The sequence below is a fragment of the Pempheris klunzingeri genome, chromosome 12 (genome assembly GCF_042242105.1).
Source record: "Pempheris klunzingeri isolate RE-2024b chromosome 12, fPemKlu1.hap1, whole genome shotgun sequence".
Taxonomy (NCBI): domain Eukaryota; kingdom Metazoa; phylum Chordata; class Actinopteri; order Acropomatiformes; family Pempheridae; genus Pempheris; species Pempheris klunzingeri.
In genome coordinates, this window is record NC_092023.1 from 20,960,381 (window position 1) to 21,104,559 (window position 144,179).

At 44.3% G+C, this 144,179-nt stretch overlaps 1 protein-coding gene across 1 annotated transcript; it reads right to left on the reverse strand.

Moving 5' to 3' along the window:
- Positions 1 to 850: 850 nt before the first annotated feature.
- Positions 851 to 79,587, reverse strand: ttc27 (tetratricopeptide repeat domain 27). The gene is made up of 20 exons (XM_070840552.1): positions 79,321 to 79,587; positions 72,565 to 72,748; positions 71,657 to 71,780; positions 66,499 to 66,639; positions 61,481 to 61,583; positions 56,729 to 56,887; positions 56,482 to 56,621; positions 48,017 to 48,129; positions 41,809 to 41,875; positions 32,267 to 32,380; positions 26,513 to 26,608; positions 24,689 to 24,811; positions 18,060 to 18,287; positions 16,827 to 16,925; positions 15,711 to 15,763; positions 14,053 to 14,218; positions 4,510 to 4,707; positions 4,251 to 4,362; positions 1,445 to 1,545; positions 851 to 1,182 (listed from the first exon to the last, which is right to left on the reverse strand). The coding sequence occupies exons 1-20, from the start codon at positions 79,409 to 79,411 to the stop codon at positions 1,057 to 1,059; spliced, it is 2,538 nt and encodes an 845-aa protein (XP_070696653.1). The 5' UTR covers positions 79,412 to 79,587; the 3' UTR covers positions 851 to 1,056.
- Positions 79,588 to 144,179: the final 64,592 nt, after the last annotated feature.

Here is a 144,179-nt window from a genome sequence, read left to right on the forward strand (position 1 = left end):
AATGTAGCCAAGTGGGAAAAATCATTCATGTCTGTGTCCTAGTTGGGATTCCAATAAAGGAAAATGGTGAATTCCTTTCTACATTATTGATCTGCAAGGTAAAAATGTTGTTTTTGCCAATGGTGTTTGATAGCTTTAAATAGTGTGAAGAGAAAGAATGACTTGAAGGTAAAGCTGTGAAAACATTCTACATATAGCACACAATTAAAGCGATGGTGGTGGTTGAAAGCAGGGTTTCACTGCCACCTCTGGTTCAATGTCATAGTGCACCCAGTTGCCCTGGGATACTATTCTTTGTCAGTGGATCAGGGTTAAGTTACTTTTACAACATACAAATTGTTCCGTGTAACGGATTACACATCCCAAGAAGGTTTCAAGTGTCTGTTAACTGACTTTGGACTGAAACCAACTAAAACTAAAGGTTGGCCACTCATATTCTGTCTCTGTCTCTTTCCAAAATGATCAGCAATAAAAAAATATATACAAGTGGTATCCACTCGTGGTAAGGTACCATAATAACTATATTAAAAAATAGTAAGGATACTAGTAAGGATTGGCTAAAGTGGCTTTCATCCTAGAGTGAATAGAAAAATGACCCCAATATAGCAGTGATGTAGTTGGAGGCAGCAGGTGGACCTGCAGAGAGCCGGATGCTTGAGTCACATCCACAGGTTCAGCAGGATACAGCCAATCACTGAAGAAAGAAAGGCACCACAATTTCTGTCCAGCGACACTGAAACACTGTTTTAATACCTTCCTAAAGATCTTCCTGTGGGGAATGAAGGTTATTTCATGATCCAAGTCTTTTTTTTTTTTACTTCTGCAACATAAGAAATAAAAAGCAAGCATCCAAAATTCAAAATATTTTACTATTTGATGCCTTAAAGTCGTTTACATGCCGGTGTGCATACAGAGGTATAAAAACACTGTGGCTACAAGGTGAATCCTTTGTAATCCGTTTCTAACTTCACTGCTTGTCTCGGCCGTCACATGTAAACTTGACTGCGTCTGTCTGGTCCCACTGAGGGGTGGACAGAGCCACAGCAGCCACCGCTGTCACTGTGATTGGTCGCGCAGCTTCCCGCTAAGCTCCTGCAGCTCTGTGATGAGCTGCTCCAGAGCGGCGACCCCGTCCTGCAGCTCGCCGTGGAGCTGACCCGTGGCCAAGTCCGTGTGCATTTGCTGGAACACAGTAATTTAACAGGAGACGTCATTAACAGTGGACGGTCTGGATATTATCTGGTGTAAGCCATTCATAAAAGTGTCTTTGTGTCTTATCTATTAGTTTACGCTGGTGCTGCTATACTATTGTACGATATGTTCCAGTGACTTAAATGTAGTGTAATGTAGTGGGACATCTGAGAGAAGAGTAACTATTCACTGTGGACTGGACTTCTGACTAATAATTTAACACAAATTCTGTGAGTATGTTGGGGGACTGTACCTTGGCTTTGGTGGCCAGGCTGCGGAGGCTGAGGCGGGTGGAAGAGAGCATCTGAAGGGCTTCTGTTGGATTACTCTTGTTTTTACTGCAACTAATGGTCACTGAGAAACAGAGAGAGATTCAAAGAATGGATCCAGCCTGTTGGATCTGGTGCTGCCTCTGTGTACTTATACGACTATATCGACTAACAAAACAATACAGAGCTTCAGTGAAATAAGCTCAGACTGGAAAAAGAAGTGAACATAAAAACGGTGTTGTCGCCCACGGGGTTGTGAACTGTTGATTATGTTGATGGAAGTATGTGGGTTTCACACCTCTAACATACTTTAATCATCATTTGGTCAGTTGATCAGTTTAGAGGACAGCAGAAGAGTGAAAAATGTCCTGTGTGCCCATCAGCCCCAAACACAAAAGACGTATTGAAAGTGTTGTTGACTGATGTTGTGTAGATGGTGACAGCTTTGTAAGACAGCAGCTGGTCTGAGGCCAGAGTGCTGAGCGCTCATATCGCTAACAGTAGCCTGGCTGCTTCCTGTCTCGGCCTCAGCCATGCCTGCAAAGGTCAACCTGTTGTGATTTATGAAGGCACTTCCTGCTCTGCTTTATCTGGCTTTTGCCTGTTCCTTTTACTGTAGTCACGTGATCGGCTGCATGAACCACCCAAACCCTCAGTGGAGCCGAGTGGTATGTGGCAGAGATTCTCATCTCTGTATCCTTAGTGCCCATGGTGGCGTATCGACATAATAAATAGTTTTATTCTGAGAAGGAGCCTGTTAGGAGTCCTTCTAAAAGTGCCAATAATCAATGTTCCCACTCACAAATCCTTTGCTTTCATTCTTGCTAGAGGGGAAAAACCTCAGAAACATCAGCAACAAAAAAACGCCACTATTTTCATTATTTTCTACATTGTAGATGAATTAATATCAAAGACATCAGACCTATGAAGGAACACATATGGAATTATCTAGTAAACAAAAAGTTTTATATTTTAGATTCTTCTCTCCGTCAGCTCCATGAGGTCGTCACCGCAATGGTTCTTCAACAGTCTTTGAGGGAGCTCCCAGAGGTGCTGAGCACTTGTTGGCTGCTTTTCCTTCACTCTGCGGTCCAACTCGTCCCAAACCATCTCAGCTGGGTTAATGTGGGGTGATTGTGGAGGCCAGGTCATGTGACGCACCTCATGAGGTGTGTCAGATGATGCACCAACAGGCTCTGAGCCTATTGTTTCATTTCAATATGAATATTAATAGTACCAAACACAGACATATTTAATCCCCTAGAACTAAAAATAATCAAAATGTAAAGACAGAAATCAGCCGTCAGAAGCTGTAAATGAAGCCACTGTGGCTGCTGCACAGGCCTGAAACCTTCAAACCCTTCTTCTAACTAACAGTTATTTGCTGACTTGATGACTGACTGAAAGTCACCAAGATGCAGCAGAACTCGAGTCCTTGGGATCTGTGTGTGTTTATGTGCGCTCAATAAAAATGAGCGTCTCAAACCCACGGCAGGAGAGGAAGAGGATGGAGGTAAAAGGCCATCTGACACCCACGCAGCAAACATATCACCTCCCGCCTACATTGCTATTCTTTTCATGCTAGCTCCTGAATGCTCCTCTGATGTTTAATTCAGCACTGTGTCTGTCTTGATGAAAACATCTGAGGATTGTGCAGATTAACATCTAAACTGGACTCTCTCCCTATTTTTCTCACACTCCTGCTGCTCATCCCTCCATCCTTCCACCTCCAGTGCCCCTCTGAGAAACCTGGGCTGATTAATTGGTTAGTGGAAGGTCATGTAGCCAAGGTTAGAAAGGCAAGGGGCCTGTTTGCCTTCATTTCACAGGGAGGTTTGGTCTCCCATCAATCACAGCAGCTGGAGGAACAGCTGACAGTGCAGAGGCACCCAGGGTGACACTACCTAAAGCCTGAGGGACTGGGAGACTGCGTCAAAATGGGATTGCTCATTCATTCATATATATAGACTGGTGTACATTCATCGGTCCAATACAGCCATGTCCTGCTTTGCATTCACAATGAGACGTTGGCTGCTATGTGTGAACAGCTGGAGGGGTTGGAGCTTCATCCCGCTGCTCAGCACCTCAGCAGCAGCTGATGATGAGTTGTCACAGCAATGCTGAGAGCAGATCCTTTGTGAAGGATGGGAATGTAATTCTCTTAATCACAACCACATAGAACTAAGTTTGATCCAAACTAGCTCAATTGTTGAAAAACACCAAAGTTGTCTGATCAAAAAGTGGAGGTGCAAAAACACACGTTAGCTCCCCCTGGGCTAACAGTGGGGGGTTGAAATAACATGATGGTGTTTCCATGCACCAATCAATAAGCAAAATTTGAATGAGAATCTGACGACAGTCGGTGGCTCACTGTCTGTCAAATATGATCGAACCACACGCAGGCAGTCCTGATGAAGCACTGCAGCTGAGTTTTTGACTGTTAAAGAGTAACGGAACACCTTGTTTTAGCTTGAACACACATTCCAACAGCACATTTTGGGAATTTGGAGAGTGACGGAGCAGGTATGGAAGATCACTATGATCAATGCTGATCAACTCTGTACAGTGCTAGCTCACAGCTAGTAGAGGTGGTACGGAGCTCTCAGTTGCTGGCTCTCTACTGTCCACTTGAGCTGTAACGATTACTAGATTAGCTGATTTGAAAATGGACAGAAAACTAAATGGGGAAAGGGAGACTCATCTGACGGGTGTCAGAAGATCACCTGTACAGGTTTCCCTGGGAGAAAACACCATCAAGGCTTGCTGTTTCTGTGCGGATGCTGCCCTCACCTCCACCCATGTTGATGGCTCTTTTGATCACCTCCTTGAAGACTCCAGGCTCTTTCTCCCAGCCGCCTGCCTGAACCTCGCAGCGATGGGCCTTGGACAAGAACTGCAGTGCCTAAAAAGCCACGTGGCAACACCACCAGTGTTTTAGACAACAGAAGCGAACACCCTCGTGGTTCTCTTATTTCATTCATACTCTTTTTTTAATTAGTTTTCATTTTGATTCAAACACGTCTGCAGGATTGCTGGTCCTGGCACTGACCTTTTCGTCGTCTTCTGGGCTGGCGCTGTGGCCATCACCGTACAGCAGAGCGTACTGCCGCCATATCTCAGCGTCACTACTGTGGCGGGAAGTGACCCGCCCCAGGAGCTCCTTCAGTTTGGAGCGGAGGGCTCCTGCCTCCGCACCCTGGCTGTCCCTCAGGTTTCCAACAACTGCTCTTACCAGGATCTGTAGAATCTGCCGTGGAGAAAAATAAATGATGCATATGTCAACATCAGATCTGTGTCTCACAATCACTGTATGTGATGTCCTGGGTTTGAATTCCCTGCCACATGCGATCCTTTCATTCTGTGAATTAGTTTGGTTTCCTCTTATAGTATAGTTATGAGCTGTATAGTAATGTAATTGTAGCCTCCAAGGCTCTCATTTCTTTCTCTCTTTTCTCTCTTCTTTCCCCCTACTTCCCAAGACCAGTAGGATAAATGTGGATGGGCACAGTGAAAGAGCAGTGCTGGCTCCCACCTTACTATCATCAGCGAGGTGCCCGTGACCAAGGCTTTTAGCTGCTACTGCAGCTGTGGTGCTGCTCAGTGGGACACAAATCTGTCTGTGGTTCAAGGTGACAGATTCAGATTTGAAACTCTCTTAGTAAATAAAAAAAACATGTTGGGTTTTTATACTGTGTCTGTACATACAACAACCTGACACATTTGCTACTTTATTAATTATTGGAGTACTTTAGCTCTGTACTTCCATTAAGTCTGGTGAATCAAAAATGTATCTAGGTTAAAATTGCAGCAGCAGAGGCAATTATTCAGACTTTTAGACCCTTTTATGGGTCAATCTCCAAATCACTGGATCTTGCAATCCCTTCTTTCATTTGTCCCCTCCCTGTCAAGCAATCACCAACATCTTTCATACTCCACATGTCAACTTCTGACACAGACTTTGTTAAGAAGACTTTAAAAGATGTGCAGTCTCCAACACTGACGACACCAAACACTGATGACATCATCAGATCACTCACCACAGAAGCAACTACACCAATGCTTTAACAAACTCAAGTCATATTGCCTGTGATGGTCTTTAAAACCCACAATGCAGCTTCAAGATTTGGGTTTATAGTATTAGATTGGAGTAAAATGTATAAACTAATTTATGAACCCCATTTTATACCATTTTTTCTGCAATAGCCATGTAATATATTAACTTGAAGTACAATGTGGTTTTCTTTGTTAGCGCCACAGTCTGCCATCCACACACTGGATTCAGACCACCTACCTAACCACGAAGGGTTCACAGGAAACGATGGAGCAAGTAATCCAGAGTAATGTTTTTACATTGATGACAGAGTCAGACCATAGGGAATCTCTAGAAACAGATATCTGCTTATGAACGCACAATCTGGGCAAAGGGACAAGATTTTGGTATTGGAGGTGTTCTGGTGTCGGTTTGTAGTTGAGTTGGCTTTGATTGCATCCAGTCAGTGAGGATAGCAAAAGAGCTTTGGCTGAAATGCAATCTCAGAAACCACCGGCTATCGTCTGACAACAATTTAGTTTGTAATAAGCATTTTAAAAATGCATCTGCATTTATATGGATTACAAAATGACGTGCACACAAAAGAGGAAGTCCCAGAATTCCTTCTCCAGATATCCACTGGTTACACTGTAAGCCCCTGACCACTGGCCTGTGCCGTAGAGGCTAGCACTAAATGTCTCCCCTCTCTCCGAACTGTCCCTCTGCCTTGAGTTCCACCTTGGATCAGCGGTCTGTATGTTTTCCACCTCCCACCAGCACTAATGAACCTGTCAGACGTTTTTGGTGTGTGACTGTTGTGTCCTCAGTGACCCATCTGTGCCTATATTTTCTAAGCAGGAGAGGCCAAAGGTACTGGGCACAATGCCCAACACATGCATTGAAGGTAATATCTGCCTCTGCCGTCCGTGCATTTGATGTGACACTTCCTGTGATGAGAGTGAGATTAAATCCATAAATAAAGGACTTTGTTTAATGTATCCCCCTATGCTGTCCATCACTGTGGTGGAAAGTGGCATATTAGGATGAAAACTGAATGGATGATTTATTCAGATTCCTGCTGGATCCAGTTAGAGTGTGAAATTAAGTGGAAAAGTAATAACCTCTCTATTGAGAAAAAAGGAGAACAATACAAATGACAGGCCAGAATTTTCTATGAAGTTTACTTTTAGATCATAAGAATGGAAAAGGGTGTCTGTGTATAGCGCCTGTGTGACTGTAAGGTTCCGGTGTATCTCATTTAACCCCACAAGGCACAAAGCTGAGCCATGTGACCCTCAGCTCCTTTGAAATCTATCAGCCAGTCAAAGCACATCTGTCACCATCCCTCTACACATTTCATAAGAGAGGAATTCATGGTGGTCCCTGTCTCTCCACCACTACTGCTCCACCTCTCACACGCTCTGCTGGGGCGAAAAACAACAGGCTAAAGAACAGAAGCAGAGAATGTTAATATTTTTAAAAGCAGACTCAAGACCTACATTTTTAGTCTGGGTGTTAATTGAACTTTATTTTATATTATCTATGTATTTATGTATTTTAGTCTTAATTGGCGGTTTTGTTTTATTTGGTAACTGCATTTATTTTCTGCTGACTGCAAATTGCTTTATTTGGATTATTTATATTTATCTAACCCAAAACCTCACTTCCTGATTTTATTGAGTGCGTCATTAATTACAAAGTCATTACTGCTGTATGTGGATTTGGACGGGAGTGGTGTGGGGGTTAGGGTTAATGAGATGGATGTTTGTAAAAATAGAAGAGTAAAAATGGAACAGTCATTTGAGGTAAAGAGACTTTCATGTGATATTTTGACAGGTTTGTTTCACTGAGGACAGCGGGGGGGCAGTGGCATGTCTAATTAAAGCTGCAACACACAGAAGAAGTGATGAAAATATCAACATTTTGATATAAAAATACACCATCTGTGCTTTAACTGTGCTGCTGTAATGGGAGGCCCAGCAGACATCTAAAAATAGTTACCTCAGTCTGTCGATGTTCAACGTTGACTGTTTTATCTTAAAAATGTCATAAGGTGAGCATGTGTTTAGGTAATACACATCTGAACAGACAAAGGTAGAGTAAGGTACACTTCTGAATGGACATAAATGACACAGTAATGTGTCTCTCCCCAAACTAAACCTGTAGAGGCAGCATTCACTTTTTATGGAACACAGATCTGGAACAAACCCAGCTGCTGCCTTTCATTCAATCAAAAATGTCTTGTTGTTGCATTGTACTAGAACTTGTATTCTTGTAATTTGATACCTGTCTTATTCTGTTTTAGTTTGACTTATTTTCCATTGGCTCTGCACTTTCTCGTATTTAAATGTTCTTTCATACTATGCTTCTTTTGCACTTTGTCACTATGTTTCATGTAAAGCACTTTGTTGTTGTTGAGCCTCGCTGGTGAAATGTGCTGCACCTTTGGAGAATTACACCCAGCAACAAATTGGAAATAAAAACAAAACCTGACCTGGATGGAAAAATTTTTCAATGTGGTTTCAACAGGAATTGAATAAATACATGGAATTCTAATTGTACAGTTGAGGCAAATTCCACCATTTAAAATGTGTCTAGGTTGTGGCACAGTCTGCTGCTGCCCCAGGTGAGATGCAGCTCTTACGCTGTCTCACTTCATCAAAATATGCAAACGTAATGACAAGGAAACTGTTCCTCCAACCCTTATAACGGCTGAGAGATAGAACTCGTGATAATACTTTATGTTACAGTATTACTAAACTCAACTACTATTGGACAATAGTCAACAACTATTGGACCTAATTGAAAGCTGTGATTGTTATGTTATAGACATTAATTATATTATTATTATGTTATAGTTCTAGTGCGCATGTGCGGAGTATATGCTGCCTGTTACGATTGCTCCTGCTAGTTTTCTTATTTTTTCTTACTTTTAACTATCTTTTTTAAATATTTGTTTTACTTTTTTGCTGGTAATATGTTTTTAAGACGGTCCCTCTCCAATACATGCTGGTGGAGAGAGCTCTTGTCATCTTTTTGCTGTGAAAGTAGTACTTTAACTCTGCCGGGTGCAGTAAACATATGGCCGTTGGTAGCCGTTTTGTCTACACGAGTGATCAGCTGATCGCTCTAAACTTGCTGGCATCTTGTCCACGAGATCTTCAGAAATTCCAGAAGAATTGTGGAGGAAAACACATCGAAGTTGCAGAGGGAAGAAGAACCAGCGGAGGAGAGAAACCAGAAGGAGACAAAGGAGGCGTATGGAGGAAAAGAAACATAAACCCTGTCTCCCCATCGTTACTATGGGCAACGTGAGATCGCTGGTAAACAAGATGGAGGAGCTAACAGCGTTTCCATTGGTGGCTTCCAAACTGTTCGGGCCGACAGGGATTGCACCAGGAGCGGTAAACGGAAAGGCGGGGGGCTTGCTGTTCTGGTGAACAACAGGTCCTGCTCATATTACTATCAAGGAGCGCTTCTGCAGCCCGGACATTGAACTGTTTGCTGTTGGTCTTCGTCCATATTATCTGCCACAGGAGTTTTCACATGTTGTCATGGTGACTGTTTACATTCCTCCTTCTGCCAACCCGACTTCGGCGTGTGACGTCATCCACTCTGCCATAGCCCGGGTACAGACTCTACACCCGAGTGCATTCATTGCTATCTCGGGTGACTTCAACCATGTCACCATGTCAAAGGCACTGCCCAACTTGACCCAGTACGTGAACTGTTTCACCAGAGAGGAGAGGATCCTGGACTTAATGTATGCTAATGTAAAGGGTGCATACAGATCCTCTCCCCTCCCCCCTCTGGGCAGGTCTGACCACAATCTCATACACCTCAGTCCCACTTATTTGCCTCTGGTAAAAAGACAGCCTGTGACCATAAAGACAGTGAGGAGATGGTCGGAAGAGGTGTGTGTGAAACTGCAGGGATGTTTTGAAGTCACAGACTGGCAGGCACTCTGTGAGCCAAATGGAGAAGACATCAACGGGCTCACAGAGTGCATCACAGACTATATCAACTTCTGTGTAGATTCCACTGTTCCAGTAGAGACTGTTCACTGTTACCCTAACAACAAGCCGTGGGTAACAAAGGACATTAAGGCCCTCCTGAATGATAAGAAGAGGGCTTTCAGGGCTGGCAACAAGGAGGAGATGAGAATCACACAGAGACACCTGAAGTACAAGATCAGAGAGGCTAAGGAGGAATATAGGAAGAAGTTGGAGCGGAAGCTTCAGCAAAACAACAACAGAGGTCTGGAGAGGGATGAGAACAATCACTGGTTTTAAGTCAGCTGGTAATAGTGGAGTTGAAGGCAGTGTGGAATGGGCCAATGAACTTAATCTGTTCTTCAACAGATTTGATGCCCAGGCCCCTGCACTCCCTACAGAAATCACCACCAACACGTTGATTGTTCTGCCCCCAACAACACCTACTCCACTCTCTCCCCCTCACCCTCCTTGCAGCCTCTCATCTTCAAGGGAAGGCCACTCTCTCACCTCTATCCCCACCCCCTCACCCCCATCTTCAGTGACCATCACAGCTGAAGATGTTAGAAGACAGCTGGGGAAACTCCACTCTGGCAAGGCTGCAGGCCCTGATGGTGTCAGCCCCAGGGTGCTCAAAACCTGTGCCATCCAGCTCTGTGGAGTTCTTCAACATGAGCTTGAGTCTGCGGAGGGTCCCGGTGATGTGGAAGACGTCCTGCCTAGTTCCTGTGCCGAAGAAGCCGCGCCCTGGTGACTCTGGGGACTACAGACCTGTGGCGCTGACCTCCCACGTCATGAAGACCCTGGAGAGACTCATCTTGGAGCAGCTCCGGCCCGTGGTCAAATCGTTTTTGGACCCCCTACAGTTCGCCTACCATTCCCAACTTGGAGTTGAGGATGCCATCATTTACCTGCTTGACCGCGTCTACACTCACCTGGACAGGACGGCGAGCACTGTGAGAGTCATGTTTTTTTACTTCTCCAGTGCTTTCAACACCATTAGCCCAGGTCTACTCGGTGAGAAGATGTCAGCGATGCAGGTGGACCCCGCCCTCGTGTCCTGGGTTGTGGACTATCTGACTGGCAGTCCACAGTATGTGCGCCTGAAACGCTGTGTATCAGACCGAGTGGTCAGCAACACCGGGGCCCCACAGGGGACTGTCTCTCCTTTCCTCTTCACCCTCTACACCATGGACTTCAACTACTGCACGGAGATCTGTCATCTCCAGAAGTTTTCTGATGACTCAGCAGTGGTTGGATGTATCAGCAAGGGTGATGAGGTCGAGTACAGGGCTGTTGTGGACAACTTTGTCACATGGTGTGAGCAGAACCATCTACAGCTCAATGTGACAAAGACAAAGGAACTGGTTGTGGATCTGAGAAGGACCAAGGTGCCAGTGACCCCTGTTTTCATTCAGGGGGTCAGTGTGGACGTTGTTGAGGATTATAAGTACTTGGGGGTTCACATTGATAACAAATTGTATTGAATATTCATTTCTGCTGTAAGAGGATATTTAAATGTTTTCACCAAAGTCTTGTTTAGCGTTTACCCTCTTTGTTGTGGCTCATTTGGTCCAGTGTGACCACATCAATCGCACTAAAACATCCAGACTGAGACCATGTTTAAGAGGGGATCTTTGTGCAGTTACAAACAAACTGTGGTACCATTTGTTTGGGTCAAGAACATGATCCAACCTCGATCTGAGCCAGCCACAAGAATCAATGAGATCAAACCAGCTACTGTAGCCAGCTGTGCTGTAAATTCTCCACTCTCTTCAACTGTCTTCATGTCCACCTTAAGTGACTCCGGTGCATCAATACATTACTTTCCAGCTGCAGCTACACCGTTGATCCCGTGTAGATGTTGGAAAGTGACACATGAATCTACTTCTTGAACAGAATAGCAGCTCCTCTTTTACTCTTTGTTCACATCCAGAAGTTATCCCGCACGAAAATTCTGACCAATTAGAGAGCAGTTTCCTCACGCATCACAAACTATGCTCAGTTTGTAAATACTGCCTGTGAACATAGACCAGACTCAAGGCAATATGCAGTATTGTAACAAACTGGTCCCTGATTCAGACCAGAGCAAACAAACCATAAACACACTTCAGTACATTTACTAAGTGATCTTATTGGAGCATGGAGGTGGCTGCTCACCATTTCAACTCGTGTGCTTTGACATCTTGCAGCCTAGGGGATGCCATTAATCACCAAATGACCACCCTTACAGTGGGGCAAAAAAGTATTTAGTCAGCCACCAATTGTGCAAGTTCTCCCACTTAAAAAGATGAGAGAGGCCTGTAAATTTCATCATAGGTACACTTCAACTATGAGAGACAAAATGAGAAAAAAAAAATCCAGAAAATCACATTGTCTGATTTTTAAAGAATTTATTTGCAAATTATAGTGGAAAATAAGTATTTGGTCAATAACAAAAGTTCATCTCAATACTTTGTTATATACCCTTTGTTGGCAATGTCAGTGGTCAAACATTTTCTGTAAGTCTTCACAAGGTTTTCACACACTGTTCCTGGTATTTTGGCCCATTCCTCCATGCAGATCTCCTCTAGAGCAGTGATGTTTTGGGGCTGTCGCTGGGCAACACGGACTTTCAACTCCCTCCAAAGATTTTCTATGGGGTTGAGATCTGGAGACTGGCTAGGCCACTCCAGGACCTTGAAATGCTTCTTACGAAGCCACTCCTTCGTTACCCGGGCGGTGTGTTTGGGATCATTGTCATGCTGAAAGACCCAGCCACGTTTCATCTTCAATGCCTTTGCTGATGGAAGGAGGTTTTCACTCAAAATCTCACAATACATGGCCCCATTCATTCTTTCCTTTACACGGATCAGTCGTCCTGGTCACTTTGCAGAAAAACAGCCCCAAAGCATGATGTTTCTACCCCCATGCTTCACAGTAGGTATGGTGTTCTTTGGATGCAACTCAGCATTCTTTCTCCTCCAAACACTACAAGTTGAGTTTTTACCACTATTTTGGTTTCATCTGACCATATGACATTCTCCCAATCCTCTTCTGGATCATCCAAATGCTCTCAAGCAAACTTCAGACGGGCCTGGACATGTACTGGCTTAAGCAGGGGGACACGTCTGGCACTGCAGGATTTGAGTCCCTGGCGGCGTAGTGTGTTACTGATGGTAGCCTTTGTTACTTTGGTCCCAGCTCTCTGCAGGTCATTCACTAGGTCCCCCCGTGTGGTTCTGGGATTTTTGCTCACCGTTCTTGTGATCATTTTGACCCCATGGGGTGAGATCTTGCGTGGAGCCCCAGATCGAGGGAGATTATCAGTGGTCTTGTACGTCTTCCATTTTCTAATAATTGCTCCCATAGTTGATTTCTTCACACCAAGCTGCTTACCTATTGCAGATTCAGTCTTCCCAGCCTGGTGCAGGTCTACAATTTTCTTTCTGGTGTCCTTTGACAGCTCTTTGGTCTTGGCCATAGTGAAGTTTGGAGTGTGACTGTTTGAGGTTGTGGACAGGTGTCTTTTATACTGATAACGAGTTCAAACAGGTGCCATTAATACAGGTAACAAGTGGAGAACAGAGGAGCCTCTTAAAGAAGAAGTTACAGGTCTGTGAGAGCCAGAAATCTTGCTTGTTTGTAGGTGACCAAATACTTATTTTACCGAGGAATTTACCAATTAATTCATTAAAAATCCTACAATGTGATTTCCTGGATTCTTTCTCCCCATTCTGTCTCTCATAGTTGAAGTGTACCTATGATGAAATTTACAGGCCTCTCTCATCTTTTTAAGTGGGAGAACTTGCACAATTGGTGGCTGACTAAATACTTTTTTGCCCCACTGTATATGGACATGCTGAATGAAACGTTGCCTAAAACAAGGCAAAGACAACCAAAAATATGATGCAAAATCTTCTGCAAATGCATCTTTAAAGTTAATTGGACAAAACTAGAATCAATAATCCTGACAATTTACCGCTGGCTCTTTTGGTTTGTTTATTCTTTATTTATTGTTACATTTTCTACTCAGAGTGCATTGGTGGGCGTACAGCTGCTAAAACGTGTAAGTCTCCAGCGGTGACAGCAGTGCCTTAACGCTTTACTACAACCACTGTTTTCCACCCTCTTTTGTAAAGCTGCTAATGACAGATAAATAGCATCAGAACTAATCCAGCATCCAGCCTGCATCCCTGCTGCTGAATATTTCACATTTCTCACATTCTCACACTCTGATCTGAATGTGCAGCAGGACGCTGCAGGCTGAGATGAGCTCTACAGGAAACACAGAAATTACAGTGTTTCACTGCAGATATAATGTTATATTTTAGAGACAGATCATATTATACAGATATTTTAGAGAGAGGGGTGACATGCAGCAAAGGGCCACAGGCCAGATACGAACCTGAGCCGCCTCATGGGTGAGTCAGGTGAGCCACGGGGGCCACCTGTCTGTCACTACGGTACAGATCTCAACCCTTCTGTGTGGCACTCCACACTCCAGGGATCACCTCAATGACTTGCGCTACCTACTGTCAAAATGTGAGGTATGATGTCACCTAAGATGTCATTAACTGCATTTCTTTACCTCGATGTCCCTGTAGTTTTCCCTGAGGTCCATCAGGCGATGGTAGGCCTTGATGGCTTCAGCAAAGTCCCCAATGTCGGTGCTAACAACAATGAAGTTCTCCCAGATCTGCCAGTGCTCGTAGTTACACTTCAGGGCTTCCTGCAGGGTACGAAATGCTTTGTTTCTGCCGTTAAGGGTGACAGGAGGAGACAGACAAGAGAAGAAAGCCGATAGAAAACAGTTAGTGGTGAATTAGTCCACTGAAAGATTAATGTGCCAACAACACACAGCAGCTACAGAAACATTCATTTTAACATTTGGTGAAGGAATTGTTGATTGAGAAGATACAGTACTACTGCCCCACACACACCCACACCCACACCCACCCACACACACCCACACACACCCACACACACACAATTTAAAAGTTACGAAGTGCTTATGCTGAATAGGCAGTGGTGCTAACCAGGTATTAATAGAAGCTTTCCTGCTTTGCTTTTCAATTTCAGGCCTGAAAGCACATGAGTCTAATGTGAACAAAGGCTCAGAGATACTTAAGATTCACTGGATACCTCTGTGCTCCCACAACCCTCCCTTCTCTGCCAGGAAAACACACAGCATGTTCATATTCACACAGACACCATGTCTTCATGTATTGTTAGATACTGTTATCGGTGTGATCCCTTATCAAACCAAACTCATCTTTTATGGGAGCCGTTTTGCAACACTCTTCTGTACAAAATGCAGGCTCTCTTTACTTTCTTTGCAGCATTTTTTCTTTATTTCGTTTGCATGGTTCTCTGAATTGTGTGCATAATTATCTTGCAAGTAAAACTGCTGCAAAGAAGATACAAATTCCCTCCGTGACCAGTTACACAGGAACACCTGTACTTCTGCTCATTCACACAAATATCTTCATCAAAACCTGAGTTGGACAGCCTGCAGCAGCACAAGGTGACAGCAGGTTCAACTGCAGTCACTTAGGAACAGGAAAGTGAGGCTACAGCGGGAACAGGCTCGCCAAAACTGGACAGTAATAAATGGAAAAACATTGCCTGGTCTAAGAGAGAGGGAGAGACAGAGAGAGAGCGAGAGACAGAGAGACAGACAGACAAAGAGAGCAAGAGAGAGACAGACAGACAGACAAAGAGAGCGAGAGAGAGATGAGAGCCACTATTAGGGCTGGAACTAACAGCTTGAATTGATCGAGCTCCACCACACTAATGTCTGCTTCAGGGGACTCTGGAGAGGAAAAGCCCCCCCCTTAAAGAGCACTCTGGGGCAGAGATCCTTAAAGAGAGAGAGAGAGCCTTACGATTGTGTGTCGTTCTCTATTTTTCTGTGGCCAGGGGATCATATCACACTCACGTCTCACACAGCCACGCCCCCTCAGCCCCCCCAGCCCCCCGCCCACTTTTTAGCCTTTTTCAGTGGAGGTAGACTTGGGGGTGATGTTACACTTTGATAACTACAGCAGGTGACCACTGGGTATGAATCCACGACATGAGTAGTAAATGACAACACTATTGTGGAACTAAACGTCACTAAGTTCACCAACTGCTGGACATAAACTGTACTTTGGACATTCATGGTCCTCAGAGGATAAATCTGGTGACTTCCTGACCTTTCCTGTATCGCAATCATATTTCAATCACAATCACATTACTCATACTCACTTCTGTTGGAGGCGAATGTAGGCTGTAGAGAGGTTGCTCCATGCTTCTGCGTTCTGAAGGGAGGAGGAAAGACGGGGATGTAGACATGAGAAGGAAGAGTTGTAGAGATGAATAATAACGATAGAACATAATAGGTTTGGGAATCAAGAACTGGCTTCAATTGAGAGCCAGATCCTAATTGTCAGTCCATTGGAATCGCACGCCGCCAACCTTATCCTAGCCTAATTCCTTTTATCGATGCCGACAGTTGCACACTGCAAAACAAGTCGTGCATCTATGCTGCTGGAACAGAAAGAGTCATGGCGGAGAGGAAGAACTGATCCAAAGCGTGGCATTATTTCATGACGAAGGTGCTAATCAAAGTGTGCAGTGGTTAGCACTGTTGCTTCACAGCCAGAAGGTTCCAGTTTGGATGGACACACAGGTCAGGTTAATTGGCGACTCTAAATTGAGCGTAGGTGTGAGTGTGAGTGGTTGTCTGTCTCTGTGTGTCGGCCCTGTGATTGGCTGACCAGTCCAGGACGTCAGCCGGGATTGGCTCCGGGGCCCCCCCCGACGGATAAGCGCTATAGATAATGGACTTAAATCCAGGAAAGCCATGTATGTGACTCTCTACAGCCAAGTGCCACAGCCTCCCAGCCGAGCAGCACCGAGGGAAATATCCTGTGCTAGAATTACATTAGCACAATGCAGGGAGGCTTAGCAGATTCTTTTAGACTAAGAAAACCTAAATGAAAACAAATGATGGAAAACATTTATTATCTAATCTATTTCAGATGATGACAGACTATACTATGTACTATACTACTACTACTATGACTAAACTATAATAAAACAAAGCTGTTTTTGTCCCACATAAAAAGCTGATCGGGAATAAAGAGAATGTATGATGGCATTGGCATCAATAAAATCTTATTAATTCCCATCTCTAAACATACAGAACATATGAATACATGTGAGTTTTGTAAACAAGGACCATCAAAGCGAGAGTGATGGGATTGTTCTTATTTTCTCATTGCAATGACTGCTTGTACTTTCCCACCTTATAATGTAGTTGGTGAAATGCTGTTTTGTGCGCGTGCCCGCGTCTGTCTGTCTGTCTGTGTAGGTACTTACGTCTGGCTCTAATCCCACACACCTATGGAAAGCCTTGGCAGCTCCCTCATAGCTCTCCAGGGCAAAGTTGGCACAACCGAGGGAAAACCACACACCGAGCTGTACACGTACACGCACACACACACACACAAACACACGCACACATGCAAAACAATAAAAGTGAATCTAAATATTACATTTATACAGATATTTCCAAAGAAGACTGTTCAGTAAAGTAGGCATTTAGCATGTTCACACTGGCACCATTTTAAGCTATGGTGTGTGCATGCCAAGTTTGGCTCATTAGTAGTACAGTACAGCTGATGTTGATAGAAATGTTAGCTTTGCAGATGTTTACTCATAAACTGAAGTTCTGGACGGAATGAATGTTTGACCTCATGAAAGGCCAGCGGATCATTACTGCTACTACAATTGGTGGAGCTTATTGAAAAGCCAGAGAATCACCAAAGTCTTCAGGATCTAATGTCTGGAAACTGCACATCTCAGAACAACATGTTGTGCCAGTCCATCTAAAGGCAGCTTGGATCACATAAAAAACAGGTGTTCACAATTTGGTTTTCACTGCCGTTGCTTTCAGTACCGTCTGAACTGCTTTCAGTCTGGTACATGGGAACTCTCAATTATAGTCTATATAGTATATCATAGTCACTTATAGTTTGGCAATGAGTTTACAGTTTATGAGTTCTGGGTAACGACCAAAAGAACACAATCATGGATACAAACGGCTCTTAGAGAGAGGATGTTCAGCTGCAGAGGGAGCTAGGAGGATCACCTGACAGACATGTTGGTGGTTTGAGCATTGGGTGGAAGTCTGGGAGGAGACCCTAAAGGCACACCCAGAGCACACAGGGGGATTGTGTATCTAATGTGGCCTGGGAATGCCTTGGGATGCCCTAGGAGGAGCTGGAGGAAGTAGCCAGGGAGGAGGGCAGCTGGGCTACTACTGGCCTCATATTAGAGCAACCCGAACCTGGATAAGTGGCAGAAAAGTAACCGATGGATGGGTTCTGTCGACACTGGGGTCAGATTAAGGGACAGATTAGGCTACTGTTGTGTAGGTTTTTGATAAGAGTTGCTAGAGTTTGCTAGCCAATGCAATATTAGCTAACATTCATTTATGCATGCTTTGTAGTAGAGAGCCATCCAAAACCTGCCTGGACATCTCAACTCCTTAAATAAATCTAAATACTGTTTGACAGACAAAAACATGCTATGTGATTACTTTGCTTGTACCTGCATTGTGTTGATTTTAAGTGACTGCTCAAAGCAGTGAACACACTGCTGGAACTCCTTGTTGTGGAGGTGCAGCAAAGCTTTGGAGCGCATGGCTCTGGCACTGCGCTGGCCCGATAGCTCCCACGCCCGCTCATAGTACTGATGGTCCCTCAATATGTCACCCAGCAGGCAGTACAGACCGGGCGTCTCCTTCTTCTCCAACTCCTTGCGAACGATCTCCTCAGCCTGGATGGATAAGGAGAGGGAGGGTCAAGTGGAGGAGGACATGTAGGAGGAGGGAGAGAATCAGAGGAAGTGAGGGGAGTGGTGAAGGGAAAGAAGAAGAAACAACATGACCCAGGTTATTACAGAAAGAATAAAATGCACACAGAATATGAACAACAAAGAGTAATAGAAGGAGTAATGGGATGAAAATGAGGAGTAAAAACACAACAGGGGGGTTTGGGTAGAGAGTTTGACATAAGCAGAGAGGAAAATGAAGGTGGGGGTTACGTTAAAAGTAAAGTGATTGTCAAATCACCTGTCGACATTTGCACTCGTTGCACCTCACCATGCCACTACATGCTTGAGACTGCTCTTGGACGAGCTGAGGTTCACTGTTGTGAGGTTGGAATAATGAACAGATTGTTTTTCATCCCAGAGCTCTGCACCTTGATTTAGATTGTGAAGTGCACCATTCTAACCACTGAAAGGCGGATGGCCTCTGAGGCCTGGCAGAGTCTTAGTTTCACTGCATTCCTTTGCTGAATCCTCCTGTCTGACGGCTGACGCTGGGCCAAGAGTCTACCCCACCTGGAAACATGAACCCCCGCCATTCTTATCTAAACCACACAACTCTGAACAGGTTGTACCAGATACAATATTCTGCAATTAAAGATAATACACAAAGCTTCTATTTCGCTCTGTACCCTTGAGATATGTAATCACACACGGTCACATTCTCTCTGGAATAAAATATAAAACACCTATTAGGGCCGTCACTTTGACTGTGAAACTCAATCTGATGTTCAAACGTGGAAGAAAACTGAATGTTCACGGACTTGTAACTCCCAATGTCGACTACATGCAGTTGATACGAATTTGATATTCGGTGATGCAGTCAGTCACTCTTTTCATATAACACACACACAGCTAAACTAGAGCCAGGGTCACTTTTCACTTTCACATGTGTGAAGCAGATGAAGTCAAGGTACAGTGTTCCTTCTGCTATACACGTTTAAGAAAAGACTAAATAAAGATGAAATACAATGGCATAGTGCATATAAAGAGTAAAGTAAGTCCTGCTACCACGTTGATCATAAATTACCTGCAAACGACGCCACACCTTTTGAGAAGTTACCTTGAAACAAAAGGGAATGTTTGGAACATGAGGGGGACCCTATTAATGTCATCATATTACATTGCTTTAGCCTCGAGTGAAAAACGCAGCTTTCTCATTCATTTCAATGAGGCCAGTGTGGTGGTGAAACAGCACTGAGGATTCCGGCAAGAAAATTGAACACGTCTAAACTTTTGTCATGACATCATTGAGCAATGCGCATCAAATACAGGCAAGCACACAATACTGGTGGATTACTTTGTACTTCTACACTTTACCTCATCACATCGTCACTGCGTTACTGTGATGCAGGACTGTTCATTGTCTGCATCCCTGCTTAGTTAGCATGACGTCTAAAAAAGTTTGGATAGCAATTACATTTAGCAGAAAATAAGACCAGCCAGCGAGTTATTTTTGGTGCAAAAAGCATTTTTTCAACGTCTTTCCTATTTTCTCATGAAAAACAGTAGATGGTAACTTAACTTAAAATCAGCCCCCTGACTCACATGATCGTCTATCATGAGTGCAAAGCAGCACACAGATACAAATATAACATTTGAGCAGCTTTTACTGTTTTGTTATTACACTAGAAAACAAACCATAATGGAAGTCATTCTATTTCCTAAATGTCCTTCAGCATCCATGTATGCAGTCTCAGAATAGTTTACCACGTTATCTCTGACATTATCTCCGCGCTGTCTTGCATTAGTCTGTGATACAATGTCACTGTGATGGAGTCAAGAAGAGGGAAGTCGTGTTGAACAGAGACCAAATCACTCCAGACAAATAGATTGCCTCATTATTTTGGATCCTGGTGACTACATAACATGGACTATTGGCTGGAACTACCCCATCATGTGATTTAAGACGAGAGGGAGGAGGAGACTTTTATTTTTGGCCAAAGGCACCTGAGTAATCAACTTGGAGAGACAAAGCAGGCTGTAATTGAATAACAGAGACCTGGCAGCCTGTAGTGCCCTGTCCTCCCAACAGAATTACACATTCAGGTCAGCGATACACACGTGATGTCTGCATGTCTGGACTTAATGAGTGCGTTTGTATGCAAAGGTAGGCAGCTGGTGAGCCACGTATTTACTGGTCTATACCTGCCTGTGGATACAATATTCCCTGAGCTTCTGTGTGCTCTGATGGCTATATAATGCATGCATTTTGTGCTGAATGTATGCATACCATGCACATAAATGTTAGTCAAAATACATTAATTGTACATTTGCACAATCCCAGTCTGCAGTATGGAGATTAGAGTGACAAACCGTTATCCAGTCTGTGGTATCCAGTTTCATGGTCTGGATGGTTATCTAACCAGTGCCAACACACAAAAGATGGTTTATAACTGACAGAAGTTTGATTTGCATGTTTGGCATTTTAAATACAAAGGAAGGATCGATGAAATGAGGATGTTTCCACTGCCACCCACACTCAGTGGCTGTGGTACGGATTTATTCCTTAGAGATCCTACTCCATCTTGACATGGTGGGATCACACAGTTGCTGCCAAGGTGCTCAACTGGATGAAGATATGGTGACTGCGGAGATCACTGAACCCACTGTCATGCTGATGGAACAAGCCTGAGATGACGTGTGCTTTGCGACATGGAGCGTCATCCTGCAGGAAATAGACTGCAGCCGTGCAGGGATACACATACCTTCAAATCTAAAGAAAAGTTCTGCTATATTTAAGCGTAGCATGCTTCCCATAAATGTGGCTCCTGGACTAACGTTGTACTCTGTTTTAAAGGGGGAATTGGGGAAAAATGACAATTTGATCATCATATATTGACACAAGCTGTGTGAGCCTCCTAGAGCTTTTCTAATAAACGTGACTTTCACCTGAATCTTTTCACATGCTTGTCTCTGAGACTGACCCAAAGTAAACACAGGAGGGATCAGTATCTCTATCTAGGTCAGTCTCCTTTAGTGTGATTGAGCTAGAGAGATAGTAGCAACTGAGCTAAAATGGTTTGTGCCTACAAGTTTTAACCACCGGACCAAAAAGAGAGACTCCAAATCTGGCCAGCTGTTCTGCAAAATGACCCAAACTACTCCGGGATCACATTCCGTTAGTATTTGGACATTTTAACATGGTAATTATGAAACAGTCTGCAGGATAACTGTGCTGATTAAAGCCCCACATTCATTTGTTGTGGCTGAGCTGCACAACAGGACTGCTGCGTGTAAAAACCCCAGGAGATCACAGGCAGAGTCACATAGATCATATTGTGACGTTCGGCCTGAACCTAAAGGAGTGGACACTGAGTGTATAATCCAAAGAGGATTCACCACATCCTTAACAACTGTAAACTGTGAACTGAGTGAAAGGGGTAGAATCCTGCTCCACAAAATCAAGAAAGCAAATTCTGTCTGTTTCTGTTGCAGTTGTGTTCCCCAGAACTAAATCTGTGCCATGTGAGAGTTGGCTGTGCTAATTACGCTCTCATATGCTGCACTGTCGTATTCAATTTATTCATATATCGTGTTTCTGGTTTTGAACTAAGGCTTTATCTTCTCTCTCTGAGTGTGTGAGTGTGTGTGTGTGTGTATGTTTTTTTCCCCAAGGAGTGCATGTGTTCCTAAATGAAAAAATTAGGAGCACACCAAGTAATTTGGGAGCACAGTGAAAAATAGTAGCACAGAATTGATTAAGAAACATGGGGCTCCATGGGGCTGGGCGACATGGCTTATAAAGAATATGATGATACTTTTAGGCTACGCTGCAATGTGCAAACATATACACACATTTTCTAACCCTATAAAAGCTAAACAAAACACAGAATGATCACATTAATCCCTGCACCCATATTAAGTGCAGTTATATTAGTATATATTGCTGTGGGGGTAGTAACTAGACAGACAGCTAGGTTAGCACCACTGTTGGAATGCAGCTCTTTACATGAGTATGTCCATTTTATGCAACTGTATACTTCTACTCCACAACATCTCAAAGGGAAATATTCTACTTTTTACTTTTTTGCCTCCTCCTGTCCAGTGAAACCATGTATCTACAGATGTGATGCATTTGAAAGTTTGTGATAAACTGAAGGCTGAACTTGCTAAACTCTATCAAAGCTAATGAAAACCCAGTTTTGGCCTCGACAACCAATACTGAAAATGATTTACAGTCTGCACTGACATGTGAAGACACTCCTGAGCATGTAACCTGTCAGACCCACAGCTATGTTTGATATATACGGCTGACAAATATACATGACATCCTGCAATTTGAGCTGTTAACAGCACAAATCTGCATAGAGATAAGCATGTTCTAAATTATGATGTCTGTGTGAATGCTTTTCAGAGCTGATGAATAGTTTCTTCTGTTTCCTCTGCACGATGTGTGAAACCTTTATCATGTTTAATTCTTGGATACGACAAGATTTGTCTAATGGAGGAGAAAAGAGACAATCTACCTTCTACCAGAGGCATTGAACACAAAAGCACTAGACAATAGGAAGAAACAGTGCGTGTTAAAAGAAAAAAAAATACTTGGCACCTATAAAGTCTACAGTTGGATCAGAACCAGCATTTGTATCAATGTAATCAACTGATAAACAGCAAAGAGACCTTTTACACTCCACATATCCAGAGGAAAAGTGCATTGCAGTGATATTGTCTGTGGGAATTTTGTTCATCCCATTGGTTCTCCACCAGACCACTTGGATTAACAGTATTTCCAGAACAAAGTGTGTGTGTGTGTAATGGCTCCCACACATCCACACGCCAGGTAACTACACCTGCGGCTGCACTCAACACGAAGGCGCACAGACAGACGATAAGGAGGGGGGCGTGAAGAAACATACAGTAGCTGGTTCAGCCACATCAAGCACCAGATTAACTCCTCTATGCGTTTCTTGCTGCGTGTGTGTGTGTGTGTACAAAGCACATATCCAGTGTGAGAAATGGCCCTGTCTACACCAAGAAGTGCTGGGTATTAACTGGTCCCTCAGCTGGAACACTGAGAAGGCAGCAAGAGCTCCCACAGGGCAGAAGTCCAGCTGTGTCTAACCGGTCTGTTTAGACACCAAAGATACACAATCCTCATCAACTTCGGCCAAAGATCAACCATCTTTGAATATGCAGACCCTCATTGTTTGTGATGCGCAGCTACTGGGTAACGATAGCTGTTCATTTTGTTGATTCACAAAACAAGATGATCCTCATAAAATCTAAAACAGGCTTTTTAAAAAAAAATTTAAAAAGGTATTTGTGTAAAGGAGCACCTGGCGTGTTCCTTATCACAGTGAGATTACAATTACACAGCTGTCCACAAGCCCTTTATATGGATTTGTGCTGCTTGGGATCTTCCTTGTCCAGAAAAGAGTCGGAAGGGCACATCTTATGCAAAATACACTTTGTAATGTCATGTCAACATAAATGTGTGTTCCTGGTGTGTCTACAGATCCTCAAACTATGAGACCACCCTGTCTCTTTTTCTCCTGCTCCATCTGTCAGTAAATGGTAAATGGTCTGTATTTGTATAGCGCCTTTCTAGTTATTTCAACTACTCACTTACATCACATCCTCATTCACCCATTCACACATCATTCATACAGAATGTAATTTGGAGGAGACTATTCTTTCACACTCATTCACACACTGAAGCTGCTTCAGGAGCAGGTTGGGGTTCAGTGTCTTGCCCAAGGACACTTCGACATGTTGACCCATAGGAGCTGGGGATCGAACCCCCGACCTTCTGATTGAGGGACGACCCATTCTACCGCTGAGCCACAGCCGCCCAACATGTGTGTGACAAATGTGTGTGAAAGGGCTCTGTTTGGGTGTCCCAATTGCTGTCCACCATTGTTCTTATCTCACCACTGATATCACAGGTATGAGCTATGAGCCAAGCATGGCTGCAAAAACCCACACAACAGTCTTCACGTCCTACCACCACCGACAGTATTTTACTCAGGCTGCTGTCTTAATGACTGGATAGATCAACACTGGCTGTCTGTCTCCCGACTTCAGACTGGGAGTTCGAACTTTTGCTGTGTTTTATGTTGCTTTGCTGTTTATTTGGCAGGCGGGTTGGCTTAAGTTGTCGTTAGCATGTTGCTCAGCCAAGATGCAGGTATTAGCCAGTGGCAGTGTTAGGGATGGGTGGTATGCACTACAAACACCACGATCATTTTCTCCATTTCAATGTGTTGTGATATTTTCACTGCAATACAATAGACAAACCTAAGTAGGGGTGTGCTTAGGATGTTTCTTTAGATTGAAACACTGTTTCTGAACGTAGGTTTGTAAAGGTACATGGCGTACTCTTGCTGGATCCGGATGTGTGTTTATACCTTGCCATGTTGGCCCAGCCTCTCATAGCAGATCACTGCATCCTCCCACAGCTCCAGCTTTTCATAAATGAGCAGAGCTGAACTGGTGCAGCCAAGGTCTGTCAGCAAGGTGGCCAGGTGTTTCTGTAGGGGAGAAGAGAACAAGACTACAGGGCTACAACCAAGCTAGTGGCTTTACAATGTTAGCAGCATGCTAACATGTTCACAATGAAAATATATTAGCTAACCAGCGCTAAACACAGACTTCAGCCGAGAATGATGGAAACATTAATTTTGCAGCTGGTCATACGTCATTTTAATAGTAAAATACTATATTTGACCTGGTCATGGTTTGATTTTTATAGCACTGTATAATAAATGAAAACCAATGGCTGCCTGAAAGGTAGAAAATCAGTAGAACATAGCCAGTAGTGTAAACTATACTATATGTGATGTGTAGTTACAGGCCTGAAATGTGCAAAACCAACAGTATGTAAAGTTTAAAAATGCGCTGACCCTGAAGGTGTAAAAATGAAATAGTTTCTCCAGCTATAAAAGGGCGTCGAGTGCTTTGTCACATGCAGGCCATGCTTCTCCAGTGTGGAGAAAATGCATCACAGCGCCCGCTGCAATCCTCCGCCTCAACCCACTTTCAATTCCTCAGGCAGCAATAGGGACTCTTCAGTTCCAGCTTTATTGCGGTTATCAGTTATTACACGCCGCCAGGGTGATGTCTCCTCCCCAACTGATCTCTCCCGCTCTCCAGCACTCCCCCCTCCTTCAATCTCTTGGACATGTCTAAATCTTTCTATTACTGCTTATTCTACTTACTGCTCTTCCATTTTATTCTGCTACCTCTCCTGGGCTGTGTTACAGTGTCTAATGTTTGTCTTTGTAGATCTTATGATGCTTTGTGGTTCAGCAAATGTGTCATGAAATCTCCTCCATGCAGTTTTCTACAGCCCCTTGAGACCTTTTGATCCCATGGCTAACTATCGCTATATAACCCTGCAACACAAGAACAGTGCTGCTTCTTTATTTCCACGTCTTCTAAATGTATCATTCACTGGTGAGGACACTGGCTGTTTATCTGAGACCTGTTAGCTTTAGCATTTTGACTTTTTTGACAGTGCTGCCTTATCTTGACATCATGTATGTAGCCGCCAGAAATATCATATTACAGGAATATCAATATCTCAAGAGGAAGAATCCCCTGATAAATCCACTAACTGAAAACTTTGTCCTGAAGTAAAAGTCAGAGAATTAAGGGACTCACTTACCAAGTGAAATATGTCAACATCTACACGATGGATGGCCACAAATGTTGTTCTACAGATTCACAGAGATGCTAGCATGGCTATAGCTTTAGTCTCTTGCATAACTCTGAACAGTTCAACATGAAATGCAACCCAGCGTTTAGGTTGGGTCAGGTATGGCCACGGTCCAGTTGAGTTCTTTGGTCCCACTCTTAAACTGTATAAAAGAAGTGCACGTAGCTTCCGGGTATGATAAGTGAAGAAATTGCTGAGGTGCCTTAAACCTGCAAGCTGCTTTCTAAAGGTCAGCACGGGGGTCTGATTGTATGGAAGTCTATGAGCCTACTTTTCATTTTCAATTTAGTTTTTCTATTTAGTTTTTTTTTTAGTTTTTCATTTTCAATTAGTAGTTTATGGTCTCAATGGCAGTTTCATGTTTATGCACTTTAGTTTGGAGCTACCTTGTATCTAACCAATCAGATCAGGGAAATAAAACAAACTTTACTCCTTCAAAATGGTAGTCCACAAACTTATGGGTGACGTCACAATGGCTACATACAGGTGTTTTTAAAAGTTAAGTGTTTGCTACCTGGACAGCCCATTTAGGTGGGGCTTGGCAGCAGTAGAAGACCTTGAGTCGCTCGGTCACAGGACAGTTCTGGTCTTCAAAGTGGTCTGCTATTGCCTGAAAATGGAAAACAGGAGATGAAATCATGCAGCGGGGACTGTTCGCAAACTGCTGTCCTACATGCTGCAGAGTTATAGTGTATTCCACCATACTGTGACAATGTTCACCAGCAGCTTCAGTCACCTCATGCCACAAAATGACTTCAGAACTCACTGTTATCAACTGAGATGTGATTACAGCACAAACAAGAGCAGCTGGTACTGTACACATCTGATATATGCTGTGATCAGCCTCGGAGCATTGACAGGGCAACAGCATGGACACAGGAGTCATTAGGTCCTAGATGGCTGATGCCAGAGTGCATTTACAAAGTCAAAAAGAAAACAGTGAACACTTCTGTCTCTTGTGAGGCTGATGGGACAACAATTCTCTGGAAAACATGACAGGATGAAGACACAAATGCTTCTTTGTTATTTCCTTCTCCCATCGCACTTGCAGCAGGTTAACATCTTTCCACAGAGGACAAACTGATCAGCTGTCAAGATTAAGAAGCAGGAGCTTTCTGACACTCCAGCACAAAATCTTTCCTCTGAGGTTTCACTCTTCAAACGTTTGTATGTGTCACAGTGATATCTGCCACAGTCAGGCACACACTCTGAGTGAGATGAGACATCAAGTGTACACCGTTTACCCACAAACCTTGTTTTAGCTTGCACATGTTTGACTGCTGTGTAAGATCAAATCCTCCATGACAAGCTGATAAATGGGGGAAGAGACAGGCGACACTGAGGACTGTTAAAGGATTAACGTGCATCTGACTGCAACCGTTAGTTATAACACCCACACAGCATGCCATTTTAAGGAGTTCAGATAAACCTGTAGTAAACGCATATGACTGCATATTTTTTTAATTTTCTAATTATTTTCTCTTGTAAATCTTTATAACAACTGAAAAATCATCCAAGTGAGCAAATGGAGGCTTGTTTTAAAAATCACTTTAATAGATTCCTAAGTCATCTTCTCCCTCCTTTTGGAAGAAGTCAGTCAAATGTATCTGTTCAGTACGTCGAAGTCTGCACCATAGCACTCAGTCAAGAATCTGTTGAAACTGGAAGGCTTCAAACAAAAGGACACTGCCGGGGCTCTTGACAGGCTACACCCCTGATGTTTGCTGACAGTTACCTCCAGCCAACCTCTGGATTCCTTGTTCATATTTAATACATCACTGTGCATCTTTTCTTATGTTCTACATATCTTCTTTGTCTTTGTGCTGCATTGAGATCTGGTAAACTGTCCCCTTATTATCAAAGATAATACGACAGTGAAGTTTGATTTGTGAAATGCTGTCCCAGTGGGATACTGACCTTTGTTCCTTGGGGGTGGTCAGGTGACCCTTAGTAACATTAATGTGAGAGAAATGAGATGCCATTAGCATGAAACAGAAACTCACAAATCAAGGTTTTATCTTTTTTTTAACATTAATTATTTAGTTCAGAAAATCTTCACACCTTAAAAAATGTTCACACCGTTTGAAAGTGCCTCACGATTTAACCAACCAACTTAACTTTTATCACCAAAACAAATAAAACTTAAACCAAGCATTATCAAATGTCACAAAAAAGAATTTTGAGCTTATATTGTTAAAAACTGAGGATGGTGAAATATCAGTTTCGATACACAGATATTTGGATTATCCACCTAAAACCGACATTAGTCAAACCATATTATATAGAGCACGATGTTGATTCACGTGTGTTTGACATTATATGATTCTGTTTGTCCTGAGAAATGTTGGATGGAGAATGTTTCATTTGCTGAATAAATCTTAACACTTTGTAGGGAAGCACCTCAGCTACATAAAATAAATCTAAAAGCAATAAACTGCATATCTATGGCTAATAATTTTACTCTCCAGTGCCCTGCCCCAAGCCTGAAATATTCGAGTAAAAGAAGAAAAACAATCTGTGTTCTATTCATTTCTTTTAGCCTGAGCGCAGAAACTGTTTGCAGTAGGAGTCATATAACATCTTCACTGGCTTTTTCATAATCCCATAATGCCGTCTGTGTTGGGCCTTTCAAGGATGTTATTGATCTACATCCAAAATAACATTTGGAGCTGCAGAGAATTAATGCTTTTGTTTGTGCTCAAGGATGTTTTGAAAAGGAGAACAAGGTTACTAAGTAATAACTTCTTGGCACCACTCTTAACTTTGATACCCTCACTACAAAACATCCACATGCAGATAAGATTACTCATGGAATCTAACAGCACATGCGCCATTAACAAAGCTAAAACTTGCAGTGACGAACAGCATTCTGAGATTTAAACGTGTGTCTTCAAACGTGTGTCTCAAGAAGTGTGTATTGATAAAAGAACATGACTCTAGGTGACTAATAATTATAATAGCACCTTTCACGAGACCCCAGGATGTGTTACATTTTAGAATACATGCTAGACAAACAAATAAAAAAGCAAGCAAACAAAAAGGTAGCAGATGTGAGTGGATGGTGCTGAGATAGAGTTGTGTGTCATCGGCATAGGGGTGAAAGGATGATCTGACCAAGAGGGAGTATGTGGATGATGAAGAGGAGGGATCCAAGCACATAGCCTTAAGGCATGCCTTGGCTGATTGGGGCTGGGGGGGGGGGAGTGCGAGTTGCAGATGGTTACAGAGTGTTTCCTGCTTCAGAGATGGGAGCCAGGAGAGAGCTGTGCCGCTGATGGTGGTGGTGGTGAGATAGGCATTTGAGAAGTGTGGTATGGGACATTGTATCAAAGGTCACGGAGAATGAGTGTACTGATGTGTCCAGAATCAGCAGCGATGAGTAGATTGTTGGGAATTTTGATAAGTGTGGTTTCTGTGCAATAGCGTGCTCTGAATCTACACTGAAGGGGATCATAGAGCTCATGGTTGGGCTAGATGGCAAGTCAACCTGGAGCAAAAAAAGAATCTCAACGCTCAGAGGAAGCATTACAGTCAAATAAAGATAATGATCAACGGAAAGGACTAACACAGAGAACCACCGTGATGTGCAAGAATACACAAAAGGCTGATTGATAGACTTTTGCAATTACTATCACTGGGGAGACAAATGTTCCACACTGCAGCAAAGCATAGCAAAGCTATGATGAAAGCCAACATAAAATGAAGGTGCGCTTCCAGATTTTCCTTGCTGCAACAAACTGCAACAACCTCTACCAATGTCTTCACAATGTCAAGATGAAAATGAACAGGTATCTCAGCCTGGTTGTGGGCAGGTTTTACAGCTACAGGAGCACTTGGGTTGCAAGTGATACACAGCTAATTGCTGTATGTTAGCTAGCTAGTGTTACTTAATGTTCATACCGCCTTGCAATACATAGCATGAGCATGAGAGCCTTGGCTTTGATGGAAGAAAACCAGCTCTCGAAGCTAAATGCTTATCTGTAAAATGCCTTTCACACTCATTTTTTGAGTAAATTCATACTTCTACACATGTACACATCTGAAGATTTTTGTTAACATTTATAAATTTTACTTTACATTTAGACATTCTTCTATACATTCCCATTTCTGAGATGCAGGGTCAATGCTATAATATAGAAACAATATAGCTTTGGTATTGGCCCTATACAATTTATCTATAGGGCCAAAACAACAACTGGGCTTAAAATGTCTTGAAATAAAAGTTCTGTGGGTGGCATCTGTTGGTCAATTATGGTCAGGGAAGCTCATCATATTTCTACAACAAAATGCAGTTTGACAGAGGGGGCTGTTCTGCTTCTTCCAGGTAGCCATAGATACTCCAGTCAATCAGATACAGATCAGTTATAGTCAATATTCAATATAACTGAGTGTAATGCCTGTGTAATCTTCTGAGAAGTAGAGCAACAAATAACTTAAGTCACTATAATTATGTTTTCACTGTCTGACTGATGAAAACTGCCTCTCCCCTACGCAGGTGTCTGAGGACGTTCATGTTCCTGTGAGTTGGTTTATGATCAATATTTGGCATCTCAGGTTTTACTGCAGTTTTGTCTGTGATATTACACAACTGGATAAGATGCTGAGTGATGAGAAGCAACTGTTGGGCTTCACCAGAAAATGGTGGAGAAAACATGTTTCTCTGTCTTTTGAACAAAGGGCTGCTAACTATCAAGAAACAAAGGAGCGACCGGATTCCTCCAGTCTGCAACCAGGACAGAAAGGACAAAGAACCAGAACCTTCTTCTAGCCTGGTTCATTAACAGGCTGAGAAAGCAGCACACTGAAGGACCTTCTTCTTCCCTTTGAGGACTGGTAACAAACTGTGACTGGGCATATACAGCATAGCATAACTGTATACATGGCTAAACAATCAATCAATCAATCAATCTTTATTTATATAGCGCCAATTCACAACAGCGTTATCTCAAGACGCTTTCCATAAAGAGCAGGTCTAGACCAAACTCTTTAATTAGAGAGAGCCAACGATTCAGGAATTCAACATTAAGGATTCAAGAATTCCCACATGAGCAGCATCAGATATTATATTATATTGAGCAACAGTGGCAGGAAGAACTCCTCTAACGGGAAGAAACCTCGAACAGACCCAAGCTCAATGTGGGCGGCTTCTGTAGGCGTCCGCGTTGGGTGGAGGTAAGACAGAGAGAGAGAGAGAGAGAGAGAGAGAGAGACAACACAAACAGCAGCCAACGTACTAGCAGTGACTATAGCACTAACAATAGGAATGTGACTAAAAGATTAGCAGTATGATATTAACAATGGTTTAACCTTGTTAATGTATTGGTTCTGATTTGCTTTAATGTTCTGTGAGTTTGATTATTGTGATGTGTTGTAGTTTACTGTGCAGCCATAAAGTTAAGTTGATGTTAGTTTGCTCACACAGACACAGAGTCTACAGACTAACCATCCTCTCCTCTAACCTGGTACCTTTATCTACACACTCACACATACAGTGTTAGAAATAGGCCTCGACTGAGAGACAAAGCTAAGCTAACAGCTGCAGCACTTAGCTTTCCTTTGTCTGCCTCTGGCCCACACACCAGGGGGTCTGGGGGCCATTTTGTAGGGAGTCACCATGTGGTTCTCCCACCTTTTGTAGTCCTCCATGTTACATTCTTTTGCTTAGTCACACACACACAAACCCCTCATACACACACACACTCTCCATATTGTTTGTTATCTAGTCACACTTAGATTATTTATGATTGACTTTGTTTTAATAAATGTTTTAATCCACATGCTGTCTTCTTTAATATTGTACAAGAGTGAATACTGCCAACCTCTACTCTGTCAAGAACTCTGAAATCCTTCAGCTAGCTGTCAATGTGGTGATTTTGGTTTTTAGTTATTAAGTTAATTAATAATCTTAATACCAAATTGATAGTTTAGTATTTCATGGGACTGAATCAGTTAAATTGGCTCTTTTTCTTCATTTATCGAGGTGGTGCCCCAATCGAGGTGGACTTTACACTTCTTGTGGGATGCACAAGAAATTATTCTCCAATAACCTGCCATGGTTTAGAAAATAACCTTCCTGTGATGTAGGCCCTCGTCGGTCAAAGCAATGTGAGCAATCAGTCTGACTTTACTTTTATCTGAGTAGTTCAGAAGTTTTGCTGTCTTTAACAGAAAAAAAACACTCCAATTTACAAGTAGCAAACAGACTGTGAATCCTCACTACTCCTGATGCTTGGACTCTTAATGTATATATAAATACAGAACTCCTTACCTGGGTTTGCATCATGGCTCTCTCAACACATCGAGATTTCCCTTTTTCCAGTTTGGTCCTGAGGCAAAGAGCGGTGACTTCTACAGCCCAGAACTTAGGCTGAGATAGAATACACTGCAAAAAACAGAGGAAGATAATCTTTTAGAGCGTATTAAGTCATCCAAGACACATAACTCATAATCAACACCTACAGTTTGATCAGTTCTGATGACTTAACAGTCAAGGTCAGTGTGTTTACATGATATCAGAGTATAGTGAAGGGAGTCACAAATTAGCAAAGATCTACTCAGGTCACACGAGGCCAAAAGCATCCGTCAAAGATGTAATTCTGCAGTCTGTAATTATGATTATCCCAAAAGTTCTCAAAAGCTTGTATTTCAATATTGCCAGCATGAACAAATACAGGTGGGCCAATAAAAGCTGGGTAAAGAGAGAACAAAGGTACGGTACTGTACGTGTAATGAGATTTCCACAACACTAATTCCACCAGTACAACACCAGAGTCATGTCATACTACACACATTTATATTCATTTGCATCCATTTTTTTCCCCATTGTTTTTATTACTGTTGAAGGGAAACCCATCAATTGTCAACCAGCTTTGGATTATTAGAGTATAGTATATGCAAATAACCATTCTTAACTGTCCTCTGTGTAGCCAGCACCAAAAGCTCACCTGGCAAACTGTTGGCAGCTCTGTCGCTGTTGTTCAAATGAATAACTGACTTCAAATAAGAGTAATATTTTATTGTAGGCAACACAGATGAAATTTAAATATTGTTCATTCACTGTCCACATTGTAATGACATAAAGCTGGTTGAAAATCAATGGTTACATTTAGGGTCACATTAAAGCATCCCAGGGTTAATACACTTTGTGCTGCTGGGATGTTTAATGCAATGCAATGTCTATGCAGGAAGTCTGCTAGTGTTTCAGTAACAGTAGCTTAAAGCTGATAAAGATAAAGAGCTGAAGTGAAAGTAGATCTTCCTAGTTCTGCTCCTGGTTCTGTTCCCGGTCAGAAAACAGAGAATTTGATGGATGTGGATGAAACAAAAGTTATACTACAACTACGGAAGTTCCCATATTAGTTTTTTTTTCATGGTAGGTGTAGTGTTTTCTGTCCTCAGAAAGTAATTGTTGTTAAACTTTATTATAATCAAGACAGTGTCATCTTCTTATAGCCACTGCTGTAGTGGATTCTGATTCCTCTCAGAATACAGACAGTAAACAACAGGGACACACTTCCTTTTATTCAGACAAGACCGGAGTTACAGAGTTACAGACATTAACGGAACAGAGGTGAGCGCAAACATGACTTCAGCTCTCTATAGAGAAAAATAGAAGTATAAAGTGTTCAGTATGACATGACTCTGTAGTTGTATTGATGGAATTAGCGCTGTGGAATTCAAATATTGAATTCATTAGAAGACAAGAGGTAAACGTGCTGGAAGTATTGAGCGGACATTGACTAGGGAACAGGAGAGACCAGGAATACAATCCTATCTCTAATATAACCCTTTTCCAAATGAAGATATGGTGCCTTCTGTAGGTAAATTTGAGAATTTAATGTATGATTAAACAGCGTATATTCTAAATTGCCAACTTGGATTATCACAGGAGAGCTCAAACCTTTCTTTCCTATTCACAGCAATAAACAGAGTGGCTTACAACCATATCTTATGCCTCTTTAGCTGGGAGAAAACAAAGAACCTGGTGGAATACAATGAGGTACTTAGGACCTTCTTTCCCTTTTATCCTACATCTAAAGTAGCACAGGGCTCAGCTGTCTGCTGTGCTCTGTTGTCAGAAGTCAACCAGCAAACCTAATCATTAAAACCTATCACAGGCTGACAGCCTTTAGCTGTGTGCTGTAGTGATAATCTGCTGTGTAATAGCTGGGACAGCTTAGTGCTACAGATTTAGATGAGCTGATTAAAAGGGAGCAGGGGACTGATATACTGGCAGGTAGACACCAGGGAAGAGGACTAGCTTTTTATCTGAGCTCAGGTTCTAGCTCATCTTCAATCAGAACAGCATCCACAACAATGCCTTTCTATCTACAGTGTATGGATGACGTTGGAAACGTGCAATGAAAATGATACATGGTTTTAGGTTAGATGAATGAACACTAATGTTGTTGTGGATGCTTAACGAGTCTTTCTGGAGTCATTAATGCAACAGTAAATTGTCCTAATTATGCAGTTATTCCTCCTGCAACATCAATCACTGAGCAATTAAAATCAAATGATAAGGAATCCTAAGCATTTGTCATGCAACTGTTTACACAACTGAGCGATAACTAGTGGAATTTTTTACAGCAGTATGAGAGTGACCTGTTATTATTATTGTTACAGAGAGACTGGTTATTTTCTGTTGGATTTGACAGTGTGCATTAGACAATGAGATTAATACCATCAGCTGACTATCAGCTTTGTTAGAATGCAGTATAATTCATGTTGGCATATTCTATAAGCAGCATAGGTTAGGAACACCTGTATCTGAAAGTTAAAAAAAAAAAAAATAGTCAGCATCTCTTAATGTACATGGATGATATTGTTATACTAAGTGTCTACATGAGTTGTGAAATTACCCCAGTTCTATTCCTCCTATTTAGTCCTCCCAACAAAACTTTTTTTAGAGTAATCCCACAAAACTTTTTTTAGAGTAATTCCAAGACAAAATAAAGTCCACAGTGCCGTTTCCATGCAGTCTCAGTTGGAAACAACTATGGCTGTAGATACTTCCTTTTCGGCTGTTTCTAGGAGCAGCTGTTCTTAGAGCTAAATGCTAAAATTAGCATACTAACAAATTTCAAGACATTTCACTCAAAAATGAAGATGTGATCGTCACCATGACACGAGGGGTAAAGTCACCAAAGTCATCGGGATTTGGCATCAGGGAGCCATGAATGTGTGTACCTGAGATGCCAATCCATCTCGTAAATACAGTAGATGCATAAAAACTTTGCACAGCTGGTGGGTGCATGAGGACAAGCTCAGGGGATCACCAAAGTCATTAGCACTCATCTTTTTGGCACCATGGACATATGTACCACATTTCACTGCAAACTATCCAACATTTGCCAATGTATCTGAGTTAAAGTCTAATATGCCAACCTAATGGTGGTGCAAGTCAGACATCACTAAAATCAGCCGAATTCATCCTCTGGAGAATCTAATGGTTGTTGAGATCTTTCATAGTGGACTGAAGGACTGACTAGACCGACACTGCCCTACAACATTGCTGCCAGCATGTCTAAATAGATGTACAAGATCGCTGCTTCTAAGATGCTTTGGTATCATGATTATCCGATCAACAATGACCTGACAACGCAAACAGTACCGTCAGGCACTTTCTTTGCTCTCTGCGACATGTAATAGATCAAGCCGATAGTGAATTTCAAGAGTGTCCTCTGTTGGATCACAAGGCAAACTACTCCAAATGATCTGTTGAGCCTGTAGAATGTGAATGTTGAATTCAAACATATCACTGCAATTCAAATATTAAAGCTTTTCCCAAAGTCTGAATTTCAAATAAAAAGTGATGCCTACAAGAGTCAGACCAATGCAGACCTTCATCTTCAATGTCTGCAAAGCTTCAATTGTCTGCAATTTTCCCTCCACCACACTTTGACTCAGTTTAGAGGAGACACAGTTTTGTTTGGCAACAGACGTGACTTGGCAGGGTGAGGAATAATTTGTTTTGAGGTGCTGGGTATGGTGATCAAAACTGAGCAGACGTGAGAGGCATCTAGAATGAAGCTCCTGGCTGCACAGTGTGCACTGAGCTGTACAAACACATTCAGATGTGACAGAGGAGACATTGCAGGCTGTGTCACATGGGAACAAAATGGCAACAATTTTGTGAACTGGCTAGGAGTTTCCGATGGAATCCAATCATTTCTCGTCTACTGCAGAATACCGTAGTTTTACAAATAGTGACCTTCATTTAGGGGCCTTTATTTGCCTAAACTGCAGGTGTCTGGGTAAATTCATAACACTACTGTCAAACTCCCGACTTCCTGCACAGACCTGCATAACCCCTCCTTGTAAAGGTACTTGTGAAAAACCAGCAGGAAGTTTCAATGGTGACAACTTAACAGAGATTATCTGAAAATAATAGTATTTGTGAGTATTTGTATAATGTGAAGTTTTTTTTCTTACCCAGCCTTTCTTAGCAACTGCCCTGAATTTGTTTGCACTGACCATCACTATCATATGCGACTAGTCTATTATATGAATAAATATATGAGACCACACAGGAACAAAGCAGCAGTGAGGTGTACTGACCAGACACAACAACTCCAAGGCAATAAATTAATCTTCTTTGCTACTTGTACTTTCTCTCTGACTTGGGATTACCAAAATCAATATTTTCTTTCAAAAAACGGACAAGTTCCTTCAGCTCAGTCCAGATTTATGAGCCAACCATGCTGTAGAGCGGGATCAGACAAGCAGACAGCTTAGACCTGTGAGGATGCCTGTTCTGCAGTAATGCCTAATGGCCTTAAGGTGGGATCACTAAATCCTGTTTGTTTGACACCCAGCAGCTGGTGGTTTGATGATCAGCGGTACAAACCCACTGCCTTTGCTGACTGAACCCTCTTTACCCCTTCTCTAAAACAAGATCTGGAGGTATTCCACAACTATTTGGCAGTCAGGTTTTCTCTTATGAGGTGACCTGACCTGATTCATTTTCATACATACCCCCAAGGATAATATACACAGTACCTTTTGAAAGTGACATCAACGCCTGCTGCTGTATGTGGCTGAAAAGCCTTCAAGGAAAGCTAGCGTAATAACTGACACATCAGCACTACCTCCAGATAGTCCTCCAGGAAGGCGATGGCGAGGCCAGACATGTGACAACCATCTAACCAGCCTGCAGATTCCTGGATCTACATGTAGGCTGGGAAGATGCCTGCTCACAGAGCCAGCAGCTTTCCCATCAGATGCAGGGACAATACAACATGCTCTGCCAGCTCATTGTTCGAACTGAGCTCACAGCTAGCTGGCTGGACACCACAATCCTACATTTTGAGAAAGTGATGAATTTTTTTCATTTGGGTAGCACCATTAGCTAAATTGTGGATGATTAGACAAGTATGTTGGACTTGCTGACCAGAACCCAGGGTATAACATTTAGAAGACATAGGTTCAGGACAAAGCTTTTTTTGTGCGCTCCTACAGTGCAAGAGCAGCAGTGAGGTGAACTCTACTGCAACACTCACAGCAATTTTAAGAGACAAGGGTGCTTTCAATATGAACAATATTAATAGGAACAATTAAAACAGCTCAACACAACTAATATTACAGGTGGTCTCTCCAAATGAAAGTCTTTTGCGGTCTCAAAATTATTCAACCACTTTTTGACAAGCATCTTTTGTACTAGGTAGAGCACATATTTCCTGTTGTGACCTGCTGCAAACGTGGTGCACAGCCTCAGAACAGAATCCCAAAACTTCTGTGGCTTATCTATATGGTTTTGATCATACTGGAGCCGACTTGGTAGTGGTGAACGTCTTGGAGTTCTGTCATGGAGGCCTTCAGTGTTTAGTCTGCTCCTTACTGTAGAAACTGAAACCTCAGTGCCTGCTGCCACCAAGTCTTACTGCAGGTCTACTGCAGTCACTCCAGGATTTTTGTCCTCCTGCCTCCTCAGAACTCTGCAGGCAGCTGTTGAGAGCTTCCTCTTTCTGCCAATACAGGTAGTGCAGCCAGTGATCCGTTAGCTTTGAACTTGTGAACTTTGCTTCCAACAGCATCTCCAGGAACAGTCGGTGCATCTGAATCATCTTTTTGTGTCCTTTTCCTTGTTTGTGCAAAGCAATGATCTCCTCTCTTAACTTTTCAGACGATTCTCTTCACTGACCCACATTTCTAACATGCAACCAAACATCACTGTGAACAAACCCACAGCCAGTCCAGGGGTTTGAGGTGTGATCTCAAGCACAATCAGGGGTCTCATTAATTGCAGGTGTGCTTGAGACAACACCTGATTTGCAAGTGAGTGCTCTTATGAGGGATTCTACTCTGGAGGTTGAATGGTTTTGAGACCGCAGTAGATACTAAGTCTCTGTAAATTTTGCCAATAAACCTAATTTGTAATGAGGGTCAACTAATTTTGAGTGTAACTGTATATACTTTCTACTACAAAGCTCTTGTACACCAGAAAGTCTTATGGGCAACTTTGACCTCACAACACAGTGACTACTAGTACCAAAGAGAGTGAGAGGACAGCCTGCAGCATGATTCAGTTTCTCACCTTTAAATTAATGTCTTCAGCTCCACTCACTCTCTTCTACCTTTAATTAACTGATAGCCATGATACCCTGACTGCTCTGTGGCTCATACAGAACGAGAGGGGCATGGAATAAAAACCGAGTTGCAAGCCTAAACAGCAATGAAAGGACTGGCTCTCAAGGCCTTTCTAAAGAATCATTACAGTTTTAGCCTCTTCATCTCCTTACCTTAACTATTTAATAAAGGCAAAAAGAAATTAAAAGAAAACAATCCATTACAAAAGTCATAGACAAGACAGGCACAGCTGTGCAAGTTGTTGACTTAGAGAAATAACAAGGCTAATTCTCCCATTGAAATATCTGACTTGCTGGTGGCAGTAGATGAAAACCAAAGATCATGATCATGACTATCTGTCAAATATTTCATGGAAATCTATCCAATAGTTGTCAAAATATTTCACTCAAAACCAACAAAGTGTTAACTCTCGGTGATGCTACAGGAAAAGTCACTGGAGCGTTACAGTCAGTAGGATACATTCTGAGGGGACCAAGAATCTCAGAAGAGATTTCATGGCAATCCATCCAAATTTCGTAAAAGACATTGATAAAGGGCAGACACCAATGTGAGTCTGCCTTTGCATCTGAACACATTATGTCTTGTCACTCGAATGTATACTCACTATCATATATCCTGGTGCATACAGCCGCCTGTCTTTATAGTCTTTATGTCCTATCAACAGATATGAGCTGCATGATGTTACCACGATGGAAGCAGCAAAATTAGGAAAAAACACAAAGTAGTCTTAATAGGGAGAAAGATATTCATATAACTATACTCTAAAAGCAGAAAGAAAATTCAACTTGCCTGGGGTACAGATGTCACTTTGCAACCAACATTTCAAACCATTTTTTTTAATAAGAAACAGAAAGTTTTGGCACAAGGAAATACCAGCCCAAGGGTAACCCTCAAGAGAATCACTGCCTTTTTTACTTTTAATTTCCTGTCTGGTCAGATTCCTCCAGCCAAGTGTTCTCATCAGCCTGAATGGACCTAACCCTCACAGTGCTTTCAGAGGAGACTCACTGGATCGGCCGAGTGAGCTATTCCATTACTGCTGTATGACATCTCTGGAGTTGAGGAGCATCTTCAAACAAGCTAAAAGCTGTTGAGAGGCTTCGTTTTTAAAATTACAATGATGGGAAACAACAGTTGTGACAAAATGTACCAAGCCCTGCTCTCTCATGTAGTACATGGGATAGCAACTATGTGGATTGGGAACTCCTCATCGCAATGTGGTAAGCTCACTTTGACCTGAGCCTGAACGCAACAGGTTCAAACGCTTCTTTATATTTAATAACTGCTACAATAACACTGCTCATCGTAAAGTCTTCACCATAAGTAAAGGGACTGCTAACAGGATGTGTTCTTATAGAGTGAAAGTACAAACAATTTATGCTTTGTTGTCCTTCCAATATAGTAAGCTAGGCTAGAATTACTTAAGGAATCATGAAGTGTTGTAGTTTTTCTATTGTGGTAAGTTGTTGATTCTACGTATTAGTTATTTTTCCAGTAATTTAACAATTTAAAAATCCACTAATCATATGAAATAAGAAATTAATTGGAGATTATTTATATATTTAAATCAAAATGCAAAATAATTGATACAAACATGAACTACAAGTTATGAACTAATTTTCAACCAAGCAGCTGCAGCGAGTGTCATCAAGCTCACGCTAATGTTGGTCCTCACAAATGTCAAATCATTAAAAGGGCATGATATCAGATGGCTTAAATCATATCTACAAGACTATTTTGTTGCTATTGCAAATTATAATTCAGAAAGGACCCCATTACCACTTGGTGTTCCCCAAGGTTTCATCCTAGGACCTCTTCTTTTTCTTCTCTATATGCTCCCACTTGTGGCCATTTATTGTGTGAAAATAATATTGCTTAGCATAGTTACGCAGATGGCACACAAATATATACGACTTTTTCACCTTATAATTTGGCCCCTATATTTACTTTGTTGTTGCAGTGTACATCACAGAACAAAGTTGCTGCTCACTTAGGTTATTAACTTGATCCTATACTGTAAACCCCTTTGTGTCACTGTTGATTTTGATCTTAGTTGAGATGTTAAAGTAGTGACAAGATCAGCTTTCTACCTCCTTGAAAATATAGCCAAAATCAAAGATTTCACGCCAAAGTCTGACTTAGAAAAGCCCATTCATGGTTTTATTTCTAGTGGGGTTGACTACTGAAATAACTTTTTCAAAATGCTGCTGCTAGAGTGCTGATACTGACCAAAAGATAAACCCTAAAATCTAAGCCTAACCCTAACAATGCTACACTGGCATCATGTCAGCCACAGAATCGACTGCCCTGTTGCTTGTTTACCAATCAATACATGGAGTGGAACCAAAATATGTGGGAGACATGTTAAAGAAACATGATCCTGCCAGGCCTCTTAGGTCAAATTGGAGTGGGCTGCTGGTGCTGCCCGGGGCTAAAAGCAAGCTTGAAGTAGCTTTTAGCCACTATGCTGCATGTCTGTGGAACAAGCTTCCAGTTGTATTAAAAGGAAAAGGTAGCCTAAGCAATACATTTTTAAAATCGGGACACAACACTACACTTTGCTTGGATGCTTTTACTTAAGTTGAGTCAATTATTTTGTCTATTATTTATCTATATTTTTAAAATTGTCTTCTTTCTATGTATTGTTTATATGTATTCCCATTAATATATTCTGTTTTTTGTCTCTGAAGCACTCTGAATTGCCTTTACATGTAAGAAACATGCTATACAAATTAGACTTGACTTGACTAAAACAATTGCGAAGCAAAGTAGGGACGGTAAGTGTTTTGTGATAACTAATGTTTCTCTGGCACAGGAAAAGTGCCTGACAAGCAGTTTTGTCGGGAAGTTTTATTCGCTTTCCTAAAAACAGTGAGATGGTATTTAAGGTTGTCAACATGGATTTATGGTTCTGTTTTTCTCCACTTGGGCTCAGCTTTCTTGCGGTTCTCCTTTAGTTGAGTCATTTCATCAGTTCTGCACAGTGGTTCGTATTTGGATGTCGTCTTCAGTTTGCAAGTGCAGCACCTTCAGGTTAGTGTTGGTGTTTTCGCAGAGGAAGGAAAAGTGCTGATAAATCAATGTTAAGTAAAACATTGATGGTCACATTGATGGTCAAAGCTCCAAAAGACACACTAAAAGACATATTATTACAACTGAATTGAAGCATCTGTAATTCCAATATGAAATTATAAAACTCAAAAATGATAAACAATGACTTACAGATGTGAATGCCAGGAGTTCCTCTTCAGTCAGTTTGTGGACAGGGTTATTCCTCTGGAAGTCAGTGCTGCAAGAAAACACTCTGTCAGTTCTATATACATTACGAAACAAGACTAAGAAATATGGTCCAGGCAAGTACTCAAACACAGACACTGCGAGCTACACAAGATCAGCTTCACACGTTGCGTCCTGGAGTGTATCGTCCTTCTGTGTCATGCAACTAGGGGCTCTATAGCATGGAACAGCAAGAAAAAGATACACTTTTCTGTTAAGGATCGTATGACTTAAAGTCCAACAACGCTCTAACTGAACATATCGTATGCATTAGCATATTTATGACTTCATCCCCTCTTCATTCAAACAGGAATGCAACTGGCAAAACTTTGAACTAAATTGTTGTTTACTACTGTGGTCATAGAACCATTCTTTATTGCCCCCCCCCTTGAGGACCGATGTCCACTGATGCATAAGATAGAGTTGAGTATGTTTACCAGGGTTATTGCATTTAAGCCCGTTGGGCCAGGCATTGTTATTTGCATTCATAAACTTTTGTGGACCATATTTGGGGCCCATGAATCTAGAGCAATGCTAGCGGTTTGGCTAGTCAATGCTAGGAATTTTTACAGCCCTCCATCTCATAACTGCTAAGATATTTCATGCTGAACCATAAATGGCAATCTCTTGGTGGCACAAGAGGAAAAGTCACTGCATCATGTATTGTTTTATCACATTTCGTGGGAACACAGCAAACACTTTTTGAGATATTTCAGTCTGGACTGGCTGATTGACATTGCCATTTTTAAAAAGTGCATCCAAATGAAATACAATAAGCTTGAGTGGAATCATGTATCCTGTTAAGTTTAAAGTGCTGGTGCTGCCAGAAAGTCAGGCTTTGGCTTAAGGAGGTTGACTTCTTTTCAGGCTAAAGGATTAGGATTTCAGGGAGATTAGGTACGATAATTACCAGTGTGCCTTTCCATTTTCCACAGTGTTAAAAATATTGCCAGGTTGATAGAAGTATACTACGTCTTTTAATACTGTTCACCCCTTTTACTCAATCCTCCAGGCAGCCTTCACTGGCTTATACAAGGAGTCCGACAGTGGACAGGAGGCCTGCACATGCCTACATGCGGATTCACTTTTACAGAGGCCAATACAGAGATTTTCTACAAGAGATGAAAAATGTATACAAGCAAAGGATAGCTAGATTGTATAGAATTTCTTTTTTATGAAAGTGTGAAATCTATCAATGTATGTGTGTAAACCCACATCTTTTTCAATGTTTGCTAAGCATTTTTTGGCACACCATGTTGACCCTGAGTCAGTGAATCCTCCATGTGCTAAACTGCATTCCCTGACAAACAAAACCAGTTAATTCCCCTGTAAAGATTTGCAATGGTTACATTCATTTTATTACAATCCAAGGACACAAACCAAGAATGTTGACTTCTACTTTTGTTAAATCGTGAACTTGGGTCAGGGTATGTAATTTAAATTAATCTGAAGTGCTAAGAAGACTGATATCAGTAGTTTGTTCTGAATGTATTTACTTCCTTAGCCTTAAAGCCAGTGTTTATCAGTGTTTACTAGCTTTATCTTTCAGAGAACTTTGTGATTAAGAGCTGCAAGGTCTGAGGGGAAAATGAGAGTGAGACATATACATGGATGGATTACACAGAGAGACAAAACAACCACAAAGACCCAAAGAGTTTAATAAATTTCATATCAAATATAGAACCTAGTATGAGCTTTTTAAATATTTCCTACCTAAAAGATAAATGTAAGAGCTGCAAAAAGCTCAGCATATCCACTGAGGGAGAAAATAGAATCAAGACAAGGTCACATTCCCAGAGTTAAAAGGACCATGGAGAACTCAGTTCTCTGATCATTCTGACAAGGGATGCTTCGGCCTTTTAAGCCCTTGGCTAAAATTTAATAAAAAGCTAATCACATCTTCTCATTAATACAAGACAGTGACAATGAAGACGCAATTAAAATTCTTGAAAGCACTCTGTGTCTTACGGTTAAACTGACCACTTACTTGGCATATAAACTGCTGCAGAGACGCTAAGTCATCCGATTACACCAACAACCTGTCTACACCATCCACATTTCAGTCACACAATCATGCCTCTGATTTAATCGTGCTCCCATTTTAAACACTGCAACTGATCACACCGGCTGTGTAATGGCCCCGACTTTGGTGCTCTGTGTGTAGCTGTTATGCAAAGTTCTTTTTAGGTCTTTTACATGTACATATGTAAGTATGTGATTTGGGTGACGTCAAACAATAGGGCAGTACTGTGTCTGAATGGGTATCATTGGACGCTAATAGCAATTCATCCAGCAATGTCCACTGATAATTTCAAGCCAATCTTATAGCACATTTCATTTCATTGCAACACGATGTGCTTTACATTCTAGTAATAATACAATCAAAATACTAGAAAAGTGCACTCTTTAGAGTGCTCTGCTACATCTAACCATAATCTAACCTAGACCTGTAACCACTGAAAGCCTTCAACATACAGTTGCACCTAAAATTATTCAACACCCATTGCAAATTCAGTATATTGTCAAAATTTACAAACTTTCAACTGCGAACAATGAACAACTCAGACAATAGAAATAGCTCAACACAACTAATATTACAGGTGGTTTCTCCAAATTCAACACAATGTGCCACTTTTAAACTTGCTTTGTAAAGCACTATGAGACACTCTGTTGTGATATTGGGCTATACAAATAAATTGAATTGAATTTTAATGACTACTGCAGTCTCAAAATGATTCAACCCCTTCTTGACAAGCATCTTTAGGACTTAGCAGAGCACCCTTTTGCTGTGATGATGAACTAAAAGTTTGTAAATTTTGGCAATACACCTAATTTGCAGTGGGGGTTGAATAATTTAGATGTGACTGTATTAACATTATTCAACTTATTAGGCTGTTGTTTTTTTTTAAATCTTTTTTTTTTTTTATTACAACCCTTGGTGCCCCTGTCGTGTCTGCAATTGCAAACTCAAGCTGGATACACAAGATGTCTTGTTGTTAAACTGTTTCAATAAAGTTGTTGAAAATAAAAAAAACGTGTGAAGATGAGATCATGTGAAACTTTAGTGGGTCATAGCATATTGGGTATGAAATTTACCTGCAGATGCACCAGTTCAAAAGGAGATCAAACTGTTTTATGGATGTTTGTTTTTGAGCCACAAAACGGCCAGAAGGTCTGTGATAATGCTTGTTTTTAGCCTCTCATAATGCCTTTTTGCTCTATGATGTCAAACTTGCTCAGCATATAGGCATCAATGTGCTGATTGGTCCAGTAGTATTCAAGATTAGCTGTAGATAGACGGACGGACTTGACCAAACCCATGATCCCCTCCAAGCTTACACCTAAGTGAAGAATATAAACATGCCAAACAACAGTTTTTGCAATTAAACACACACACACTAAAGAGCTTACACACTGACTTTAGTGAAAAGTAAGGTTTTTAAAAGTGTTCGGTGTAGTGGTCTATCTCAGATCTTCAGGCAGGGCATCCAATCTACTTGGGACATACATACAGACAGCAGCCCCTCTGCTTCAGAGTTAGTACGAGGAATAGTTAAAAGGCCACTGCCTGTGGACCTGACAGTTCTGGCTTGTTTGTTGTTTGCAAGGGCATTTAGAGCTTTGTAGACAAGCAGCACAATTGATTCTACTTTTAATGGGGAGCCAGTCCAGAGATCTAAGGATCTACAGATCTAAGTTGTAATGTGTTCAGAGGTTTTAGCTCCAACTATAATCACTGTATAGCTGGCAGTATATGAGCATGTGTCTCCAATTTATCCCACAGTTCCAACCTGGCCTACATTATGAATCAACTTTGTATACACTACATAGATTTTTTGTGGATGAAGGAATGGACAATGTTGGATAAATCTGGTTTGTTCGCTCTCTAGGAGACCTCGGAGGTACAAGGTAGTCATTTCTGACAATGTCTCAGAGCAGCGTGCAGGTGTGCAGCTCTACCATTAATTTAGATAGATCTGCTGCTCATCAATCATCTCCTAGCAATCTCACTGACTGCTCCACTGACCTTCACTTGACCCTTCCATTCCCTGCAGCACCATGGGAATTAATCATCGACATGCTCTGAAGTTAAATGGTTCTATATTTCGTTGAATGTCTTATATTCACCCTTTCTCTGGATGAAACCCCCACTACAAATAAGTTTACAATTTATTGTAGGTGAGCCATAAATCCAGAGAGAAACCACAGGTCACAAAATGAGAAATGAGGTCTGTGAAAAACAACAGGAGGAGGAAAATAAGTGCTGACACCTGCTCCCAGACTTTATTTACTGATACTTTCTTAAGGTACAAGTTGTGACTCAGAAATAACCTTTGTGCACAGCATTGCTGAATATGCACAATTCTATACTTCTCACTGCTGCCAATCCTATACCCTGCTCACCCACAGACACCCTACAAACATCCAGTGGGATTGTGCCCTCACTGACCTGAGCACCTTGGTAGCCTAATAGTTACAGCACAAGCCCCATTACAGCAATGTCACTGGTTCGATTCAAGCTGGTGACCTTTGGTGGGAGTCATACTCTGTCTCCCCATTTCCTGTCTGCCCCTTCACGGACTCTCTGTCCAATAAAGGCCAAAAAAATTAAAAACTTTTAAAAAAAAAGTCTCACTGACTCTGCAACATATCAAGAAGCAGACAGCACACACTTCTGTGCACCACGGACAGATGTATTTAAAACTTAAGAATTAAAAAACTAAGTGCTAGTTGGGAAAGTGTGAGGGCCGATTTCTCAAGAACAAGAACACGCTTTAATGATATTCCCACAGTAAGTGTGTTTACAGTGGTTTAGTTACTTAGTGACATTAAGGTCTGCCTTGTTTTTTTTACTGAATAAGACACTATTTCCATGCTGTTGCTGTATGCATGTTGTTTCATTAAAGGGATAGTTCTGATTTTTCACAGTGGGGTTGTATGAGGTACTTATCCATAGTTTATGTATAACATACAATAGCTAAAATCTGTTTCCCTGCTGCCACTGTCCACAGCAGTACATTACTTAGCATCTGTGCTGGGACTCATGCCTGCTCCTCCAAACTGAGGGCTACTGACCTCCATCCACTGTAGGTAATACACTGACTGGAGAAGGACCTCATGCAGCCACACTTGAAACTATCCCTTTAAACTGTGATAAAGAGTGGGGATTGCAATGAGCAGAGGGGTTGCCCACTTTAGGCGGTGATTGGCAACCTGGGTGGAGTTATGAAAGTAGGCAAGGTTTAAATTTTCCAACAGCTTCCATCTATAACTAAGTGAAACGCTGTGGACAACTCATGAAGACAAGACAATGAAACACAATAAAGACAAAGAAAACAGGTATAAACAGGGTCAGACTACACGTTCTGCTTCATAGTCCTTTCATAGCATATTAACACCTTTATACCACACAAACTGATTATATTAAGGCCATTGGACAGCCTACTATTTTCTGTCTTCACCCAGAAGGACTTCCTATAGCGGCAGCAGATGAAACTGAACCTCTGCCCCTGGTGCTGCACAGGTTTTACAATACTTTTGTCAACAGGTGGGGCTACCAGACAGCAGGCTCTCTGTTCCAACAAGTTCTAATTTAAAAAAACAGAAAAAAAAAACAGAGAGGAAACAAAATCTGACCAAGTGTGAGACAAGGTTAATCAGGTTGTCTGAATAATCATCCATTAGGGGCACATGTGATATGCCCGTGTAAAAAGGGTAAACTTCTTTTCCAAGGCGTAAGCAAAGTCAGAGTGACACATTAAGTGAAATGACTTATGAATATGGCACATATTTACACTTAGGCAGATTGGACTGGGTGGTTCATTAGCTCTAAATTGATGTGCAGGTTGAAATGATTAAAGTCTTCAGGCTTTGGAGGCAATTTTTCCTGTGGTGACAGATAAACGTATAACCCTGAAGTTTTTGTAAGACCATCCAAAGTCTTTCCTTCAGTTCAAGATGCACAGCTGGTAGATTAACAGGATGCTCTCCGTTTTTAACAGAATTGTGCTTGAACACAGCTTGGATCAACTGATAAATCCTTATCTGACTAGGGGCTAAAGATAGAGAGTGTTGTGAGCTGTACAGCCTGTAAAACCCTTTGTGCTACACAAACAAAATATTTTTGACTTGAGCTCTGAGGTAGAGGACTTACCAGATGCCCAGGATGACAGCTTGCTCCTCGGCGCTGAGGTCCGGCAGCTCATACTGATCTGGCTCCGCTAAACTGATTTGATCCAGCACAGTGTCATCGCCCAGGCTAAGGTCCTGTAAGCACGGAAACACACTTGGGATCAGACGTGTACACGTGCTGAAGCCATAAATCATGGAACATGTAAGCAACTAAGAGGAGCTAAGTGAGCCAGTGTGACTTTTTGGACAGAGCATCACATATTTGACAAATTTCTTGCAGCCACAACTTAAAAGGGAAAAATCGCAGCTGTGAGACCTACAACTTTCCCTCACTGCTTGGTGGGTAATACCTTGAAATATAATCATAATTAATGGGTGGCTCATATTTTATTTAACTTTTACCAATAAGCTGGACAATGTTTAAAATTGTAGCCAAGGCCTTTACCTTTACAAAGAATCACTACACACCAGATATCAAGTAACAAAGCTGTAACTGTGGTCAGAATTCACAGTCACAAATATGCAGGTGACTCACATCTGAGGATACATGTCCAAGTCACTACTGTCTATGTCCTGATCCCCAGGGAGTGATGCACTGACTCAGTTTGAGAGAAAAAACATCCAGTGCACACAGTTACACTGACATGTCATTTCAGAGAGATTATAGACTTATGACCACATGGAACCTTAGAGGGATAGTTCCAATGATTTGAAGTGGGGCTGATTTGAAGTTAGGTATCAGGGAACACAATATCCATGGTTGAGCCAAAATATGATCCTACGTTCTTCTGCTGCCCCCACCCTCAGCTGCTGCCCCCACCCTCAGCAGTACATTGTTCAGCATCCAGGCAGGTCCTCCTGCTTCTCCAAACTGGGGTTGTGCAGTCCTCAATCTACTGTAAATAATCAACTCTGAATAAGAACTTCATACAACCCCTCTTCAGAACATCCAAACTAAGTCTTTAAGTTGAAGTGCACTGATGCTACTATACTGTGGTGATGACAGTCACTTTGGGAGTCTAAGCAGTGATCAGCCCCATCATTGGCATCTGTAACCTCCATTAGCCACATCTGGACCAGTAGTCATTTTTCTCGATTGTGCCTTTAAGGAATCTTGTTGTTTGTTTTCTTTTAATAATTTTTCTGAGCTTTCTGATCTTGGACCAATCTCACCAATGAATTCTTCTTATGCTCACTTTCAACCGGTAAAATGCATGGAAAAGGCCGTGCTGGTTACTGATCACTAGAGGTATAACGTTTGGTGCAGGATATTCATTTCAGTGTGGTTTCAGTATATTATTCTTCTCTGCTAAACCATGCTAGTGGGGTTAGCGCTGTATAGCTCATTCAAGCCCCTTATGCAAAGCAGCTTCCAAAGCTGGCAGGGCCTCTGATGTTTTCAGTTCCCACTGAGTTGCAGCAACAGAGATTAGTGGAACAGACAAAAGTTGGTATTTCTTTGGAAACAAACACTATAAAACATGCTAAATAATAAGCAACGGTATCACCTGAGTGTATCAATTACAGGGCTTGACAATATGCAGATTAGAGTCTTCTAGTAACAATGGAGCATTACTGAAATGTTGATTGTATATTTTCTTTGTTGGACATATTCCAATGGACAGGGTCATTTTTACAGGAACAAAAATGGTACACTTTTTTTCTAGCTGTTCCAAAAACACTCCAAAACAGAGGTCCGTACACAACCATGGAAATTGCGTTCCTCCGATATCTCTCCAATAGGAGAGGTGATGCCAAATCACCGCTAAATAAACATTGTGAGGAAACAGAATGAAAGGCACAGCGCAACTTTCTGTGTGTGAATCTGTTTGCTCCTACAGATATGTTCACCTCCAAAGCACTGTTTGCTGTTCTAGGCTCAGGTCTCACTAACTGGTTCATGAAGACAGACCACCTTATACACAACAACAGGCTGATGGTTATAAGGCACTGGGCGATCAGTTAAATCATTGTAAACTGCACCACCTTTGACCTGTGAGTAGTGCCAAGCGTTTTGCAATGTCTCACATTAACCCCTGTACCCACACACTCGTCAATAGCAGTTAGGGGTACGGTGCCGTGTGGACAGGAGGATCAAACTGCTAAATCAGATGTGAGGCTTTCAGAACTTTAGGACTGAAATATGCATGAGGGTTAATGCAAAAAAGTTGATGCAAAAAGAGCAAACCCGTTCATGACAATGTGGTTTGGCACCAGCAACGAAAACTCTGGATCAGACTTGTTTTCATTAGAAAAGAAAGAGTGCCAAGTCCAGTCAGACCCACAGCAACAGAGATGGCCCAATTTCCTTGCTGGCAATGGTTTTGATTGGCCAGTGATGAAGAGTTCTTCCTCCATCTCTGCTTTGCTTCTATCTTTTCAAGATAGGAAGTCAGTCAGTTCTGGTTAATGACAGCTTTGATTGAACCGATTTACTCCCCCTCTTCCAATAATGAGAGCGTTAGTGGTCTGAGCACAGCACAAGGGACTGGAGTGGGGCCACAGCCTGCAGACTGAGGGTTCCATGGAGACACTTCAGCAAAGATTTCAGAAAATAGGGAATAGGGAACCAATGTATCCTTTCTGAGTTCTTTCATCACTAATCCATCAGTATATTAGAAGCTGTGTGGCTTGAGTTCTTCTACTGGTACTGAGAAGGTTATTTTCCGCCCACTGAGAATGATTTTTATGTGCGTTACATAATATCAGCGATAACACAATATAAAAACTGTTTGACAATTCCAAACTAAATGACAAAGTATGTTGTGACTGCCCTTAAAATCAACAGTGTTTTCTGATCCGACGCCCTAAATGGTGGAACAACATTACTGTAACATTGAAGATTCATGAGGTAGTATTCTGATGTGTCAAAGTTATGGTTAAGGTTTAAGTAGACCTAAATAATACAGCTACCACACTCCAAGACTGTGGAACACCTTGCCAAGTTACATGAAATATGCAAGCTGTGCTGACATCTAAAAAATAAAAACAAGTGAAGACCTACTTATTGAGACAGGTATTCAGTTAATGTTGTATGGTTTTATCTGCCTACTATCATTTTTATTACTTTTATTTGCCGTTTTATTGGATCCGTTCTATTTTTTTGAACTGTTTTCCTATTGTGTTTTGTATTTAATACCTTACTGTACACTGACAATTTCGCTTAGGATGTCCCTCTTTGTTGGCTATGGTGACGTGTTAACAAGAGTCCTGCAGGTTACAGTTCAGATATTTTAAAACCTTTAATTACCACACAGAACGCAAGTTAATGTGTGTTTAACTTTAATTCTGGCTGTACAGCCATACTGGCTGAAGTATGAAAGGTATAAAGAAGTCATGAGGAATAAAAGGGCCTTGAATCTCTTTCTCTCAGACCAAAACCCCGCTCCTCTGACATGTGTGGCTTAGTGCCAAACTAGATAGCAGCACCCAGCAGGTGACAGTAAATGAACCTGTTGAATGAAAGCACACGACGTGAGCTAGAATGACAAAAGCAGTCAGCAGGAGAGTGACTTAATGTGTAGGCGCCCAAAATAGAGCCTGTGTAAAGCAAAGACATGCACAGAAAGGATGCATGGGAGACTTATGTGATTGTGTAATTGTTTGAAGGTGTGTGTGCTTTAAAGACCTCTCAAAAGAAACATTCAGACAGTGGCCATCCTTCTCTGTTCTGCTGGCTGCTGTTTTGGTGTGAGAGTGTGTGTCAGCACACTGTGGTGGGTGTTTGACCAGCACTTCATCATGAAGTGGCTGACACATTCTGGGTACTGAGGCTGTAACCATGGCGCTGTGCGAAACACCAACAGGGAGTAATTAGAGCAACAAGATGATTTTTTTTCTTTTCCACAGACACGTGTGACAAATGGGTTGTCACAGTCACATGACACACACCAAGGGGGGCACAGTGCACACACACCCAACTAGAAGGGATATTTAACTGAACTCATCTATGTATTCCTTAACTTCCTCTCCAAGGATCTAACATTTTGCCTGGAAATTTGCATTTATGAATATCAAGGCAGCCATTTAAAAAGGTGTGTTTTAGCTTGTTATTCTGCTGATATAGTGTACTGATAGACTATGTGTGTATCAATGTGCCTAAATACTGTATATGTGCAGGGATGTATCCGTGATTATAAGCACTTAATGATGCACATGCACATATCAGTATGTACATGTATGAACATATACATATGGCTGTATACTTAAGTTTTACTGTATTGTTTTGTTCATACAGTGGTGTGAAAAAGTATTTGCCCCCTTACAGATTTATTCTGTTTTTGCTTTTTTGTCACACTTATATGTTTCAGATCATCAAACTAATTTTAATATCAGACATAGATGACCTGAGTAAACACAAAAAGAAGTTTTTACATGATGATTTCATTTATTAAGGGAAAAAAGCTATCCAAACCAACCTGGCCCTATGTGAAAAAGTAATTGCCCCCTCCTTGTTAAATCATGAATTAACTTAATTAGCCATATTTTTGAAAGCTGAGTTCAATTTCACTTGCCACACCCAGGCCTGATTACTGCCAGAGCTGTACAATCAAGAAATCACTTAAATAGACAACATGAAGTAGGCTGAAAAATCTCAAAATGCAACACATCATGCCCCGATCTAAAGCAATTCAAGAACAGACAAGAAACAAAGTCATTGACATCTATCAGTCTGGAAAGGGTTACAAAGCCATTTCTAAGGCCATTTCTAAGGACTCCAGTGAACAACAGCGAGAGCCATTATCCCCGAATGGAGAAAACATGGAGCAGTGGTGAACCTTCCCAGGACTACCGGCCTACCAAAATGACTCCAAGAGTGCATCAACATCTCATGCAGGAGGTCACAAAAGAGCCCCAAACAACATCTAAAGCACTGCAGGCCTCACTTGCCTCAGTTAAGGTCAGTGTCCATGATTCAACAATAAGAAAGAGACTGGGCAAAAATGGCCTCCATGGGAGAGTTCCAAGGAGAAAACCACTGCTGACCAAAAAGAACACAGAGGCACATCTCACACTTGCTAAAAAACATCTTGATGATCCCCCACACTTTTGGGAAAATATTCTGTGGACTGACGAGACAAAAGTGGAACTTTTTGGAAGGTGTGCGTCCCGTTACATCTGGCGTAAAACTAACAGCATTTCAGATAAAGAACATCATACCGACAGTCAAACATGATGGTGGTAGTGTGATGGTCTGGAGCTGCTTTGCTGCTTCAGGACCTGGACAACTTGCCGTAATTGATGGAACCATGAATTCTGCTCTCTACCAGAAAATCCTGAAGGAGAATGTCCGGCCATCAGTTCGTGACCTTAAGCACAAGTGCACTTGGGTTATGCAGCAGGACAATGATCCGAAGCACAACAGCAAGTCCACCTCCGAATAGCTCAAAAAAAACAAAATGAGGGTTTTGGCGTGACCTAGTCAAAGTCCGGACTTAAGATGCTGTGGCATAACCTTAAACAGGCCATTCATGCTCGAAAACCCTCCAATGTGGCTGAATTAAGACAATTCTGCAAAGAAGAGTGGGCCAAAATTCCCCCACAGCGATGTGAAAGACTCATCGCCAGTTACTGCAAACGCTTGATTGCAGTTGTTGCCGCCAAGGGTGGCACAATCAGTTATTAGGTTTAGGGGGCAATTACTTTTTCACATAGGGCCAGGTTGGTTTGGATAGCTTTTGTCCCTTAATAAATGAAATCATCATTTAAAAACTGCTTTTTGTGTTTACTCAGGTTATCTTTGTCTGATATTAAAATTGGTTTGATGATCTGAAACATGTAAGTGTGACAAAAAAGCAAAAACAGAATAAATCTGTAAGGGGGCAAATACTTTTTCACACCACTGTAAAAGTACATTTGGATTGGGCCTTCACTGCTATAATGCCATTTTGTCACAGATTATTTTGGGGCTGTGTGAGCACATTTCTGTCTTCAGTTTTTATTCTTATTTACATTCACTTAAGAACGGACATTAAGATTGATAATATCAAAATGTATTCAAGCATGAGTGACAGCATTTTCCCCCATTAGAACAAATACATTTCCATAGGTACATTTCCATAGCAACAAAGAAGTTTAACAGAAACTACTTTTTCTTTTGACTTTTTGTTTGTTTTAATAGGCTCATGTGTTGGAGTTCTAATGAGCTCCAAGTCAGAATGTCACACTCTGCTTGGATGTTCATTTGTCTTAGCTAAAGCTAAAGAATAGATCCAAGGATAGTTAATACATTACAAGTGTTTGCCAATTTCAGGCTTACCACTGTGACAGCTTAGTCTGTATGTGTGCTGTTTAAGAGTGTGTTTTAAAATCAAGACTCTCTTTACTTTCTTTAATCAAACTTAAATAGGTTGGTGAACCTAAAGGACAACAGGTTTAACCCATCACCAAACCACTGACCATGAATCCACAGTGATATCCTGTCTGTGGTTGTAAAACAAGAGGAGGAAAGAAGGTAGTGACAGAGTGTAGTGCACGGGGCTTTCATTGGCTTAACAGTACTAACAGGCTTCAGGTGGTATAAAGGGTCCAGAGGTGGACATCTCCCCCTGCTGATGATGCTGGGTATTACAAATTATTTGCCCCAGCTGTCTGTCCTTGGCAGCAGAGGGCTGTCAAATGGTGGACAGGGACCAGACGTAAACAGGGAAAGGGTTCATGAAGTCAGAGCTTATGGTGAAACCTGTGACTTTTAAAGTAACTTTTGAGAGAAGACATGATATTCTTCCTCAAACAAAAGAAAAGTTAAATTCATGACCAATACCTTCTCTATTTTTGAAAATGTTTATTTTAGCATTTATCATTACCTCTTTGAGGTACCTCCTCGCCACTTGAGCTACAGTGGCTGCTGTTCACCAGCTAACGTTGTGGCATCCACACATGATGGAGATGAGGCACATACAGTGCATCCGGAAAGTATTCATACCGCTTTACTTTTTCCACATTTCCAAAATGGATTAGATTCTTTTTTTCTCAAAATTCTACACACAATACCCCATAATGACAAAGTGAAAAATTTTAGAATATTTTTCAAATTTATTAAAATAAAACACTCAAATATCGCATGTACAGAAATATTCACACCCTTTGCTATGAAACTCAAATTGAGCATCCTGTTTCCACTGATCATCCTTGAGATGTTTCTACAACTTGAGTGGAGTCCACCTGTAGTAAATTCAATTGATCGGACATGATTTGGAAAGGCACCCACCTGTCTATAAGATCCCACAGTTGACAGTACATGTCAGAGCACAAATCAAGCCATGAAGTCAAAGGAACTGTCTGTAGACCTCCGAGACAGGATTGTATCGAGGCACAGATCTGGGGAAGGGTACAGAAAAATGTCTGCAGCATTGAAGGTCCCAAAGAGCACAGTGGTCTTCATCATTCGTAAATTAAAGAAGTTTGGAACCACCAGGACTCCTCCTAGAGCTGGCCGCCCAGCCAAAATGAGCAATCGGAGGAGAAGGCCTTGGTCAGGGAGGTGACCAAGAACCTGATGGTCACTCTGACAGAGCTCCAACGTTCGTCTGTGGAGATGGGAGAACCTTCCACCTATCAGGCATTTATGGTAGAGTGGCCAGACAGAAGCCACTCCTCAGTACAGAGCACATGACAGCCCGCTTGGAGTTTGCCAATAGGCAAAGGACTCTCAGACCATGAGAAACAAAATTCTCTGGTCTGATGAAACCAAGATAGAACTATTTGGCCTGAATGCCAAGCATCATGTTTGGAGGAAACCAGGCACCGCTCATCACCTGGCCAACACCGTCCCTACAATGAAGCATGGTGGTGGCAGCATCATGCTGTGGGGATGTTTTTCAGCGGCAGGAACTGGGAGACTAGTCAGGATCAAGGGAAAGATGAATGCAGAAAAGTACAGAGAGATCCTTGACGAAAACCTGCTCCAGAGCGCTCTGGACCTCAGACTGGGGCTACGGTTCACCTTCCACCAGGACAACGACCCGAAGCACACAGCCAAGATGACAAAGGAGTGGCTTCAGGACAAGTCTCTGAATGTCCTTGAGTGGCCCAGCCAGAGCCCGGACTTGAACCCGATTGAACATCTCTGGAAAGACCTGAAAATAGTTGTGCACCAATGCTCCCCATCCAACCTCATTGAGCTCGAGAGGGTGTGCAAAGAAGAATGGGAGAAACTCCCCAAATCCAGGTGTGCCAAGCTTGTAGCATCATGCCCAGGAAGACTGGAGGCTGTAATCGCTGTCAAAGGTGCTTCAACAAAGTATTGAGTAAAGGGTGTGAATATTTATGTACATGTGATATTTTAGTGTTTTATTTTTAATACATTTGCAAAATTTTCTAAAAAAAACATTTTTCACTTTGTCATTATGGGGTATTGTGTGTAGAATTTTGTGGGGAAAATGTACCAGGTATGTACCTGCTTAGGGAAATCTGTGGTATATGTGAGTGGAGGTAGATTTTGATAAGGCATTAAAAAGCTGGAAGGAAGATAGCAGAAGCTCATACCTTGGGCAGGCTGGCCAGAGGTGTAGGGGTAGGACTGGCCTCATCACCCATGCGGCCGGGCTGGTCCTGCTTCCTCTTGACCTCAAGGATAAGCTGAGCCAGGTACTTTTGCTGGAAATGGGTCCGTTTGCCAAGAGCACCTTGATTGACCAGTTACAATCAGTTGTTACATTTAATCCAGGTATGACTAAAGCTTGAGGATCATGACCATGTTATACTTGTCTGCATGTTCATGTATTCTACCTACCAGTCATGTTGATGTTCAGCCCCGACAGCTCCTGGGCCTTCTGGATGTGTCCTTTGGCTGGCTGGTACTCATAGTAGGTCAGACTAGTGTAGACACATTCCAGGTGGAACTGAATAGCAAGGTTTCTGTGCTCCGACAACAGGGACTGGCATTTCAGCACTGTGGAGCAAAGAAGGACTTGGTTCATCACTACCCACAATCCAATGGTCAACAAGCTTGTGATCCCTCTTAGTACTATTTAACTGGAAGCATTCAGCAGCCCTGCTCAATGAAAACTGGATGAGAGAAGTGATGCCGCATTTAGATTTAGAGAAATAAAGTTCTCATTAAAAAGACAGGAGGGTACATCCTACAAAACATGGTCGCCTTTTATAAATTGCTTCAACCAAACCAGAAACTGAAATATTAACAAATATGACTACCGCCATCTTCACTACTGGTTTCCCCACTTATTCTTTAGTCACAACTGACTAGAAAAAGGGAATGCAAATAGGACCTCTCCAGATACACCAGTTTATAGGTTTAGACATCCTTTTTCATTTACTTTTTTGTTTCTTTACCTCCTTTTACATTACGTTTAAATGCCGTTATAGTTCTTTCTCTGTTGGTAAGACAGTACAGTGTCTGGTTATGGGAAACCTGTATAATAAGACATAGATTGTTTATTACCATCTATCCATCCATTTTCTATACCGCTTATCGGTCAGGGTCGCGGGGGGAGCTGGAGCCTATCCCAGCTGACTTCGGGCAAGAGGCGGGGTACACCCTGAACTGGTCGGCAGCCAATCGCAGGGCCACATACAGACAGACAGACAACCACTCACTCTCACACTCACACCTACGGGCAATTTTCGAGTTACCAATTAACCTAACCTACCGGGAGGAAGCCGGAGTGCCCGGAGAGAACCCACGCTAGCATGGGGAGAACATGCAAACTCCACACAGAGACCCCGGGTTCAAACCAGGATTTGAACCCGGGACCTTCTTGCTGTGAGTCAACAGTGCTAACCACAGCACCACCATGCTGCCCCTTGTTTACTACCCTCTAACATAAATGGTCAGATACAGACCCCTCCAATCTGACGTCAGTAAGGTGTGGGGGGTTGCCAATGCTATTCAAGACTGTTCAACAAGCAGTATTGACAGGGTACAGTGATGCCTTAAATCGTACTCTTCCTTTTAGTTAAAGGCATACTTTGCCAACTTTCAACTGACTTTGTATCATTTCAATGTTGGTAGTAAATGCAAAAGAACAATGTTTAATCCTGGCCTGCCTGAGAGCTCACAGTCACACTCATTTGCCAGCCCGATGGCTACTGTTCAACAGAATGACTTAATGAAATAAAGGTAATCATTTTTCTGCTAAGTCTGATATTAGATTGAACAACAGCTGTGAAGCTGGTAAATTCATTTGCAGGCACTAAGCAACACTTCTGATACAGAGCCAGGTGAAAACCTGCACAGTGTATCTGTCTCAATGCAGACATAGTTGCAGCCATCTAATTACAGGCTGTTACCTTGGCGAAGAAGTCAGTTCTTTATCAATAATGCTACAAATTTAAAAAGGTAGTAGAAGATACATTTTGTAGTTTCCTGCTACCATTTCACCTAAATTGCTTCATCCAAAAGTTGTCTGGACAACGTGAAGTTATCTTCAGGCATAGCTGTAGCTGCATGGCACTTTTAAAACCTACAAGTGTTGAATGAAATGCTTCACAGACAGATGATAATTCATTACATTACATATATTACATTACGATCCAGTACAGAAAAACTGAAATCCAAGTTCCTTACAATGTAAACATGCACTAGATTTCTGACAACAAGGGATGTTTGAAATTTAGGACTAATAACATGGACAGACATCCAGGCTCTCTCTCCTCCATGTGATTGTGAGTACAGCTGCTCTCCTCACAGTCCAAAAGAACTGAGCCCTTGGGCTGATACATCAAAAGACAAACAAAGCAGGGAGGTGATGGTGAGGGAGGAGGAAATCTTGGGCTCTCATTGCCACTCTGAGCTGTGTGGCTCCATCTCTTTCTTCACAACTGATCTGATAATTAATTTGGCCTCGATGAAGGCTCTGCCACAGAGACAAAGGGATTATCCTCAGCTGAGAGGTAGAAAGGAGGTGTGTTATTTATGATCAGAAATCATACACTCTCATTCCTTTTCATCATTAATGAAGCCACACCGAGCCTGATGGCGCCCAGAGCGAGCAACGGCAGGGAGGGACATTTACATGCAAAGCACCTGTGTCACCTTTAGCACCAGCCGTTTTACACAGCAGCAAAATGACTCTTGTGGTGGTGTGAGCTGCCCAGTGGAAGGGAAAGAAAATACAATGAAAGCCAGATTTTCTAATTATTTTACCTCTTTTTTGGTCATTGAGAGACTTCCTTTATTCCTGTGTGTGCAGTGGGCAAAACCTTTCGCCAAGCTAGTGGCATGGTCCAGAATGAAATGTCTCAAATGTCTCAACTGTTGGAAGGATTACCATGAAATTTGGTACAAATGTTTATTAATAAATGTTAGCATGTTAACATCCTAACTGAAGATGGTGAACATGGTAACCATGGTGAGCATTATGCCTGCTTACCATTAGCATGCTAGTATTGTCATCATGAGCACTGTAGCGTGTTGACATTAGGATGTGCCCTGAAGCAGCAGGCATTGACATGTACCAGTGTTCAACCGTAGGCCCTGTTCATACCTGGCGTTCACATGTGTCTTGGGTGATTGGCAGGAATAGAAATGATGTTTGTTTAGTGTCCTTCCTGTAAAAGGCAGGAACACCACCCACCCGCCCCTCTGGATGAGTTTTATTATTCCTGTGGGGTTGGTCTGGTTTAATGAGAAATAGTCCAGGGGGTTATGCCAGGTTTCAGTGAGGAAATCAAGGTCACTGTGTTAGAACTTCATTCAAGTTCAGTGAGCAAAGCCACTTTAAGGTGACTTTGTGATGGGCTGTGAGGAGATTTGACACATTCACCTATTGTTTGTTGTGACCTACGGACAGGAACATATTGATGGGATAGAGTTTGGGAACATGGAGTGACATGAAAACGCATGGCCAGAGCGTAGGTGTGTGTTGGAAATACAAAAGGTATTTTATGTTAAATGTAGCCTGCCCTTTATATTTAGATTTGAATTATTATTTTTACCCAAACTAACTAATTAGTTTGGTGCGTAATTCTAATCCTGCCACCACAACCACATCCATCTGGGGAGTTTGTCGTTCTTTATACTGCCTGACCGGACCAGGTGAAAATAGCTGAATAGCGGCCGACAGGTGCAAATAGACACTCCATTCATTTTATAACATCTGACGATAAGCTACTTCAACTCGCCTTCATATCAGCTTACACAGAAAACATCAGTGGGGTAGATGGTCCTTCAGTGTGGCCCAGAACACATCCCCATACACACTGCTAAAAGAATGTGGTCAGAGGTTCACTTGTGATCGGATCACCCATACCATGTGTTAATGCCCTGTCGGACCTGACAAACAGTTTGGGCCAAGACCTCATCAGAATAACAGTCCCCAACAAATGCGCCCTTTGCTCCTGTTGGAGTAACGCTCACTAAAAACTACTCTGTCCAGCTATTTCAGAAAATGATTTCAGAAAAATATTTCAGAAAATGTCTTTTTTGCTTTTCTCAAACATAAGTTATAGTTGGGAACCATTTTTGAAATGTATGTCTGTAGAGTTACAGACAGACAGTGCTGACTGTCGCTTTTGGCAACACGAGATAAAAATGTCACTCTTTTCCTTTCATTGTAAAATTAGCAACCAGAAATATGTAAATTACAATGTGAAGCTTTATACTATCTGACTCTCTTTGGAGATATTTAAAGGTGTGTTTTTCTACAATGATCCAGCAAACATTCAGTGCTGAGCTAAGCTTGGCAAGTTTCAGTGGACTAACTGTTCCTTTCAAAACCTTCAAACAAGACTCAGACACATGCAAAAAGCATTCATGTTTGTCCCACTCCGGGTAATTGGATTTAACCAATGTGGCAGCTGAAATAAAGACACATTAAGTTGGTGAGTGTTGGTCTGACTACCCAGTGAATCAAAGTTTTTGGGAAATTAAGTCAGCAACACTTTCCGTACAGAGCACCATCTCACACCCAAACAAAGCCGTGCATGCTGCATGCTTTCCACAGCATTCCCCTCCCCTCTCTCCTCATATCACTCGTAAAGTGACTGTGTGGCCAACTGCTCTTCTGGAATATGGATTGGGCTGTTTTGCAGCCTGCACATACTGCTCACCCTTCACACTCTGTTAACCATCACACTAGAGACTGCACTCCAACGAACACACCCTCTGCCTTCAAACAATAAACTCCAGCAAGCAACATTCCAAAGAGAAAAGCACAAACAACAATTAAACCAACATCTTAAACGTCCTCTAATGGCAGCCCTGCTGGTGGGTTCCTATAACAAACAAGGAATCTAACTTTGCTTTATGAGGTTATTCTCGTATTATTCTTTTCTATTCAAGCACAGTTATTGTACCACACCACAAATCTTAAGCTTTGTTCAGGCCGACTGTAGCTCTGTGTGAAAAAATGCAGCCACCTTATTAATGTGAATGGCGCCGAGACAGCAGGAGTATATTAGCAGTGGGCTCTGGCAACATAGCCAGCGTCTGAAGTACAATGCCCCAAATCATGCAGATTTCACTCTGAGCACCCATTCACACATACAGACTTTACATTATGTCCACATCACAGTGCCATCAGACCTTTGTCCATGCTGCTGTGGGCCAACTTGAGGAGCTGCAGAGAACACGCCTCCAAGATTTGCTGGTGCAGGTTGACGTAACGCAGGATCCACCAGGGCAGCAGCTGGAAAATACACAGAAACAAATTAGAATATGCAAGATCAAATGACAACACTTTTCAGCTCATAAATAGGTGGGAAGATTCTGATGTAAAGTTCTGACAATGACACGTCAGTTTGATGTCTCTTTACAGCTTTACACCTCATTTCCACTATCTGAAAACTATGATATCATAAAGGTGTGGAAATGCTGGAAAATGCATTTTGGTATAGATCCTATTGTAAAATATCTTGATATTCCTTAAAGGAGAACTTCGGTATTTTTAAAACTAAGCTCAATTTTAACATATATTTGGTTTGAATGACTGGTAGGTACAAAAATGTTTAGAATTGGTCCCATAGATCGCCTTAGCCGGCAGCCACCGATATAAAATCCCCTCCACTAAGAAAATGTATAGGTCACAGAGATAGATAAGATAGGTAAAATCCTTTTTGTTTGATGAGAAACAGCAGCTACATCGCTGTCTTCAAAGCCACCTCCACTGACAAAACAGTAATTCTACTTTTAGTGAGTTAGTTAGTTATATAGGGACCCTTTCCATCATGTTATCAGATAAATAATAATCACAAACAAGCACTAGCTGATGTACTTTGATGGGCACTGTTGCCCGATAGGATTACGTTACAGCCACTGTAGGCTGTTCACAGCTGTCTGAGGGTGATCTGCTGGCCTAGTTCTTAAACTTTTAGTACCTACCAGTCATTTTCAACACACAACACATAAAAATACGGCCAGGTTTAAAAATACCAGTTATCCTTTAAATAATGATGAGCTTTTAATGATACAACATACCTTTAGCTCAGAAAGCACATGTTTAGATGAATAAATAAACACATAAAATGCTGCTCCTGAGGCGCCTCTAGCTCAAATAAAACATCCACAGTGGTGCACGCTGGAGCTAAGTGCTGACCATGCATTAAAAACAGCCAACTCCTTTGCTTTTTGCATCTGACCAGAACACAAAGCGGCAGAGAGACAAAAAATGAATGTCTTGCAGCCATGTAAGCGCTCGATTTCCTCTTACACCAAAACCATGTTACCCCTTGTACCCTCCTGTTCTCGTTCAGCTCTGGAAGAGTGGAAGTGAACCATGTAAAAAGCTTATTTGTGTGTCAGGGAGGATTTCTCCTGCCTCATTTCCAATACAAGATGACCCCATCCTCTGTTGCATGGTTACATAGAGGTTTAATTGTCTGTCTCACTGAATCAATATCCCACACACACACACACACACACACACACACACACACACACACACACACACACACACACACACACACACACACACACACACACACACACACACACACACACACACACACACACACACACACACACTCTAAGTATGTTCACACATATTTCCATCATGTCAGCATACACGTGTACACCTAACTCCTGACCGGCAGAGCTTCTCCTTTTCTTTCCATATTTACTGTTGTGCAATGGGCTGTGAGCAGCTGCCAGAGGGGAGTAGAATGTGGATGAACAGAGTTGGGTAGAGGAGGGGGAGGGTGAAAACATCATCTGGGGGGAGCAGTGGTGGGTTGGTGCACTTGAAGCTAGACAGTCTCAACTCCCCTTGGTGGAGAGCGGCTCTGGTAATTAATTCCCTTATCCCTCATTAGCATTTAAAGAGCAAATTAACGCTAAGTCACCTATAGCAGAAATGCATTGTTACACTGTCTCGATCCCAGCTGGTGATGTCAGAGCAGGCATCTGACAGCTTTTACAGAGCATGTCCTCTGACATCAGCGCAGCAATGATTTTCTGCCCTATGTGACTTCACGTTAATTTGCTATTCAAGAGGTTATGACATATGCAGAGCTGAGGCAAGAGAATGGCTGCCAGCGTTTACGCTCTTTTGCTGATTTTGCTTTTGGTTATTTACACACGGTACAGATTAGAAGTAGAAAAGAAACATGTAGAGCCAAGAAACCGAGCCTGTGAAGGGTTTCTTCTTCACTAAACAACATGCCCTTGAGCGACCAGTCTGCAGGAAAGTCATTAACAAAGTAATTCACTGCTAAAAAGGTGGTATTTTCATAAAACTGGACCGTCTATACAGTAGAAAGGCGCAAATATTCTAGAATTTAGTGTTTCGCCGAGCAAAACGAAACAGAGAAAAAAGGGCTGTGGTATTCCCTTTTGCTCAAAGGGTAGAAAACCTACAATAACTAGAATGCATTGCACTGCTGTGGTTGCCGCTCCCTGCTCCATGTGCTGTGATTGCTCCGCACTGTATTCTGGCTCATATAAGTAGCCCCGAATATCAGATTACAGCATTGAAATACTAACATTGTTAATTAATTGTTAATTCTCTTAAGGCAGGATGCAAAAAATGCGGAAGTAGGGGGGCGGACTTTTGCCAAATAAAAGGGCAACATGGAAGGAGTGGAAAGTTAAACATTGTTCATTTCCATATATTTCCCACGTTATAATGACACAAGTCTGGCTGGAAAAGTTCCCCTTTAAGAGACAATGAGCCTCCATGGCTAATGTTAGCTGTTAGCCTGCTAGCCACACCTGCCAACATTAACTGTGAAAAAGAGGGAGATTTTCTGGGGTATTGAAAAATGGCCTACCCTCACTGTCCCCATATTACCCTACACCACAGATAAAGAGGACAATACAATAAATGCAAGACTGTGAAACTAAAATGACTTTTAACTGAATGACAGTAACTAATCATACAAAATGTATTTATCTTTAGGCCTAATTAATCAAAGTTGATCAAAACAGCTTCAACAGTCATCACATATTGAAGGTACTGTCCGGTACAGCCTTGCCCACAAGCTTTGTCTTTATGGAGATGACCCTCTTTCTTCTCTGCCCACAGTACTGAATATTCTGGATAATTCTAGTCAATTATCTGGCTATATACTAAATCTTCAAAGACATGAACTATTTTTTGTAAATCAATTGGCAAAACTCTCCCCAAAAGTGCCTTTCCCATCAAGACAGCCTCGGAGGGTTCCAGATATTAGGGAGTGTTTATTACTGACTCTTTCAAAAATCTGTTCCTTCAGAATCTTCTGCCAAAACTAGATGAATGTACATTTGACATATCTCAATGGGCTTCCCTCCCCATATCAATTGCGGGCTGTGTTAACCTGATAAAAATGGTGGTCCTACTGAAACATGGATCTTTTTCAGCACGTTCCAACTCTCATCAAGAAAGCTTTTTTGTCAGGCTAGATTGGGAGCTAAATGTCTTCTTTGGGAACAATAAAGTGCTCGTCTCAAGAGATCAGTCAAACTCAAGGCCCGCGGGCCACATCCGGCCCGCGATACAATTTCATGTGACTATTAAGAATGGCCCGTCGGTAAACAGCACTCCCACCTCTAATACTATAAATCGCTAGTCAGGATCCGTGCAGCAGCCCCTCCTCCTGCAGGTATATTGACACACCGATCAGCGGATCAATGCCTCGCTCAGCGCTGTTATAGCGACACTTATGGCGCGTTTCCACTAGTACCTACTCAGCTCTACTCGGAGTAGGTACTAGTGGAAACGCGCCATTAAGCTACCCCCCCCCCCCAAAAAAAAAATAAATGGCTAAACGAAAAGTGGACTTTGAAAACAGAGACTTTCAAAGCAGGTGGGTGGTGGAGTTTTACCTGTTTGTCTGTCGGAGGTAAACCTGTGTGTCTTGTTTGTGGAGCTGATGTGGCCATAATTAAAGAATATAAATATAAGACGACACTATGAGACAAAACATGAGGATAGTACAAAAAATAAAAAAATTATTTAAAATTCTATTTATTTTATTGAGGAAAAGTTGTTGAAGTTTGGCTGTTTAAATTCATATTTCTGGATAAAATATCTATATATATTATTATTATATTATATACTATAATAACAGAGTCACTTTTAGACTCTTCACTAAATGTTGAGCCTGTTTGGCCCGCCACTTAGACCGTGTTTTAAATTTTGGCCCTTTCTTTGATTGAGTTTGACACCCCTGATGTACCTGTTTCATCAATGTTCAGCAGCAGACAGAATGGAGCAGAGGTCTTGAGCGAGGGCAGTAACAGACATCAGACATGAGTGTTGGCAGAGTGTTACTCTAACAATAACCACCATTACTTTTAAATGTATATAATAAAGTCATTTTCACCTGATTGTCATTTCACAACAAATTGTGAATTCCACTACAATCAAAAGCTGATCTGACAGTATGCTTATCTGCTGCTGAGCTGAAGTAAATGGTAAATGGTTTGTACCTGTACAGCTCCTTTCTAGTCATGTCAACTACTCAAAGCTCTTTTCCATCACATCCTCATTCACCCATTCACACATCATTCATTCAGCAGGAACCTAAGCCGGAGGAGACTGTTCTTTGACACTCACTCACACACTGAAACTGCTTCAGGAGCAGGTTGGGGTTCAGTGTCTTGCCCAAGGACACTTCAACATGTTGACCCATAGGAGCTGGGGATTGAACCCCCGACCTTCTGATTGAGGGACGACCCACTCTACCACTGATCCACAGCCGCCCCATTTTAGCATTCAATCAAGTGTAGTCATTAAGAACATTATTGACTCAAGTGCAAATTGACTCTACTTGTTCTGTAGAGTTTCATCCTGTCAAGTCTGAAATCTCTAGGTAGGAATAGGCGTTTATATATCCAGCCATTCTAAGTCCTATACTGTACACCATACAGGCGGGCTAACAGCCATAAAAACACATCAGTCCTCAAGCGGGGGCTGGCCTAATCACACACCAGTTAGAATCACTGTTAAATGTAGGCACTATGAACCTACTCTCTGTGGTTGTACAAAGAACTAAAACAACCTCCAGCACTTACTAGATACTAGACGCATTATGAAAGCTAAAATGTTCTTTCAGGACCTGAGTTACCATTAGACAAAATCTCTTGTATAATTCATCAGGACGAGGTGGTTGAATGCGTTTTACCTGGAGGCTGTCCATCTTGGAGGAGCACTTGGTGAGAATAACTCTGGCCAGCAGGAGAAGGAAGGGGTTGGCCACCAGGCTGTACACAGACTCCCCATCCAGGAGCAGGCTGGAGTGGATAGCCTCGACTAGGCTCTGGGGCTGTCAGTAAAAGATATGCATCAGATTTGAGTGAAGTCATCTCTAATGAAATGAATACTTTCTGTAACTACAGGTAAACCAGTTGCAAAGAATAAGTCATCAGGACTCTATCAAAGAGCTGAAGAGACAAAAACAAAATAAGGCAAGAGGGGTTTTGCCTATACTGCCAATAAGCACTAGTTACTTATTGTCTGACATGAGCTTAGACTGCTTAACACCGAGTTAATACAGTCACTGGTGCACTGCAGTTATGGATATCATCCACTGGCAGCTGTTTATCCAGATGTTCGTCATGAAGCAGCGCAGCCATGATTTCCACTAGCCACACCCTTCAGCTCCAAGTGGACGGTCACAAGGTGTTCCCATGGCTAGATGGGACATACAATCCCTCCAACGTGTTTTGGGTCTGACCCAGGTTCTCTTCTCTTAGCTGAGGCTACATATGGTCTGAGTCAAAAACTTTGTCTTCACCACAAAAATCAATCCTTTTTTTTTTTTTACAGCAGATATTTGAATCTGACTTTTTCAATCCCAATACATATTCCAACACCTTGGGTTTGAGTATCTGCCAATACCAGAGTTTAATAAATAAACTGTAAGTCCCACTGTGTGGAAGAGACTGGGGTCGTTCTTTTACATTACCTCAGTCATTAGATTGTTGTGTGGCTTATGTGTTTTAAAGGGTTAGTTTGGGTCCAAACGTACATGTTAGTTCATCGATCAAGGCAGGCGGCACAGCAAACTCCTGTGTTCTGTGAGGTAAAATGACTACCTTCCATGTGCTCTCATTTATCTCCTTATCCAGGTCCCTTTCATTGCAGTAGCACTGAAGTCTCTCCAAAGCGATGAATGCAGAGAGCTTCCTGACCTCAGAACTAAAGAAGCCGCTTAGATTAATGACCAAACACTTTCCAGTTGTGTGCAAGATATCTCCAGCTATTAAATCAATATCTGACCAGTACATAGCATTATAGTTTTAACAATGTGCACACATGATTTTAGGTCCAGTTACTGTGTATGCGAGCACAGACTTTATGCTTTTCAAATATTTGCATTTCTAATTTATACTACATTGTTACTGCATATACAGTCTATCATCATTTAATAGCTGTGTGTGTTCCCCACGGTGATCATTAAACTTATCAGCATGGCCAGCTTCACATCTATATGATTTAGATCCTCGTAGACTTTTAACTTTTCCCTCTTGTCCTGAGATGAATTAAAACCAAGACAATGGCTGTGCTGTGTTTGTCCTCCCTTTCACCTGTGCTGTCATGTATGGAAGACCTGCTTTATAACACAAGCTCCATGGTATGACAGCACCGATAAATTATTGATGCCAAAGGGATTACTTTGATAAAAGAAACGACCCTCTCTGCTATTACCCCAGCAGGGTAATAGCAGAGAGGGTCGCTCTCAGCACTGCAGTGCCTTGCCTGGTGTAATTAGGACCCCAGAGATGCTTTATTACGGGGCACTTCTCCTGCACCGTGCCCGTCTACAGCTCTCTCCGGCTCCACTTTCTGTTCAGCTCACTTTATACACCAACGATAAATTAAGCTTAGCCTCTCTCAGAAAAAAACATGAATCAGTGGTAGAAATATAATAAAACATATTACACAATCAGGACACAAAAAAACACATTTACATAATCATTACTAATGATAATCAAGTGAAGGTCAGGGCCCCCCCATCATTTGATCTATCATTTGGTTGGCAGGTGGGTAGGTAGGTATTTTTTTATTTCATACACCTAAAAACCTAATTGAAAAGCCAAATAAAAAGAGAACAAGAATAACAGTAATGTGAATTGAACAATATACCTGTATGACAAATTCATTTTCATAAAACTATTTAGTATTACATTTTCAACAAGAGGCAGAAGGAAGTCTGGACTTATTTATTCCAACCGCTTCTCCACTACTCATCAATAAATCCATAGTAACAACTATGGTAAATGCACTTGACTGATACAATCACATCATATTCGAGGGGGCAGTCACGGTTAAGGTAGTTTTATATCCAACAGCCAATGCAGCAGGGGGTCACCTGGTACAGGTCTAAAGGTCCCAGTTACAGATAAGTGGCACACTGGAGAATCGGTGGTGCTAACAGCTCAGTGACTTCCTGACTACTTATCGCGACTCGGCTCGACCTTTATGGCTTTCCACTAGGTGATAGTACCTGCATAGTACTTTTTTAGTACCTACTCTGCCGGGGTTCCCAGCGAGCTGAGTTGAGCCGAAAATGTGACGTCAACATACTGCAGACCACTGATTGGCCAGGGAGTGACGTCACTGGATGAGTCATGAGAGCGACTCGTTCACAAGAATCAAACCCACCGACCGGGCGTTTTTTATTATTTCTGTGAACGAGTTTAACAGCTTCACGCAAACCAAACACTCCACGTCCTTGGTTGTGTTTGTGTTGTGTTTGTTACGTCACTGGCGTTTCGGGCCGCCTTGCTATGATGTCTGTAATGTAATGTAATGGTACGCAACTGTAATGGAAAACAACCCAAACCGAGTCGAGTCGAGCTAAAACAGTGTAATGGAAAAGCACCATTAGTGAACTACTAAAGCTCCTGGGGCATTTAACAGAGCAACATTTTGATCTAAGAGAGACCTTAAACAGCATCACATAGCAGAGCAAGAAACATATAGACACAAACACATGCATCACTTTGAAAAGCATGAGAGTCAGACTACTCTCAGGCTGGACCCCTGTGGATGATATATGTGACTCATGTATCACATTTTACTGAATCTTTGTGATGGATTACAGTTATTTTGTTCTCTTTCAGTAAAATGAGTTTTTGGAATTCTTAACCTTTACTTGATAGAGACAATGATAGACACACAGAGAGACAGGAAACAGAAGAGAGACAGGCCTACGGCAGGAAACAGAAGAGAGACAGGCCTACGGAAGGAAACAGAAGAGAGACAGGCCTACGGAAGGAAACAGAGGAGAGACAGGAAACAGAAGAGAGACAGGCCTACGGAAGGAAACAGAGGAGAGACAGGAAACAGAGGAGAGACAGGCCTACGGCAGGAAACAGAAGAGAGACAGGCCTATGGCAGGAAACAGAAGTGAGACAGGCCTACGGCAGGAAACAGAAGAGAGACAGGCCTACGGAAGGAAACAGAAGAGAGACAGGAAACAGAAGAGAGACAGGCCTACGGCAGGAAACAGAAGTGAGACAGGCCTACGGAAGGAAAGAAGAGAGACAGGCCTACGGCAGGAAACAGAAGAGAGACAGGCCTACGGAAGGAAACAGAGGAGAGACAGGAAACAGAAGAGAGACAGGCCTACGGAAGGAAACAGAAGAGAGACAGGAAACAGGAGAGACAGGAAACAGAAGAGAGACAGGCCTACAGCAGGAAACAGAAGTGAGACAGGCCTACGGCAGGAAACAGAAGTGAGACAGGCCTACGGCAGGAAACAGAAGTGAGACAGGCCTACGGCAGGAAACAGAAGAGAGACAGGCCTACGGAAGGAAACAGAAGAGAGACAGGAAACAGAAGAGAGACAGGCCTACGGCAGGAAACAGGAGAGAGACAGGAAACAGAAGAGAGACAGGCCTACGGAAGGAAACAGAAGAGAGACAGGAAACAGAAGAGAGACAGGCCTACAGCAGGAAACAGAAGAGAGACAGGAAACAGAGGAGAGACAGGCCTACGGAAGGAAACAGAAGAGAGACAGGAAACAGAAGAGAGACAGGCCTACGGCAGGAAACAGAAGAGAGACTGGAAACAGAAGAGAGACAGGAAACAGAAGAGAGACAGGAAACAGAAGAGAGACAGGCCTACGGCAGACAGCAGAAGAGAGACAGGAAACAGAGGAGAGACAGGAAACAGAAGAGAGACAGGAAACAGGAGAGACAGGCCTACGACAGGAAACAGAAGAGAGACACGCCTACGGAAGGAAACAGAAGAGAGACAGGAAACAGAGGAGAGACAGGAAACAGAAGAGAGACAGGCCTACAGAAGGAAACAGAAGAGAGACAGGAAACAGAAGAGAGACAGGCCTACGGCAGGAAACAGAAGAGAGACAGGTCTACGGAAGGAAACAGAAGAGAAACAGGAAACAGAGGAGAGACAGACCTACGGCAGGAAACACAAGAGAGACAGGCCTACGCCAGGAAACAGAAAAGAGACAGGAAACAGAAGAGAGACAGGCCTACGGCAGGAAACAGAATGTGTTTAAATGTACTTTGTATTTTAAACTGTGCACACTCTACATTCAGTTTAACTTCCATAGCTGGCAAGCTAACCGCCCGTTGGTAAATCAGTGCTCGTCAAACATAAAAGCTGCCCAGCGAGCTGCTTGCTTGTGTGGTCACTAAGTGGACAATGAGATAACACCATTTAAGCCACTGTTTAAGCCATGCTAATACAGAACACTACAGCACAACTGGCTCTACAAATATCAGAGAATTGAAAATACAGCCTGACAGATATGATTTTGGAAAGTCTGTAGTGTGACAACAATTGTTAATATTTTGTGCCAGTCAAAGGATATTCCTAACTTTTAAAACTGAACCCTTCAGTTACAGAGTTACTGAAGCAACTCCCATGCTCTGTGAGGGTAAATTGCTGTTTTTGTCAGCGTAGCCAAGTGGTTTCAAAATCAAGAGATTTAATGTCTTTTAACACATTTAACGTGTTTCTGCACAAAAAGGATCTTGCACAACTGTATACACTATTGTTGTACACACTGAGTGTATCTACAACGGATCACAATGCTAACCCCAGGTGTTATGTTCACATTGAATTTTAAGTGGCAACTAGAGAACCCAGAGACAATACGACAGAATATCAATGTATTAATAAAGCCTGACAGTTTTAATGTTAGTGTATTTTTACATTAACAATGCTAGGACAGTAAAACTGGCCTTGAGAAAAACCGATCAACACTTCCCTAAAGTTGACCTTTTCAGTGAACGAGCTAATACAGTGCAGGATGCAGGATGAAACACTCCACTAAAGCAGGAGAGAGTGACGAGATGGTATCATACCTGAGAGGAGAGCAGGTCCTTGGGCAGCACGTCAGAGATGTGGATGGAGACCGGCGGACCAGTCCAGTTATTCTGGGCAAACATGTGGAGGCAAGAGACGGCCAGGGCCAACACTGCCAGCTCCCTGCAGCAGGAGGGACGAGACACGCTGGATTTAGTGGACAGAAACACTGGAGAGATGTTTAAGATGTTCACGCAAGTTTTTGAAAGGTGCAGGGACAGCAATGATTTCCAGCTGCCAGCTCAGTCTCCGGGGGCAGTTTACAGGGTTTTAAAAGAAGGGCAACAACCAGCAGCATGCTTTGCTGCTTTTTCTATTAGGCCGAGAAAGTGATGGAAGGTGATAGAAGAGAGGAAGAGCATCCAGTCACGATGAGGGGAGGAGGAGGATGAGGAGGAGGAGGAGCAGATATGTGCTGCATTCAGCATTTGCTCGCGGACACTTCTACCCTGAGAGCGGGAAGGGAGAGGTTAAGCTGTCCTTATTAAAAATTAATAATTCATGACAAAAGGAACAGAGGCGGTGAAAGGAGGATGAACAGAATGAACAAACACTCCTGAGAACAGCTTTGTGCTATGCTCAACTGCACCCACGCCCAAACCGACCTCATCAGGTCAGCATGGGGATTTAATTGGTGGGCTCACTTCAGCAGCTCACAGACACACACCGTTATTCATCGTTATCATTCTTATTAGTATTATTATTAATGCCACACAGGGAAAATCACCACTGCATTGACTACCTCATACAAAGATGTGAAGAAGCTCATGTTTATGCCTCATCCACTCAAGGAATGTTTGTTTTTCATTTTTAATGTATTCTATGTGATTGCTTCCTTTCCTTTCATCAACTCAAGTAGCATTTTAGTAAGGGTGGGGTGACAAAAAAAAGAAAAGTGCTGTGTTACCTATTGGTCCGGTCGTCAGCTGTGTCACAAGTCAGGTACAGCAGGACCCGCTTTTCCAGGTAGGCCTCGATGTCCTCCCCCTCGCTGCAGCTGCCATCTCCACTGAGCAGATCCAACACCTGGTGGCTCAGCAGAACCGCCTCAAAGTCCCCCTCCATCAAGGACTCCAGCAGAGAGCCCACCTCTGGAAGGAGACAGGTTAGAGGGAGTTCACATGAAGCAAGAAACTGGCAGCTGTCACACAGTGAAACGTGTCAAATAAAATGCTTTCAAAGTGCCTATCATGAACATCTCTGTTCCGCTCTCTTTGGCACCACCTATGGCCTAACTGTGTGTGTGTGTGTGTGTGTGTGTGTGTGTGTGTGTGTGTGTGTGTGTGTGTGTGTGTGTGTGTTTGGACCTCTGGATAACACAGAGCCAAACAGCATCCTCACTGACCGTTTCAACTTTTTATCTCAATGTTAAATACTATCTACTTATTTATGAAGTGTCATTGTATGGAGGTTTCCATCTTTTCTTTGGAAACGGTCTGTACTTGTGCAGCACCTTTCTAATCATTTCAACCACTCAAAGCACCTTTTTACACTATATCCTCATTCACACATCATTCATTCAGGAGGAGACTATTCTTTCACACACATTCACACACTGGGGTTCAGTGTCTTGCCCAAAGACACTTCAAAACCAGCGATCTTCTGATGGACGACATGCTCTACCGCTGAGCCACACCCACCCGTTGTTCGTCCAACATTTACTTATAATCAATCAATCAATCAATCTTTATTTATATAGCGTCAATTCATAACAGCGTTATCTCAAGACTCTTTCCATAAAGAGCAGGTCTAGACCAAACTCTTTAATTAGAGAGAGACCCAACGATTCAAGAATTCAACATTAAGGATTCAAGAATCCCCACATGAGCAGCATCAGATATTATATTAGGACACAGTGGAGGAAGAACTCCCCTTTAACAGAAAGAAACTAATGCTAGCAGAGCCTTGAGAAAACAGTACACTGATTCTGCCTGCCCTCCAAAACAGAGCAGCCAGTGCTCACTGATGGATGTGGTTTTTCCGAGAGTGTCGACTTGACACAGGTCATAATACCAAATATACTGCAAGTGCAAGGGCTTTCAATAGTGGGCCATAGGCTCCATCACCATTATCTTAACTCATACAGCGACTGAACATTTATTTCAGGAAAATCTTTGACATTGCCACTTTAAACCCCATCAGCCTGAGGAATGCAGATTTCAATAAATCAATCATTATCAAGAATGGTTATAAGACATGAGATATTTCCAAGACTTTTCCACAGAAAAGCACCAGCAAAATGTCAAGAACAGCTCTGGAACCTTCTTTTTTGTCAAACTACAATTTTGACATTGAAGCTTCAAGTGCAGACACTGACTGGCTGCTTTTTCCTGTTGTCTGGTTGGGAGCTGTGCTGTTAGGCCCCTTGACTGGACACCACAACACAACAAACACAACATCAGCTGATTCTGCATGTGTGCTGGAGGGATATGAACACTGAAGATGGACAACTGCAACAAAGTGCACACACAAAACCATAATTAATTATGCTCCTTTAGGATTAAGGACTCCCATAATAATGAACTTATGGCAGTTTTACAACTGAATGCAAAAATCTAACTTCATCTGAAATGTAACTACAACTTCAGTCTTGTTTGAACTCCCAGGACTTCATATCACATGATTACAAAATAGAATTAGAATAGAATAGAATTAGAATTCCATGTGAAAAACAGTGTTTGGCTTTAATCAAGCACAGAGAAAATGTGCTATATTAATGTATTTTATCTAATTACCCCCTATAGAAAATAAAGCTCCATCCCAAAGCTCCAGCCAGTTTGACAATCCATCTCCCCTTATTTGTCTGATTTGTTTTGCAGTGATTTTTAATATAACTCCGTATTCTCATTAAGTCAATGAGCATAGGGAACCATTTCCACAGACCAGGCGTACGATGTGTGAGCATCAGGCACGCCAACCCCCCCCACGCCACCATACACTGTGCTGTGTATTGAGGGGGGTCAGCTGAAGAGGCTGGTGGTAAGATGGTGGACAGAGGAAGGCTGCTGGGGCCACTGCTTCCCCACCAGAAATAATTGTGTTGCTCGTGTGCTCAGTTCAACATCTCCCCACCTTTCATTAGCTTTATATTTGAGGAGGGAGACTGGCTTGGCTCATTAGCATTGATTGCTTTGTGTTCCCCGGTGGAGAGAGCAGACAGACAGCAGGGTGGTGTCCTGGGCTGCATAACAAAGCTTGGCTAATTTGAGAAACAGTCCAAATTGTCCAAACACGTGCTCAAAAACTGAACTAAGTAGAGATGTGTCATCCCAGAGAAACAATGTCATCTTCAACCCTCCTCCATGATTTTCTTTCCTCTTCCATCTCTTTAAATCAAAGAGTTAAGCCAATCTCCACACGCTAAAAATAATCTGCTGTTTAGGGAATTCAAACAATTGCCAGCTGACTGACTGTTATGAGCGTAAATGCTGTTTATGAAGCAAACACTTTCTCTGACCCCAAAACCTGCTCTGCTGTCTCTCCTTTAGAGTGGCTGCTGGGTTTTCAATCAAGGAAGGGAGGGAACGTTTTGCCCCATCTCCTCTCCTCTTCTCTTGACTTTCAATGTATCAAAATGTCTGAAAAGGCTGAGAGATTACAGGTCGTAAAGGCTCCTGAGCTGTGAAGAGGAGGGGGAGTGTTGGACTTCAGGTAACAAACTACATCACCTGGTGTTTTCTGGAATTGAGCAGTAACGTGTAATCAAATTTCACAGCAATCCATTCTATAGTTTTCCAGATATTTCATGTAAAATCACTACAGGATGAGAGGGAAAGTCAGTGAAATCCATCCTCTGGCTCTTCCCTGGCTGCATCTCACTGCCTCCCTGTTCCCACTCTCCAAGAAATGAGTTTCTAATCAAAGGCGCTCATTTGTACACACGGGTAGTGATGGAGGTAGCTGTGTGCAGAATGAAAAACAAGAGCGTCAGAGAGAGGTGCGCACCCACCCAGCACCAATACCTTTATTCACTCAGCCAGTCACATGCTAGTTAGACTGCCTGCTCTGGAAAATTCTCTATACCTCACTGGATAAACTGGATAAGTTAAAGGGTAACTTTGCTCATTTTAAACCTGGGCCCCATTTTTACATACTTTAGGCTCACAATAACTAGTAGGTAGAAAATTAGAATTGGTCCGCCTCAACAGGCAGCCACGACCGGGCTGCAATCTAATCCTTTGGGGCAACTGCACCCAATCAAAGCGCATCCACTAAAAGAGCTTGTTATTTCTACTAATAGGTTCAGACTGTTGTTTCTCAGTGTTTCACAGTATTATTAAAAAGATCCCTACATACAGATAGACCTGTAAGATCCTTTTAGTTTAACCAGCAGCAGTCAGTATATTGCCTTCTTGAAAGCTACAAGCTCTGTTGACAAAAACTGTCACTTTACCTCACGGGTTTCGAGCCCATCACTGTCTTGGTCAGTTAGTTTCTTTGTGTTATTGTGTGTTGTGCGTTGGATCTTAACCAACCCATCAAAACACCAAGTCACACAGACAAAGTAACCAATTCAGGCAGCGGCTCTGCAGGGTGTCATTACTGTTTTTGTCAGTGGAATCTGCTGGCTTTGCAGAGAGCAACTTAACAGCTGTTTCTGGTTAAACCAAAAGAATCGTACATGTCTACCTCAGTATGGATCCGTTCTTTAATATTGTCAGACACTTCAGATAACAATCTTTGCCTGTCGGTGACAAAGACAAGCACTTTTAGTGGGTGTAGTTTGATTGCACAGTTCTCCCAAAGGATTACATTGCCACTTATTCCCATTTTACAGCTGCTCACTGAGGCGATCTACTGGACCAGTTCCAAAACCTTTTGTACCTACCAGTCATTTCAAACCCAAATTATGTAAAAAAAAAAAAAAAAAAAAAGAATGGGGCCAAGTTTAAAAATATCGAAGTTACCCTTTAACCTTAGTTTGCACTGCTGTACAACCATAGCTCCTCACCCCATCACTGTGTGGGAGATAATGCAGAGAGATTTTTGGCCTGCTTAGGCACACCTTCAAAACAGTCACACCATCCCTTCACTGTACCCTTGGCTTTAATAAGCAGTTGCGGCGTGACTGGTGATGTAAAAGACGTGTGGAGATTTCCATCTCACTGGTGATCTAATGAAACCCAGGGGCTGCCATAATAGCACAGCGAGAATGGAGGGAGAGGACGGGCGGAGGGAAGGGCTCTGGCTTTATGAGGAGGAAAATGAAAGCCTGAGGTATAGCCACATGTTTAATGACATTTCAGCTGCTCTTCAGGTCCTCCCGATGAAATGGCAGCAATTATGAAAAACAAGGCAGAAGCCCTAAAATTAGTCCATAATTCATTAAGGTTCAGGCAATGGGCTGCAGTTAATAAGGCAATGGTGAATAGAATTTGTAAAAGCATACCGGGCTGAGCAGCAATGTAGAACCAAGATGAATGATGAGGAATGTCTCAGGTAGGACCATTTCCATCCTGTGGACCAGCTTGTTTTCAGCTGAATACTGCACACAGTCACAGTCTGGTGGTTTCTCCTTCCACTGAATAGGTGCAGTGGTTCATACAGGCTTGATGAGTTGCATTACACTTAAGTTTTATTTGTCAGGGTTTAATCCAGTTTTACGGTCCTGTGATCACATGCATATTGTGCAGATCATGCATAGATTTTACTTCATTTAAAAAATGAAAAAGGAATGCAGACATCTGCATGTTACAAATCAATGAGCATGGCTATTTTGTGGTAAAAATGCAGACATTAACATAAACTATATTAAATCCAAGTACTGGACTTTGGCATCAGTGTGATGAAGTCTCTTGAAGTGTCAGCTAAAACAGATTGGAGCCACCGTGTGAAACACCTGAGGACTTTGTGGCAGCAGGTAATCACATCCCAACAAAACATGGCTGCCTCATTTCTGCAGCTACACAGAGCTTGTTGTCAATACTTTGAAACCTCTGAACACCAAGGGATGCTGCTAATGGCGAAGGAGAGTTTAGAAGAGCCACTAAGCTGCTGCTTCCATTGTCCATAGCAACGGCCTATTATACACAGCAAGGGTCAACTGTACACACACAACAGACCGTAGAACGTTAAAACTGACTAGTCAGAACTGAGTATACAAAAAAAGCCACGTAACAGGTCCGGATAATGACTCCTGATCACCGTCTTATATACTTACATATTCTTACACCTGCAATTGTGGTCAGATCTAATTATGACAATTAGGTGGAGGAAGCTGGTGGACCTGAAACAAATCAAAGTAAGGGACCTGGGATACTCTTGCTTGGCCGCTATGATTTGCAAGGTAAGGTTCACAAGACAGACAAAGACAGATGGAAATCAGTGGCCTTGCTAACTGAGCAAACATTATTTGCGCTAGAAGAAAGCAATCAGTGACAGTAGAGAAGCACGAGTGCTCGTCCGTCAACCCCGGTCAGTCATGTGACCCACCTCCAGATGCAATGCATTGTCAGTACATTTACACCTTAGAAGCAGCACATTACATTACATTACACAAGTAAACCTTCCAACAGCTTCAGAGCCATCTTTGGTGACAATGTAGTCAGTGTGGCCAATTAATCGCCCTTCATACAGGTATATGGGGGAAATAGAAAGATCTATATGCTAGGTCATATGCCTGACCTCCAACACAGCCCTGAACCTCACACATGCACCAACACAGCTCTCACATGAAGCCTGTTTAAGGACTGTGGCTGTTCACATGTGTGGGTCACCTCAACAGCATGCAGCACCAGTCACAGCTGAGCAAGGAGCCCCTGTCAAACACACAGCCAACATGTCACCCTAACATCAGGAGCTACAGCCCCCAGGTTAGCTGTAAGAGCAGGTGAGACGGAGACAGAGAGCACTGGTCTGACAGCATATTGTAGAATGAGGAGCTGATGTTACTACCAGCAACCAGCTGCAGACAGATGTGAGCCCGGCACTGTGCAGCTGTCTCCGGCCACAGGCTCAGCCGAAGCACCGCTGTCTCGGTGGACAGATCTTTGCGGTGCAACGCGACATAAGAACGGAGGAAGGTTTTCCACAGAGGTGCTGCAGCTCTCCGCCTGGAAGTCACACAGCTGACCTCCACACAGACGATACGCTGAGAGGAGCCTGGGAGAAGCAGGGAAGGTACAGCTAACATTAGCTTGGCTCCATTAGAAAAAGTTGCCATTTTACCATGCCCCCATGTGTAGTGTGTATGCCGAACAGCAAAGCCACTGACAATATTTACAGTCGCTGTCAAGCACAACTCCATAACACATCTGATGTGTCCTGTGAGTGAGGCCACTTAGTCTTACCCCAAAAATGATGGAGGTCTTGCAAGACGTTCACACACGACGATGCCACATTTGGTCGCTACCAGTTCGCTCAGCACTTGCTAAATTCAGATGAGTTCATTTTAAGAGCAGCCATAACTTTCCTCTCCGTGACATTCCGACCCTGTCACTGCCGCTGGTGGCTGAGGCACGAGCCCTGACCGTGAGAGTGTCCCGCGGGGGAAAGCCTCCATCGTCCCACCGCTGCCTTCCAACGGCACTTTGCTGAAGCGACAGCTACGCGCCATCGTAGCCATTTCTACAGCACCCTTCAGACCAGATGAGCTGCCCCCCCCCCCCCCCCCGCTGTTAACAGCTACATGGTGACACCAGAAAAAGACAGCTTAGTGTCTCACCTGCAGTACTGAAAATACTCTGCTTCCATTCCGTCTCCTCGCTGGCTGTTAAAAAGCCCCGGAGGACGGGGATCTCTACGTCCAGCGGCATCACTGACCGCCTCTGGTTCCCGCTGGAGTGAAGGAGAAGCTGCTGCTTCCCGTCAGGACGCTCCCGGACCGGACCGGAGGCCAACCGCTGTCTTAACGAGCCGAGTCGGTGTTTCTCAGTCCCAGATAAAAACGTTTATTTCCACCCATGTGGTGCAAGTGGCATCAGTGAGCAGCCATGACAGATGCGCAGTGCATTGTGGGAGCGGTGATGAAGCCGTGCGGAGCACGTTCACAGCGCTCCGCCGGGACGCCATGTTGCTTTGAGCGGTGCAGTGTCGTGATGTTGGCCCTGGTCAGCAGCTGTCACTGTGGTGGACTGTTGGTGCTCAGTGCACACTGTGGTGGCAGCTACACCTACCTAGAAACTGTCCTGGGGTACTATTAACAAGTACTTGTACTTTATTTGAGTATTTCCGTTTTATACCTCCCTCCACCACACTTCAAAGGGAAGTGTCGCAACTTTCCCCATTAAATCTATTTGATATTTTTAAGGGCTTTGCTGACTGAGCATTCACTGCCCCTTTTCACACACACACACACACACACACACACACACACAGTGAATGTAAGCCCAGGGCCGTAGGACTCACTCTGCACCTCCACCTGCCCTGTAATGTTAACATTGTAGAGGCATCTGTGGCGTCACCATACTTTATTGGCGAGGATGTGAACTCCATGGGTTATTTAGTACTGTTTCACAGTGGCAATTGTCAGGGAATAACCCTGCAAACTGAATGCTAACCTGCTCTGGAGCAGGTCCAGCTAGCCCAGGATACAGTCAGGCTAACCCACCTTGACACCAGGTACCACGGTGGTACCCATCTGAAAGCACTCTGCCATAGTTACAGAATAATATGATATCCTTTAATAACATAACTGTGAAATGGGCCATTCGGCATACAGAGTACTTTAGACAGTTTAAGTACACCTCGCTGATAATACTTTTTTAAAAACTTTTATTGAAATGCAGCGATGAGCAAAATACAAAGTACAAGTCCTGGTCAAATATTACTTCTAGTTGTTCGGTCAAATACTTAGTGGAGCTTTAAAAAGTACTTAAGTATTCAAAATGACATTTTCATTTTAATATATATTGTATTGTCATGATGCACTCAGAGAACCTGATGACTCTGAAACAACCTACTGAATGCACTGACTTGCTTGTAGAACCTGTTTGAAAAATCTCAGACAATCTCTGGACTTCAGATATGACCTTAGGTGCTCTGCTGAGGAATCGACAACCACCATAGCCATCATTACCATCATTACCATCGCCAAGTTCAAACTGAAACGGTCAAAGAGAGAGAGTGAGTATGGCAGACGAGGAGATCCTTAGCAGAGGGAGACAGGGCAGGCGGTGAGAGAGACAGGTTGAGGCTAGAGATCTGGGGGGTCCTGGCAGTGAGCGGAGGGAACAGGAGATAAAGACCCAGAGAGAGGTGTCCATAGCTGAGACTAGCAGACCTGGAGCACAGGACAGCAGAGATAAATATCTCAGGAAAAATCCCACAAGAACACAAGGAAACTAGAGTCTTGGATAGTGTACTGGATAGTGACTGGCAAACCGGGGAAGATGATGGGATGGGTATCAGGTGTGCAGTTAAATGATCTGCAGGTGAGTGATCTTCTGGCAGCTCCGCATACACACACACACACACACACACACACACACACACACACACACACACACACACACACAAAACAAAACAGAGGAGGGAAAGCAGGAAGACAATGAGGAAAGGAGGGAGACTAGACAGACACATAACAGACGAACAGGACACTGTATGTAGACTGTGAATAGTCTCCCTTCAGTGCTCAGCTTTGTGCAGAAACATTCCAGATACTTCTTGCAATAGTAGGAACTTACAGTATGTAATTGTGAGGCAATAAACTAGGTTTGGAAATAAGTGGGACACAAGGATATAAATAAGTTCTCTTCTGACTGATATTTGGCCCTGACAACCTAATTATGTCAAATCAATGAAAGGAAAATGTATCCCTCCTGGGTGTGTTAGGAACATCACAGTGTGTGCACCACCTCAAACGGGAAACAGGCAGACTGATAACATGCTGACATCATATAAGATCATTATCACTGTACTCACTGCCAACACAGTGTATGTTACCGTATGATATGATATGGTACAATACTGAATACTGTAGTGGAGGAAGTGTCCCACTCCTTTACTGAAGGTAAAGTACCAGCACATTAGTATTCTCCTAAGACCTGACAGTGTTCTGTGTGGGGGGACATCAGTCCAAGACCTCTAAGCACTACTTATGCAATACGTTTGAGTCCTGCTGTACTGTCAAGAGCACATCCTGGGCTTTCTAGTAACACACATGGGGTCATGGCCAACAGAGCACCTCTGTCGTTTCAAACCTTGTCTTATGGCAGTGAGATATTTAAGTGATTACATTTCTAAAGGCATATTGTTTCATAAGGATCTTCATAAGGATATGTTTGAGAATTTGAACTATATTATAGTAAGATTTTAGAGGTGTATGCTAATTTTAAGCCTTTCAAAGCACACATTTTAACATATGTCCATTGTGGGGGACAGTGGGGCTGGCTTCTCCTCGTTTTCAACCATTTTCCAGACTTGAGGAAACAGTGCCAGAAAAGATTGTTAAAAATGACTGAGAGAGACAGAGAGTCAGTACAGGAGAATTAAGTAAGCTAGGCAGTAGAGCAAGTGACATTTTTTCACATAAGAATTGAGTGTATTATTTATTATCATTATTAACAAATAGTGCCTTGCACTGTTCTTCTGTGGAAAGATCGACTTGATAAAACATAAAAACATGATCAATATAAATAACTTACATTCCAATTATTTAAATGGTGTAAACAACTGAAATAAAGCCTTTTCAGGGTCTCAGGAGGACAAAGTCCTACATGAGATAGTATTGGCAGCACCCATGTTAACAGGTTAGAGTGCAGATCAAACACCAGTATTTCAGTACAACATTAGTCTGAATGTAGTGGAGTAGATGTTTATAGTAGCATCAACTGGAAATAGTCAGAAACAAGCATGTGTCTGTAAAGGCAGGGGATCAACAGAAAAACTGGATGTCACATAATTTCCTGCTCCTAAATTCTGATAAAAATGAGATGCTGGTCATTAGCCCTGTAGACATAGACACAAGTTTGATCGCATAACAATATCTCCAAGAATAGCACTAGGAGTCCTCAAATGTTCAGAATACTGCAGCTGAATCAGACTTCTCATGACACTCAACCTTCTATCTCATCCCATGCTCTCCACTCTCAGAATATAGGGCCCCTGTCTGTGCAACAAGGTATTAATATAAATCATGACAGAGCAATACTATATATAAGTTGAGTATAAGTTACTGTAAGAATGTTTTAACATCATGAGTGTTAATTTTAAGAAATATGATATAGATCTTAAATGATAAATTCACTTTAGTAAAGAATAAAGTGTCGTATGATACAAAAGAAAAAAAGAAGATGAATCTTTGCACCCCAGACGGCAAATGCAATTTGAATGAAGCAGTGACAGTTGTGCTTATAGTATAGGTATCACAGGTTTTATGTGGCCCTACTGAAATATTTAAAACATCTCTTGCTGCTTTCAGGTCCTGTGTGGAATTGAGAGTTTAATGTGGTTAAAGTGGGAATACCAGTCAATCAGCCTGCATTTAATCACAAATGAATAGTGATTTTTGTCTGTTGCCCAGAGCTGGTTTCTTCTTTGTCCTTCAGTTCATCAGTTCCATGCAGCCACCCAAAGGCAGCAGGATGCATATGCTGAGAAATCTGTAGCCTCTGGTTTTAAAAGTGCAACAGAAATAAGGAACATCATATCTCTCAAGTCTTTCTCCAAATCTATAAAACTGTTGTTACTGGACAATCAAACATGCTGTCATATCCTGGAATAATGGTTATGTCACTGTTTCCCTAATTGTCTGTATGTGCTCTTGTCTGCAGTCCTTTAGTATGTTTTATGTTAACATCAACCTGCCGGGGACTGCAGATAAAAATGAGCCTGTATGGCAAAATCTGACATATTTACATGATGGACCCAAGGGCTCATATTAATCGATGGGAATTGTCCTTTAAATAAATAAGCATAACTTAATCTCTCATATAAATGGCTTCAACAAACTCTTCGTTCTAGCATTTACTCTCATTGTCATTGATGATACTTAACATACCAGCCACCATCTGCCCTTTGCTGTAGATTTTTGGTGCCATTGGCTCTGCTGTTCAGCATTATAAGACTAGTGATTGGCTGGTAGGCTGACAATTAAATGGCTACACATGTCAATCTGTAATCCACTTCATCCAGATGGTTTACTTTTTCTGCTGTTGCACCTACATGAACCACAGTAACATCTACAGAGTCCATCATACTATATTGTATGCTCAAACCATCTTCCTGGTACACCTGATCATGAGGCTGCTTTAAGCTCCTTCGCTTTAAACTGTTCACATGCAAAGCAAGTGCAGAGATGGAGTTGTCACATGCAACTGCCTATTAAGTGATGCATATGCAAGTGGGACAAGAGAGCTCACTTCTGCGGGGGCAGAATCTCTTATCTGGTCACTGACTCATGTTTTCACAAGTGAAACATGCACGTTTTCCTGATCTCTGTGTATTTTCTGCTTCCAAGGGGGACGCTGCTGCTGGCTGCTGGCTGCTGGCTGCTGGCTGCTGGCTGCTGGCTGCTGCAGCTGAGCCACTGTATGATTAAGCGTATTTCTACACCAGTGGTGGTGACTACTGAAGACCTGCACGTGTCATCTGATAAGCAGATTGCATTTCACCTTCGGGACATAGAAACTCTGTTATATGTTACTGTATATGTTGAATGTAAAAAAAAAAGGGGGAGAACAAAGCTAATCAACTATCAGTGAAGGAGCTGGCTCTACATCATTATCAAATGCAAGTTATAAAGTACAATACTGGACACCAAAGATCCTTGTTAGACACATTCATTCCACATCTAATTTTTTTAGCTTGTAATGGCTCTGGCAATGTCCGTTGGTTAGCCAGCCCACCACTTTGCTCCAAAATTAAATATCCCAATGCTGGATGGATTGAAATTCTGGAGACACTTTGTACTCACATTTATGATCCCTCATTGATAAGACATTGTGGTGATCCTCTGACATTTTATTTAGGTGACTAGCAGGTTTAAATGAATTGGTACAGTCTATGACTAAATACCAAAAAAATGACATTCCCATCAGCATGTTAGCATAAGAACATAATAATATAATAATAAACATTAAATGTGCTTATTATCACAGCATGTTAGCATGCTGACCTTAGCACTTAGGTCAGCACTTGGGTTCAACCAAACGCTTTTCAAAAATCCAATTTGCTAATTCAATCTAAAAGTGATGGAAATCAAACATTCTGCATTTCAGGAAACAGAAAGAAACAGCAGTGTAGGCACAGACACTGAGGGCCGCCAGAGAAATGACAGCTAGGGAAATTGGAGAAAAGCCCGACCAACAAAATGTTAGGGGATAGCCTTTGAGCAGAGATGGTTCCAGGAGAACCCACAGCTTCATTACAGGCTTTTGTCAAACAGGCTGATGTGATGGTATTGTGCCAAAGTCTTTAATGGTCAGGTGTCACACATTGTAAGTAATTATGTCTGTTGGATTTAAAAACTAGAAGAAAGCAACAGAAAGTCTTAACTGTCATTAGAACAGTGAGAACCACACATGCAGTGACCGCTTTGCTGAGTAAAGCCAATCGATGCAAAACTATCACATGCACAAAAGAAACAGCAGGGAGGGGCCAGGGAGAACCTCTGGAAGATTTTAGATGGACTTCAGTATTTGGCTGGGCAAGGTGAAGCTCTGGACACGAGAATGATGAAAAACAGTTACTAAGATACAAAGGACAGGACGACACCAACCTGTCCTCCTGGCTGCAAAGCCATTTGGATTTTACTTATCCAAAATGAAAATGTGCAAGATGAAACACAGCAGATCATGACCAACACTATTGTCAAAGGAATGCATGACTGCAAGACAATACTCTTTGTTTGCTCCACTGACTGGATCTCCCAGGTTCACAGTTAAGAAGATTCAGATTCAGATTCAGATTCAGAATACTTTATTAGTCTCAGAAGGGCAATTCGGTTCCACAGGCAACCCATTTATAAGAAGGCAGACCTATGATGTTGTCTGGTAATATGCAAGATGTACAGGCTCACCTGTGAAAAGGCCAACCACCTGTTCTGAATTAAGGACGGTAAAATTCACAGACTGGTATCAATGCATCAGAATAAAAATTCAGGAGGTGATTAAATAGTGTGAACTGAATACAATTTGGAATGAACTTGTGATGCAGTATTTCTAACATCTTTCCATGGGTAAGATGAAAAAGATTTAGTGCGGAGAGGGGTGGAGGGTGAGTCATGCCACAGCTTCAGAACTGACATCCACTGAAAAGTTTGGCTCCATTTTGAACCAGATCATCTGCAGATTAGTTCCATACCTGATATATGATGGTCCACTTTTCACTGCTGTATTGCTCTAACATAATTTATGTTACAATATTCTAACCAGCAGCAAATTAAAGGTTAGGGCCTCATCTATAAACAAATATCTTTTAAAGTCAGCTACACAAATGGATTCTAAGATTAAGTGATTTTTGAAGTCATGTTGTGCATTTGTGCCAACCAACCCACTGAGAAACCGCCAATAACAGTTTACTTTTCATCATCACCTCCGGCAGGCGCTTCAGGAGCCTCCGAACCAGGACCACCAGACTGAGGAACAGCTTTTTCCCCAGAGCTGTCTCCCTACTGAACTCTGCCCCCCACTGACCCCCCTGCCCCTACACATCACCATACTGTCCTCTCTGTAAATATAGTATTTAAATCTAGGTAGTATGTATATCACCTCAACCTGTATACGCCTGTATTATATGTTATAATATATTATATTTATATTTATACCTGTAGTTACTAGCACACATGTTCATAGCACTAATCTGTATATAGCATCTGTAAACACCCTTCTGTATATTCTGTATATTCTGTACCTACCCTTTATATATTTCTGCACTTGCTACAAATTGCACTTCTGGTTAGATGCCAAACTGCATTTCATTGTCTTGTACTGTACAGGTGTAATGACAATAAAGTTGAATCTAATCTAATCTAATTTGAATTTACCTCCTTCTTATTTATTTTTTCACTGCAGGGACTTGTGAAAAGGCCTTTATGTGAAAGGGTCGAGTGTTTTTAAATGCACAACAGCATATCAGTGTACTGGGTTGCAAATATGTGAAGTAAAAATGCCACTTTTTATGATTTGCTTAGACTGTAGCATATTGAATCGAATAGCAATGTATTCTTTTGCATCATGTTGAATCACATTGCATCACATTGAATTACTTTTGTGTCACACTGGTAGTTGCTTCATATATATCTTTAATGTATCGGATCACTGAAAGCATATCAAGATGTGTATCGCATTCGCCTCAGTGATGGAAATACGCTTCCCTACTCTGTCTGAACACTGTGTCATCTCAGCAGACTAATCTCAGCAACATGACATGGTACAAAACATACAAGTACAAAAACATAATCAAGGAGATAGCTTTCTCTGAGGCTGGGGACCTAAGATCTCTGAGGTCTGTGTGAAGGACAGTGTGCACAGCTGTTGTCTGATCAGTGCTTGCACAGTACGAGACTGACTTGACATGGCTGTGCAGTTAGAAAGAGACAGCCAATGGACTGCACAAGAGATTTCTCAAAGGAAACACAAATATTGGGCTTCCTCTAGTTCAGGATGAGACATCGGATTTAGAAACCCTGAATGTCTCACTTCAACAACACATAATATCTGGTATGTCAGCTATTAAGCATGTTAAAAAAAATCTTCAGCCAAAAACATACACACGAGCATTTCTGTAGCATGTACTCTGAAGCCAAGCAACTTGCCACGTCAGTGGACCTGCTTCCCAGTCCTACATACAATATGTCATTGAGGACCTGCAGAACCCCCCCACCACAGAGCAAACCATTTCAGCTGATGGAACTTTTCGACCAGGAGGGCATTCATACTTTCAAGAGACTAGATGATGTCCTCATAACTGAGAAAGTGAATGACAGCATCAAAAGGGGCGGGCGGCTGTGGCTCAGAGGTAGAGTGGATCGTCCATCAGTCGGAAGGCCGCATGCCGAAGACACTGGACCCCAACTTACTCCTGAAGCAGCTTCAGTGTGTGAATGTGTGTGAAAGAACAGTCTCCTCCAACTTAGATTCCTCCTGGATGAATGATGTGTGAATGGGTGAATGAGGATGTGATGGAAAAGTGCTCAGAGTAAGCGAAATTACTAGAAAGGCGCTCTACACATATAGACCATTCATACTCAAAGATTGAGCTACTGGCATTGCATTTGCCACTGGCAAATCACTCTATCATCTTTTCCTGAACCCAATCACACATTTTTGGTGCCTAAACGAAGGGAGAGGGGTGCCTTGTGTGTCGGTATCAGACTCCAAATGAGGTGACAAAGCGATGGTATCTGACGCCCTGGGAGGAGAACATGTTGGGTCAGCATACTGAAGAACACGGCGACAGAGGTGCGACAGCTCTTCAGCCATGTAGAGAACCTGGATGGACTTCTAGTGGTTGTCCCTGCCTCCCCTATCGTTCTTTCTTTTATTCAGCCATCTTAATTAGCTTTGCATATTTGGTGGTATAAGTACCTTTGTTGGGAGCACTGGAGCAGCTAGCTTCACCTGTTCATGACGGTCGGTCATACTGAAGCTCTGCTGTCTACCAATGATCACACAGAGAGGACCACCTCTTTGTGGAGTTCTGTCTCCTGATTGGATGAAGTGGGAGCAGGATAGCAGAAAATATATTTTCTGATATTTGGAATGCAGAGCTATTTATTTTAACAAAAAAATGTTCCTTAAAATGTTCATTTCCAGACCAGAGCAGCCAGTATCAACCCTTAGTGGCTGCTGAACCATTTCAAAGGTTTCTTGCATGACAGTCATAAATGAAGCACAACCCTATGAACAGTACAGTTTTCACACTTTATGTTTGAGGTCCAGAGAGAGTTCTTTTGTATTCAAGTGCTTTTTGCTCTGACGTGTACTGTGAGCTGCAGGATCTTACACAGAGCTCTCTAAAGCTGTTAAGCCCAGTCAAGTGAATTTCCACAATGTACAATCGAATCAAAGTCTACAGCTGCCTGAGAGGTGATGAGAGAAAACAGGAGGAACATACAATATAGAGCAGGTAAACAGTGAACACCGGTGGAGTCTAATCAAATAGCAACAAGTGCAACCTGTGTGAGGTTGATTTGTTTTTTCTTAGATTGTGTCTGTTGTACATGGTAACGGTCTGCTATACAGAAATAATATACAGAGTGTAGAATGCTGTAATTGACCAATCAGAAGGTAGACTGTATAAAAAAAGCCGTTGGGGGGCGACTCCACTGACTCCAATACAAAGTATGATTGTATGGTAGTCTATAAGAAGATTTTCTTCAACACAGACTGATGTTTAGTAAATGATGGTCCCATTTAGCCCAGAAAGCAGGGAATGCTTTAGGGTGGGACTACGTGTGATTAATGAGTCAGAGGCAGGTCATGCCTAAGCCGAACCAGTCAGAGTTGGAGGGGGAAGAAAACTTGTGTTATTCATATACTATACATATGAAGGACGTAGCCACCGTGATGCCACTCATTGGTTTGTAGATCGCTGCTTTGAAGCCTCGCTTTATGGGTGCTAAGGTTTTTTGGAACCAGAGGTGATGTTCATTCTATGAGCACGGCCTCTGATTGGTTAGTCAAAATGTAGTCCCACCCTAAAGCATACCCTGCGTTATTGTCTATTCTCCCCTAAATAGGACCATAATTTCCAAATTGAACATCACGTTGTGTTGAAGAAGACTAGTGACTGAGACCATAAACTCATTAGGAAAATGCTTTCTGAGGTGATAAATCTAGTTGGGTGTGAGAAGTGGGGTCATTTTCTCATTCATTCAAACTTCTTTTTGCAACAAGCAGTCACCCCCCACTGGCCATTAGAAAGAATGTGGGTTTAAGGCACTTTCATATTGGCGTCACTTCTGGCTCCAAAATCAAGATGGCGATGGGAATTATGAAATCCACGTCGCTCATACAGGCTCTACTGGCAAACTAGTTGTATTGGTTGTAATAGAACCTTTCAATTCAGCCACAATACTGTGTATATTCAGACAAACACAGTAAATGTCATCAAAAAGAAAATGTAAGATTCCAACATAAGGTCCACTTATTAACTTTGCCTGGAGTTTCAACTGTAGCTCACAATTTTCATCAATGGGTAGTTTGGGAGGAGATGGATCTGTTGAACCTTACAGTAAATTGGAATTGTTTTGTCAGGATTTTCCATGCCAAGAATAAACTTTGATGCTTACACATTTTCTTGATTAGGCACATGAAACAAGTAACACATTAGAATTTGTGGTAAAAAGAGGTAAAAGTGGTGGAATGAAATAGCCTTCACTTCTTCGACTGTTTTGTTGCAGCCTGTGGCCGAAGACAGGCTCTCGTTTGAGATCGTATTAGGCCAGTCGATATTAAGGATCCTGCTGAGGAAGGTGTTGTGGAATGCATCAGCATTGTTCTGCTCATTTTTGATGAGGCCCCAGCACTTGGAGCCTTTCAGCAATAGAGACTTCACGTTGCTCATGTAAAGTCTAAACTCTTTCTTGAGGCTGTAGATCTTATTTCAGGATTCCACTGTTCACCGTTGCGTCGTCTCCTGCGCTGGTCCGGCTTTGTTCTGTCCTCTGTGTGGCTTCATACCCCACCTGTGGCTAATTAATCACAGGCTCATTAGATGGTTCCTTTTTTTGTCCGTTATTGGTATGTCCTACTTTCTTGTGCTCCAAGGTAAGATGCTGAGTAAGCAACTTACTTTACACAGCTACCTAACTTAAAGTAAAAAAAAAAAACATGTAGCGTAACTAAGTGCCTAAGTGACTAAGTTTAACTACATATCATTTAACCATTTACTTTAGTCTCTATTTATACCAGGGTCTGCAAAGGGATGCTAGTACTGGTGATTTAGCCGTGTGCTAATCGTGTACTGCGTCGGACACCTATACCTCCTCGCTGTAAACGCTGAGCACTGCTGATTTTACAGGTGTTATGGCTGGAAATGTTATTCAGCCGCCTTTGTTTGCTAACATTAGCTAGCTTATCGCACAGTTGTTAGCATTACTAACACTGCTGGCAACTGTCAGCAGTTCTTGTTAGCATTGCTTAGCACTGCATGCTAAGCTAGCAAACATTAGCAAACAAAGACGGGTGAATATCTATCATAAGTTACATGTGTTTGGACTTTAAGTTAGCTAGTTGTGTACCATGTGAAGCTGTACATGTTCTTCCCTCACATGTGACCTGAGTGACCTTATGCCTGCACTGGGACCGGTGAGTGTTTCCCTCTATCGTAACGTCCTCAGCACTGTGCAGACAAATGTATCCTATACTGTGAATGCAGCATTTTAAATGCATGCTGTAGTTCTTTCTGTTTACTTCTCTCTGATATTTCAGAATTATTATTTCAGAAGTGTGTTGTTATTTCCTTAGGAGTGTCTCTCTGAGACAACAATGAAAATGACATATTTCCATGCCGGGTGCAGAGAGCTTGACGGTGCCCCGGGGGAGTGGACTTAACGAACGGCCATTTAAATCAAACACTCCTGGTGGGCTCTGACGTTGCTCGGACGATGGAGCAAAACCGAATTGCAGCTGTAATGTGATGCAGTCACAGTCACAGTATTTTTCATCCAGAGTGCTGTCAGTCCTTTTTAGTTGAGGAGTATTTTCTCATTCTCATTTGAATGATGTGCTGTGCTGTATGGCAGCACGTCCTTGTAGCTCTTGTGGTTATTATATATTAAGTGTATTTTTTGCTTGTTTTTTCGACCAATGATGTTGACTACAGCTTGGGAGAAAGTCGTATAATAAGGGAAACAGTCCTTGCATTGTAACGGACTAGACAAATGGTAAATGGGCTGTATTTGTATATCTCCTTTCTAGTCATTTCAACTACTCTAAGCACTTTTCCATCACATCCTCATTCAGACATTCACACATCATTTATTTAGGAGGAATCTCATTTTTTTGAGGAGACAATTCACACACATTCACACACATTCACACACTGAAGCTGCTTCAGCAGCAAGTTGGGGTTCAGTGTCTTGCCCAAGGACACTTCGACATGTTGACACATAGGAGCTGGGGATCAAACCCCTGACCTTCTGATTGAGGGGCGACCCACTCTACCGCTGAGCCACAGCTGCCAAGCAGTCACTCCATCCCGGCTGAGCTGTAGAAGCACTACCACGGGTGCAGAGTTGGTACTAAGCCTAATGCTAAGCTAGCAGCTAGGAGAAGGAGAAACAAGCTGGCTTTACCATCGATTATCATGGGAAATGCCAACTCTGTCTAACAAGTGTGACGAGCTAGAGGCCCTTGTGAAGAACCTGCAAGCATACCGTTGGTGCAGTCTAATGTGTTTTACAGAGAGCTGGCTCAATGCTAGCATCCATGACTCCTGCGTGGATCTACCTGGCATCACGGCAGTGCGAGCCGACAGAGATGCCAGAGCGAGTGGAAAGAACAAAGGTGGAGGACTGATTATGTTTGTGAACAACAGATGGTGCGACCCTGGTCATATCACTGTAAAGGAGAAGTTCTGCTGTCAGGATGCTGAAGTGTTGGTAGACCATACTATGTTCTCAGGGATTGTTCTCACATTGTCGCCATTGTTGTTTACATTCACCCACGGACTGGGCCTGGAGCGGCGTGTGAAGTCATCCACGATGTTGTTGTGAGGATACAGACCCAGCACCCTGATGCCTTCATTGTGATAGCAGGAGATTTTAATCATGCCATCCTCACCTCCCATCTGACTGGTTTTACTCAGTATGTTGACTGTCCAAGGGAAAACAGGACACTTGATCTGCTTTATGCAAATGCAAAGGAGGCATACACTGATCACAACCTGGTCTGCCTGAAGTTGTCCTACACACCATGTGTGCTGAGGCAGCCTGCAACCACCCGCACATTCAGGAAGTGAGAGGCCAGAGAGTCTCTCAGGGCCTGCTTTGAGAGTACAGATTGGATGCACTGCTGGGGTCACAGGAAATGTCACGCTTATCTATCTATCTTGCAGAAGACTTTGCTGGGGAGGGAAAGCAGTGTTTTGTCTCTCCAGATGTCACAGTCACTGAGGAGCCTCTTCTCTGGCCTTTTCTGCAGTCTTCTGGTCTTGGAGAAAATATCAGTCAACCTTGGAGTCCGTTTCATGTCAGCTTTCAGCAGCTCTGCTGGCATGAATTCAGTCCCTGCTGCTCTGCCACTTTTCATGGCCTTGATGGCTGCTTGGACCTCTTCAGCTGCATCTGAGGATGGAGGGTTTGTACTGGGCCCATCATGCCTTTTGTTCCTCTTCTGATGATGACATCTTTCCAGGTTTATCTGTGATGGGTCTTGTGTGGTCTTTGTCTTGGCCACAGAGCTGACATGTCACTTATTTCTCTGGGCTTCTCCAGCCAAAGTGATTTCACTCACAGCAGTTTTCTTTGGCCATCGATTTTCTTCCCAGATTTACCATTTATCTCGCTTCTTTAGTCTGAGACTTTCTTTGCCGTTGCAGTATAGATTCTCTTGATCTTGTTCCAGGATTGGGCGGTTTATTGGTTCTCTCAGGTCAAAACGATTCTTGAGCTCAATACTATCAAATTCAAAATATGTTCATATTATAAGAAAAAGTACTTTAAGTGTCAAAAAGATCAATGTTCTCATTCTCTAATAATTTCTGTGTGGCGTTTTCATGTTCTCCCTGTGCTTGTGTTGGTTTTCTCCAGATACTCCGGCTTCCTCCCACAGTCCAGAGACATGCAGGTTAATTGGTGACTCTAAACTGCCCGTAGGTGTGAGTGAGAGTTATTGGTTGTCTCTCTGTGTGTCGGCCCTCTGATTGACTAGCGACCAGTCCAGGATGTACCCTGCCTCTCGCCCAAAGTGAGGTAAGCGGTATAGATAATGGATGGAGGGATGTTCTGTAGACAGCTGAGTGTGTAAGCACTGGTTAAACATTGTAACAGGCTGAGGTGGAGCTCACTTCGTCTATTTTATATACTGTTGGGTGGTTTAATCTATTATATAACAATAAATCCTATTTTATACGCTCATCATCTTAACTTGTAAAGTATTTTAAGCAGTAACTCCTGCTGTCAGATGGGTGTAATGTGGTAGGTAGAACAATATTTGGCTTCATGAATCACTGCTGCGGATCGTCGGCCACTCATCATGTTTTTCAATATTACCATACTGCTAATTTATTAGTCACATTCCTATTGCTAGTGCTATAGTTGCTGTTAGTACATTGGTTGCTGTTTGTGTTGTCTCTCTCTGTCTCTCTCTCTCTCTGTCCAACATCCACCCAACACAGACCCCCGACAGAAAGCCCCCCCCCCTCTGAGCCTGGTTCTGTTCCAGGTTTCTTCCTGTTAAAGGGGAGTTCTTCCTGCCACTGTGTCCTAATATAATATCTGATGCTGCTCATGTGGGGATTCTTGAATCCTTAATTTTGAACTCCTGAATCGTTGGGTCTCTCTCTAATTAAAGACTTTGGTCTAGACCTGCTCTTTATGGAAAGAGTCTGGAGATAACGCTGTTGTGAATTGGCGCTATATAAATAAAGATTGATTGATTGATTGATTGAAGTACAGAAATATTCATGGGTAAATGAACTAATGGTACACCAGTACAATGGTGGTGTCAGAAGATGTGTGTGAAATCAGACCACGTCCACACTTCCTCCCACTTTAAATGCCCTCTAAAACACTTCTGTTAGTCTGACTTTTTTGGCATCCATGTTTTTCCACTTTGGCAGCTCAAATGCACTGGGGACACCACTGCACCACTTCAGTCCAACTTCTTTTCTTTTTTTCTGTTATCACACAGTGGTCAAGTCACTGCTCTCATTTATTTCATTGGTCACTGGTCTCCACCAAGTTCAGCTGACTTCTTTTTGCCAGCAGCATTGCTCAGTGGATTGCAATGTTGGGTTGTTCCAGACTGAAATATCTGCTGGATGGATTTTCTTGAATACATCATTGTCCCCTGAGGATGACTCCTGACTTTTCCCCAGTCAAGACAAAATGTTCACTTATCAAATATCACAACAACTGTGGGGTCGATTGACGCCACAGACAGATTTGGTTCCCAGATGACGAATGCACTGACTTCCCCTAACACCACCGTGGTAGACAGCTTCAGAAGCAGCTTAATTGCCAAGCAGGTTTTCATATACCAGGAATTTGCCTTTGTATTTTGGCGGATAACAATAAACACAGCATGAGGAAAAAGTATAAAAAGCAAGAGCTGCAAAAGTCAAAAAACATAACAGAAAGAACAACATGCTGAGTTTCAAAGTTATTGAATACCCATACAGTAGCTCTCTGCATCACATTGTAGTTGATCTATCAGGCAGTAAATTTCAGTAGCACCTCTGTCAGAGAGGCCTAAGGCGACACCTAAACAGAGCCCGAGGCTGCATTCCAGCAAATAAAGGGTTCACAGGACGAAGTCAGACAAGACGCAGCTCTCTATTTCAGTTCTGGACTCTTTTCGAACTGAGCCAGTGTTTTAGTTTGTTGTCTGATACTTTTTCTGCTCCACCATGAGCTGCAGTTACATGGAAACTACTTTAATCAGAATGACTTCAGTTGGACTGGAGATTCTATCTTAAATGTTTACGTGGACACTAAATGAAGTGATCCGATTAGATGTGTGCTTACATGGCCCAAAGCATTTACTTTGACCCGTGCAAAGTGGTTTTGACTTCAATAATCTTAGTGAAGTAACAAAAAAACATTGACTGACAAAACAGAAAAGGTAGTTGAGATAAGAGTCAGTAAAGGAGTTTTGCTGTTTAAAACTTTTATAACAAACTCAGAAGGGTTTTTTTAAGCTTCTCATGCAGTTTCTTGTGCTTATAAATGTCTTATGAATTGTTTATGATACTGTTAGTAATATTTGTGTAGACTTATTAACTCATAATGTTAATAAGCATCATAGAAGGACTTGGAAAACAGTTATTGATCACTTTTAATGTGGTAAATCGGCCAGCAAACAACTGGCAGCCAAAACAGTGGATTGGAAAAAAACGTTGACCCCGGGGTCAAGGAAATTCCCGTTTTGGGAGCCGACACCAAACTGCCTCTTTTTTGCCTCATCCACCTCCAAACCCGTTGGAAAACAGTTATTGATCACTTTTAATGTGGTAAATTGGCCAGCAAACAACTGGCAGCCAAAACAGTGGAGGAGGGGGGATTGGAAAAAAACGCTGACCCCGGGGTCAAGGAAATTCCCGTTTTGGGAGCCGACACCAAACTGCCTCTTTTTTGCCTCATCCACCTCCAAACCCGTTGGAAAACAGTTATTGATCACTTTTAATGTGGTAAATCGGACAGCAAACAACTGGCAGCCAAAACAGTGGAGGAGGGGGGATTGGAAAAAAACGCTGACCCCGGGGTCAAGGAAATTCCCGTTTTGGGAGCCGACACCAAACTGCCTCTTTTTTGCCTCATCCACCTCCAAACCCGTTGGAAAACAGTTATTGATCACTTTTAATGTGGTAAATCGGCCAGCAAACAACTGGCAGCCAAAAGAGTGGATTGGAAAAAAACGCTGACCCCGGGGTCAAGGAAATTCCCGTTTTGGGAGCCGACACCAAACTGCCTCTTTTTTGCCTCATCCACCTCCAAACCCGTTGGAAAACAGTTATTGATCACTTTTAATGTGGTAAATCGGCCAGCAAACAACTGGCAGCCAAAAGAGTGGATTGGAAAAAAACGCTGACCCCGGGGTCAAGGAAATTCCCGTTTTGGGAGCCGACACCAAACTGCCTCTTTTTTGCCTCATCCACCTCCAAACCCGTTGGAAAACAGTTATTGATCACTTTTAATGTGGTAAATCGGCCAGCAAACAACTGGCAGCCAAAAGAGTGGATTGGAAAAAAACGCTGACCCCGGGGTCAAGGAAATTCCCGTTTTGGGAGCCGACACCAAACTGCCTCTTTTTTGCCTCATCCACCTCCAAACCCGTTGGAAAACAGTTATTGATCACTTTTAATGTGGTAAATCGGCCAGCAAACAACTGGCAGCCAAAAGAGTGGATTGGAAAAAAACGCTGACCCCGGGGTCAAGGAAATTCCCGTTTTGGGAGCCGACACCAAACTGCCTCTTTTTTGCCTCATCCACCTCCAAACCCGTTGGAAAACAGTTATTGATCACTTTTAATGTGGTAAATCGGCCAGCAAACAACTGGCAGCCAAAAGAGTGGATTGGAAAAAAACGCTGACCCCGGGGTCAAGGAAATTCCCGTTTTGGGAGCCGACACCAAACTGCCTCTTTTTTGCCTCATCCACCTCCAAACCCGTTGGAAAACAGTTATTGATCACTTTTAATGTGGTAAATCGGCCAGCAAACAACTGGCAGCCAAAACAGTGGAGGAGGGGGGATTGGAAAAAAACGCTGACCCCGGGGTCAAGGAAATTCCCGTTTTGGGAGCCGACACCAAACTGCCTCTTTTTTGCCTCATCCACCTCCAAACCCGTTGGAAAACAGTTATTGATCACTTTTAATGTGGTAAATCGGCCAGCAAACAACTGGCAGCCAAAAGAGTGGATTGGAAAAAAACGCTGACCCCGGGGTCAAGGAAATTCCCGTTTTGGGAGCCGACACCAAACTGCCTCTTTTTTGCCTCATCCACCTCCAAACCCGTTGGAAAACAGTTATTGGTCACTTTTAATGTGGTAAATCGGCCAGCAAACAACTGGCAGCCAAAACAGTGGAGGAGGGGGGATTGGAAAAAAACGCTGACCCCGGGGTCAAGGAAATTCCCGTTTTGGGAGCCGACACCAAACTGCCTCTTTTTTGCCTCATCCACCTCCAAACCCGTTGGAAAACAGTTATTGATCACTTTTAATGTGGTAAATCGGACAGCAAACAACTGGCAGCCAAAACAGTGGAGGAGGGGGGATTGGAAAAAAACGCTGACCCCGGGGTCAAGGAAATTCCCGTTTTGGGAGCCGACACCAAACTGCCTCTTTTTTGCCTCATCCACCTCCAAACCCGTTGGAAAACAGTTATTGATCACTTTTAATGTGGTAAATCGGCCAGCAAACAACTGGCAGCCAAAAGAGTGGATTGGAAAAAAACGCTGACCCCGGGGTCAAGGAAATTCCCGTTTTGGGAGCCGACACCAAACTGCCTCTTTTTTGCCTCATCCACCTCCAAACCCGTTGGAAAACAGTTATTGATCACTTTTAATGTGGTAAATCGGCCAGCAAACAACTGGCAGCCAAAACAGTGGAGGAGGGGGGATTGGAAAAAAACGCTGACCCCGGGGTCAAGGAAATTCCCGTTTTGGGAGCCGACACCAAACTGCCTCTTTTTTGCCTCATCCACCTCCAAACCCGTTGGAAAACAGTTATTGATCACTTTTAATGTGGTAAATCGGCCAGCAAACAACTGGCAGCCAAAAGAGTGGATTGGAAAAAAACGCTGACCCCGGGGTCAAGGAAATTCCCGTTTTGGGAGCCGACACCAAACTGCCTCTTTTTTGCCTCATCCACCTCCAAACCCGTTGGAAAACAGTTATTGATCACTTTTAATGTGGTAAATCGGCCAGCAAACAACTGGCAGCCAAAAGAGTGGATTGGAAAAAAACGCTGACCCCGGGGTCAAGGAAATTCCCGTTTTGGGAGCCGACACCAAACTGCCTCTTTTTTGCCTCATCCACCTCCAAACCCGTTGGAAAACAGTTATTGATCACTTTTAATGTGGTAAATCGGCCAGCAAACAACTGGCAGCCAAAAGAGTGGATTGGAAAAAAACGCTGACCCCGGGGTCAAGGAAATTCCCGTTTTGGGAGCCGACACCAAACTGCCTCTTTTTTGCCTCATCCACCTCCAAACCCGTTGGAAAACAGTTATTGATCACTTTTAATGTGGTAAATCGGCCAGCAAACAACTGGCAGCCAAAACAGTGGAGGAGGGGGGATTGGAAAAAAACGCTGACCCCGGGGTCAAGGAAATTCCCGTTTTGGGAGCCGACACCAAACTGCCTCTTTTTTGCCTCATCCACCTCCAAACCCGTTGGAAAACAGTTATTGATCACTTTTAATGTGGTAAATCGGACAGCAAACAACTGGCAGCCAAAACAGTGGAGGAGGGGGGATTGGAAAAAAACGCTGACCCCGGGGTCAAGGAAATTCCCGTTTTGGGAGCCGACACCAAACTGCCTCTTTTTTTGCCTCATCCACCTCCAAACCCGTTGGAAAACAGTTATTGATCACTTTTAATGTGGTAAATCGGCCAGCAAACAACTGGCAGCCAAAAGAGTGGATTGGAAAAAAACGCTGACCCCGGGGTCAAGGAAATTCCCGTTTTGGGAGCCGACACCAAACTGCCTCTTTTTTGCCTCATCCACCTCCAAACCCGTTGGAAAACAGTTATTGATCACTTTTAATGTGGTAAATCGGCCAGCAAACAACTGGCAGCCAAAAGAGTGGATTGGAAAAAAACGCTGACCCCGGGGTCAAGGAAATTCCCGTTTTGGGAGCCGACACCAAACTGCCTCTTTTTTGCCTCATCCACCTCCAAACCCGTTGGAAAACAGTTATTGATCACTTTTAATGTGGTAAATCGGCCAGCAAACAACTGGCAGCCAAAAGAGTGGATTGGAAAAAAACGCTGACCCCGGGGTCAAGGAAATTCCCGTTTTGGGAGCCGACACCAAACTGCCTCTTTTTTGCCTCATCCACCTCCAAACCCGTTGGAAAACAGTTATTGATCACTTTTAATGTGGTAAATCGGACAGCAAACAACTGGCAGCCAAAACAGTGGAGGAGGGGGGATTGGAAAAAAACGCTGACCCCGGGGTCAAGGAAATTCCCGTTTTGGGAGCCGACACCAAACTGCCTCTTTTTTGCCTCATCCACCTCCAAACCCGTTGGAAAACAGTTATTGATCACTTTTAATGTGGTAAATCGGCCAGCAAACAACTGGCAGCCAAAAGAGTGGATTGGAAAAAAACGCTGACCCCGGGGTCAAGGAAATTCCCGTTTTGGGAGCCGACACCAAACTGCCTCTTTTTTGCCTCATCCACCTCCAAACCCGTTGGAAAACAGTTATTGATCACTTTTAATGTGGTAAATCGGCCAGCAAACAACTGGCAGCCAAAACAGTGGAGGAGGGGGGATTGGAAAAAAACGCTGACCCCGGGGTCAAGGAAATTCCCGTTTTGGGAGCCGACACCAAACTGCCTCTTTTTTGCCTCATCCACCTCCAAACCCGTTGGAAAACAGTTATTGATCACTTTTAATGTGGTAAATCGGCCAGCAAACAACTGGCAGCCAAAAGAGTGGATTGGAAAAAAACGCTGACCCCGGGGTCAAGGAAATTCCCGTTTTGGGAGCCGACACCAAACTGCCTCTTTTTTGCCTCATCCACCTCCAAACCCGTTGGAAAACAGTTATTGATCACTTTTAATGTGGTAAATCGGCCAGCAAACAACTGGCAGCCAAAACAGTGGAGGAGGGGGGATTGGAAAAAAACGCTGACCCCGGGGTCAAGGAAATTCCCGTTTTGGGAGCCGACACCAAACTGCCTCTTTTTTGCCTCATCCACCTCCAAACCCGTTGGAAAACAGTTATTGATCACTTTTAATGTGGTAAATCGGACAGCAAACAACTGGCAGCCAAAACAGTGGAGGAGGGGGGATTGGAAAAAAACGCTGACCCCGGGGTCAAGGAAATTCCCGTTTTGGGAGCCGACACCAAACTGCCTCTTTTTTGCCTCATCCACCTCCAAACCCGTTGGAAAACAGTTATTGATCACTTTTAATGTGGTAAATCGGCCAGCAAACAACTGGCAGCCAAAAGAGTGGATTGGAAAAAAACGCTGACCCCGGGGTCAAGGAAATTCCCGTTTTGGGAGCCGACACCAAACTGCCTCTTTTTTGCCTCATCCACCTCCAAACCCGTTGGAAAACAGTTATTGATCACTTTTAATGTGGTAAATCGGCCAGCAAACAACTGGCAGCCAAAACAGTGGAGGAGGGGGGATTGGAAAAAAACGCTGACCCCGGGGTCAAGGAAATTCCCGTTTTGGGAGCCGACACCAAACTGCCTCTTTTTTGCCTCATCCACCTCCAAACCCGTTGGAAAACAGTTATTGATCACTTTTAATGTGGTAAATCGGCCAGCAAACAACTGGCAGCCAAAAGAGTGGATTGGAAAAAAACGCTGACCCCGGGGTCAAGGAAATTCCCGTTTTGGGAGCCGACACCAAACTGCCTCTTTTTTGCCTCATCCACCTCCAAACCCGTTGGAAAACAGTTATTGATCACTTTTAATGTGGTAAATCGGACAGCAAACAACTGGCAGCCAAAACAGTGGAGGAGGGGGGATTGGAAAAAAACGCTGACCCCGGGGTCAAGGAAATTCCCGTTTTGGGAGCCGACACCAAACTGCCTCTTTTTTGCCTCATCCACCTCCAAACCCGTTGGAAAACAGTTATTGATCACTTTTAATGTGGTAAATCGGACAGCAAACAACTGGCAGCCAAAACAGTGGAGGAGGGGGGATTGGAAAAAAACGCTGACCCCGGGGTCAAGGAAATTCCCGTTTTGGGAGCCGACACCAAACTGCCTCTTTTTTGCCTCATCCACCTCCAAACCCGTTGGAAAACAGTTATTGATCACTTTTAATGTGGTAAATCGGCCAGCAAACAACTGGCAGCCAAAAGAGTGGATTGGAAAAAAACGCTGACCCCGGGGTCAAGGAAATTCCCGTTTTGGGAGCCGACACCAAACTGCCTCTTTTTTGCCTCATCCACCTCCAAACCCGTTGGAAAACAGTTATTGATCACTTTTAATGTGGTAAATCGGCCAGCAAACAACTGGCAGCCAAAACAGTGGAGGAGGGGGGATTGGAAAAAAACGCTGACCCCGGGGTCAAGGAAATTCCCGTTTTGGGAGCCGACACCAAACTGCCTCTTTTTTGCCTCATCCACCTCCAAACCCGTTGGAAAACAGTTATTGATCACTTTTAATGTGGTAAATCGGCCAGCAAACAACTGGCAGCCAAAAGAGTGGATTGGAAAAAAACGCTGACCCCGGGGTCAAGGAAATTCCCGTTTTGGGAGCCGACACCAAACTGCCTCTTTTTTGCCTCATCCACCTCCAAACCCGTTGGAAAACAGTTATTGATCACTTTTAATGTGGTAAATCGGCCAGCAAACAACTGGCAGCCAAAACAGTGGAGGAGGGGGGATTGGAAAAAAACGCTGACCCCGGGGTCAAGGAAATTCCCGTTTTGGGAGCCGACACCAAACTGCCTCTTTTTTGCCTCATCCACCTCCAAACCCGTTGGAAAACAGTTATTGATCACTTTTAATGTGGTAAATCGGACAGCAAACAACTGGCAGCCAAAACAGTGGAGGAGGGGGGATTGGAAAAAAACGCTGACCCCGGGGTCAAGGAAATTCCCGTTTTGGGAGCCGACACCAAACTGCCTCTTTTTTGCCTCATCCACCTCCAAACCCGTTGGAAAACAGTTATTGATCACTTTTAATGTGGTAAATCGGACAGCAAACAACTGGCAGCCAAAAGAGTGGATTGGAAAAAAACGCTGACCCCGGGGTCAAGGAAATTCCCGTTTTGGGAGCCGACACCAAACTGCCTCTTTTTTGCCTCATCCACCTCCAAACCCGTTGGAAAACAGTTATTGATCACTTTTAATGTGGTAAATCGGCCAGCAAACAACTGGCAGCCAAAACAGTGGAGGAGGGGGGATTGGAAAAAAACGCTGACCCCGGGGTCAAGGAAATTCCCGTTTTGGGAGCCGACACCAAACTGCCTCTTTTTTGCCTCATCCACCTCCAAACCCGTTGGAAAACAGTTATTGATCACTTTTAATGTGGTAAATCGGCCAGCAAACAACTGGCAGCCAAAAGAGTGGATTGGAAAAAAACGCTGACCCCGGGGTCAAGGAAATTCCCGTTTTGGGAGCCGACACCAAACTGCCTCTTTTTTGCCTCATCCACCTCCAAACCCGTTGGAAAACAGTTATTGATCACTTTTAATGTGGTAAATCGGACAGCAAACAACTGGCAGCCAAAACAGTGGAGGAGGGGGGATTGGAAAAAAACGCTGACCCCGGGGTCAAGGAAATTCCCGTTTTGGGAGCCGACACCAAACTGCCTCTTTTTTGCCTCATCCACCTCCAAACCCGTTGGAAAACAGTTATTGATCACTTTTAATGTGGTAAATCGGCCAGCAAACAACTGGCAGCCAAAACAGTGGAGGAGGGGGGATTGGAAAAAAACGCTGACCCCGGGGTCAAGGAAATTCCCGTTTTGGGAGCCGACACCAAACTGCCTCTTTTTTGCCTCATCCACCTCCAAACCCGTTGGAAAACAGTTATTGATCACTTTTAATGTGGTAAATCGGACAGCAAACAACTGGCAGCCAAAAGAGTGGATTGGAAAAAAACGCTGACCCCGGGGTCAAGGAAATTCCCGTTTTGGGAGCCGACACCAAACTGCCTCTTTTTTGCCTCATCCACCTCCAAACCCGTTGGAAAACAGTTATTGATCACTTTTAATGTGGTAAATCGGCCAGCAAACAACTGGCAGCCAAAAGAGTGGATTGGAAAAAAACGCTGACCCCGGGGTCAAGGAAATTCCCGTTTTGGGAGCCGACACCAAACTGCCTCTTTTTTGCCTCATCCACCTCCAAACCCGTTGGAAAACAGTTATTGATCACTTTTAATGTGGTAAATCGGACAGCAAACAACTGGCAGCCAAAACAGTGGAGGAGGGGGGATTGGAAAAAAACGCTGACCCCGGGGTCAAGGAAATTCCCGTTTTGGGAGCCGACACCAAACTGCCTCTTTTTTGCCTCATCCACCTCCAAACCCGTTGGAAAACAGTTATTGATCACTTTTAATGTGGTAAATCGGCCAGCAAACAACTGGCAGCCAAAACAGTGGAGGAGGGGGGATTGGAAAAAAACGCTGACCCCGGGGTCAAGGAAATTCCCGTTTTGGGAGCCGACACCAAACTGCCTCTTTTTTGCCTCATCCACCTCCAAACCCGTTGGAAAACAGTTATTGATCACTTTTAATGTGGTAAATCGGACAGCAAACAACTGGCAGCCAAAAGAGTGGATTGGAAAAAAACGCTGACCCCGGGGTCAAGGAAATTCCCGTTTTGGGAGCCGACACCAAACTGCCTCTTTTTTGCCTCATCCACCTCCAAACCCGTTGGAAAACAGTTATTGATCACTTTTAATGTGGTAAATCGGCCAGCAAACAACTGGCAGCCAAAAGAGTGGATTGGAAAAAAACGCTGACCCCGGGGTCAAGGAAATTCCCGTTTTGGGAGCCGACACCAAACTGCCTCTTTTTTGCCTCATCCACCTCCAAACCCGTTGGAAAACAGTTATTGATCACTTTTAATGTGGTAAATCGGCCAGCAAACAACTGGCAGCCAAAACAGTGGAGGAGGAGGGGGGATTGGAAAAAAACGCTGACCCCGGGGTCAAGGAAATTCCCGTTTTGGGAGCCGACACCAAACTGCCTCTTTTTTGCCTCATCCACCTCCAAACCCGTTGGAAAACAGTTATTGATCACTTTTAATGTGGTAAATCGGCCAGCAAACAACTGGCAGCCAAAACAGTGGATTGGAAAAAAACGCTGACCCCGGGGTCAAGGAAATTCCCGTTTTGGGAGCCGACACCAAACTGCCTCTTTTTTGCCTCATCCACCTCCAAACCCGTTGGAAAACAGTTATTGATCACTTTTAATGTGGTAAATCGGCCAGCAAACAACTGGCAGCCAAAACAGTGGAGGAGGGGGGATTGGAAAAAAACGCTGACCCCGGGGTCAAGGAAGTTCCCGTTTTGGGAGCCGACACCAAACTGCCTCTTTTTTGCCTCATCCACCTCCAAACCCGTTGGAAAACAGTTATTGATCACTTTTAATGTGGTAAATCGGCCAGCAAACAACTGGCAGCCAAAAGAGTGGATTGGAAAAAAACGCTGACCCCGGGGTCAAGGAAATTCCCGTTTTGGGAGCCGACACCAAACTGCCTCTTTTTTGCCTCATCCACCTCCAAACCCGTTGGAAAACAGTTATTGATCACTTTTAATGTGGTAAATCGGACAGCAAACAACTGGCAGCCAAAACAGTGGAGGAGGGGGGATTGGAAAAAAACGCTGACCCCGGGGTCAAGGAAATTCCCGTTTTGGGAGCCGACACCAAACTGCCTCTTTTTTGCCTCATCCACCTCCAAACCCGTTGGAAAACAGTTATTGATCACTTTTAATGTGGTAAATCGGCCAGCAAACAACTGGCAGCCAAAACAGTGGAGGAGGGGGGATTGGAAAAAAACGCTGACCCCGGGGTCAAGGAAGTTCCCGTTTTGGGAGCCGACACCAAACTGCCTCTTTTTTGCCTCATCCACCTCCAAACCCGTTGGAAAACAGTTATTGATCACTTTTAATGTGGTAAATCGGCCAGCAAACAACTGGCAGCCAAAAGAGTGGATTGGAAAAAAACGCTGACCCCGGGGTCAAGGAAATTCCCGTTTTGGGAGCTGACACCAAACTGCCTCTTTTTTGCCTCATCCACCTCCAAACCCGTTGGAAAACAGTTATTGATCACTTTTAATGTGGTAAATCGGCCAGCAAACAACTGGCAGCCAAAACAGTGGAGGAGGGGGGATTGGAAAAAAACGCTGACCCCGGGGTCAAGGAAATTCCCGTTTTGGGAGCCGACACCAAACTGCCTCTTTTTTGCCTCATCCACCTCCAAACCCGTTGGAAAACAGTTATTGATCACTTTTAATGTGGTAAATCGGCCAGCAAACAACTGGCAGCCAAAAGAGTGGATTGGAAAAAAACGCTGACCCCGGGGTCAAGGAAATTCCCGTTTTGGGAGCCGACACCAAACTGCCTCTTTTTTGCCTCATCCACCTCCAAACCCGTTGGAAAACAGTTATTGATCACTTTTAATGTGGTAAATCGGCCAGCAAACAACTGGCAGCCAAAAGAGTGGATTGGAAAAAAACGCTGACCCCGGGGTCAAGGAAATTCCCGTTTTGGGAGCCGACACCAAACTGCCTCTTTTTTGCCTCATCCACCTCCAAACCCGTTGGAAAACAGTTATTGATCACTTTTAATGTGGTAAATCGGCCAGCAAACAACTGGCAGCCAAAAGAGTGGATTGGAAAAAAACGCTGACCCCGGGGTCAAGGAAATTCCCGTTTTGGGAGCCGACACCAAACTGCCTCTTTTTTGCCTCATCCACCTCCAAACCCGTTGGAAAACAGTTATTGATCACTTTTAATGTGGTAAATCGGACAGCAAACAACTGGCAGCCAAAAGAGTGGATTGGAAAAAAACGCTGACCCCGGGGTCAAGGAAATTCCCGTTTTGGGAGCCGACACCAAACTGCCTCTTTTTTGCCTCATCCACCTCCAAACCCGTTGGAAAACAGTTATTGATCACTTTTAATGTGGTAAATCGGCCAGCAAACAACTGGCAGCCAAAAGAGTGGATTGGAAAAAAACGCTGACCCCGGGGTCAAGGAAATTCCCGTTTTGGGAGCCGACACCAAACTGCCTCTTTTTTGCCTCATCCACCTCCAAACCCGTTGGAAAACAGTTATTGATCACTTTTAATGTGGTAAATCGGCCAGCAAACAACTGGCAGCCAAAACAGTGGAGGAGGGGGGATTGGAAAAAAACGCTGACCCCGGGGTCAAGGAAATTCCCGTTTTGGGAGCCGACACCAAACTGCCTCTTTTTTGCCTCATCCACCTCCAAACCCGTTGGAAAACAGTTATTGATCACTTTTAATGTGGTAAATCGGCCAGCAAACAACTGGCAGCCAAAACAGTGGAGGAGGGGGGATTGGAAAAAAACGCTGACCCCGGGGTCAAGGAAATTCCCGTTTTGGGAGCCGACACCAAACTGCCTCTTTTTTGCCTCATCCACCTCCAAACCCGTTGGAAAACAGTTATTGATCACTTTTAATGTGGTAAATCGGACAGCAAACAACTGGCAGCCAAAACAGTGGAGGAGGGGGGATTGGAAAAAAACGCTGACCCCGGGGTCAAGGAAATTCCCGTTTTGGGAGCCGACACCAAACTGCCTCTTTTTTGCCTCATCCACCTCCAAACCCGTTGGAAAACAGTTATTGATCACTTTTAATGTGGTAAATCGGCCAGCAAACAACTGGCAGCCAAAAGAGTGGATTGGAAAAAAACGCTGACCCCGGGGTCAAGGAAATTCCCGTTTTGGGAGCCGACACCAAACTGCCTCTTTTTTGCCTCATCCACCTCCAAACCCGTTGGAAAACAGTTATTGATCACTTTTAATGTGGTAAATCGGACAGCAAACAACTGGCAGCCAAAACAGTGGAGGAGGGGGGATTGGAAAAAAACGCTGACCCCGGGGTCAAGGAAATTCCCGTTTTGGGAGCCGACACCAAACTGCCTCTTTTTTGCCTCATCCACCTCCAAACCCGTTGGAAAACAGTTATTGATCACTTTTAATGTGGTAAATCGGCCAGCAAACAACTGGCAGCCAAAAGAGTGGATTGGAAAAAAACGCTGACCCCGGGGTCAAGGAAATTCCCGTTTTGGGAACCGACACCAAACTGCCTCTTTTTTGCCTCATCCACCTCCAAACCCGTTGGAAAACAGTTATTGATCACTTTTAATGTGGTAAATCGGCCAGCAAACAACTGGCAGCCAAAACAGTGGAGGAGGGGGGATTGGAAAAAAACGCTGACCCCGGGGTCAAGGAAATTCCCGTTTTGGGAGCCGACACCAAACTGCCTCTTTTTTGCCTCATCCACCTCCAAACCCGTTGGAAAACAGTTATTGATCACTTTTAATGTGGTAAATCGGCCAGCAAACAACTGGCAGCCAAAACAGTGGAGGAGGGGGGATTGGAAAAAAACGCTGACCCCGGGGTCAAGGAAATTCCCGTTTTGGGAGCCGACACCAAACTGCCTCTTTTTTGCCTCATCCACCTCCAAACCCGTTGGAAAACAGTTATTGATCACTTTTAATGTGGTAAATCGGCCAGCAAACAACTGGCAGCCAAAAGAGTGGATTGGAAAAAAACGCTGACCCCGGGGTCAAGGAAATTCCCGTTTATGGAGCCGACACCAAACTGCCTCTTTTTTGCCTCATCCACCTCCAAACCCGTTGGAAAACAGTTATTGATCACTTTTAATGTGGTAAATCGGCCAGCAAACAACTGGCAGCCAAAACAGTGGAGGAGGGGGGATTGGAAAAAAACGCTGACCCCGGGGTCAAGGAAATTCCCGTTTTGGGAGCCGACACCAAACTGCCTCTTTTTTGCCTCATCCACCTCCAAACCCGTTGGAAAACAGTTATTGATCACTTTTAATGTGGTAAATCGGCCAGCAAACAACTGGCAGCCAAAACAGTGGAGGAGGGGGGATTGGAAAAAAACGCTGACCCCGGGGTCAAGGAAATTCCCGTTTTGGGAGCCGACACCAAACTGCCTCTTTTTTGCCTCATCCACCTCCAAACCCGTTGGAAAACAGTTATTGATCACTTTTAATGTGGTAAATCGGACAGCAAACAACTGGCAGCCAAAAGAGTGGATTGGAAAAAAACGCTGACCCCGGGGTCAAGGAAATTCCCGTTTTGGGAGCCGACACCAAACTGCCTCTTTTTTGCCTCATCCACCTCCAAACCCGTTGGAAAACAGTTATTGATCACTTTTAATGTGGTAAATCGGCCAGCAAAGAACTGGCAGCCAAAACAGTGGAGGAGGGGGGATTGGAAAAAAACGCTGACCCCGGGGTCAAGGAAATTCCCGTTTTGGGAGCCGACACCAAACTGCCTCTTTTTTGCCTCATCCACCTCCAAACCCGTTGGAAAACAGTTATTGATCACTTTTAATGTGGTAAATCGGCCAGCAAACAACTGGCAGCCAAAAGAGTGGATTGGAAAAAAACGCTGACCCCGGGGTCAAGGAAATTCCCGTTTTGGGAGCCGACACCAAACTGCCTCTTTTTTGCCTCATCCACCTCCAAACCCATTGGAAAACAGTTATTGATCACTTTTAATGTGGTAAATCGGCCAGCAAACAACTGGCAGCCAAAACAGTGGAGGAGGGGGGATTGGAAAAAGACGCTGACCCCGGGGTCAAGGAAATTCCCGTTTTGGGAGCCGACACCAAACTGCCTCTTTTTTGCCTCATCCACCTCCAAACCCGTTGGAAAACAGTTATTGATCACTTTTAATGTGGTAAATCGGCCAGCAAACAACTGGCAGCCAAAACAGTGGAGGAGGGGGGATTGGAAAAAAACGCTGACCCCGGGGTCAAGGAAATTCCCGTTTTGGGAGCCGACACCAAACTGCCTCTTTTTTGCCTCATCCACCTCCAAACCCATTGGAAAACAGTTATTGATCACTTTTAATGTGGTAAATCGGACAGCAAACAACTGGCAGCCAAAAGAGTGGATTGGAAAAAAACGCTGACCCCGGGGTCAAGGAAATTCCCGTTTTGGGAGCCAACACCAAACTGCCTCTTTTTTGCCTCATCCACCTCCAAACCCGTTGGAAAACAGTTATTGATCACTTTTAATGTGGTAAATCGGACAGCAAACAACTGGCAGCCAAAACAGTGGAGGAGGGGGGATTGGAAAAAAACGCTGACCCCGGGGTCAAGGAAATTCCCGTTTTGGGAGCCGACACCAAACTGCCTCTTTTTTGCCTCATCCACCTCCAAACCCGTTGGAAAACAGTTATTGATCACTTTTAATGTGGTAAATCGGCCAGCAAACAACTGGCAGCCAAAAGAGTGGATTGGAAAAAAACGCTGACCCCGGGGTCAAGGAAATTCCCGTTTTGGGAGCCGACACCAAACTGCCTCTTTTTTGCCTCATCCACCTCCAAACCCGTTGGAAAACAGTTATTGATCACTTTTAATGTGGTAAATCGGACAGCAAACAACTGGCAGCCAAAACAGTGGAGGAGGGGGGATTGGAAAAAAACGCTGACCCCGGGGTCAAGGAAATTCCCGTTTTGGGAGCCGACACCAAACTGCCTCTTTTTTGCCTCATCCACCTCCAAACCCGTTGGAAAACAGTTATTGATCACTTTTAATGTGGTAAATCGGCCAGCAAACAACTGGCAGCCAAAAGAGTGGATTGGAAAAAAACGCTGACCCCGGGGTCAAGGAAATTCCCGTTTTGGGAGCCGACACCAAACTGCCTCTTTTTTGCCTCATCCACCTCCAAACCCGTTGGAAAACAGTTATTGATCACTTTTAATGTGGTAAATCGGCCAGCAAACAACTGGCAGCCAAAACAGTGGAGGAGGGGGGATTGGAAAAAAACGCTGACCCCGGGGTCAAGGAAATTCCCGTTTTGGGAGCCGACACCAAACTGCCTCTTTTTTGCCTGATCCACCTCCAAACCCGTTGGAAAACAGTTATTGATCACTTTTAATGTGGTAAATCGGCCAGCAAACAACTGGCAGCCAAAAGAGTGGATTGGAAAAAAACGCTGACCCCGGGGTCAAGGAAATTCCCGTTTATGGAGCCGACACCAAACTGCCTCTTTTTTGCCTCATCCACCTCCAAACCCGTTGGAAAACAGTTATTGATCACTTTTAATGTGGTAAATCGGCCAGCAAACAACTGGCAGCCAAAAGAGTGGATTGGAAAAAAACGCTGACCCCGGGGTCAAGGAAATTCCCGTTTTGGGAGCCGACACCAAACTGCCTCTTTTTTGCCTCATCCACCTCCAAACCCGTTGGAAAACAGTTATTGATCACTTTTAATGTGGTAAATCGGCCAGCAAACAACTGGCAGCCAAAAGAGTGGATTGGAAAAAAACGCTGACCCCGGGGTCAAGGAAATTCCTGTTTTGGGAGCCGACACCAAACTGCCTCTTTTTTGCCTCATCCACCTCCAAACCCGTTGGAAAACAGTTATTGATCACTTTTAATGTGGTAAATCGGACAGCAAACAACTGGCAGCCAAAACAGTGGAGGAGGGGGGATTGGAAAAAAACGCTGACCCCGGGGTCAAGGAAATTCCCGTTTTGGGAGCCGACACCAAACTGCCTCTTTTTTGCCTCATCCACCTCCAAACCCGTTGGAAAACAGTTATTGATCACTTTTAATGTGGTAAATCGGCCAGCAAACAACTGGCAGCCAAAAGAGTGGATTGGAAAAAAACGCTGACCCCGGGGTCAAGGAAATTCCCGTTTATGGAGCCGACACCAAACTGCCTCTTTTTTGCCTCATCCACCTCCAAACCCGTTGGAAAACAGTTATTGATCACTTTTAATGTGGTAAATCGGCCAGCAAACAACTGGCAGCCAAAACAGTGGAGGAGGGGGGATTGGAAAAAAACGCTGACCCCGGGGTCAAGGAAATTCCCGTTTTGGGAGCCGACACCAAACTGCCTCTTTTTTGCCTCATCCACCTCCAAACCCGTTGGAAAACAGTTATTGATCACTTTTAATGTGGTAAATCGGACAGCAAACAACTGGCAGCCAAAAGAGTGGATTGGAAAAAAACGCTGACCCCGGGGTCAAGGAAATTCCCGTTTTGGGAGCCGACACCAAACTGCCTCTTTTTTGCCTCATCCACCTCCAAACCCGTTGGAAAACAGTTATTGATCACTTTTAATGTGGTAAATCGGCCAGCAAAGAACTGGCAGCCAAAACAGTGGAGGAGGGGGGATTGGAAAAAAACGCTGACCCCGGGGTCAAGGAAATTCCCGTTTTGGGAGCCGACACCAAACTGCCTCTTTTTTGCCTCATCCACCTCCAAACCCGTTGGAAAACAGTTATTGATCACTTTTAATGTGGTAAATCGGCCAGCAAACAACTGGCAGCCAAAAGAGTGGATTGGAAAAAAACGCTGACCCCGGGGTCAAGGAAATTCCCGTTTTGGGAGCCGACACCAAACTGCCTCTTTTTTGCCTCATCCACCTCCAAACCCATTGGAAAACAGTTATTGATCACTTTTAATGTGGTAAATCGGCCAGCAAACAACTGGCAGCCAAAACAGTGGAGGAGGGGGGATTGGAAAAAGACGCTGACCCCGGGGTCAAGGAAATTCCCGTTTTGGGAGCCGACACCAAACTGCCTCTTTTTTGCCTCATCCACCTCCAAACCCGTTGGAAAACAGTTATTGATCACTTTTAATGTGGTAAATCGGCCAGCAAACAACTGGCAGCCAAAACAGTGGAGGAGGGGGGATTGGAAAAAAACGCTGACCCCGGGGTCAAGGAAATTCCCGTTTTGGGAGCCGACACCAAACTGCCTCTTTTTTGCCTCATCCACCTCCAAACCCATTGGAAAACAGTTATTGATCACTTTTAATGTGGTAAATCGGACAGCAAACAACTGGCAGCCAAAAGAGTGGATTGGAAAAAAACGCTGACCCCGGGGTCAAGGAAATTCCCGTTTTGGGAGCCAACACCAAACTGCCTCTTTTTTGCCTCATCCACCTCCAAACCCGTTGGAAAACAGTTATTGATCACTTTTAATGTGGTAAATCGGACAGCAAACAACTGGCAGCCAAAACAGTGGAGGAGGGGGGATTGGAAAAAAACGCTGACCCCGGGGTCAAGGAAATTCCCGTTTTGGGAGCCGACACCAAACTGCCTCTTTTTTGCCTCATCCACCTCCAAACCCGTTGGAAAACAGTTATTGATCACTTTTAATGTGGTAAATCGGCCAGCAAACAACTGGCAGCCAAAAGAGTGGATTGGAAAAAAACGCTGACCCCGGGGTCAAGGAAATTCCCGTTTTGGGAGCCGACACCAAACTGCCTCTTTTTTGCCTCATCCACCTCCAAACCCGTTGGAAAACAGTTATTGATCACTTTTAATGTGGTAAATCGGACAGCAAACAACTGGCAGCCAAAACAGTGGAGGAGGGGGGATTGGAAAAAAACGCTGACCCCGGGGTCAAGGAAATTCCCGTTTTGGGAGCCGACACCAAACTGCCTCTTTTTTGCCTCATCCACCTCCAAACCCGTTGGAAAACAGTTATTGATCACTTTTAATGTGGTAAATCGGCCAGCAAACAACTGGCAGCCAAAAGAGTGGATTGGAAAAAAACGCTGACCCCGGGGTCAAGGAAATTCCCGTTTTGGGAGCCGACACCAAACTGCCTCTTTTTTGCCTCATCCACCTCCAAACCCGTTGGAAAACAGTTATTGATCACTTTTAATGTGGTAAATCGGCCAGCAAACAACTGGCAGCCAAAACAGTGGAGGAGGGGGGATTGGAAAAAAACGCTGACCCCGGGGTCAAGGAAATTCCCGTTTTGGGAGCCGACACCAAACTGCCTCTTTTTTGCCTCATCCACCTCCAAACCCGTTGGAAAACAGTTATTGATCACTTTTAATGTGGTAAATCGGCCAGCAAACAACTGGCAGCCAAAAGAGTGGATTGGAAAAAAACGCTGACCCCGGGGTCAAGGAAATTCCCGTTTATGGAGCCGACACCAAACTGCCTCTTTTTTGCCTCATCCACCTCCAAACCCGTTGGAAAACAGTTATTGATCACTTTTAATGTGGTAAATCGGCCAGCAAACAACTGGCAGCCAAAAGAGTGGATTGGAAAAAAACGCTGACCCCGGGGTCAAGGAAATTCCCGTTTTGGGAGCCGACACCAAACTGCCTCTTTTTTGCCTCATCCACCTCCAAACCCGTTGGAAAACAGTTATTGATCACTTTTAATGTGGTAAATCGGCCAGCAAACAACTGGCAGCCAAAAGAGTGGATTGGAAAAAAACGCTGACCCCGGGGTCAAGGAAATTCCCGTTTTGGGAGCCGACACCAAACTGCCTCTTTTTTGCCTCATCCACCTCCAAACCCGTTGGAAAACAGTTATTGATCACTTTTAATGTGGTAAATCGGCCAGCAAACAACTGGCAGCCAAAAGAGTGGATTGGAAAAAAACGCTGACCCCGGGGTCAAGGAAATTCCTGTTTTGGGAGCCGACACCAAACTGCCTCTTTTTTGCCTCATCCACCTCCAAACCCGTTGGAAAACAGTTATTGATCACTTTTAATGTGGTAAATCGGACAGCAAACAACTGGCAGCCAAAACAGTGGAGGAGGGGGGATTGGAAAAAAACGCTGACCCCGGGGTCAAGGAAATTCCCGTTTTGGGAGCCGACACCAAACTGCCTCTTTTTTGCCTCATCCACCTCCAAACCCGTTGGAAAACAGTTATTGATCACTTTTAATGTGGTAAATCGGCCAGCAAACAACTGGCAGCCAAAAGAGTGGATTGGAAAAAAACGCTGACCCCGGGGTCAAGGAAATTCCCGTTTATGGAGCCGACACCAAACTGCCTCTTTTTTGCCTCATCCACCTCCAAACCCGTTGGAAAACAGTTATTGATCACTTTTAATGTGGTAAATCGGCCAGCAAACAACTGGCAGCCAAAACAGTGGAGGAGGGGGGATTGGAAAAAAACGCTGACCCCGGGGTCAAGGAAATTCCCGTTTTGGGAGCCGACACCAAACTGCCTCTTTTTTGCCTCATCCACCTCCAAACCCGTTGGAAAACAGTTATTGATCACTTTTAATGTGGTAAATCGGACAGCAAACAACTGGCAGCCAAAACAGTGGAGGAGGGGGGATTGGAAAAAAACGCTGACCCCGGGGTCAAGGAAATTCCCGTTTTGGGAGCCGACACCAAACTGCCTCTTTTTTGCCTCATCCACCTCCAAACCCGTTGGAAAACAGTTATTGATCACTTTTAATGTGGTAAATCGGCCAGCAAACAACTGGCAGCCAAAAGAGTGGATTGGAAAAAAACACTAACCCCGGGGTCAAGGAAATTCCCGTTTATGGAGCCGACACCAAACTGCCTCTTTTTTGCCTCATCCACCTCCAAACCCGTTGGAAAACAGTTATTGATCACTTTTAATGTGGTAAATCGGCCAGCAAACAACTGGCAGCCAAAACAGTGGAGGAGGGGGGATTGGAAAAAAACGCTGACCCCGGGGTCAAGGAAATTCCCGTTTTGGGAGCCGACACCAAACTGCCTCTTTTTTGCCTCATCCACCTCCAAACCCGTTGGAAAACAGTTATTGATCACTTTTAATGTGGTAAATCGGCCAGCAAACAACTGGCAGCCAAAAGAGTGGATTGGAAAAAAACGCTGACCCCGGGGTCAAGGAAATTCCCGTTTATGGAGCCGACACCAAACTGCCTCTTTTTTGCCTCATCCACCTCCAAACCCGTTGGAAAACAGTTATTGATCACTTTTAATGTGGTAAATCGGCCAGCAAACAACTGGCAGCCAAAACAGTGGAGGAGGGGGGATTGGAAAAAAACGCTGACCCCGGGGTCAAGGAAATTCCCGTTTTGGGAGCCGACACCAAACTGCCTCTTTTTTGCCTCATCCACCTCCAAACCCGTTGGAAAACAGTTATTGATCACTTTTAATGTGGTAAATCGGACAGCAAACAACTGGCAGCCAAAACAGTGGAGGAGGGGGGATTGGAAAAAAACGCTGACCCCGGGGTCAAGGAAATTCCCGTTTTGGGAGCCGACACCAAACTGCCTCTTTTTTGCCTCATCCACCTCCAAACCCGTTGGAAAACAGTTATTGATCACTTTTAATGTGGTAAATCGGCCAGCAAACAACTGGCAGCCAAAAGAGTGGATTGGAAAAAAACGCTGACCCCGGGGTCAAGGAAATTCCCGTTTTGGGAGCCGACACCAAACTGCCTCTTTTTTGCCTCATCCACCTCCAAACCCGTTGGAAAACAGTTATTGATCACTTTTAATGTGGTAAATCGGACAGCAAACAACTGGCAGCCAAAACAGTGGAGGAGGGGGGATTGGAAAAAAACGCTGACCCCGGGGTCAAGGAAATTCCCGTTTTGGGAGCCGACACCAAACTGCCTCTTTTTTGCCTCATCCACCTCCAAACCCGTTGGAAAACAGTTATTGATCACTTTTAATGTGGTAAATCGGCCAGCAAACAACTGGCAGCCAAAACAGTGGATTGGAAAAAAACGCTGACCCCGAGGTCAAGGAAATTCCCGTTTTGGGAGCCGACACCAAACTGCCTCTTTTTTGCCTCATCCACCTCCAAACCCGTTGGAAAACAGTTATTGATCACTTTTAATGTGGTAAATCGGACAGCAAACAACTGGCAGCCAAAACAGTGGAGGAGGGGGGATTGGAAAAAAACGCTGACCCCGGGGTCAAGGAAATTCCCGTTTTGGGAGCCGACACCAAACTGCCTCTTTTTTGCCTCATCCACCTCCAAACCCGTTGGAAAACAGTTATTGATCACTTTTAATGTGGTAAATCGGCCAGCAAACAACTGGCAGCCAAAACAGTGGAGGAGGGGGGATTGGAAAAAACCGCTGACCCCGGGGTCAAGGAAATTCCCGTTTTGGGAGCCGACACCAAACTGCCTCTTTTTTGCCTCATCCACCTCCAAACCCGTTGGAAAACAGTTATTGATCACTTTTAATGTGGTAAATCGGACAGCAAACAACTGGCAGCCAAAAGAGTGGATTGGAAAAAAACGCTGACCCCGGGGTCAAGGAAATTCCCGTTTTGGGAGCCGACACCAAACTGCCTCTTTTTTGCCTCATCCACCTCCAAACCCGTTGGAAAACAGTTATTGATCACTTTTAATGTGGTAAATCGGCCAGCAAAGAACTGGCAGCCAAAACAGTGGAGGAGGGGGGATTGGAAAAAAACGCTGACCCCGGGGTCAAGGAAATTCCCGTTTTGGGAGCCGACACCAAACTGCCTCTTTTTTGCCTCATCCACCTCCAAACCCGTTGGAAAACAGTTATTGATCACTTTTAATGTGGTAAATCGGCCAGCAAACAACTGGCAGCCAAAAGAGTGGATTGGAAAAAAACGCTGACCCCGGGGTCAAGGAAATTCCCGTTTTGGGAGCCGACACCAAACTGCCTCTTTTTTGCCTCATCCACCTCCAAACCCATTGGAAAACAGTTATTGATCACTTTTAATGTGGTAAATCGGCCAGCAAACAACTGGCAGCCAAAACAGTGGAGGAGGGGGGATTGGAAAAAGACGCTGACCCCGGGGTCAAGGAAATTCCCGTTTTGGGAGCCGACACCAAACTGCCTCTTTTTTGCCTCATCCACCTCCAAACCCGTTGGAAAACAGTTATTGATCACTTTTAATGTGGTAAATCGGCCAGCAAACAACTGGCAGCCAAAACAGTGGAGGAGGGGGGATTGGAAAAAAACGCTGACCCCGGGGTCAAGGAAATTCCCGTTTTGGGAGCCGACACCAAACTGCCTCTTTTTTGCCTCATCCACCTCCAAACCCGTTGGAAAACAGTTATTGATCACTTTTAATGTGGTAAATCGGACAGCAAACAACTGGCAGCCAAAAGAGTGGATTGGAAAAAAACGCTGACCCCGGGGTCAAGGAAATTCCCGTTTTGGGAGCCAACACCAAACTGCCTCTTTTTTGCCTCATCCACCTCCAAACCCGTTGGAAAACAGTTATTGATCACTTTTAATGTGGTAAATCGGACAGCAAACAACTGGCAGCCAAAACAGTGGAGGAGGGGGGATTGGAAAAAAACGCTGACCCCGGGGTCAAGGAAATTCCCGTTTTGGGAGCCGACACCAAACTGCCTCTTTTTTGCCTCATCCACCTCCAAACCCGTTGGAAAACAGTTATTGATCACTTTTAATGTGGTAAATCGGCCAGCAAACAACTGGCAGCCAAAAGAGTGGATTGGAAAAAAACGCTGACCCCGGGGTCAAGGAAATTCCCGTTTTGGGAGCCGACACCAAACTGCCTCTTTTTTGCCTCATCCACCTCCAAACCCGTTGGAAAACAGTTATTGATCACTTTTAATGTGGTAAATCGGACAGCAAACAACTGGCAGCCAAAACAGTGGAGGAGGGGGGATTGGAAAAAAACGCTGACCCCGGGGTCAAGGAAATTCCCGTTTTGGGAGCCGACACCAAACTGCCTCTTTTTTGCCTCATCCACCTCCAAACCCGTTGGAAAACAGTTATTGATCACTTTTAATGTGGTAAATCGGCCAGCAAACAACTGGCAGCCAAAAGAGTGGATTGGAAAAAAACGCTGACCCCGGGGTCAAGGAAATTCCCGTTTTGGGAGCCGACACCAAACTGCCTCTTTTTTGCCTCATCCACCTCCAAACCCGTTGGAAAACAGTTATTGATCACTTTTAATGTGGTAAATCGGCCAGCAAACAACTGGCAGCCAAAACAGTGGAGGAGGGGGGATTGGAAAAAAACGCTGACCCCGGGGTCAAGGAAATTCCCGTTTTGGGAGCCGACACCAAACTGCCTCTTTTTTGCCTCATCCACCTCCAAACCCGTTGGAAAACAGTTATTGATCACTTTTAATGTGGTAAATCGGCCAGCAAACAACTGGCAGCCAAAAGAGTGGATTGGAAAAAAACGCTGACCCCGGGGTCAAGGAAATTCCCGTTTATGGAGCCGACACCAAACTGCCTCTTTTTTGCCTCATCCACCTCCAAACCCGTTGGAAAACAGTTATTGATCACTTTTAATGTGGTAAATCGGCCAGCAAACAACTGGCAGCCAAAAGAGTGGATTGGAAAAAAACGCTGACCCCGGGGTCAAGGAAATTCCCGTTTTGGGAGCCGACACCAAACTGCCTCTTTTTTGCCTCATCCACCTCCAAACCCGTTGGAAAACAGTTATTGATCACTTTTAATGTGGTAAATCGGCCAGCAAACAACTGGCAGCCAAAAGAGTGGATTGGAAAAAAACGCTGACCCCGGGGTCAAGGAAATTCCTGTTTTGGGAGCCGACACCAAACTGCCTCTTTTTTGCCTCATCCACCTCCAAACCCGTTGGAAAACAGTTATTGATCACTTTTAATGTGGTAAATCGGACAGCAAACAACTGGCAGCCAAAACAGTGGAGGAGGGGGGATTGGAAAAAAACGCTGACCCCGGGGTCAAGGAAATTCCCGTTTTGGGAGCCGACACCAAACTGCCTCTTTTTTGCCTCATCCACCTCCAAACCCGTTGGAAAACAGTTATTGATCACTTTTAATGTGGTAAATCGGCCAGCAAACAACTGGCAGCCAAAAGAGTGGATTGGAAAAAAACGCTGACCCCGGGGTCAAGGAAATTCCCGTTTATGGAGCCGACACCAAACTGCCTCTTTTTTGCCTCATCCACCTCCAAACCCGTTGGAAAACAGTTATTGATCACTTTTAATGTGGTAAATCGGCCAGCAAACAACTGGCAGCCAAAACAGTGGAGGAGGGGGGATTGGAAAAAAACGCTGACCCCGGGGTCAAGGAAATTCCCGTTTTGGGAGCCGACACCAAACTGCCTCTTTTTTGCCTCATCCACCTCCAAACCCGTTGGAAAACAGTTATTGATCACTTTTAATGTGGTAAATCGGCCAGCAAACAACTGGCAGCCAAAACAGTGGAGGAGGGGGGATTGGAAAAAAACGCTGACCCCGGGGTCAAGGAAATTCCCGTTTTGGGAGCCGACACCAAACTGCCTCTTTTTTGCCTCATCCACCTCCAAACCCGTTGGAAAACAGTTATTGATCACTTTTAATGTGGTAAATCGGCCAGCAAACAACTGGCAGCCAAAAGAGTGGATTGGAAAAAAACACTAACCCCGGGGTCAAGGAAATTCCCGTTTATGGAGCCGACACCAAACTGCCTCTTTTTTGCCTCATCCACCTCCAAACCCGTTGGAAAACAGTTATTGATCACTTTTAATGTGGTAAATCGGCCAGCAAACAACTGGCAGCCAAAACAGTGGAGGAGGGGGGATTGGAAAAAAACGCTGACCCCGGGGTCAAGGAAATTCCCGTTTTGGGAGCCGACACCAAACTGCCTCTTTTTTGCCTCATCCACCTCCAAACCCGTTGGAAAACAGTTATTGATCACTTTTAATGTGGTAAATCGGCCAGCAAACAACTGGCAGCCAAAAGAGTGGATTGGAAAAAAACGCTGACCCCGGGGTCAAGGAAATTCCCGTTTATGGAGCCGACACCAAACTGCCTCTTTTTTGCCTCATCCACCTCCAAACCCGTTGGAAAACAGTTATTGATCACTTTTAATGTGGTAAATCGGCCAGCAAACAACTGGCAGCCAAAACAGTGGAGGAGGGGGGATTGGAAAAAAACGCTGACCCCGGGGTCAAGGAAATTCCCGTTTTGGGAGCCGACACCAAACTGCCTCTTTTTTGCCTCATCCACCTCCAAACCCGTTGGAAAACAGTTATTGATCACTTTTAATGTGGTAAATCGGACAGCAAACAACTGGCAGCCAAAACAGTGGAGGAGGGGGGATTGGAAAAAAACGCTGACCCCGGGGTCAAGGAAATTCCCGTTTTGGGAGCCGACACCAAACTGCCTCTTTTTTGCCTGATCCACCTCCAAACCCGTTGGAAAACAGTTATTGATCACTTTTAATGTGGTAAATCGGCCAGCAAACAACTGGCAGCCAAAAGAGTGGATTGGAAAAAAACGCTGACCCCGGGGTCAAGGAAATTCCCGTTTTGGGAGCCGACACCAAACTGCCTCTTTTTTGCCTCATCCACCTCCAAACCCGTTGGAAAACAGTTATTGATCACTTTTAATGTGGTAAATCGGACAGCAAACAACTGGCAGCCAAAACAGTGGAGGAGGGGGGATTGGAAAAAAACGCTGACCCCGGGGTCAAGGAAATTCCCGTTTTGGGAGCCGACACCAAACTGCCTCTTTTTTGCCTCATCCACCTCCAAACCCGTTGGAAAACAGTTATTGATCACTTTTAATGTGGTAAATCGGCCAGCAAACAACTGGCAGCCAAAACAGTGGATTGGAAAAAAACGCTGACCCCGAGGTCAAGGAAATTCCCGTTTTGGGAGCCGACACCAAACTGCCTCTTTTTTGCCTCATCCACCTCCAAACCCGTTGGAAAACAGTTATTGATCACTTTTAATGTGGTAAATCGGACAGCAAACAACTGGCAGCCAAAACAGTGGAGGAGGGGGGATTGGAAAAAAACGCTGACCCCGGGGTCAAGGAAATTCCCGTTTTGGGAGCCGACACCAAACTGCCTCTTTTTTGCCTCATCCACCTCCAAACCCGTTGGAAAACAGTTATTGATCACTTTTAATGTGGTAAATCGGCCAGCAAACAACTGGCAGCCAAAACAGTGGAGGAGGGGGGATTGGAAAAAACCGCTGACCCCGGGGTCAAGGAAATTCCCGTTTTGGGAGCCGACACCAAACTGCCTCTTTTTTGCCTCATCCACCTCCAAACCCGTTGGAAAACAGTTATTGATCACTTTTAATGTGGTAAATCGGCCAGCAAACAACTGGCAGCCAAAAGAGTGGATTGGAAAAAAACGCTGACCCCGGGGTCAAGGAAATTCCCGTTTTGGGAGCCGACACCAAACTGCCTCTTTTTTGCCTCATCCACCTCCAAACCCGTTGGAAAACAGTTATTGATCACTTTTAATGTGGTAAATCGGCCAGCAAACAACTGGCAGCCAAAACAGTGGAGGAGGGGGGATTGGAAAAAAACGCTGACCCCGGGGTCAAGGAAATTCCCGTTTTGGGAGCCGACACCAAACTGCCTCTTTTTTGCCTCATCCACCTCCAAACCCGTTGGAAAACAGTTATTGATCACTTTTAATGTGGTAAATCGGCCAGCAAACAACTGGCAGCCAAAAGAGTGGATTGGAAAAAAACGCTGACCCCGGGGTCAAGGAAATTCCCGTTTTGGGAGCCGACACCAAACTGCCTCTTTTTTGCCTCATCCACCTCCAAACCCGTTGGAAAACAGTTATTGATCACTTTTAATGTGGTAAATCGGCCAGCAAACAACTGGCAGCCAAAACAGTGGAGGAGGGGGGATTGGAAAAAAACGCTGACCCCGGGGTCAAGGAAATTCCCGTTTTGGGAGCCGACACCAAACTGCCTCTTTTTTGCCTCATCCACCTCCAAACCCGTTGGAAAACAGTTATTGATCACTTTTAATGTGGTAAATCGGCCAGCAAACAACTGGCAGCCAAAACAGTGGAGGAGGGGGGATTGGAAAAAAACGCTGACCCCGGGGTCAAGGAAATTCCCGTTTTGGGAGCCGACACCAAACTGCCTCTTTTTTGCCTCATCCACCTCCAAACCCGTTGGAAAACAGTTATTGATCACTTTTAATGTGGTAAATCGGCCAGCAAACAACTGGCAGCCAAAAGAGTGGATTGGAAAAAAACGCTGACCCCGGGGTCAAGGAAATTCCCGTTTATGGAGCCGACACCAAACTGCCTCTTTTTTGCCTCATCCACCTCCAAACCCGTTGGAAAACAGTTATTGATCACTTTTAATGTGGTAAATCGGCCAGCAAACAACTGGCAGCCAAAAGAGTGGATTGGAAAAAAACACTGACCCCGGGGTCAAGGAAATTCCCGTTTATGGAGCCGACACCAAACTGCCTCTTTTTTGCCTCATCCACCTCCAAACCCGTTGGAAAACAGTTATTGATCACTTTTAATGTGGTAAATCGGCCAGCAAACAACTGGCAGCCAAAACAGTGGAGGAGGGGGGATTGGAAAAAAACGCTGACCCCGGGGTCAAGGAAATTCCCGTTTTGGGAGCCGACACCAAACTGCCTCTTTTTTGCCTCATCCACCTCCAAACCCGTTGGAAAACAGTTATTGATCACTTTTAATGTGGTAAATCGGCCAGCAAACAACTGGCAGCCAAAAGAGTGGATTGGAAAAAAACGCTGACCCCGGGGTCAAGGAAATTCCCGTTTATGGAGCCGACACCAAACTGCCTCTTTTTTGCCTCATCCACCTCCAAACCCGTTGGAAAACAGTTATTGATCACTTTTAATGTGGTAAATCGGCCAGCAAACAACTGGCAGCCAAAACAGTGGAGGAGGGGGGATTGGAAAAAAACGCTGACCCCGGGGTCAAGGAAATTCCCGTTTTGGGAGCCGACACCAAACTGCCTCTTTTTTGCCTCATCCACCTCCAAACCCGTTGGAAAACAGTTATTGATCACTTTTAATGTGGTAAATCGGACAGCAAACAACTGGCAGCCAAAACAGTGGAGGAGGGGGGATTGGAAAAAAACGCTGACCCCGGGGTCAAGGAAATTCCCGTTTTGGGAGCCGACACCAAACTGCCTCTTTTTTGCCTGATCCACCTCCAAACCCGTTGGAAAACAGTTATTGATCACTTTTAATGTGGTAAATCGGCCAGCAAACAACTGGCAGCCAAAAGAGTGGATTGGAAAAAAACGCTGACCCCGGGGTCAAGGAAATTCCCGTTTTGGGAGCCGACACCAAACTGCCTCTTTTTTGCCTCATCCACCTCCAAACCCGTTGGAAAACAGTTATTGATCACTTTTAATGTGGTAAATCGGACAGCAAACAACTGGCAGCCAAAACAGTGGAGGAGGGGGGATTGGAAAAAAACGCTGACCCCGGGGTCAAGGAAATTCCCGTTTTGGGAGCCGACACCAAACTGCCTCTTTTTTGCCTCATCCACCTCCAAACCCGTTGGAAAACAGTTATTGATCACTTTTAATGTGGTAAATCGGACAGCAAACAACTGGCAGCCAAAACAGTGGAGGAGGGGGGATTGGAAAAAAACGCTGACCCCGGGGTCAAGGAAATTCCCGTTTTGGGAGCCGACACCAAACTGCCTCTTTTTTGCCTCATCCACCTCCAAACCCGTTGGAAAACAGTTATTGATCACTTTTAATGTGGTAAATCGGACAGCAAACAACTGGCAGCCAAAAGAGTGGATTGGAAAAAAACGCTGACCCCGGGGTCAAGGAAATTCCCGTTTTGGGAGCCGACACCAAACTGCCTCTTTTTTGCCTCATCCACCTCCAAACCCGTTGGAAAACAGTTATTGATCACTTTTAATGTGGTAAATCGGCCAGCAAACAACTGGCAGCCAAAACAGTGGAGGAGGGGGGATTGGAAAAAAACGCTGACCCCGGGGTCAAGGAAATTCCCGTTTTGGGAGCCGACACCAAACTGCCTCTTTTTTGCCTCATCCACCTCCAAACCCGTTGGAAAACAGTTATTGATCACTTTTAATGTGGTAAATCGGCCAGCAAACAACTGGCAGCCAAAAGAGTGGATTGGAAAAAAACGCTGACCCCGGGGTCAAGGAAATTCCCGTTTTGGGAGCCGACACCAAACTGCCTCTTTTTTGCCTCATCCACCTCCAAACCCGTTGGAAAACAGTTATTGATCACTTTTAATGTGGTAAATCGGCCAGCAAACAACTGGCAGCCAAAAGAGTGGAGGAGGGGGGATTGGAAAAAAACGCTGACCCCGGGGTCAAGGAAATTCCCGTTTTGGGAGCCGACACCAAACTGCCTCTTTTTTGCCTCATCCACCTCCAAACCCGTTGGAAAACAGTTATTGATCACTTTTAATGTGGTAAATCGGCCAGCAAACAACTGGCAGCCAAAACAGTGGAGGAGGGGGGATTGGAAAAAAACGCTGACCCCGGGGTCAAGGAAATTCCCGTTTTGGGAGCCGACACCAAACTGCCTCTTTTTTGCCTCATCCACCTCCAAACCTGTTGGAAAACAGTTATTGATCACTTTTAATGTGGTAAATCGGCCAGCAAACAACTGGCAGCCAAAAGAGTGGATTGGAAAAAAACACTGACCCCGGGGTCAAGGAAATTCCCGTTTATGGAGCCGACACCAAACTGCCTCTTTTTTGCCTCATCCACCTCCAAACCCGTTGGAAAACAGTTATTGATCACTTTTAATGTGGTAAATCGGCCAGCAAACAACTGGCAGCCAAAACAGTGGAGGAGGAGGGGGGATTGGAAAAAAACGCTGACCCCGGGGTCAAGGAAATTCCCGTTTTGGGAGCCGACACCAAACTGCCTCTTTTTTGCCTCATCCACCTCCAAACCCGTTGGAAAACAGTTATTGATCACTTTTAATGTGGTAAATCGGCCAGCAAACAACTGGCAGCCAAAACAGTGGAGGAGGGGGGATTGGAAAAAAACGCTGACCCCGGGGTCAAGGAAATTCCCGTTTTGGGAGCCGACACCAAACTGCCTCTTTTTTGCCTCATCCACCTCCAAACCCGTTGGAAAACAGTTATTGATCACTTTTAATGTGGTAAATCGGCCAGCAAACAACTGGCAGCCAAAAGAGTGGATTGGAAAAAAACGCTGACCCCGGGGTCAAGGAAATTCCTGTTTTGGGAGCCGACACCAAACTGCCTCTTTTTTGCCTCATCCACCTCCAAACCCGTTGGAAAACAGTTATTGATCACTTTTAATGTGGTAAATCGGACAGCAAACAACTGGCAGCCAAAACAGTGGAGGAGGGGGGATTGGAAAAAAACGCTGACCCCGGGGTCAAGGAAATTCCCGTTTTGGGAGCCGACACCAAACTGCCTCTTTTTTGCCTCATCCACCTCCAAACCCGTTGGAAAACAGTTATTGATCACTTTTAATGTGGTAAATCGGCCAGCAAACAACTGGCAGCCAAAAGAGTGGATTGGAAAAAAACGCTGACCCCGGGGTCAAGGAAATTCCCGTTTTGGGAGCCGACACCAAACTGCCTCTTTTTTGCCTCATCCACCTCCAAACCCGTTGGAAAACAGTTATTGATCACTTTTAATGTGGTAAATCGGCCAGCAAACAACTGGCAGCCAAAACAGTGGAGGAGGGGGGATTGGAAAAAAACGCTGACCCCGGGGTCAAGGAAATTCCCGTTTTGGGAGCCGACACCAAACTGCCTCTTTTTTGCCTCATCCACCTCCAAACCCGTTGGAAAACAGTTATTGATCACTTTTAATGTGGTAAATCGGCCAGCAAACAACTGGCAGCCAAAAGAGTGGATTGGAAAAAAACGCTGACCCCGGGGTCAAGGAAATTCCTGTTTTGGGAGCCGACACCAAACTGCCTCTTTTTTGCCTCATCCACCTCCAAACCCGTTGGAAAACAGTTATTGATCACTTTTAATGTGGTAAATCGGACAGCAAACAACTGGCAGCCAAAACAGTGGAGGAGGGGGGATTGGAAAAAAACGCTGACCCCGGGGTCAAGGAAATTCCCGTTTTGGGAGCCGACACCAAACTGCCTCTTTTTTGCCTCATCCACCTCCAAACCCGTTGGAAAACAGTTATTGATCACTTTTAATGTGGTAAATCGGCCAGCAAACAACTGGCAGCCAAAAGAGTGGATTGGAAAAAAACGCTGACCCCGGGGTCAAGGAAATTCCCGTTTTGGGAGCCGACACCAAACTGCCTCTTTTTTGCCTCATCCACCTCCAAACCCGTTGGAAAACAGTTATTGATCACTTTTAATGTGGTAAATCGGCCAGCAAACAACTGGCAGCCAAAACAGTGGAGGAGGGGGGATTGGAAAAAAACGCTGACCCCGGGGTCAAGGAAATTCCCGTTTTGGGAGCCGACACCAAACTGCCTCTTTTTTGCCTCATCCACCTCCAAACCCGTTGGAAAACAGTTATTGATCACTTTTAATGTGGTAAATCGGCCAGCAAACAACTGGCAGCCAAAACAGTGGATTGGAAAAAAACGCTGACCCCGGGGTCAAGGAAATTCCCGTTTTGGGAGCCGACACCAAACTGCCTCTTTTTTGCCTCATCCACCTCCAAACCCGTTGGAAAACAGTTATTGATCACTTTTAATGTGGTAAATCGGCCAGCAAACAACTGGCAGCCAAAACAGTGGAGGAGGGGGGATTGGAAAAAAAACGCTGACCCCGGGGTCAAGGAAATTCCCGTTTTGGGAGCCGACACCAAACTGCCTCTTTTTTGCCTCATCCACCTCCAAACCCGTTGGAAAACAGTTATTGATCACTTTTAATGTGGTAAATCGGCCAGCAAACAACTGGCAGCCAAAAGAGTGGATTGGAAAAAAACGCTGACCCCGGGGTCAAGGAAATTCCCGTTTTGGGAGCCGACACCAAACTGCCTCTTTTTTGCCTCATCCACCTCCAAACCCGTTGGAAAACAGTTATTGATCACTTTTAATGTGGTAAATCGGCCAGCAAACAACTGGCAGCCAAAAGAGTGGATTGGAAAAAAACGCTGACCCCGGGGTCAAGGAAATTCCCGTTTTGGGAACCGACACCAAACTGCCTCTTTTTTGCCTCATCCACCTCCAAACCCGTTGGAAAACAGTTATTGATCACTTTTAATGTGGTAAATCGGCCAGCAAACAACTGGCAGCCAAAACAGTGGAGGAGGGGGGATTGGAAAAAAACGCTGACCCCGGGGTCAAGGAAATTCCCGTTTTGGGAGCCGACACCAAACTGCCTCTTTTTTGCCTCATCCACCTCCAAACCCGTTGGAAAACAGTTATTGATCACTTTTAATGTGGTAAATCGGCCAGCAAACAACTGGCAGCCAAAACAGTGGAGGAGGGGGGATTGGAAAAAAACGCTGACCCCGGGGTCAAGGAAATTCCCGTTTTGGGAGCCGACACCAAACTGCCTCTTTTTTGCCTCATCCACCTCCAAACCCGTTGGAAAACAGTTATTGATCACTTTTAATGTGGTAAATCGGCCAGCAAACAACTGGCAGCCAAAAGAGTGGATTGGAAAAAAACGCTGACCCCGGGGTCAAGGAAATTCCCGTTTATGGAGCCGACACCAAACTGCCTCTTTTTTGCCTCATCCACCTCCAAACCCGTTGGAAAAACAGTTATTGATCACTTTTAATGTGGTAAATCGGCCAGCAAACAACTGGCAGCCAAAACAGTGGAGGAGGGGGGATTGGAAAAAAACGCTGACCCCGGGGTCAAGGAAATTCCCGTTTTGGGAGCCGACACCAAACTGCCTCTTTTTTGCCTCATCCACCTCCAAACCCGTTGGAAAACAGTTATTGATCACTTTTAATGTGGTAAATCGGACAGCAAACAACTGGCAGCCAAAACAGTGGAGGAGGGGGGATTGGAAAAAAACGCTGACCCCGGGGTCAAGGAAATTCCCGTTTTGGGAGCCGACACCAAACTGCCTCTTTTTTGCCTCATCCACCTCCAAACCCGTTGGAAAACAGTTATTGATCACTTTTAATGTGGTAAATCGGCCAGCAAACAACTGGCAGCCAAAAGAGTGGATTGGAAAAAAACGCTGACCCCGGGGTCAAGGAAATTCCCGTTTTGGGAGCCGACACCAAACTGCCTCTTTTTTGCCTCATCCACCTCCAAACCCGTTGGAAAACAGTTATTGATCACTTTTAATGTGGTAAATCGGCCAGCAAACAACTGGCAGCCAAAACAGTGGAGGAGGGGGGATTGGAAAAAAACACTGACCCCGGGGTCAAGGAAATTCCCGTTTTGGGAGCCGACACCAAACTGCCTCTTTTTTGCCTCATCCACCTCCAAACCCGTTGGAAAACAGTTATTGATCACTTTTAATGTGGTAAATCGGCCAGCAAACAACTGGCAGCCAAAAGAGTGGATTGGAAAAAAACGCTGACCCCGGGGTCAAGGAAATTCCCGTTTATGGAGCCGACACCAAACTGCCTCTTTTTTGCCTCATCCACCTCCAAACCCGTTGGAAAACAGTTATTGATCACTTTTAACGTGGTAAATCGGCCAGCAAACAACTGGCAGCCAAAACAGTGGAGGAGGGGGGATTGGAAAAAAACGCTGACCCCGGGGTCAAGGAAATTCCCGTTTTGGGAGCCGACACCAAACTGCCTCTTTTTTGCCTCATCCACCTCCAAACCCGTTGGAAAACAGTTATTGATCACTTTTAATGTGGTAAATCGGACAGCAAACAACTGGCAGCCAAAACAGTGGAGGAGGGGGGATTGGAAAAAAACGCTGACCCCGGGGTCAAGGAAATTCCCGTTTTGGGAGCCGACACCAAACTGCCTCTTTTTTGCCTCATCCACCTCCAAACCCGTTGGAAAACAGTTATTGATCACTTTTAATGTGGTAAATCGGACAGCAAACAACTGGCAGCCAAAACAGTGGAGGAGGGGGGATTGGAAAAAAACGCTGACCCCGGGGTCAAGGAAATTCCCGTTTTGGGAGCCGACACCAAACTGCCTCTTTTTTGCCTCATCCACCTCCAAACCCGTTGGAAAACAGTTATTGATCACTTTTAATGTGGTAAATCGGCCAGCAAACAACTGGCAGCCAAAAGAGTGGATTGGAAAAAAACGCTGACCCCGGGGTCAAGGAAATTCCCGTTTTGGGAGCCGACACCAAACTGCCTCTTTTTTGCCTCATCCACCTCCAAACCCGTTGGAAAACAGTTATTGATCACTTTTAATGTGGTAAATCGGCCAGCAAACAACTGGCAGCCAAAACAGTGGAGGAGGGGGGATTGGAAAAAAACGCTGACCCCGGGGTCAAGGAAATTCCCGTTTTGTGAGCCGACACCAAACTGCCTCTTTTTTGCCTCATCCACCTCCAAACCCGTTGGAAAACAGTTATTGATCACTTTTAATGTGGTAAATCGGCCAGCAAACAACTGGCAGCCAAAAGAGTGGATTGGAAAAAAACACTGACCCCGGGGTCAAGGAAATTCCCGTTTTGGGAGCCGACACCAAACTGCCTCTTTTTTGCCTCATCCACCTCCAAACCCGTTGGAAAACAGTTATTGATCACTTTTAATGTGGTAAATCGGCCAGCAAACAACTGGCAGCCAAAAGAGTGGATTGGAAAAAAACGCTGACCCCGGGGTCAAGGAAATTCCCGTTTTGGGAGCCGACACCAAACTGCCTCTTTTTTGCCTCATCCACCTCCAAACCCGTTGGAAAACAGTTATTGATCACTTTTAATGTGGTAAATCGGACAGCAAACAACTGGCAGCCAAAACAGTGGAGGAGGGGGGATTGGAAAAAAACGCTGACCCCGGGGTCAAGGAAATTCACGTTTTGGGAGCCGACACCAAACTGCCTCTTTTTTGCCTCATCCACCTCCAAACCCGTTGGAAAACAGTTATTGATCACTTTTAATGTGGTAAATCGGCCAGCAAACAACTGGCAGCCAAAAGAGTGGATTGGAAAAAAACGCTGACCCCGGGGTCAAGGAAATTCCCGTTTATGGAGCCGACACCAAACTGCCTCTTTTTTGCCTCATCCACCTCCAAACCCGTTGGAAAACAGTTATTGATCACTTTTAATGTGGTAAATCGGCCAGCAAACAACTGGCAGCCAAAACAGTGGAGGAGGGGGGATTGGAAAAACACGCTGACCCCGGGGTCAAGGAAATTCCCGTTTTGGGAGCCGACACCAAACTGCCTCTTTTTTGCCTCATCCACCTCCAAACCCGTTGGAAAACAGTTATTGATCACTTTTAATGTGGTAAATCGGACAGCAAACAACTGGCAGCCAAAACAGTGGAGGAGGAGGTGGGATTGGAAAAAAAACGCTGACCCCGGGGTCAAGGAAATTCCCGTTTTGGGAGCCGACACCAAACTGCCTCTTTTTTGCCTCATCCACCTCCAAACCCGTTGGAAAACAGTTATTGATCACTTTTAATGTGGTAAATCGGACAGCAAACAACTGGCAGCCAAAACAGTGGAGGAGGGGGGATTGGAAAAAAACGCTGACCCCGGGGTCAAGGAAATTCCCGTTTTGGGAGCCGACACCAAACTGCCTCTTTTTTGCCTCATCCACCTCCAAACCCGTTGGAAAACAGTTATTGATCACTTTTAATGTGGTAAATCGGACAGCAAACAACTGGCAGCCAAAACAGTGGAGGAGGGGGGATTGGAAAAAAACGCTGACCCCGGGGTCAAGGAAATTCCCGTTTTGGGAGCCGACACCAAACTGCCTCTTTTTTGCCTCATCCACCTCCAAACCCGTTGGAAAACAGTTATTGATCACTTTTAATGTGGTAAATCGGACAGCAAACAACTGGCAGCTAAAAGAGTGGATTGGAAAAAAACGCTGACCCCGGGGTCAAGGAAATTCCCGTTTTGGGAGCCGACACTAAACTGCCTCTTTTTTGCCTCATCCACCTCCAAACCCGTTGGAAAACAGTTATTGATCACTTTTAATGTGGTAAATCGGACAGCAAACAACTGGCAGCCAAAACAGTGGAGGAGGGGGGATTGGAAAAAAACGCTGACCCCGGGGTCAAGGAAATTCCCGTTTTGGGAGCCGACACCAAACTGCCTCTTTTTTGCCTCATCCACCTCCAAACCCGTTGGAAAACAGTTATTGATCACTTTTAATGTGGTAAATCGGACAGCAAACAACTGGCAGCCAAAAGAGTGGATTGGAAAAAAACGCTGACCCCGGGGTCAAGGAAATTCCCGTTTTGGGAGCCGACACCAAACTGCCTCTTTTTTGCCTCATCCACCTCCAAACCCGTTGGAAAACAGTTATTGATCACTTTTAATGTGGTAAATCGGACAGCAAACAACTGGCAGCCAAAACAGTGGAGGAGGAGGTGGGATTGGAAAAAAACGCTGACCCCGGGGTCAAGGAAATTCCCGTTTTGGGAGCCGACACCAAACTGCCTCTTTTTTGCCTCATCCACCTCCAAACCCGTTGGAAAACAGTTATTGATCACTTTTAATGTGGTAAATCGGACAGCAAACAACTGGCAGCCAAAAGAGTGGATTGGAAAAAAACGCTGACCCCGGGGTCAAGGAAATTCCCGTTTTGGGAGCCGACACCAAACTGCCTCTTTTTTGCCTCATCCACCTCCAAACCCGTTGGAAAACAGTTATTGATCACTTTTAATGTGGTAAATCGGCCAGCAAACAACTGGCAGCCAAAACAGTGGATTGGAAAAAAACGCTGACCCCGGGGTCAAGGAAATTCCCGTTTATGGAGCCGACACCAAACTGCCTCTTTTTTGCCTCATCCACCTCCAAACCCGTTGGAAAACAGTTATTGATCACTTTTAATGTGGTAAATCGGCCAGCAAACAACTGGCAGCCAAAACAGTGGAGGAGGGGGGATTGGAAAAAAACGCTGACCCCGGGGTCAAGGAAATTCCCGTTTTGGGAGCCAACACCAAACTGCCTCTTTTTTGCCTCATCCACCTCCAAACCCGTTGGAAAACAGTTATTGATCACTTTTAATGTGGTAAATCGGACAGCAAACAACTGGCAGCCAAAACAGTGGAGGAGGGGGGATTGGAAAAAAACGCTGACCCCGGGGTCAAGGAAATTCCCGTTTTGGGAGCCGACACCAAACTGCCTCTTTTTTGCCTCATCCACCTCCAAACCCGTTGGAAAACAGTTATTGATCACTTTTAATGTGGTAAATCGGACAGCAAACAACTGGCAGCCAAAACAGTGGAGGAGGGGGGATTGGAAAAAAACGCTGACCCCGGGGTCAAGGAAATTCCCGTTTTGGGAGCCGACACCAAACTGCCTCTTTTTTGCCTCATCCACCTCCAAACCCGTTGGAAAACAGTTATTGATCACTTTTAATGTGGTAAATCGGCCAGCAAACAACTGGCAGCCAAAACAGTGGAGGAGGGGGGATTGGAAAAAAACGCTGACCCCGGGGTCAAGGAAATTCCCGTTTTGGGAGCCGACACCAAACTGCCTCTTTTTTGCCTCATCCACCTCCAAACCCGTTGGAAAACAGTTATTGATCACTTTTAATGTGGTAAATCGGCCAGCAAACAACTGGCAGCCAAAACAGTGGAGGAGGGGGGATTGGAAAAAAACGCTGACCCCGGGGTCAAGGAAATTCCCGTTTTGGGAGCCGACACCAAACTGCCTCTTTTTTGCCTCATCCACCTCCAAACCCGTTGGAAAACAGTTATTGATCACTTTTAATGTGGTAAATCGGCCAGCAAACAACTGGCAGCCAAAAGAGTGGAGGAGGGGGGATTGGAAAAAAACGCTGACCCCGGGGTCAAGGAAATTCCCGTTTTGGGAGCCGACACCAAACTGCCTCTTTTTTGCCTCATCCACCTCCAAACCCGTTGGAAAACAGTTATTGATCACTTTTAATGTGGTAAATCGGCCAGCAAACAACTGGCAGCCAAAACAGTGGAGGAGGGGGGATTGGAAAAAAACGCTGACCCCGGGGTCAAGGAAATTCCCGTTTTGGGAGCCGACACCAAACTGCCTCTTTTTTGCCTCATCCACCTCCAAACCCGTTGGAAAACAGTTATTGATCACTTTTAATGTGGTAAATCGGCCAGCAAACAACTGGCAGCCAAAAGAGTGGATTGGAAAAAAACACTGACCCCGGGGTCAAGGAAATTCCCGTTTATGGAGCCGACACCAAACTGCCTCTTTTTTGCCTCATCCACCTCCAAACCCGTTGGAAAACAGTTATTGATCACTTTTAATGTGGTAAATCGGCCAGCAAACAACTGGCAGCCAAAACAGTGGAGGAGGAGGGGGGATTGGAAAAAAACGCTGACCCCGGGGTCAAGGAAATTCCCGTTTTGGGAGCCGACACCAAACTGCCTCTTTTTTGCCTCATCCACCTCCAAACCCGTTGGAAAACAGTTATTGATCACTTTTAATGTGGTAAATCGGCCAGCAAACAACTGGCAGCCAAAAGAGTGGATTGGAAAAAAACGCTGACCCCGGGGTCAAGGAAATTCCCGTTTTGGGAGCCGACACCAAACTGCCTCTTTTTTGCCTCATCCACCTCCAAACCCGTTGGAAAACAGTTATTGATCACTTTTAATGTGGTAAATCGGCCAGCAAACAACTGGCAGCCAAAAGAGTGGATTGGAAAAAAACGCTGACCCCGGGGTCAAGGAAATTCCTGTTTTGGGAGCCGACACCAAACTGCCTCTTTTTTGCCTCATCCACCTCCAAACCCGTTGGAAAACAGTTATTGATCACTTTTAATGTGGTAAATCGGACAGCAAACAACTGGCAGCCAAAACAGTGGAGGAGGGGGGATTGGAAAAAAACGCTGACCCCGGGGTCAAGGAAATTCCCGTTTTGGGAGCCGACACCAAACTGCCTCTTTTTTGCCTCATCCACCTCCAAACCCGTTGGAAAACAGTTATTGATCACTTTTAATGTGGTAAATCGGCCAGCAAACAACTGGCAGCCAAAAGAGTGGATTGGAAAAAAACGCTGACCCCGGGGTCAAGGAAATTCCCGTTTTGGGAGCCGACACCAAACTGCCTCTTTTTTGCCTCATCCACCTCCAAACCCGTTGGAAAACAGTTATTGATCACTTTTAATGTGGTAAATCGGCCAGCAAACAACTGGCAGCCAAAACAGTGGAGGAGGGGGGATTGGAAAAAAACGCTGACCCCGGGGTCAAGGAAATTCCCGTTTTGGGAGCCGACACCAAACTGCCTCTTTTTTGCCTCATCCACCTCCAAACCCGTTGGAAAACAGTTATTGATCACTTTTAATGTGGTAAATCGGCCAGCAAACAACTGGCAGCCAAAACAGTGGATTGGAAAAAAACGCTGACCCCGGGGTCAAGGAAATTCCCGTTTTGGGAGCTGACACCAAACTGCCTCTTTTTTGCCTCATCCACCTCCAAACCCGTTGGAAAACAGTTATTGATCACTTTTAATGTGGTAAATCGGCCAGCAAACAACTGGCAGCCAAAACAGTGGAGGAGGGGGGATTGGAAAAAAAACGCTGACCCCGGGGTCAAGGAAATTCCCGTTTTGGGAGCCGACACCAAACTGCCTCTTTTTTGCCTCATCCACCTCCAAACCCGTTGGAAAACAGTTATTGATCACTTTTAATGTGGTAAATCGGCCAGCAAACAACTGGCAGCCAAAAGAGTGGATTGGAAAAAAACGCTGACCCCGGGGTCAAGGAAATTCCCGTTTTGGGAGCCGACACCAAACTGCCTCTTTTTTGCCTCATCCACCTCCAAACCCGTTGGAAAACAGTTATTGATCACTTTTAATGTGGTAAATCGGCCAGCAAACAACTGGCAGCCAAAAGAGTGGATTGGAAAAAAAACGCTGACCCCGGGGTCAAGGAAATTCCCGTTTTGGGAACCGACACCAAACTGCCTCTTTTTTGCCTCATCCACCTCCAAACCCGTTGGAAAACAGTTATTGATCACTTTTAATGTGGTAAATCGGCCAGCAAACAACTGGCAGCCAAAACAGTGGAGGAGGGGGGATTGGAAAAAAACGCTGACCCCGGGGTCAAGGAAATTCCCGTTTTGGGAGCCGACACCAAACTGCCTCTTTTTTGCCTCATCCACCTCCAAACCCGTTGGAAAACAGTTATTGATCACTTTTAATGTGGTAAATCGGCCAGCAAACAACTGGCAGCCAAAACAGTGGATTGGAAAAAAACGCTGACCCCGGGGTCAAGGAAATTCCCGTTTTGGGAGCCGACACCAAACTGCCTCTTTTTTGCCTCATCCACCTCCAAACCCGTTGGAAAACAGTTATTGATCACTTTTAATGTGGTAAATCGGCCAGCAAACAACTGGCAGCCAAAACAGTGGAGGAGGGGGGATTGGAAAAAAAACGCTGACCCCGGGGTCAAGGAAATTCCCGTTTTGGGAGCCGACACCAAACTGCCTCTTTTTTGCCTCATCCACCTCCAAACCCGTTGGAAAACAGTTATTGATCACTTTTAATGTGGTAAATCGGCCAGCAAACAACTGGCAGCCAAAAGAGTGGATTGGAAAAAAACGCTGACCCCGGGGTCAAGGAAATTCCCGTTTTGGGAGCCGACACCAAACTGCCTCTTTTTTGCCTCATCCACCTCCAAACCCGTTGGAAAACAGTTATTGATCACTTTTAATGTGGTAAATCGGCCAGCAAACAACTGGCAGCCAAAAGAGTGGATTGGAAAAAAACGCTGACCCCGGGGTCAAGGAAATTCCCGTTTTGGGAACCGACACCAAACTGCCTCTTTTTTGCCTCATCCACCTCCAAACCCGTTGGAAAACAGTTATTGATCACTTTTAATGTGGTAAATCGGCCAGCAAACAACTGGCAGCCAAAACAGTGGAGGAGGGGGGATTGGAAAAAAACGCTGACCCCGGGGTCAAGGAAATTCCCGTTTTGGGAGCCGACACCAAACTGCCTCTTTTTTGCCTCATCCACCTCCAAACCCGTTGGAAAACAGTTATTGATCACTTTTAATGTGGTAAATCGGCCAGCAAACAACTGGCAGCCAAAACAGTGGAGGAGGGGGGATTGGAAAAAAACGCTGACCCCGGGGTCAAGGAAATTCCCGTTTTGGGAGCCGACACCAAACTGCCTCTTTTTTGCCTCATCCACCTCCAAACCCGTTGGAAAACAGTTATTGATCACTTTTAATGTGGTAAATCGGCCAGCAAACAACTGGCAGCCAAAAGAGTGGATTGGAAAAAAACGCTGACCCCGGGGTCAAGGAAATTCCCGTTTATGGAGCCGACACCAAACTGCCTCTTTTTTGCCTCATCCACCTCCAAACCCGTTGGAAAACAGTTATTGATCACTTTTAATGTGGTAAATCGGCCAGCAAACAACTGGCAGCCAAAAGAGTGGATTGGAAAAAAACGCTGACCCCGGGGTCAAGGAAATTCCTGTTTTGGGAGCCGACACCAAACTGCCTCTTTTTTGCCTCATCCACCTCCAAACCCGTTGGAAAACAGTTATTGATCACTTTTAATGTGGTAAATCGGACAGCAAACAACTGGCAGCCAAAACAGTGGAGGAGGGGGGATTGGAAAAAAACGCTGACCCCGGGGTCAAGGAAATTCCCGTTTTGGGAGCCGACACCAAACTGCCTCTTTTTTGCCTCATCCACCTCCAAACCCGTTGGAAAACAGTTATTGATCACTTTTAATGTGGTAAATCGGCCAGCAAACAACTGGCAGCCAAAAGAGTGGATTGGAAAAAAACGCTGACCCCGGGGTCAAGGAAATTCCCGTTTTGGGAGCCGACACCAAACTGCCTCTTTTTTGCCTCATCCACCTCCAAACCCGTTGGAAAACAGTTATTGATCACTTTTAATGTGGTAAATCGGCCAGCAAACAACTGGCAGCCAAAACAGTGGAGGAGGGGGGATTGGAAAAAAACGCTGACCCCGGGGTCAAGGAAATTCCCGTTTTGGGAGCCGACACCAAACTGCCTCTTTTTTGCCTCATCCACCTCCAAACCCGTTGGAAAACAGTTATTGATCACTTTTAATGTGGTAAATCGGCCAGCAAACAACTGGCAGCCAAAACAGTGGATTGGAAAAAAACGCTGACCCCGGGGTCAAGGAAATTCCCGTTTTGGGAGCCGACACCAAACTGCCTCTTTTTTGCCTCATCCACCTCCAAACCCGTTGGAAAACAGTTATTGATCACTTTTAATGTGGTAAATCGGCCAGCAAACAACTGGCAGCCAAAACAGTGGAGGAGGGGGGATTGGAAAAAAAACGCTGACCCCGGGGTCAAGGAAATTCCCGTTTTGGGAGCCGACACCAAACTGCCTCTTTTTTGCCTCATCCACCTCCAAACCCGTTGGAAAACAGTTATTGATCACTTTTAATGTGGTAAATCGGCCAGCAAACAACTGGCAGCCAAAAGAGTGGATTGGAAAAAAACGCTGACCCCGGGGTCAAGGAAATTCCCGTTTTGGGAGCCGACACCAAACTGCCTCTTTTTTGCCTCATCCACCTCCAAACCCGTTGGAAAACAGTTATTGATCACTTTTAATGTGGTAAATCGGCCAGCAAACAACTGGCAGCCAAAAGAGTGGATTGGAAAAAAACGCTGACCCCGGGGTCAAGGAAATTCCCGTTTTGGGAGCCGACACCAAACTGCCTCTTTTTTGCCTCATCCACCTCCAAACCCGTTGGAAAACAGTTATTGATCACTTTTAATGTGGTAAATCGGCCAGCAAACAACTGGCAGCCAAAACAGTGGAGGAGGGGGGATTGGAAAAAAACGCTGACCCCGGGGTCAAGGAAATTCCCGTTTTGGGAGCCGACACCAAACTGCCTCTTTTTTGCCTCATCCACCTCCAAACCCGTTGGAAAACAGTTATTGATCACTTTTAATGTGGTAAATCGGCCAGCAAACAACTGGCAGCCAAAACAGTGGAGGAGGGGGGATTGGAAAAAAACGCTGACCCCGGGGTCAAGGAAATTCCCGTTTTGGGAGCCGACACCAAACTGCCTCTTTTTTGCCTCATCCACCTCCAAACCCGTTGGAAAACAGTTATTGATCACTTTTAATGTGGTAAATCGGCCAGCAAACAACTGGCAGCCAAAAGAGTGGATTGGAAAAAAACGCTGACCCCGGGGTCAAGGAAATTCCCGTTTATGGAGCCGACACCAAACTGCCTCTTTTTTGCCTCATCCACCTCCAAACCCGTTGGAAAACAGTTATTGATCACTTTTAATGTGGTAAATCGGCCAGCAAACAACTGGCAGCCAAAACAGTGGAGGAGGGGGGATTGGAAAAAAACGCTGACCCCGGGGTCAAGGAAATTCCCGTTTTGGGAGCCGACACCAAACTGCCTCTTTTTTGCCTCATCCACCTCCAAACCCGTTGGAAAACAGTTATTGATCACTTTTAATGTGGTAAATCGGACAGCAAACAACTGGCAGCCAAAACAGTGGAGGAGGGGGGATTGGAAAAAAACGCTGACCCCGGGGTCAAGGAAATTCCCGTTTTGGGAGCCGACACCAAACTGCCTCTTTTTTGCCTCATCCACCTCCAAACCCGTTGGAAAACAGTTATTGATCACTTTTAATGTGGTAAATCGGACAGCAAACAACTGGCAGCCAAAACAGTGGAGGAGGGGGGATTGGAAAAAAACGCTGACCCCGGGGTCAAGGAAATTCCCGTTTTGGGAGCCGACACCAAACTGCCTCTTTTTTGCCTCATCCACCTCCAAACCCGTTGGAAAACAGTTATTGATCACTTTTAATGTGGTAAATCGGCCAGCAAACAACTGGCAGCCAAAAGAGTGGATTGGAAAAAAACGCTGACCCCGGGGTCAAGGAAATTCCCGTTTTGGGAGCCGACACCAAACTGCCTCTTTTTTGCCTCATCCACCTCCAAACCCGTTGGAAAACAGTTATTGATCACTTTTAATGTGGTAAATCGGCCAGCAAACAACTGGCAGCCAAAACAGTGGAGGAGGGGGGATTGGAAAAAAACGCTGACCCCGGGGTCAAGGAAATTCCCGTTTTGGGAGCCGACACCAAACTGCCTCTTTTTTGCCTCATCCACCTCCAAACCCGTTGGAAAACAGTTATTGATCACTTTTAATGTGGTAAATCGGCCAGCAAACAACTGGCAGCCAAAAGAGTGGATTGGAAAAAAACGCTGACCCCGGGGTCAAGGAAATTCCCGTTTATGGAGCCGACACCAAACTGCCTCTTTTTTGCCTCATCCACCTCCAAACCCGTTGGAAAACAGTTATTGATCACTTTTAATGTGGTAAATCGGCCAGCAAACAACTGGCAGCCAAAACAGTGGAGGAGGGGGGATTGGAAAAAAACGCTGACCCCGGGGTCAAGGAAATTCCCGTTTTGGGAGCCGACACCAAACTGCCTCTTTTTTGCCTCATCCACCTCCAAACCCGTTGGAAAACAGTTATTGATCACTTTTAATGTGGTAAATCGGACAGCAAACAACTGGCAGCCAAAACAGTGGAGGAGGGGGGATTGGAAAAAAACGCTGACCCCGGGGTCAAGGAAATTCCCGTTTTGGGAGCCGACACCAAACTGCCTCTTTTTTGCCTCATCCACCTCCAAACCCGTTGGAAAACAGTTATTGATCACTTTTAATGTGGTAAATCGGCCAGCAAACAACTGGCAGCCAAAACAGTGGATTGGAAAAAAACGCTGACCCCGGGGTCAAGGAAATTCCCGTTTTGGGAGCCGACACCAAACTGCCTCTTTTTTGCCTCATCCACCTCCAAACCCGTTGGAAAACAGTTATTGATCACTTTTAATGTGGTAAATCGGCCAGCAAACAACTGGCAGCCAAAACAGTGGAGGAGGGGGGATTGGAAAAAAAACGCTGACCCCGGGGTCAAGGAAATTCCCGTTTTGGGAGCCGACACCAAACTGCCTCTTTTTTGCCTCATCCACCTCCAAACCCGTTGGAAAACAGTTATTGATCACTTTTAATGTGGTAAATCGGCCAGCAAACAACTGGCAGCCAAAAGAGTGGATTGGAAAAAAACGCTGACCCCGGGGTCAAGGAAATTCCCGTTTTGGGAGCCGACACCAAACTGCCTCTTTTTTGCCTCATCCACCTCCAAACCCGTTGGAAAACAGTTATTGATCACTTTTAATGTGGTAAATCGGCCAGCAAACAACTGGCAGCCAAAAGAGTGGATTGGAAAAAAACGCTGACCCCGGGGTCAAGGAAATTCCCGTTTTGGGAACCGACACCAAACTGCCTCTTTTTTGCCTCATCCACCTCCAAACCCGTTGGAAAACAGTTATTGATCACTTTTAATGTGGTAAATCGGCCAGCAAACAACTGGCAGCCAAAACAGTGGAGGAGGGGGGATTGGAAAAAAACGCTGACCCCGGGGTCAAGGAAATTCCCGTTTTGGGAGCCGACACCAAACTGCCTCTTTTTTGCCTCATCCACCTCCAAACCCGTTGGAAAACAGTTATTGATCACTTTTAATGTGGTAAATCGGCCAGCAAACAACTGGCAGCCAAAACAGTGGAGGAGGGGGGATTGGAAAAAAACGCTGACCCCGGGGTCAAGGAAATTCCCGTTTTGGGAGCCGACACCAAACTGCCTCTTTTTTGCCTCATCCACCTCCAAACCCGTTGGAAAACAGTTATTGATCACTTTTAATGTGGTAAATCGGCCAGCAAACAACTGGCAGCCAAAAGAGTGGATTGGAAAAAAACGCTGACCCCGGGGTCAAGGAAATTCCCGTTTATGGAGCCGACACCAAACTGCCTCTTTTTTGCCTCATCCACCTCCAAACCCGTTGGAAAACAGTTATTGATCACTTTTAATGTGGTAAATCGGCCAGCAAACAACTGGCAGCCAAAAGAGTGGATTGGAAAAAAACGCTGACCCCGGGGTCAAGGAAATTCCTGTTTTGGGAGCCGACACCAAACTGCCTCTTTTTTGCCTCATCCACCTCCAAACCCGTTGGAAAACAGTTATTGATCACTTTTAATGTGGTAAATCGGACAGCAAACAACTGGCAGCCAAAACAGTGGAGGAGGGGGGATTGGAAAAAAACGCTGACCCCGGGGTCAAGGAAATTCCCGTTTTGGGAGCCGACACCAAACTGCCTCTTTTTTGCCTCATCCACCTCCAAACCCGTTGGAAAACAGTTATTGATCACTTTTAATGTGGTAAATCGGCCAGCAAACAACTGGCAGCCAAAAGAGTGGATTGGAAAAAAACGCTGACCCCGGGGTCAAGGAAATTCCCGTTTTGGGAGCCGACACCAAACTGCCTCTTTTTTGCCTCATCCACCTCCAAACCCGTTGGAAAACAGTTATTGATCACTTTTAATGTGGTAAATCGGCCAGCAAACAACTGGCAGCCAAAACAGTGGAGGAGGGGGGATTGGAAAAAAACGCTGACCCCGGGGTCAAGGAAATTCCCGTTTTGGGAGCCGACACCAAACTGCCTCTTTTTTGCCTCATCCACCTCCAAACCCGTTGGAAAACAGTTATTGATCACTTTTAATGTGGTAAATCGGCCAGCAAACAACTGGCAGCCAAAACAGTGGATTGGAAAAAAACGCTGACCCCGGGGTCAAGGAAATTCCCGTTTTGGGAGCCGACACCAAACTGCCTCTTTTTTGCCTCATCCACCTCCAAACCCGTTGGAAAACAGTTATTGATCACTTTTAATGTGGTAAATCGGCCAGCAAACAACTGGCAGCCAAAAGAGTGGATTGGAAAAAAACGCTGACCCCGGGGTCAAGGAAATTCCCGTTTTGGGAGCCGACACCAAACTGCCTCTTTTTTGCCTCATCCACCTCCAAACCCGTTGGAAAACAGTTATTGATCACTTTTAATGTGGTAAATCGGCCAGCAAACAACTGGCAGCCAAAACAGTGGAGGAGGGGGGATTGGAAAAAAACGCTGACCCCGGGGTCAAGGAAATTCCCGTTTTGGGAGCCGACACCAAACTGCCTCTTTTTTGCCTCATCCACCTCCAAACCCGTTGGAAAACAGTTATTGATCACTTTTAATGTGGTAAATCGGCCAGCAAACAACTGGCAGCCAAAACAGTGGAGGAGGGGGGATTGGAAAAAAACGCTGACCCCGGGGTCAAGGAAATTCCCGTTTTGGGAGCCGACACCAAACTGCCTCTTTTTTGCCTCATCCACCTCCAAACCCGTTGGAAAACAGTTATTGATCACTTTTAATGTGGTAAATCGGCCAGCAAACAACTGGCAGCCAAAAGAGTGGATTGGAAAAAAACGCTGACCCCGGGGTCAAGGAAATTCCCGTTTATGGAGCCGACACCAAACTGCCTCTTTTTTGCCTCATCCACCTCCAAACCCGTTGGAAAACAGTTATTGATCACTTTTAATGTGGTAAATCGGCCAGCAAACAACTGGCAGCCAAAACAGTGGAGGAGGGGGGATTGGAAAAAAACGCTGACCCCGGGGTCAAGGAAATTCCCGTTTTGGGAGCCGACACCAAACTGCCTCTTTTTTGCCTCATCCACCTCCAAACCCGTTGGAAAACAGTTATTGATCACTTTTAATGTGGTAAATCGGACAGCAAACAACTGGCAGCCAAAACAGTGGAGGAGGGGGGATTGGAAAAAAAACGCTGACCCCGGGGTCAAGGAAATTCCCGTTTTGGGAGCCGACACCAAACTGCCTCTTTTTTGCCTCATCCACCTCCAAACCCGTTGGAAAACAGTTATTGATCACTTTTAATGTGGTAAATCGGACAGCAAACAACTGGCAGCCAAAACAGTGGAGGAGGGGGGATTGGAAAAAAACGCTGACCCCGGGGTCAAGGAAATTCCCGTTTTGGGAGCCGACACCAAACTGCCTCTTTTTTGCCTCATCCACCTCCAAACCCGTTGGAAAACAGTTATTGATCACTTTTAATGTGGTAAATCGGCCAGCAAACAACTGGCAGCCAAAAGAGTGGATTGGAAAAAAACGCTGACCCCGGGGTCAAGGAAATTCCCGTTTTGGGAGCCGACACCAAACTGCCTCTTTTTTGCCTCATCCACCTCCAAACCCGTTGGAAAACAGTTATTGATCACTTTTAATGTGGTAAATCGGCCAGCAAACAACTGGCAGCCAAAACAGTGGAGGAGGGGGGATTGGAAAAAAACGCTGACCCCGGGGTCAAGGAAATTCCCGTTTTGGGAGCCGACACCAAACTGCCTCTTTTTTGCCTCATCCACCTCCAAACCCGTTGGAAAACAGTTATTGATCACTTTTAATGTGGTAAATCGGCCAGCAAACAACTGGCAGCCAAAAGAGTGGATTGGAAAAAAACGCTGACCCCGGGGTCAAGGAAATTCCCGTTTATGGAGCCGACACCAAACTGCCTCTTTTTTGCCTCATCCACCTCCAAACCCGTTGGAAAACAGTTATTGATCACTTTTAATGTGGTAAATCGGCCAGCAAACAACTGGCAGCCAAAACAGTGGAGGAGGGGGGATTGGAAAAAAACGCTGACCCCGGGGTCAAGGAAATTCCCGTTTTGGGAGCCGACACCAAACTGCCTCTTTTTTGCCTCATCCACCTCCAAACCCGTTGGAAAACAGTTATTGATCACTTTTAATGTGGTAAATCGGACAGCAAACAACTGGCAGCCAAAACAGTGGAGGAGGGGGGATTGGAAAAAAACGCTGACCCCGGGGTCAAGGAAATTCCCGTTTTGGGAGCCGACACCAAACTGCCTCTTTTTTGCCTCATCCACCTCCAAACCCGTTGGAAAACAGTTATTGATCACTTTTAATGTGGTAAATCGGCCAGCAAACAACTGGCAGCCAAAAGAGTGGATTGGAAAAAAACGCTGACCCCGGGGTCAAGGAAATTCCCGTTTATGGAGCCGACACCAAACTGCCTCTTTTTTGCCTCATCCACCTCCAAACCCGTTGGAAAACAGTTATTGATCACTTTTAATGTGGTAAATCAGCCAGCAAACAACTGGCAGCCAAAACAGTGGAGGAGGGGGGATTGGAAAAACACGCTGACCCCGGGGTCAAGGAAATTCCCGTTTTGGGAGCCGACACCAAACTGCCTCTTTTTTGCCTCATCCACCTCCAAACCCGTTGGAAAACAGTTATTGATCACTTTTAATGTGGTAAATCGGACAGCAAACAACTGGCAGCCAAAACAGTGGAGGAGGAGGTGGATTGGAAAAAAAACGCTGACCCCGGGGTCAAGGAAATTCCCGTTTTGGGAGCCGACACCAAACTGCCTCTTTTTTGCCTCATCCACCTCCAAACCCGTTGGAAAACAGTTATTGATCACTTTTAATGTGGTAAATCGGACAGCAAACAACTGGCAGCCAAAACAGTGGAGGAGGGGGGATTGGAAAAAAACGCTGACCCCGGGGTCAAGGAAATTCCCGTTTTGGGAGCCGACACCAAACTGCCTCTTTTTTGCCTCATCCACCTCCAAACCCGTTGGAAAACAGTTATTGATCACTTTTAATGTGGTAAATCGGACAGCAAACAACTGGCAGCCAAAACAGTGGAGGAGGGGGGATTGGAAAAAAACGCTGACCCCGGGGTCAAGGAAATTCCCGTTTTGGGAGCCGACACCAAACTGCCTCTTTTTTGCCTCATCCACCTCCAAACCCGTTGGAAAACAGTTATTGATCACTTTTAATGTG

What these genes read in the sequence shown, in the direction of transcription:
- ttc27 (XM_070840552.1), bottom strand. Translation starts at nt 79,411, where the DNA reads ATGCCGCTGGACGTAGAGATCCCCGTCCTCCGGGGCTTTTTAACAGCC. An exon ending in GCTGAACATCAACATGACTG is followed by an intron (nt 56,622 to 56,728) that starts GTAGGTAGAATA and finishes TGGTCAATCAAG; the next exon opens with GTGCTCTTGGCAAACGGACC. An exon ending in TTAAAATCAACACAATGCAG is followed by an intron (nt 16,926 to 18,059) that starts GTACAAGCAAAG and finishes GTACGTGTACAG; the next exon opens with CTCGGTGTGTGGTTTTCCCT.